At 35.7% G+C, this 126021-nt stretch overlaps 5 protein-coding genes across 5 annotated transcripts; 2 read left to right on the forward strand and 3 right to left on the reverse strand.

The window, feature by feature from the left end:
- Positions 1 to 10034: 10034 nt before the first annotated feature.
- Positions 10035 to 56422, forward strand: LOC132555601 (neprilysin-1-like). The gene is made up of 21 exons (XM_060219954.1): positions 10035 to 10356; positions 15938 to 15985; positions 21641 to 21802; positions 22694 to 22777; positions 28413 to 28618; positions 38283 to 38462; positions 45598 to 45684; positions 46668 to 46792; positions 47848 to 47950; positions 48262 to 48381; positions 49265 to 49363; positions 49601 to 49678; positions 50091 to 50194; positions 50543 to 50601; positions 51152 to 51203; positions 51455 to 51522; positions 51928 to 52058; positions 53724 to 53789; positions 54805 to 54900; positions 55818 to 55894; positions 56323 to 56422. Exons 1-21 carry the CDS (start codon positions 10035 to 10037, stop codon positions 56420 to 56422), a joined length of 2367 nt encoding a protein of 788 aa, XP_060075937.1.
- Positions 56423 to 70129: 13707 nt separating this feature from the next.
- On the forward strand, positions 70130 to 75079 carry LOC132555181 (uncharacterized). Its single transcript, XM_060219537.1, has 3 exons — positions 70130 to 70181; positions 73770 to 73982; positions 74823 to 75079. The coding sequence occupies exons 1-3, from the start codon at positions 70130 to 70132 to the stop codon at positions 75077 to 75079; spliced, it is 522 nt and encodes a 173-aa protein (XP_060075520.1).
- Positions 75080 to 77321: 2242 nt separating this feature from the next.
- On the reverse strand, positions 77322 to 78017 carry LOC132555191 (uncharacterized). Its single transcript, XM_060219547.1, has one exon. It carries the CDS (start codon positions 78015 to 78017, stop codon positions 77322 to 77324), a length of 696 nt encoding a protein of 231 aa, XP_060075530.1.
- An 8657-nt stretch (positions 78018 to 86674) lies between these two features.
- Positions 86675 to 88498, reverse strand: LOC132555202 (toll-like receptor 4). The gene has a single exon (XM_060219559.1). It carries the CDS (start codon positions 88496 to 88498, stop codon positions 86675 to 86677), a length of 1824 nt encoding a protein of 607 aa, XP_060075542.1.
- Positions 88499 to 107402: 18904 nt separating this feature from the next.
- Positions 107403 to 122696, reverse strand: LOC132555211 (sodium- and chloride-dependent glycine transporter 2-like). The gene is made up of 13 exons (XM_060219569.1): positions 122567 to 122696; positions 122048 to 122179; positions 120484 to 120775; positions 119452 to 119584; positions 117942 to 118076; positions 115516 to 115619; positions 114841 to 114965; positions 114012 to 114124; positions 112724 to 112855; positions 112209 to 112308; positions 110302 to 110402; positions 108319 to 108486; positions 107403 to 107504 (listed from the first exon to the last, which is right to left on the reverse strand). Exons 1-13 carry the CDS (start codon positions 122694 to 122696, stop codon positions 107403 to 107405), a joined length of 1767 nt encoding a protein of 588 aa, XP_060075552.1.
- Between the last annotated feature and the right edge of the window lie 3325 nt (positions 122697 to 126021).

Below are 126021 nucleotides of genomic sequence, written 5' to 3' on the forward strand. Positions count from 1 at the left end.
TGTTTGTATGTAATACCTTAGTTTGTATGTAATACCTTAGTTTGTATGTAATACCTTTGCTTACCTTAGTTTGTATGTAATACCTTTGTTTGTATGTAATACCTTAGTTTGTATGTAATACCTTTGCTTACCTTTGTTTGTATATAATACCTTTGTTTGTATGTAATGCCTTTGTTTGTATGTAATACCTTAGTTTGTATGTAATACCTTAGTTTGTATGTAATACCTTTGCTTACCTTAGTTTGTATGTAATACCTTTGTTTGTATGTAATACCTTTGTTTGTATGTAATACCTTTGATTGTATGTAATACCTTTGCTTACCTTAGTTTGTATGTAATACCTTTGTTTGTATGTAATACCTTTGTTTGTATGTAATACCTTAGTTTGTATGTAATACTTTTGCTTACCTTAGTTTGTATGTAATACCTTTGTTTGTATGTAATACCTTTGTTTGTATGTAATACCTTTGCTTACCTTAGTTTGTATGTAATACCTTTGTTTGTATGTAATACCTTTGCTTACCTTAGTTTGTATGTAATACCTTTGTTTGTATGTAATACCTTTGTTTGTATGTAATACCTTAGTTTGTATGTAATACCTTAGTTTGTATGTAATACCTTAGTTTGTATGTAATACCTTTGCTTACCTTAGTTTGTATGTAATACCTTTGTTTGTATGTAATACCTTTGTTTGTATGTAATACCTTTGTTTGTATGTAATACCTTTGTTTGTATGTAATACCTTTGCTTACCTTAGTTTGTATGTAATACCTTTGTTTGTATGTAATACCTTTGTTTGTATGTAATACCTTTGATTGTATGTAATACCTTTGTTTGTATGTAATACCTTTGTTTGTATGTAATACCTTTGCTTACCTTTGTTTGTATATAATACCTTTGTTTGTATGTAATACCTTTGTTTGTATGTAATACCTGTCTTGATCTTGGAGGAACTATCTTTTTGGGTTAAAACTGCAAAAATAAAGCACGGAGACACCACATTTTAAATTATATAAATTATCATCGAAAATATTTCTATCAAAATTTAAAGTTTTAAAAAAGTTTAAACTAAAAAGATGGTTAAATAATGGATTCATTTCATTTCGGAACATTTCATATTTTGTTGCTTTGTAGTTTAAAGTACCTTAAATAAAATGAAAACTAATCATTTTCACAAATATTTTCTTTATATCATAACACCTTTACTTTGTTATGAAAGACGAGAATTTCTTTCAAAAAAGGTTGCCGCGAAAATAACAAAGAACATTTCTTATTGAGGATAAGATAAGAAGAAGAAATGGAAATGAATTATTTCCTGTCACACATATTCTGACGCCTGTACCGGAAAAAATAGTGCAACAACATATTGATTTTATTTTGCTTTTAACCTACTTTCTAAAATCAAACCTTTCAAAAAATCATCAGAAAAAAAGTTTAATACTAAAGATTTTTTACTTCTCAGAGGAGTCCATCGTCAACTTTAAATAAAGTAAATACGATGGTGACCATTCTCCCCTAATATTATCATTACCAGGGAAATACATTATACAATGTAAACTTACTTTTAACGTAGTTTCATTTTTATATCAAAAGTAAATTAAAATGGGCGGCAGTTCAACCCTCTGTTGTGATCCAGGTCGTTATTCCTGATAAAATGTGACCATTAAATCTGCTATTCCTTATAAAATGTGACCATTAAATCTGCTATTCCTTATAAAATGTGACCATTAATTCTGTTATCCTGATAAAATGTGACCATTAAATCTGTTATTCCTTATAAAATGTGACCATTAAATCTGCTATCCTGATAAAATGTGACCATTTAATCTGTTATTCCTGATAAAATGTGACCATTAAATCTGCTATTCCTTATAAAATGTGACCATTAAATCTGCTATCCTGATAAAATGTGACCATTAAATCTGCTATCCTGATAAAATGTGACCATTAAATCTGCTATCCTGATAAAATGTGACCATTAAATCTGCTATTCCTGATAAAATGTGACCATTAAATCTGCTATTCCTGATAAAATGTGACCATTAAATCTGCTATTGCTGATAAAATGTGACCATTAAATCTGCTATCCTGATAAAATGTGACCATTAAATCTGCTATCCTGATAAAATGTGACCATTAAATCTGTTATTCCTGATAAAAACCATTAAATCTGCTATGATAAAATGTGACCATTAAATCTGCTACTCCTGATAAAACATGACCATTAAATCTGACCATTATCTGCTATCCTGATAAAACATGACCATTAAATCTGCTATTCCTGATAAAACATGACCATTAAATCTGCTATTCCTGATAAAATGTGACCATTAAATCTGCTATTCCTGATAAAATGTGACCATTAAATCTGCTATTCCTGATAAAATGTGACCATTAAATCTGCTATCCTGATAAAATGTCACCATTAAATCTGCTATTCCTTATAAAATGTGACCATTAAATCTGCTATCCTGATAAAATGTCACCATTAAATCTGCTATTCCTGATAAAATGTGACCATTAAAATCTGATAAAATGTCACCATTATCTGCTGATAAAATGTGACCATTAAATCTGCTATTCCTGATAAAATGTGACCATTAAATCTGCTATCCTGTCACCATTAAATCTGCTATTCCTTATAAAATGTGACCATTAAATCTGCTATCCTGATAAAATGTCACCATTAAATCTGCTATCCTGATAAAATGTGACCATTAAATCTGCTATTCCTTATAAAATGTGACCATTAAATCTGCTATCCTGATAAAATGTGACCATTAAATCTGCTATCCCTGATAAAACATGACCATTAAATCTGCTATCCTGATAAAAAAATGACCATTAAATCTGCTTTCCTGATAAAATGTGACCATTAAATCTGCTATCCTGATAAAATGTGACCATTAAATCTGCTATCCTGATAAAACATGACCATTAAATCTGCTATCCTGATAAAATGTGACCATTAAATCTGCTATTCCTGATAAAATGTGACCATTAAATCTGCTATCCTGATAAAATGTGACCATTTAATCTGTTATTCCTGATAAAATGTGACCATTAAATCTGCTATCCTGATAAAATAAAACTGATAAAATGTGACCATTAAATCTGTTATCATGACCATTAAATCTGCTATTCCTTATAAAATGTGACCATTAAATCTGCTATCCTGATAAAATGTCACCATTAAATCTGTTATCCTGATAAAATGTGACCATTAAATCTGCTATCCTGATAAAATGTGACCATTAAATCTGCTATCCTGATAAAAAAAATGACCATTAAATCTGCTTTCCTGATAAAATGTGACCATTAAATCTGCTATCCTGATAAAATGTGACCATTAAATCTGCTATCCTGATAAAATGTGACCATTAAATCTGCTTTTGCTGATAAAATGTGACCATTTAATCTGCTATTCCTGATAAGACATGACCATCAAATCTGCTATTCCTTATAAAATGTGACCATTAAATCTGCTATCCTGATAAAAAAATGACCATTAAATCTGCTATCCTGATAAAATGTGACCATTAAATCTGCTATCCTGATAAAATGTGACCATTAAATCTGCTATTCCTGATAAAATGTGACCATTAAATCTGCTATTCCTGATAAAACATGACCATTAAATCTGCTATCCCTGATAAAACATGACCATTAAATCTGCTATCCCTGATAAAAAATGACCATTAAATCTGCTATCCTGATAAAATGTGACCATTAAATCTGCGATCCTGATAAAATGTGACCATTGAATCTGCTATTCCTGATAAAATGTGACCATTAAATCTGCTATTCCTGATAAAAAATGACCATTAAATCTGCTATTGCTGATAAAACATGACAATTAAATCTGCTATTCCTGATAAAATGTGACCATTAAATCTGCTATCCCTGATAAAAAATGACCATTAAATCTGCTATTGCTGATAAAACATGACAATTAAATCTGCTATTCCTGATAAAATGTGACCATTAAATCTGCTATCCTGATAAAATGTGACCATTGAATCTGCTATTCCTGATAAAATGTGACCATTGAATCTGCTATTCTGATAAAATGTGACCATTAAATCTGCTATTCTGATAAAATGTGACCATTAAATCTGCTATCCTGATAAAATGTGACCATTGAATCTGCTATTCCTGATAAAATGTGACCATTAAATCTGCTATTCCTGATAAAATGTGACCATTGAATCTGCTATTCCTGATAAAATGTGACCATTAAATCTGCTATTCCTGATAAAATGTGACCATTAAATCTGCTATCCTGATAAAATGTGACCATTAAATCTGCTATTCCTGATAAAATGTGACCATTAAATCTGCTATTGCTGATAAAATGTGACCATTAAATCTGCTATTCCTGATAAAATGTGACCATTAAATCTGCTATCCTGATAAAATGTGACCATTAAATCTGCTATTGCTGATAAAACATGACAATTAAATCTGCTATTCCTGATAAAATGTGACCATTAAATCTGTTATCCTGATAAAACATGACCATTAAATCTGCTATCCTGATAAAATGTGACCATTAAATCTGCTATTCTGATAAAATGTGACCATTAAATCTGCTATTCTGATAAAATGTGACCATTAAATCTGCTATTCTGATAAAATGTGACCATTAAATCTGCTATCCTGATAAAATGTGACCATTAAATCTGCTATTGCTGATAAAATGTGACCATTAAATCTGCTACTCCTGATAAAAAATGACCATTAAATCTGCTATCCTGATAAAATGTGACCATTAAATCTGCTATTGCTGATAAAATGTGACCATTAAATCTGCTATTCCTTATAAAAAATGACCATTAAATCTGCTTTCCTGATAAAAAAAAATGACCATTAAATCTGCTTTCCTGATAAAAAATGACCATTAAATCTGCTATCCTGATAAAATGTGACCATTAAATCTGCTATTGCTGATAAAATGTGACCATTAAATCTGCTATTGCTGATAAAATGTGACCATTAAATCTGCTATTGCTGATAAAATGTGACCATTTAATCTGCTACTCCTGATAAAATGTGACCATTAAATCTGCTATCCTGATAAAATGTGACCATTAAATCCGCTATCCTGATAAAATGTCACCATTAAATCTGTTATTCCTGATAAACTGTGACCATTAAATCTGCTTTCCTGATAAAACATGACCATTAAATCTGCTATTCCTTATAAAATGTGACGATCAAATCTGCTATTGCTGATAAAAAGTTACCATTGAGTCAGTTCTCGTTCCGTATGAGCTGATTCTCTAAACACTTTTAAATTTTAGGTTTATTTTATCCGAACGCATTGGAGTTACTCTAACATTATGTACCTCCCCTTTTTGTTCACATTCCTAATAGAAAAAGGAAATCCTTGTTAATTAAGGTATTAATTTAAAGTCACCTGAAATTAAGTCTCATGGCGACTATTGCGATGACCTTTTGTCTGTCATCCGTCGTAAACAATTAACATTTTCAACTTCTTTTAGAAAACACAAAACCCACTTTGATTAAAGTTTTGCACAAACCTTCCATGACAATCTTCCATGATTTTTTCACTCCAAAGGTATCATTTCCGTCTAAGGAGTGGACTTTGTTTTTGAAAGATTAAAAAAAAAGTTGTGGTTGACATTCCTATTATGGAATGGAAGTGAATTCTCAGCATACTTTACATCAGAATTACATGTACAGTGTATTTAAAGTTATCTTACCTTGTTAACAAGATTATTTCTATGACATGTTACAAGAACAACGACAGCATTGATTGAACTCTGAAGACCATGAATTCCCTTCCGGATGATTCATCATATCAAGGGCAAACCTTGGACTAAGAATCATACAAGTATAGAAACTGGACGGTATGGCAGGATACTTAGATTATCACATAGAAATGGAAACAGGTTGGGTACCAAGGGACATACTATAGCAGCCAGTTGCCTATTGTGTATAGAAAATTGTTGAAATACATAAGATCTGTTTGACAGATGTCAACAACGCTGTATGTATAAGGATTGCTGGCTTTGAATGAAGATCTTTATAATGTAGTTCATTTTTAAAACAACAGGACAATAGCGACTTTTCAACATTAATATCGTAAATAGAAATCCAAAACAAGGAACAGCTAAAACGGACAACACTGAACTTAAACATGACTCAAGAACAAGGCAAGATTATCTCGACCAACCTCTGAACTCAAGCAGAACTCTAGAACAAGGAACAGTTAACACGGCCACAAATGAATTTAAACACAACTCCAGAACACGGAACGGTTAACACGACCAACCTGAATTTAAACACAACTCCAGAACAAGGAACGGTTAACACGACCAACCTGAATTTAAACACAACTCCAGAACAAGGAACGGTTAACACGACCAACATGAATTTAAACACAACTCCAGAACAAGGAACAGTTAACACGGCCACAAATGAATTTAAACACAACTCCAGAACAAGGAACGGTTAACACGACCAACCTGAATTTAAACACAACTCCAGAACAAGGAACGGTTAACACGACCAACCTGAATTTAAACACAACTCCAGAACAAGGAACGGTTAACACGACCAACCTGAATTTAAACACAACTCCAGAACAAGGAACGGTTAACACGACCAACATGAATTTAAACACAACTCCAGAACAAGGAACAGTTAACACGGCCACAAATGAATTTAAACACAACTCCAGAACAAGGAACGGTTAACACGACCAACCTGAATTTAAACACAACTCCAGAACAAGGAACGGTTAACACGACCAACATGAATTTAAACACAACTCCAGAACAAGGAACGGCTAACACGACCAATATGAATTTAAACACAACTCCAGAACAAGGAACGGTAAACACGACCAACATGAATTTAAACACAACTCCAGAACAAGGAACGGCTAACACGACCAATATGAATTTAAACACAACTCCAGAACAAGGAACGGTTAACACGACCAACCTGAATTTAAACACAACTCCAGAACAAGGAACGGCTAACACGACCAACCTGAATTTAAACACAACTCCAGAACAAGGAACGGTTAACACGACCAACCTGAATTTAAACACAACTCCAGAACAAGGAACGGTTAACACGACCAACATGAATTTAAACACAACTCCAGAACAAGAAACGGTTAACACGACCACCCTGAATTTACAGAAAACTCCAGAACAAGAAACGGTCATCACAACCACCCTGAATTTAAAGAAAACTCCAGAACAAGGAATGGTTAACACGGCCACAAATGAATTTAAACACAACTCCAGAACAAGAAACGGTCAACACAACCACCCTGAATTTAAAGAAAACTCCAGAACAAGGAATGGTTAACACGGCCACCACTGCGCTTGAGAACTCCAGTACAAGGAACGATTAGCACGACCGAGCATGTTAATATGTTTTTAGAAAACAGAATCTGCACGAAATACATACGGATATTTTCATTATTAATTTATGGTTTTTTCCATGCAAGCCTTAGATTGTTTGTTTTCTTTAACTCCTTCAATAGATAGATGCAGCTCCGCGATTTCCCTAGGCTGGCATGTACTTTTATGCTGAAAGAGATTTCCTCCTCACCACCAGAGTACAAAACAGACGTGGAGACATTCATTTCCTTTAATTTCCTCTACCCAGTCATAAGATCATTGTGTATGGAGCGAACACAGCAGATTCGTGTCTCTAAATGATTTATAAATGGCACCCTAACGAACTTCTCCTTACAAGTCACGAGAACCAAATATATATATATATAACATCAGCTGCTTCGTCCTTCAGATATAAAATACAAATTTTATTTATTTGTCAACAGCGAAACAAATTATGCTTTTATATCAATCTATTTTGTTGGTATCACAACACGTTAAGTGCGTGAGGGGTCTTAATGTTGGAGGAAACTGGTGCACCATAGGCAGACCAGCTTTGTCGGGCAAGTGACCCTTGACCTTTTCACATCAGATCAGGAGATCAAACCCCGGTCGCTTAAGTGAAAAGCAAGTGCGCCCGCACGGTGGAAATTCCATACCAAAATAAGTTTTCGGAAAAATATTTAGAGACGCATCCTGCTGAAATGAACAACAAAACAGGTTTTCTACCTGTAAAATTTTATTCCACGTTGAGAAAATGTGATTACCTTCATCATTTGACTTTATGTCTCCGACATCACAGCCACCATTCCATGCGAATAATATAATTCTGAATTTTACAGGATCAGTTATGACGGATTGATCTGAAGTCGTGATAATACCGTGTATCCTATTAATATCAATCATGTGATAAAAAATATGTCTCCTGTTTATAACAATCATGTGATAATATCCATGTCTCATGTACAAATCAGTCATGTGATGATATATATGGCTCATGTTTATAACAATTATGTGATGATACCCATGTCTCTTGTTTGTAACAATTGTGTGATAATATCCATGTCTCATGTACACATTAATCATGTGATTATGCCTGTGTCTTCTGTTAACATAGATAATGTGATGCCTATGTCTGCTGTTAACATAGATAATGTGATGCCTATGTCTGCTGTTAACATAGATAATGTGATGCCTATGTCTGCTGTTAACATAGATAATGTGATGCCTATGTCTGCTGTTAACATAGATAATGTGATGCCTATGTCTGCTGTTCACATAGATAATGTGATGCCTATGTCTGCTGTTCACATAGATAATGTGATGCCTATGTCTGCTGTTCACATAGATAATGTGATGCCTATGTCTGCTGTTCACATAGATAATGTGATAATAACCATATTTTCTGTTTATATCAATAATAACCATGTTTCATGTTTATAACAATTATATGATGATATCCATATCTCCTGTTTATAACAATCATAAGATAATATCCATATCTCCTGTTTATAGCAATTATAAGATAATATCAATATCTCCTGTTTATAGCAATTATAAGATAATATTCATGTCTCCTGTTTATAACAATCATAAGATAATATCCATATCTCCTGTTTATAGCAATTATAAGATAATATCCATGTCTCCTGTTTATAACAATCATGTGATAATACCTTTGTATCCTGTTCATATCAATCATGTGATAATGCCTATGTCTGCTGTTCACATAAATAATGTGGTGCCTATGTCTGCTGTTCACACCAATAATGTGATAGTAACCATATCTTCTGTTTATATCAATAATAACCATGTCTCATGTTTATAGCAATTATATGATAATAACAACGTCCAATGTTTATAACCGTAATGTGATAATAACCATGTCTCATGTTTATATAACGTTAAAGTGATAATAACCATGTATCCTGTTTATAACAATGATGCGATAATACACATGTTCGTAGTGGATGCCCGCGCCCTTTATTTCAACACCCTTTGTCAATTCACACACTGATTTTTGGTTAAACCTTCAAACGAAGTTGTTTACACATCCAAAATCCACTTGACCTACTTTCTCACCTCGCTTCAAAATCCGATCTGTCGACTTAAGCATTACACCGCTGTATGGAGAATTGTCACCCCTCGCCAGTAGCAATGGCTGCTGCTGTAGTGATACTGTTGTAATGTATTGATTGAGTTCTAACATTCTTCGTATCATGTTAACCTTGATTAGTTTCTGTTAAAGATAATGAAAACGCGCGAGGACTTTTCGTAATTAGCTCCGTCATGCAAACAGTCGATATGCATGAAAGTGCATATTTTAAAATTGATACATGCATTAAAATATCTTACATAATAACTCATTGTTATGCGTACCACATTGGAACTGGTTGCTGTCTTCCCAACACCGTCACTTAAGGAAATATCTTAGTGTATTTATGTGTCCTGTCTTCTGTTGCAGTATTCCTGACGTTCGAGGGAGAAGCTTGTGGAAGCGATAACGTTATGTTCAGTATAGGATGTGGAGATTCTGTTACATCCGATATGTTTTCGGAAATCCATCAGCACAGTCGTGAACCACGTGTACTCTTCCTGTTCTACGATCTGCCTACGACAGCTTAAGATAACGCGGAAACCTTCTCGACATCAACGATGTCTGTGACTTATACCTTCAATAACAACCATAACGATTTAAGCAGTGGTTCACCTACTACTCAGAACGGCGGAATTGAGTACTATCGTGGCTCCACGAAACCCCGAACTGGAAACCGTGGACAGGCAAAACCACAGACAAGTAGTTGTGAAAAGGTTGATCTCACAGTGCACATAACAAATCACTCAAACTGTACCAAACCATGGACGGCCCGTGAGAAATACCTAGCCACAATCTGTCTACTGTTGTTTGTGGCCGCCGTCTCATTCGTTGTTATAGCCTTAATAAGAGATGAAAGATGCCGCAGGACCACCGGTAATGGTAAGTGTTTTCATCCTCTCATAAATGCCCTGAAAATATACCGTCATGCTGCTTTGTATACGTATAACATGTAATTATAAGTCACAGCTGTTTCGCCTTCTTAATATTGAATTTTTTAAACAAAATTCTTTTATTGTATTAAATATTATCTCCCAGTCAAAATTTTCAAGTGTTTAACAATATGTCAACACCGTATGCTTGAATATTTTGAAACATGAAATCGATTTGTTTTCTTTCCTCAAAATTCACTCAAGTAAATAAATGAATGAAAAAATAAAAGAAAAATGACTTAAAATAGATAAAATAAATTAGATAAATGAGTAAAATTCACGAAATCTATTTCGATGGTTCAAATGTCCATACTAAAATGACATTTTATTACAAGTTTGATTGAAACAGCAGATGAACATAATGAGAAACTGAGTTCAATGCAAAACAATTAAAGTCAACCTTTTCAGCATCTCCAATCTTCAGAGTTCATGGACTGTGAAATCTAAGATATTTTGTAAATGATGGTTGCGTTGCCCATTACATGACCTAGCTATTTATCTAGCAAATTTCTTCTGAGTTGGATCTATATTGTTTGAGTCACGGATCTAAACGTGCAACTTTAAAGTGAATTGTTGTTGACAACGCCACTGAACAAATTTTGTGTCAGAGAAAATTTCGAAATGTAAAAGTGTTGTACAGTTGTCATATTACAAGCATTTGACTTCCATAACACCATGAACAATCATCAATGTTTTCACTGCTGTTATGGAATCATGACCTCCTAAAATTAGGTTGTAATATAAAACATCACGTTTGATGTCGTCATCGTCATAGATTCTATGGCACAAAATTCATACAAAAGAATTACCACTTTTCATATGAAATTGCAATAGAACCAGAAAATGCGATCTGATGAATAAGACTGCATAATACAGCTTTCGCCTCCTTCTAATTCAAACTTTACATGGAAAGACCTTAATCACCTGTAAGTCAGTTTATTGTATTTCTGCTAAAATTCTATATAACAGTTAACATATCTAATCAGCAATGAAATAGGCGATTATGTACAGACATGGCATTGTGATAACTTACTATGCAAGTCTAGTGTAAATCGATATATCTGAAGATTGGTTTTGAACTGACAGCACGCTAAATTTTAAGCGAGAGAGCGAAATTTCTACTAAGATGCTATGCATGAAAATTTAGTAAGATAGAAACACACCGCTTATTGTAATTATTGTGTGTAAGAAAGATTTACAATCCTTGGTGTTTTTGGTTGGTCGTGTGAAATACGGTGTGTGGTGTTAGCATCGATTCTAAGATACAGTAACAACAACGTTCTAATGTTTCTTAGGCCAGTGTTTGTTGGCTCCTTTCGTTGTCCTTTTTGATATGGAGTGCTACAGAGTACTCTGGATTAGAGTTATTGGTTTGATTTTGTAACATGGGTAGAGAGAAGTCTGTTTAAACCGCTTTATAGAAAAAAAAACTACCGTATGTCAACTGAATCCATTTGAGAAATATTCCGTTTCTTGGCGTGTAATGAAGTTGGACGTATTTGATGCTCTTTAATTTACCTGCTCCGTTGTTGTATACATTGTTCTCATTTGAAAACGTGACATTACTTACTTGGATTGACTAAGGTTTACATTACGGGTGTCGTCTTCCATGTTGCAGAAGACGCTTACTCTTCCGGAACACCTGGTCGTAATCTCCTTGTACTTTTTTCAGGAGTCTCTGTGGAAATCTTTCTTTCGTTTATATTTTGCCTTGCCTTAGTTTGATTGGATTTGAATTTGGATTATAATTCTATTGACATATTGGTATTTTCTTGTTGTTTTGCGATGAAACGATAGTAAAATATAACCACAAAAATAAAATGAAAACGTAAAAGGAAAGTAAGATTAGGTGTTCCGGAATGGTGAGCGTTTTCTATGTTATCCACAACATATAAATCTCGGTCAATGCAAATAAGTAATGGCACGTTCCCAAAGGAGTCGTCGGCGAACAAGGATCCACCAGACATCAAGCAGTCCAACTTCAATTGAAAATGTATGTAAATTCCCTAGATGGAGAATAAATTATAGAAATCATTGTCGTATATGATCTTCGCGGTTTGCGTCAGGTATTGGAATTTGTCCATGGCTCGAGGACTATCGTTAATAATTAGTAAATAGATCGCAGTCCGTGTGGAAGATTTATTTGCCTCGGAAACATTCCATCCATTGCCTATAAAAGACATCACGATTCAGTCTCTAATTTCCACAGCACATTATTAGCCTTTTTACCTGTCGGTCGACAGTCAGGGTCAGTTTTGGCCATACTACAAACTATGTTCTGTAAGGAGAAACAGTTAAAAAGAAATATTAAAACTCGTGAAAAACTATGTGTTATGTTGGATAAATCAATTAATACAAATGATATCGTCTAGTTCATACATATAATTTGGTTCCTATTTTGTTGCAAAGACCAATCTATAATGAAATTCAGAATTTTGTTCAGTTGGACGAACGTGAGCAGGTTATTCAGGTCCGGGAACAGGACATACTTTGTAGGAATTCGTAAAACAAATCTGACAAGTAATTAAAACATGTTCAACTGTAGACAAGAAAGCACATGGTTAACGTACAAGCGGATCAACACCCCTTAAACGAAATTATTGGGTAAGGTAAGTTTGGCCTGTCTTTAAGCCGCTAAAGGACAGTTTTCCTCTCTACTATTTGCTCGTTTAGGGAGACGTGTTCCAATATCGCCAAACTTTGAATAAGCCGCATAATTTGTTGTTGTGTTTTATCAGTGTGTATAACTACTTGTGTGGAAGTGAGAGGGGGGATGCACGTTTGCCCTCATGTCAACAGAAGAATGATGTTAGTTGGTGAGGCGATACCTGGACACAAGATAGTTGTTGAGACGGAAAACCAGTCAACCAACCAACCAATTTCGTCCGCTTCAACAGAATTATTCATTAAAAAGTTATAATTAATATTTTCACATGTATTTCAAACTAAAACCAGTGTACGGTTATTAGGTTAAGCAGTAAATTAGAAATGAATTTCCACCACTTAGAGCAAATATTGACGTTATTAAAAATATTTCAATAATTTTACACTTTATTAACCAGATGCAAAACTTTGAGTGTGGAAATCAAAAATAATAACAGCTTTCTTCTAAAGTCAGGAAATATGAAAATTATGAAAAATCCTGAATAACAGAATACGCTCTACAACAATTACAAACGACATTAAAGTCACAAGTCACAATTACTCTAAATTTTCTACTGATAGAATGAAGAAAGTTTGGTCTCGTTTGATCTTACTTGGAGTGAGAAATATCAGCAATATATACCATATAACTTTTTCGTCACGTGAAGAAATAAACCTGTTATACTGTATAATAGATAATCACAAACCTGAAATAGAACCATAGAAAAGTTTTGTGCCTTTTTAAACTTATCTTCAGAGAATTCGTTTCCAGAAATCCTAAAGACTTGTCTCATTTGAGGATGAAAAGTTGTATATGATTGAATTATTGTAATCTGAGCGATTCAAATATTACAAGGTACTGTTCAAAACTACTGCAAGTATTCTTAATGGAATCGGTAACAGTATTTCTGGAGGATAATACGCAAATTGATAATTTTGAAATGACTTTGCCCTTTGAAAATAGAGGCTACATAGCGTCTTTGGAGAGCCCTTGAAATAGAGGCTATATTGCACCTGGTGGGAGCCCTTAGAATAGAAAATTGACGGTACGTCACATCTTCTGAGTGCCCTTTTAAAAAGAGGGTATATCGCGCCTTTTGAGAACCCTTTAAACAATAAAATATATGTGGCGCCTTATGAGAACCCTTTAAACGATAAGGGATGTATGGCGCCTTAGGAGAGCCCTTTTAACAATAGAGGGTATGTCGCGCCTTTTGAGAACCCTTTAAACAATAAAATATATGTGGCGCCTTAGGAAAGCCCTTTTAACAATAGAGGGTATGTCGCGCCTGATGATCGCCCTTTTAAAAAGAGAGTATATCGCGCCTTATGAGAGCCCTTTAAACAGTAAAGGATGTATGGCGCCGAAGGAGAGCCCTTTTAACAATAGAGGGTATGTCGCGCCTGATGATCGCCCTTTAAGAAGGGTATATCGCTATTTGAAGATACCCTTAGAAAATATAGGGTATGTGGCGCCTGGAGAGTTCAGGTTATGTCGCGCCGTATAAGATCATTTAATACATATAGAGTATGACTCACCATAGCTAGCTTTCTTTACATCATTAATGCTATATAAAATGTACAGTACCTTAATGTAAATATCAATTCTGAAGTAGTAAATGAGACTCGAATTCCTTGCATTTTAAAATACATTTGATCTATCTGAGCAATAATATCACATGGCTAGACGAATACAATATCACCATTTGAAACTAACGAAAATTTGTTTTGGAATTGATTTCCTTGTTATAAACATGTTATTTAGAGAATGTATCCAAGGATATTGGAATCTCAGATTGACGACTGTATAGTGTTATCATAACGAAATATCAGGACACCCCATTAAATTTGTATAAAGAATTGAATTTCACGTACACTATCGGGTTTCCGTTATTATTGTAATCATTATGACGATTTCTGTCGGTAGAAGGAGAAGCTGAAACAGTCATAGGGAGTAGAAAACAATCTGTATTAACGTCTGATGTTTTATGATGGGTTTGTTCAACCAAGTTGTTGAAAAATGTTGTGTGATGTAGACATGTTAACTTCATATGGTTTTAATTATAAATCTCATGGCGGTTTTGTTAGGATATCATAGCAGAAATCGTTTTATATTTTTCTATAAAGCGGTTTCGACAGGTTAGGAATAGAATGTAAAATTTCTTATAATTTTCATCAACCTGCATCTTTCGAAACCTTGATTTACAAGTAAGATTAATGCATAAATCTGTTGAATGTTTGATTTCGATTTAAACTGTGTTCCAGTTATCATCCTAAAACGATGATATTATCATCCTCGGCACTTCAGGGGTTACGATCACTTTCAATCTCTGCACCCCTGGAACATGTCATGGCAGAACTAAAGGTTTCGCGTGCAACACTTTTCGCACAAGTCGAAAAGACTAGTTTGATCCTTTGGTGCACATCAAACGAATCTCGAGGTGGCATAATAGTATATCGTAATGGCTTTGAGTGAAGCTGGGTGTGTCACTCCTTTGTAATCTTCAAAAGGAGCGTATCAGCCTGTGATCGGTCAGTTTTTTCTTCTTGAAGCAATCATATTACTTAGCTTTTGCTTTCGGTTTTGCCATGACATGTTCAAGTGGTGCAGAGAGCAAAAGTGATTGTAACCCCTGAAATATCGAAAATGTTAAAGTAGATGCATTTGCAGAGCAAAATAAGTAATTGAATGAACAAAAATGAACTAAAACAATATCAAATACAATCAAATTATATGGAAGTTTCGACAAATCTGTTTCGGTCATAGTTTTAGAAGCATGATAATGGTGTTTGTATATAAATTCGACATTCGATTATCTTACACTGTGTTTATACCGACGCACAGATCCCGATACTGAAAACTTATGTATATCTCTATATCTTTACAGTGCCTATAACCAGAAATTATTGCCTTTCTCAACACTGTGTTCGGACAGGTAAGTCATTGTAATTTTATATTCTGCTTTCTCAACACTGTGTTCGGACAGGTAAGTCATTGTAATTTTATATTCTGCTTTCTCAACGCTGTGTTCGGACAGGTAAGTCATTGTAATTTTATATTCTGCTTTCTCAACGCTGTGTTCGAAATGGTATATAATGACTATACAAACAGATACACTTTTGTGATCATATATATATATATTTTTCTGATTCCCTTATTTAGCAAACAGGTATAGTTATAAGAATACACTCCAATAGCTAGCGTCTTTAGCGACGAGTTAAGTTATATATAAACATATGCCCCTGAAGACTCGTGTTTAATACAAATCATCTTCTGCTACGAGTTAAGTTATAGATATACATATGTTCCATACGTCTTGTGTTTAATTAATAGCGCCTTCAGCAACGAGTTAAATTTTAGATACACATATGCTCCATTTAATCTTGTGTCTCATAAATTTGAATCTGTTTTTTCGTCGGTTTGGAAGATTTCAGATTCTCATAATTCACAGAAAAATCGGTTAATACACATCTAGAGAATGAGAAACCAAAGCGTGCTTTACCTCAAGTCGTCTTTGAGATAGAAAATAAATAAAAAGCTGGACCATCACATCATTAACGAGTTCTATCAGAAAAAGATAATACAGCTGAGTACGAGTGTGACATATCCAATAATATTTTGTATACAGAAGTACAATATTTACTTGCGTTCTTTCAATCCATATTACTGTGGGGGAATTAACATCTTCTGAATAGTAAATTGATTAGTTAATTCCTTCAGATCAATACATCACACAACAGACATTTTTATCTGTTGACATAACACAGACACAAGTATACATCTGACTGCAAAACAGAGACACGAGTATACACAGACTAAATAACAGACACAAGTATACATCTGACTCCAAAACAGAGACACGAGTATACACTGACTACATAACACAGACACATGTATACATCTGTCTACAAAACAGAGACACAAGTATACATCTGTCTACATAACAAAGACACGAGTATACACTGACTACATAACACAGACACATGTATACATCTGTCTACAAAACAGAGACACAAGTATACATCTGTCTACATAACACAGACACATGTATACATCTGTCTACATAACAAAGACACGAGTATACACTGACTACATAACACAGACACATGTGTACATCTGTCTACATTACACAGACACGTGTATACACTGACTACATAACACAGACACATGTATACATCTGTCTACATAACACAGACACATGTATACATCTGTCTACAAAACAGAGACACAGGTATACATCTGTCTACATAACACAGACACATATATACATCTGTCTACATAGCACAGACAAGTATTCATCTGACCACAAAACAGAGACACGAGTATACACAGACTAAATAACACAAACACGTGTATACATCTGTCTACATAACACAGACACGTGTATACATCTGTCTACATAACAAAGACACAAGTATACACTGACTACATAACACAGAAACATGTATACATCTGTCTACAAAACAGAGACACAAGTATACATCTGTCTACATAACACAGACACGTGTATACATCTGTCTACATTACACAGACACGTGTATACACTGACTACATAACACAGACACATGTATACATCTGTCTACATAACAAAGACACGAGTATACACTGACTACATAACACAGACACATGTGTACATCTGTCTACATTACACAGACACGTGTATACACTGACTACATAACACAGACACATGTATACATCTGTCTACATAACACAGACACATGTATACATCTGTCTACAAAACAGAGACACAGGTATACATCTGTCTACATAACACAGACAAGTATTCATCTGACCACAAAACAGAGACACGAGTATACACAGACTAAATAACACAAACACGTGTATACATCTGTCTACATAACACAGACACGTGTATACGTCTGTCTACATTACACAGACACGTGTATACATATGACAACATAACACAGACACATGTATACATCTGCCTACATAACACAGACACATGTATACACCTGTCTACTTAACACAGACACGTGTATTCATCTGTCTACATAACACAGACACAAGTACCCATCTGTCTACATAACAAAGACACGTGTATACATCTGTCTATATAACACAGACACATATATACATATGTCTACATAACACAGACAAGTATACATCTGTATACATAACACAGACACAAGTATACATCTGTCTACATAACACAGACACATGTATACATCTCACTACATAACACAGACACATGTATACATCTATCTACATAACACAGACACGTGTATACATCTGTCTACATAACACAGACAAGTATTCATCTGACTACAAAACACAGACACATGTATACATCTGTCTACATAACACAGGCACATGTATACATCTGTCTACATAACACAGACAAGTATTCATCTGACTACATAACACAAACACATGTATACATCTGTCTACATAACACAGACACAAGTATACATCTGTCTACATAACACAGACACATGTATACACCTGACTACATAACACAGACACATGTATACATCTGTCTACATAACACAGGCACATGTATACATCTCACTACATAACACAAACACATGTATACATCTGTCTACATAACACAGACACGTGTATACATCTGTCTACATAACACAGACAAGCATTCATCTGACTACAAAACACAGACACATGTATACATCTGTCTACATAACACAGGCACATGTATACATCTGTCTACATAACACAGACAAGTATTCATCTGACTACATAACACAAACACATGTATACACCTGACTACATAACACAGACACATGTATACATCTGTCTACATAACACAAACACATATATACACCTGACTACATAACACAGACACGTGTATACATCTGTCTACATAACACAGACACGTGTATACATCTGACTTCATAACACAGACACGTGTATACATCTGTCTACATAACACAGACACGTGTATACATCTGACTACATAACACAGACACATGTATACATCTGTCTACATTACAAAGACACGTGTATTCATCTGTCTACATAACACAGACACAAGTACCCATCTGTCTACATAACAAAGACACGTGTATACATCTGTCTATATAACACAGACACATAAATACATCTGTCTACATAACAAAGACACATGTATACATCTGTCTATATAACACAGACACATATATACATCTGTCTACATAACACAGACACAAGTATACATCTGACTACAAAACACAGACACAAGTATACATCTGACTACAAAACACAAACACATTTATACATCTGTCTACATAACACAGGCACATGTATACATCTGACTACATAACACAGACACAAGTATACATCTGACTACAAAACACAGACACATGTATACATCTGTCTACATAACACAGGCACATGTATACATCTGACTACATAACACAAACACATGTATACATCTGTCTACATAACACAGACACATGTATACATCTGTCTACATAACACAGACACGTGTATACATCTGTCTACATAACACAGACACATGTATACATCTGTCTACATAACACAGACACGTGTATACATCTGTCTACATAACACAAACACATGTATACACCTGACTACATAACACAGACACATGTATACATCTGTCTATATAACACAGACACATGTACACATCTGTCTACATAACACAGACACATGTACACATCTGTCTACATAACGAAGACACGTGTATACATCTGTCTATATAACACAGACACAAGTACACATCTGTCTACATATCACAGACACAAGTACACATCTGTCTACATAAAACAGACACAAGTAGACATCTGTCTACATAACACAGACATAAATATAAATCCGAACAGAATATATCGGCATCAGTAGTGTTATAAAAAATTTGTTCGTTTCGTTTATATATTTGTAATTTTCATTTTGATCATCAATAATCAAATATTTAACTGGAATATATTTATTTGAGTTACTTCAATAGTATGACGTCATGTCGGTGTCAGATCGAGCTGAAAATAATCTTTTAAATTTAATTTGTAGACGCCTTGATGTCTGTCACCAAAATTGCATTCATTCCGACATTAAAGACACTACCTCCAGTAAATTATGTTGAATTTCACTGACTCACCATACATTAGAATACATTATAAATTATATCAGAATTCAGAATGCCAAATTAGAGGAAATTTAACTCTATAATACACTGTAATGTTTCGATGTGCTATACAGGTATAAAGTGTTCCTTAGTTCCAGGGCGAGGTTGTTCTTACTTGAAATAAAACCGGAAATCTACTGTCAAAATACATAATTAATATGTTACTGGTTAATATTCTTTTCTGGCATATTGGAGGAAATTGTCAGGCTCACGAGGTCAAAGGTGAAGGTCAACTTTTAAGAATTTTACAGGTTTATATTTTGTTATGACATTGTAAAGCAAAAATGACCACAACCAAAAACAAAGTCTTCTTCAAAGTCGCCAGATCAAAGTTATAGTTTTTTACTGGTAATGTCTTGTTATAACGTGTCAGAATTTATTTAGTATATGATAACGGTTTGACGGTATGCACATATTGATCCTGGATGATCCTGCAGGGACTGATGGGCGGAGTCATAAGCGATCAGATTGACACAAATTCAAAGAAAATCTTTTATCATCCAGATTAGTGGAATCAAATACTCTTTATGATTGCAAGAGTCGTAAGTTGACGAACCGAAATTGTGAGTGACATGACCTCAGGGTCAGGTGGAGGGATATTACTATACGGTCGAATATCGTTATCTTGAACTCAGCGGGACCACGGGAAAACTTCGAGAGCGAGTACTGAGTTTAAGTGAGTTCAAATGTTTGTGCAAAGTTAGGCAGGGACCGGCAAAATACTTCGAAATAAACGTGGTCTTCGAGTCATACAGGTTCGAGGTAACGCGGTTCGATGGTAGTTTATATAATAATAATACATTTTTATGTTTATTTTCGGTTAATTAAGACATGGTCAGAATTGTTAACAGATGATTCCAGTAAATGCTATACATAGTTTATATTTACATCACATGTACAACATAGTTCAAATTATACTTTGTGAATAAGAAACATCAAGAAAATAACAACATTTCAACACAATCATAATCCAAACTCATATTCCATAAAACCAGTGCAAAATATAAGCAAATGAACACGGAGACTCTTGTAAAAAGTACAATGAGAATAAGAGAATAAGACCAGGTGTTCTGGAAGAGTTTTTTTCTGCTTCATCGACGAAATGCGCCATGTAAAACTTGATTCATCCAAGTAAGTAATGTCACGTTCTCAAATGAGAACAAGGTAAAAAAACAACGGAACCAACCGGGAAACTAACTACCATTAACCACGTCTAGCTTCATATCACACAAAGAAATAGAAAATTTCTCACTGAGATCACTATGACGACCATACAACTTCCCCATAATTTTCACCAGTCTGCATCTTTTGAACCCTTGTATTACGAGTGAGACAGTTTACGACATGATAATTTCTATGTCATGTTACAACTACAACACGGGCATTGTAACCCACGTGACCATTAAGGCATTTTTGGCCTCTTGTTTAAATAAAATAAAAAATGCCGTCTATTTTTATTTATTTTTGATACACAATTTTTTATTCATCTAGCGGCCATGTTACTGGAAGCTATGGACCTCTCCGTTGATCCATGTGAGGATTTTTTTCAATACGCCTGCGGCAATTGGAACCGTAAAAATATCATTCCAGACGACAAATCCAGCTTTAACACATTTGAGAAGCTTCACGATGACCTTCAGATAACCCTCAAGGGTAAGATATTGTCTGTCGTTTGTACAAAGTCGCTGAGTTCCGATTGATTTATTTATCGGAAGGTTTCAGATCTCAACGATATCACCTAGAGTTGAGATAAATGTGATGTATTTGGTATCTTCAGCACAGTTGAAGGTATACTTGTAATGTATATTTATATAGACCACAGCTGAAGTAAGGAATGAGATGATATGATGTTTAGACCAGAGCTATAAATGTTGGATTTGATAACCTTGCATTAAATATAGTAAATTCATTGACAAGAATGCAAACTACTTTGCATTTCCACATGTAGTTCACCAATAGTTAACACCCCTCCCCGCCAACTTAGCAAAATAAAACACCAAAACGACATACACGTCGTAAATTTTAACGTAAACTAACATTATAGCAAGTTGCAGGTATTTGTGCGTTTATTAGGTGGTAAAAAAAAGTTAAAATGAGAGCTGACAAACAAAATGTTTTTTTTTTTTTTTTTTAATTTTTTTTAAAAAAAATTTTTGGTGTCATGTCTATACTTATCTCCCTTTATCCAGGGGTCAAATGTCATGTATATATCGCTGCATTATATCGGCTTTATAACATACTCAACCTTACTATTCTTATTTTGTTTTCTAAAGAAACAGAGAGCGGTGCAATTTGTTATTCTCTCTTTAAAAGATAAATAAAATATTGATGTAAAAATCACTCAATTTTCGTAGAAAAAAAAATAAACAAAAACAAAAACAAAGAAAAACATATCAAAGGAAGAAATATTAAGTTTCGCCAGATATTGTGAGAGATGAGCGCTGGAATAGATATGATAATTCATAACCATGCTTATATCCCTCACCTTAACCATTGCTGCAACAAATGAATATAATACATGATGTACAACATATATCATTATAGGTTTACTTGAAGAAGAAGTAGGCTTGGATGATAGCCAAGCTACCAAGAAAGTAAAAGTTCTCTACAAGTCCTGTATCAACGTGTGTGAGTATCCTAATGGCATGTTTTTAATCTCTTGTCAGGCCTTTCTGGCTTCGCGAAAAGGTGATTTATGAGTTATCCTGCAACTGGCATTGCCATTGTCGGAATGCAACTGCCACACATATTTTGTGCTGTATTCGCCAGTGACAGAAAACAGCTGTACGTTTTACTTAAATATTACGTTTAGAAATATAAATAGTTGTTGAAATAAGCGATTTTACATGCTGTAATGAACAACTTGATCAATGAAAATTCATAAAATCGCTGTTCTATCCGATGAAGTTTGGGACTATGTTTCGGTGCGGAGGAATTACTTTGGCGTCCGTCATCGGGCAAAATTCAGGGTAACGTCAGGTAAACACAGATTATCCAACAAAACTGTTTAAGTTTCAATAGTCTGATTTTCAGTCAATGTTGCAGGATAAATAGAATTCATGGTCAGTGTCTTAAAATATAAGACAAGCAGTAGTTTAGCTCGGACCGAGCCACTGTTCTTTCTTCATCCTTATATTTTAAGACACTGACCATGTATTCTCTATATAATTTTGTTGTAACGTACCGACAGTTTCTGCTCAGTAGTATATACCCACTGCAGACACAGACATATGAGCAGGTATGGAATTTGTTATCAATGATGTCATTTCCTTCAGTATGAGATGACATTGTGAATTGTTTGTTTATATTTAAAAGTATCTTACTCAGTGATGTCAAACGTTACTACAAAATTAGAAATATCAACAGCAATGTCTTTTTTTTCTTGCATTTAAAAATTGTTTTGTTTTAATATCTAGCTGCTTGTAACTAACATGGAAAGAAAGGTCAAGTTCAAAAATATTTTCTCTTGTTTTTTTGTGAAAACGACTAGTATTATCTAACACTTTGGTGTTTTTTAATCGATTTTTCTCACTTCATACTATTCAGAAATAAACGAAGATTGTATGTCTAATATGTAAAAACTAGCCGGTGAAATGCGTTGAAATCATGCGTGTGGTGTCTGTTTAAAAGCATTATAATCATAGGCTTCATCAATCAACATGCTTAAACTCTTCGTCTCGCGCTACAAATGTGCGGACGGAATGGAAGCATTAGTTGATGATATCAAATTATCTTCGATTAAATGGATATTAATTTTGTTTAGTAGTCTAACAACAATCAGTCTGGTGATCACAGATCATTATGGCCACTTAAAATCCAATAAGTATCATTATTAAGATCTCGATTTTACATCGATTTAATGGTGTTGTTGAGATGACGCACGCCAAACAGAACATAATCTGGATGTAGCTAGCGTTTTATCACAATAACACAGGTATATAACTAGGTCAATAAATCTTCTAATCTGTGTGTTTTCCGTCATTCTTACGGCAAAAGTTTCACACAAGTTTTGCTTCGTAGATAGAATTCACTGTGAAATTAATACCCACAAATTATCCATAGAATTGATGAGTTGAATGACGTCACAATAGATCTGTGTTTTCTCTAAACATGAAACATTAATGTCGATCATTTGACCCGATGACTGATGTCAACGACCTTATCATCCTCGCTCTTGGATAACCGATATCACCGTCCTTACTCTCCTCGCTATCTAGGGCCAATATCACCGTCCTTACCCTCCTCGCTATCTAGGGCCAATATCACCGTCCTTACCCTCCTCGCTATCTAGGGCCAATATCACCGTCCTTACCCTCCTCGCTATCTAGGGCCAATATCACCGTCCTTACCCTCCTGGCTATCTAGGGCCAATATCACCGTCCTTACCCTGCTCGCTATCTGGAGCTGATATTACACTCCTTACCCTCCTCCCTATCTGGAGCTGATATTACACTCCTTACCCTCCTCGCTATCTGGAGCTGATATTACACTCCTTACCCTTCTCGCTATCTGGAGCTGATATTACACTCCTTACCCTCCTCGCTATCTGGAGCTGATATTACATTCCTTACCCTCCTCGCTATCTGGAGCTGATATTACACTCCTTACCCTCCTCGCTATCTAGGGCCAATATCACCGTCCTTACCCTCCTCGCTATCTGGGGCCAATATCACCGCTATCTGGAGCTGATATTACACTCCTTACCCTCCTCGCTATCTCGGGCCAATATCACCGTCCTTACCCTCCTCGCTATCTGGGGCCAATATCACCGTCCTTACCCTCCTCGCTATCTGGAGCTGATATTACATTCCTTACCCTCCTCGCTATCTGGAGCTGATATTACACTCCTTACCCTCCTCGCTATCTAGGGCCAATATCACCGTCCTTACCCTCCTCGCTATCTGGGGCCAATATCACCGTCCTTACCCTCCTCGCTATCTGGAGCTGATATTACACTCCTTACCCTCCTCGCTATCTGGAGCTGATATTACACTCCTTACCCTCCTCGCTATCTGGAGCTGATATTACACTCCTTACCCTCCTCGCTATCTGGAGCTGATATTACATTCCTTACCCTCCTCGCTATCTGGAGCTGATATTACACTCCTTACCCTCCTCGCTATCTAGGGCCAATATCACCGTCCTTAACCTCCTCGCTATCTGGGGCCAATATCACCGTCCTTACCCTCCTCGCTATCTGGAGCTGATATTACACTCCTTACCCTCCTCGCTATCTGGAGCTGATATTACACTCCTTACCCTCCTCGCTATCTGGAGCTGATATTACACTCCTTACCCTCCTCGCTATCTGGAGCTGATATTACACTCCTTACCCTTCACGCTATCTGGAGCTGATATCACACTTCTTACGCTCCTCGCTATCTGGAGCTGATATTACACTCCTTACCCTCCTCGCTATCTGGAGCTGATATTACCGTCCTTACTCCCCTCGCTATCTGTAGCAGGTTTTACAGACCTTATCCTCCTCTTCACCTCTGGCCGATATCACCGTCCTTACCCTCCTCGCTATCTAGGGACGAAATCACCGTCCTTACCCTCCCCGCTATCTAGGGACGAAATCACCGTCCTTACCCTCCTCGCTGTCTAAGGCTAATATCACCATCCTTACTCTCTTTGCTACCTGGAGCCGGTATTACAGTCCTTACCCTCATCACTGTCTGGGCCGATATCATCATCCTTACTCGTCCTTGCTATATTATATATGTGTAGTATATGTAAGTTACTCATTGTCCCAAGGTATGCCTTAAGTGTTAAGTGAAAAGTAAAGAATAAATAGTCTTGCAAAGAACCAATAAAGCACCATTCAATGATTGGTGCCAAGATCCCTTCGGAATCTCTTGTTGTGTCTATTAAGCGGCGGTATAACAGCACAATGCACGTCGAATGCAAAAGTAAAGTAAGGCAGCCAAGATCAGCGATCGTATATATTCAACAAGTTTTTTCTTTATTGAAATTTAAGAGTTGTATGATTGTGCACGCCAAACAGTCTGTAAACCACACGACAATTGCTCATAGTGTACATGTAGCACAGTTTGTGTAGCTGCCTCGGTGTTGTTTCAGTGCTGCTGGCTGGATAAACTGGATTGAAGCATGCACTTAGTAGTGACTGGATGATGACGATGGCTATGGATTAGAATAGACACATTGCTGCTATCTTCTTATCTAATAACAAATGTGATAACTGTAGTCCCGTGGGTTACAACACTTTACACCCATAACGTCACTGGAAGGTCATTGAGGATGTTCATTGTTTGACCGCAGCATCACCGACAAGTTTCAGGACAAAATAGGCGTATCATGAAGTCCATTATTTAACCCCAGCATCATTGACAAGTTTCAGGGGGAAGCATAGTTCATTATTAGACCCAAGCATCACCGACAAGTTTCAAAAGGACAAAATATCTGTATGATGAAATTTAGTCCATTATTATATCCAAGTATCGCTGAAAAGTTTCAAAAGGACAAAATAGCTGTATGATGAAATTTAGTCCAATATTAGATCCATGTGTCACTGACAAGTTGCAGAAGGACAAAATAGCTGTAGGATAAATGTTAGTTCATTAGTAGACCCCTAAATCGCTGAAAAGTCCAAAAGTCCTAGAAGGACAAAATATCTGCAGGATGAAGTTTAGTTCCTTATTAGACTCAAGCATCACCGACGAGTTTTAGGACAAAATATGAAGTCTAGTCGACTATTAGATCTCATTATCACTAACAAGTTTCAAAAGGACAAAATAGCTGTATGATGAAAATTTAGTTAAATATTACACCGAAGCATGTTTTAGAAGGAAAAACATCAGCTGTGCGATGATGTCTATTTCATTATTTGACGCCAGCATCACTGACAGGTTCTAAAAAGATAAAACGGCTCTTTTCTAAATTTGTACTGAGAAGTACATTTACCATACACGTTTGTCTTTCTCAGTGAGTTTGTAAGTTCTACTGGAAGGTAAAATTTCTGATAAATCAACCATAACCTAGTTAAAGGGCGACTTAACGATCAATACACTGTGGCTTAATACGAGTTATAATGATCAATAGATGACGTCATATGATTAAAATGTGTTTTAATGAAGATTTGTGTCCCTATCAAGATTTTAAACCTTTCAGAATTCGATCGCTAGTCACTGTTAATTAACTTGTGGTATTTATAGAAATTATAGCTATATAACTAACACACAGGGGATGTTATATGGTATACAAAGTGCAGAAATTCTAATATTACTGAGTGACCAATCACGGCTATAACCTGTTATAACGGTGAAGCCGACAAATAAAGTTGAAGGTTTTACTAATCATATCACTGATAAACAAGATATTGTATATGGTAAACAGTGACAAATAATAACATATTCCTTTCAATAGGTCAGAAGATGAAATTTAACTTCATTACTATAAAAAATACAATTTGAAACATTGGGGAATATGTAAATATGTAACAATTGTTTGTTTTTATTTATTTATCTTTGTCTTTTGTTTTGTTTTTGTTTGTTTGTTTTTTTTAGTTACGATACTCAGTATTCTGTATAACCATTGAATATGTATCATCAAAATGTCACCATTGTTTTTCTTTTTGTTGTTTAAATTTCAACTCGCAATGTTGTTTATCGTCTTGCAACGTGTACCATTAACATGTGCATAATACCATTGTTTGTTTTTGTTTATTTTTGCCTTTTTTCTCTTTTTTTATTGATTTCGACTCTCAATATTCTGTATTATCATTATTAAGGTGGTGATCAATAATATTGTGTCTTTTAAGAGATGTTTATCGTCATATAGATAACCGTAATGACGACAACAATACTTTAATGAACAATTACCACACTAATCACCTGCATCTTTCTGAATATAGTATTATACATTATGTACCTAATAACGAAGGAAACTGCATTTTACAACTGTTTCGACCGCCAAGATTTCTTCACTGATGTCGGGGTCGAAAAGTGTGCAAATATGCAAGGATAGTTAGTGGAATCAAAATAGGTGGAAATACAGAAGATAATATGCAGCTTTTACGTTCAGATATACTAAAAAAAACTTATTAGTTATAATCGATAATCCAATTATACTTGGGATTGTCTATAGATTCAGTCGCTGACCAGAGCTACGTCTTTTCTTCTTCTGGAGGCCATAAGGAATTAATTTTACATTTTGTCATCTATTTTAGGTTATTTTTATCGGAAATTATTAAAATCGTATTTCGGTTTCAAATTTAATAATGTCTGTCTTTTCGTCTGTACAGCTATGATAGAGTCAGTTGGAGACCGTCCACTAAGACGGGTACTGAAAGATCTAGGACGATGGCCAGTTGTTGATGACCAATGGTCAGCCAGTGATTTTTACCTGGAGGAAGTGCTGGCGAAGATGCGTGGTGTTTACAATGCGCCTATACTCATCGACTGTTGGGTCGGAGCGGATGATAAAAACTCGTCAATGAACATCATACAGGTATGGGCATGATAATATCATACAGGTATGGACATGACAATATCATACAAGTATGGACATGACAATATCGTTCAGGTATGGACATGATAATATCATACAGGTATGGACATGAAAATATCATACAGGTATGGGCATGACAATAGCATACAGGTATGGGCATGACAATATCATACAGGTATGGGCATGATAATATCATACATGTATGGACATGACAATATCATACAGTTATGCGCATGACAATATCGTTCAGGTATGGACATGATAATATCATAGGGGTATGGGCATGACAATATCATACAGGTATGGGCATGACAATATCATACAGGTATGGGCATCATGACAATATCATACATGTATGGACATGACAACATCATACAGGTATGGACATGGCAATATCAAACAGGTGAGGGCATGATAATATCATACAGGTATGGACATGACAATATCATACAGGTTTGGGCATCATGACAATATCATACAGGTATGGGCATGATAATATCATACAGGTATGAACATGATGGTAGCTTTTCTAATCCATGATAAGCGAACACACCTGAGTATTAAAACTACGTGTAATGTGTTACCTTATATCATGCTTCAAAAACAAAATGATGCCCCACTGTATAAAATTTACTTGGAAACCATGGAAACGTATCGGAATAATACTGACATGTGCTCCGGTAAGGTACGAATCTTACGCTTCATCGAAGAGATCATCAATGTTAATGTTAATCACAGTAATACCACACCAGGAAATGAAAATGAAACGGCTTAATATGTTATACATGAAATAGTTTACAAGGAGATTAGACATCCCACAGTATAGGTAGTTGACTGGAGATGCCCTATTGAAAATAGAGGGGGACTAGAGATTCCACAGTAATTATTTAGGAGGGGGATTAGATATTCCACAGTAATTATTTAGGAGGGGGATTAGATATTCCACAGTAATTATTTAGGAGGGGGATTAGATATTCCACAGTAATTATTTAGGAGGGGGACTAGATATTCCACAGTAATTATTTAGGAGGGGGATTAGATATTCCACAGTAATTATTTAGGAGGGGGACTAGAGTTATCACAGTAATTATTTAGGAGGGGGATTAGATATTCCACAGTAATTATTTAGGAGGGGGATTAGATATTCCACAGTAATTATTTAGGAGGGGGATTAGATATTCCACAGTAATTATTTAGGAGGGGGACTAGATATTCCACAGTAATTATTTAGGAGGGGGATTAGAGATTCCACAGTAATTATTTAGGAGGGGGACCAGATATTCCACAGTAATTATTAAGGAGGGGGATTAGAGATTCCACAGTTATAATTACGGAGATAGACTAGAGATTCCACAGTAATTATTTAGGAGGGGGATTAGAGATCTCACAGTTATAATTACGGAGATAGACTAGAGATTCCACAGTAATTATTTAGGAGGGGGACTAGATATTCCACAGTAATTATTTAGGAGGGGGATTAGATATTCCACAGTAATTATTTAGGAGGGGGACTAGATATTCCACAGTAATTATTTAGGAGGGGGATTAGATATTCCACAGTAATTATTTAGGAGGGGGATTAGATATTCCACAGTAATTATTTAGGAGGGGGACTAGATATTCCACAGTAATTATTTAGGAGGGGGACAGTAATTATTTAGGAGGGGATTCCACAGTAATTATTTAGGAGGGGGACTAGATATTCCACAGTAATTATTTAGGAGGGGGACTAGATATTCCACAGTAATTATTTAGGAGGGGGACTAGATATTATCCACAGTAATTATTTAGGAGGGGGACTAGATATTCCACAGTAATTATTTAGGAGGGGGATTAGATATTCCACAGTAATTATTTAGGAGGGGGACTAGATATTCCACAGTAATTATTTAGGAGGGGGACTAGATATTCCACAGTAATTATTTAGGAGGGGGACTAGATATTCCACAGTAATTATTTAGGAGGGGGACTAGATATTCCACAGTAATTATTTAGGAGGGGGATTAGATATTCCACAGTAATTATTTAGGAGGGGGATTAGATATTCCACAGTAATTATTTAGGAGGGGGACTCCACAGTAATTATTTATTCCACAGTAATCATTTAGGAGGGGAGGGGGGACTAGATATTCCACAGTAATTATTTAGGAGGGGGACTAGAGATTCCACAGTAATTATTTAGGCGGGGGACTAGATATTCCACAGTAATTATTTAGGAGGGGGATTAGATATTCCACAGTAATTATTTAGGAGGGGGATTAGAGATTCCACAGTTATAATTACGGAGATAGACTAGAGATTCCACAGTAATTATTTAGGAGGGGGACTAGATATTCCACAGTAATTATTTAGGAGGGGGACTAGATATTCCACAGTAATTATTTAGGAGGGGGACTAGATATTCCACAGTAATTATTTAGGAGGGGGATTAGAGATTCCACAGGGAGGACTAGATATTCCACAGTAATTATTTAGGAGGGGGGAGATTCCACAGTTATAATTAGGAGATAGGAGATAGACTAGATATTCCACAGTAATTATTTAGGAGGGGGACTAGATATTCCACAGTAATTATTTAGGAGGGGGACTAGATATTCCACAGTAATTATTTAGGAGGGGGACTAGATATTCCACAGTAATTATTTAGGAGGAGGACATTTGATGTTACACATGCCCGCCCCGTCCTATGACATCATATTTCGTCTAGTGGAATCACGTCCCGATTAGCCAAAGTATCAGATTTTAATAACCTTTCGACATATTTGGTTTCTTTTCAGTTCATAATACCGTCACATCAAGTATTCACCTATTCAAATGATTGGTCACCATATGTCAAGGTTAAAGGGTCAAGGGTCATATTTTACAACTTCTGAAAAATTAAAGAGGCAACGATCATGCTCAAAGGGCCGGTTTCCAAAACGGCCCCTTCTCTGATTCAAATTTCCTGTTGATGGTGCATTGCCCATGCCGTTGTGGACACAAATCTATAAAGTATAAAGATTTAGGTCACTTGGTTTGTTTTTATGGCTCCTCAAAGTTGTACCTTTCAGAAGCTAAGTGTTGATAAAATGTGCATGTTATGAAAAATATTAATGAAAATCTAATCAAATGATAGTCAACGTAAATAATACATTCATGGCATGATTGTGACAAAAAATCATGTTTCCATCGCGCCATTTGGCTGTTTTATGGAAGAAACAATTTCAAAAATGCCATTTCCGATGATAACATTTTAGACACAAAAACTGTGTTTTTTTAGAGAATACACCCTTTTATGGGCGTTGGATGCAAACCAATTTTTATCCTATTAAATAGTTCGTAATATGCTATTGATGAGAGGAAAAATCATCAAAATGTAAGTGGTGGAATATTTTCAAATATTGGGTTGAATTAGCCTATAGTTGAATTGCCGATTTTCGACTTTCTTTAGATAATTAAGAAAAAAAAAACGAGAGTATTTGCTCGGTATGTTGAGAATATGTACACAGATATGAAAAAAAGTGAGAGAAACACTTTTTCATAAAAAAATCCAAGATGGCTACTTCACAAGTCCCCGTGGTTGAAGACATTGGCTGACAAATAGACAGAACAACAAACAAAACGTGTTCCTTATGATTTTGGTTGGTTTTCGCATTTACGGGAGTGTTCATAGCTACGGGCGATGGTATAATACCTATATTTATAAGTTTGGTTAGTCACATGGTAACGGGGATCTTTCAGATCGAGCCCCAAACATACTTTCGACATATGCACTCCGTTGCCGCATGGAAAACTATTTCAAGTTTTGTCGGAATTTCTTTACCTGTGGTTTTAATGGTCGAGGGTTTTCCAGCGTCCTGTAATACCTAAGGTAGTACAAGATACTGGAGATGTGCGTACACATTCCCATCGTTCTCTCTCCAACTGGGCACTGGCAGTAGTAGTCCTTTCTTGGGGCCTCAACATCGGGTGAAACGGTGAACCGTATCCAAACGTTATATTTCGTTTGGCTTTTGTGTCGAGAATGTATTTGACATCGGAGAAGGTCTGGGGAGTGCTGGTAAAGCCACACCTCATAGTCTCCGTCATCACTTAAATGTTCGGCGATGTAACAAGGAGTCAGAGATATCTTATACGTTCCACACGTAATGGTTCTCAAGTAATCAAGATCGAGACGGGGAAACAGTACGGAAGATGCATCCATCTTGACAAATTCGGACCTTGCCCGTCTAGATAGATCCGGATCTATCTTAACTCTCTGAGCTAAACCATTCGGTGTTGTCAAACGGTCCTTCATACGTTCAGCCATTAGCCTATCTTTGGCATCTCTCTCTGGAGATCTCTGGTAGATCGGTCCTTTAATACCATTCAGACGGGCTGTGACGGTTCGAAGCAAAACCTCAATGACATTGATAAAGCTGTTAGACACCAATTGCGTTCGGAAGAACGTCCAGTGTTTCAGACGACCATGATAGGATTCCACAATCCACCTCGATTTGGTGATAGTTCCGTCAAGATTTGCTTGGACGTCAGAATGTTGACTTTGACCTGGTTTCAGGTATGACGGCATGCTAGCATTGAGGCCAGAGGCTTCGAGAACTGGTAGGACATCTCTAAAACCTCGGTCAACGACAACGTTGTCGTCTGGTTGTAGCCAAGTAACTAGCTTGTCCATGACTTTTTTTGTAATTGTAGCATAATTTTCGCTGCCAGTGAATGGTCCTACGGTGTCCAGAATGTAGCCATCTGGTAAGGCGATGCTCATGAATTTGACATAGTTTCTCTTCTTCTGGACACAGTAGGACATTCTCTGGAGCTTGTGGTCGGAGCTTTTCTGGATATAAATATAGGTGCCATCTAATATGGCAGTGGCTTTATCTCCAAAAAATGCTTCTGAAAAGACAGTATTGTGCCCGAGCAATTGTTCTCTTGTCAAGTGATCCGGACCTAGAAATTGTGGGACTATCGATGTGTCTAATGCCTGTACTATGGAGTGGAAAGTTTTGGACACACTTGACTTGGAAAATCCAAAAAGAGAAGAACACTGACTCCAGGAAATATCGGTTTTCAGTTTTACCCAGAACAGTAATAGAGCATCGCGTGTAGTCTTGGTATATATACCAGATGAAAGATATGGGGAACAGTGCGAGTGGATTTCGAGGAACGAACTGATCTCAGGTCCAACCTGTCCAGGCCATGCATGCCGAGTCATCAAGAGAAGAAAAGCTTATTGTAAACGCAGACTGGTTCTGTGAAAGGACGTGCGACACCTCTAGGAGGTCATTAATGATTTCGGACGATTTTGATGGTAACTGTGATTCCAAGGAACCTCTACCATCAAGGACAACCTCTGTAGACGGATCTAAGTTGTTACCAATAAGGTGAATGGAGCAGTCGCGGGATGAGGTGGGACACCACAGTTTGTGTGAATAGATCAGGTGATGTCTTGCACGTTTCGGTAAGACTGATGATTTTGTTCCATTTTTTGGAAAGGTAACAAGACAGAGACAGCATTTTTTGTGTGAAGATGATCCATTCAAAAGATCATGAAGGGTCAGCAACGTCAGGATATGGGACGGGGAGTCGTCTTCTTCCTCTATTTCCTGGTTCTGCTCGGGTTGAGGTTCAGGCTGATTTTTGTTCCGAAGATACTTCATGTAGCACTTCTGGCAAATAAATGCTTGTTCCTTTGCTGACATCAATCCTTGTTGCACCAGCGTATCTAGGATCCATTTATATTGTGGACTATTTACATTGCATGCACTTCTGTTCTTATTGCCACTACGTTTCTTGAAGTATACTTGACACTCTTCTCCAACACATTTACCCTCCATCTTGAAACAATAACGATTGGTTTATGAAGCGTCGATATAGTAACAAAATAGCAAGCCACCGATGATTGCTGTAAACAGCTAATACTTAGTAGTTTGATACAATTATGCGAAAATGTATGATAAATAACGAACAACTAATTACACAAAATAACAAGACAATATAATAAATCACATTCAATACCTCCAAGAAGCGCAGAATTGATTGATTTCTTCGAACAAAATAAAGTATTTCATATGGATAATCTATCTATTCGATGTGGCGTTGTCGGCAGGCACAAAGAAAGTGAGACAAGTCAGGGTCCCGACCCTGACAGAGCCACAACGCTTTGGAGATGGGACAATAAAACAAGGAAATTGAGACAAGAATAGCTAGCGTCGAGTGAATGATTTCGTAAACGTATAGACAAAGACAAGAAGATACGGATAAATTCAGAAGAGGACAGCTTGAGATAGAACAGTATTCATGTATCAGGGTGTCCTCAGTGTAAATCTTTATATCGATACTATTTATTTAGTCGTTACACATCATAAAACTGTCATGAAAATATCTGCTCTGATAATCAATATAAAAGTTTGTATATAATAAGCTATATAATAGGGTTTCAGACAAGGTTCTTACTCATTTCCCCTTTTCTTTCAATTTACAACCACATTCAGGCGGCGATATGAGAACGTTCCACTACATGGAATTAGCTGATTTTTGGTACACATATGAAACAAGTAAAGCTCTATCCGATTTTCTGGTGGAAATTTGCATCCAAAACTATATAACGGGAGAAAATTGCAAATCTATGGCATTTTTCTTCATAATTGTGTCTCTGCAAGTGCATTTTCATTCGAAAATATTTTTTTTGATGTTTTATGAATAAACACGATGTTTTGGAAATATTTATCAAAAGAAATTTATACTATGTTGCGAATTACAATTTCGAGATAACCTTCTTTTATTTCCGAACTTATGTCTTTGATGCTGAAATTGACAACTTTATAAAAATACGTTTTCACTGAAATTATGAAATCTGGGTGTCGGAAAGGTGTAAAATTATTTTTCGGAAAAGAAAAAAACAGTAGTTGAGCTAGATAAGAAATTATACGGGGGCAGGTTCCTATGGAGAATTAACATTACTGGAAACAGGCCTTTTTCATGTCTTAAAGATTATTTAACAGAGGTCCCTCACATGGGTACTAGTTTCGGTTTTTGTCGAGTCCAGAATATACGTCCTGCTTCACATTGATGGCTTTGGAACAGATCCATATAATTACGATATGGGAACGAAGTGACAAAGTCGTTCTGAATCTCCATAGACATAAAACAGGCCAGGCTCCTACATGTATCATGCCTATCATTAATGGTCCTGTTACAGACCTGAGACACTACCAACATGAGTGTAAGAGGGAATATGAAAGTTTGTCAATATTAGAAGAACCAAAGCGAGGACCATGTAAAAAGAAACCCAAACATTCAACTAACCCGATACATATACGATCTAAAGGCTACCGTCCCACAGTGTCTGACTGTTGTCACCACACAGACTGCGCTAAGTATATCGGAAGACGTAATTAAGTTCAGGAACATCATTTGAGAGTTGTTCAGAAAGTCAGACAATGATAGCTGCTGAATCTCTCTCAGTGTCCGCTGTCTCGTGGGAATGCTAGCCTTCACCTCGAGGCTAATATTCTCCCCTGCTACAGTGGACCATTAATTAAATTGCTGAGATCGTGCTGGGAGATTCCGGCATATTTGTCGCCTTACCGTCAGGCAATTAGATTACTATGTATTGACTGAGGCCCTGGGGAGACCTGTCAGAGGCTATTGTAATGTCTTCACTTAAGGAATGAGGTGAATTGGTACCTATCTCCCTCCTTAATAAAAGAGTTCAATTAACGCAGCAATGAACATGACAGTTGCTTTTGAAATTTTAGTGTTATATCGGATTGACTTTCCATCTGCAAGTGTGAAATAGTTTATATGCTGATAACGAAGACTGTTTCATCACAAGTACAGCACCCAATATCTGATCTACACAGCGATGTTTACATTTATTATACACCAAGATAAAACATAAATGTATCTACAGATTCCTGATGGCAGAGAGGCCATTACTTCAAGCGATCTTTATTACAATAGCTTTGCTGCTATTGGCTTGTATTATTACGATATAACACCGCCTCAGACATCTACCTCTCCATACTGACAGCAGAATTCTACTGTATTGGCCTACAAATCATCAGCTGTGATGAAATGTGTGTTTCTAACGACAAACGTCGTCTGGTTTTGTGACATTAGTTTTATTTAGATGAACAGCTCAATATCGACAATAATGCCAGGTTGAATGACTTAACATATTATGCCGTGGTGAAGGTTTATATTTTGAGAATTCAGAGTTAAAATTCTTGTGTATGCTAAAAGCCCTTTCGAGGTCCACCAGTATCACCTTTATATATATTGATGACGTATTGTCTTTGAATAAGAGGACATTATTGACCATGTCCGTCGTACATATCCGCCAGAATTAAGACATCTTGCCCCGGATTATTCGATATTTGATAGGGACTGTTCTCACTATCACAATTTTTCGTGCAAGATGTTGGCAACTTACAGACAAACCCATACACAGGGTTTCGAGAGATGCAGGTTGATAAAAACTGTTTTACAGTCGTCGTAATGATCTCCTTGAGATTCTTCTTTTTTGCGAAGCTGGACGTTGTTGAAGCTCGTTAGATTGCCTGTTATTGCAGTTGTTGTATACCTTGTTCTCATTTTAGAACGTGACATTATTTACTTGAATTAATTGATATTTATATGGTTGATATCGTTGATGAAGCAGAAGACGCTTAATCTACCGGATATGCTAGTCATATTCGTGTTGGACATTTTTAGGAATAAATATTTCTTTAGTACTTATCTTGATCAAATTCATGTTTAAATTCAGCGTCTGTGGACATATTATTGCAACACCAATAAACATTTCCAAGGCTATGAAGGAAGTACATAATTTGACGCCCTTTTTACTTTATCACTATTTCATTAACTCAACTCTCTAAACGGATTCCCTGCCAATTGTTTTGACGAACTAAATTATCTTTTCAATGATGAAACATGCACTCCAGAAAACCAGGCATGCATTTAACGAACGTCCGTATGAAAACATATGAAAGATGAATGAACCATGTTGAAAGCTTTATGAATTATTGGTTTAGTTATCAAATATTTGCACAAAACACTACACAGTGAAACCTAAATTCATTTTAAGGGGGGTACTGCATCACAATGATTTATGAAAGAAAGACCGGATCAGTAACACAAATCAGGATGTACTTCGCTGGCTATTTTCTGATTACTGATCGCTACCCTGGAAATTCTAGCTTACAAGGAGACGCTTTTAAACAAGAATAAACAAATATAAAATCCCTTATTTTTACTTGTGAACAATAATTTCCCTGATCATATCAAAACATATTGGTGATAGGTCAGAATATCAAAACAGTAGTATCTCACTTGGGGAATGCTTTGATAAATACATAGCGTTCTGATTGGTCAAAATTGAGATATTTTGATTGATGAAATTTGAGTAGTAATTCCAAATATGAACACCAGGGGGAGCAATGGCTCAAATGACAGAAAGATGGTTAAGGTAGTGACAAAGAACACAAACGGAGGTTCAATGTTGTCAAAAACATATGTACAAGGAAGCCGTACCAAGCTCCGTGCACAAGATCGGTACCAAGAATATATCAAGAAAATTATAACTACAAAACATATCGTGTTGAAATAGTGACAATATTAAAACTATCCGACTCCAATAAAAAGTGTTTATTGTTGGTAATTGTTTGTCTCTGTATCGATACAGTTGGACCAGCCTGCCCTTGGTATGCCGAGTCGGGAGTATTACTGGACAGACCACAGTTCGTCGAACAAAGCTGCCTACCTTGAATATATGATACGGTTTGCCGAACTTCTGGGTGCATCCCCAGCACGTGCACGAGAGGATATGAACAATGTTTTGATGTTTGAAACAAAACTAGCAAACGTGAGTACTCTTTTGATAGTCTACATGATCACGGTTACATCAGAGCGATTCTAAAACAATTTACTACGTGTTTTACAATTAATGACTTATATGTACCGGTACTATATTTTTATACAACATTTTCACAGACTAGTAATTATTAATGTTCCTAGGTAAAATGACATTATGTATCTATACAATACAGGCTATTGATTATCACTTCAAGAAAAATGTTAAGAAAGACATATATATATATAATCACCAACAATACATTGTAACCCCTATCCGTGTCAGCACTACGGTGGCATCAACCCTGCAATGATTTACATCGATCTTCACAAACACATAAAGAATAACAATTCGGTATGATCAATGTTAACGTCACTGTTACTATTTATAGGAAGAACTTAACTCCCCTGCGGCTTCGCCTCAAGGGATATTTTGATCAAACTTCATCAACCGATACAGAACCGTTTTATCGCGGAGTTTTAGGGTTATACGATTAAAGTCATGCTAACTGATACTATTTATTGTAACTATTTATCAATACTCTGGCGACGTCAGTTTATGGGGGATTTCTATCATGACACACTGATACAGGTTATTTTCAAGGCAGCGCCACCCCTACATTTGCGCAGGTAACGCCACGCCACCTCTACACGTGTAAACGTAACGCCTACCCTACACGGGTAAAGGTAAAGCAATCCCTACCTCTGTTAAGGTAACACCACCCCTGAAAAGGTCAAGATAATTGAACAAAAACCGCAAACAGATCATTTGTAATATGCCTTATCTTGAAACAAGCTGGTTTGGATGTGTTTCAATGTTTTGAAGGACATGTTTTATTCTTGATTCAAGTTTCCTGGGAAATAATAATGATATGAATGGAGAATCTTGCATAGATGAGACAATTTTACATATGTATATTCACAATACTATCCTGAGAAATGAGACAGCCGCATAGTAGCGAAGTAGGGTGTGCCCTTTTCAAGATAAGTAGAATTATAAGGGATTGTTGTCAATGTCACATAAAAATTAAACTGGAAAATGCGTTGCGACATTCATCAGCCTGGTCGGTATTTTTGTTCAAAGAATATCAACTCTAGGTAAATAATTGCCGGTCCATTTGCGTGGTAGATGCAGTTTAATTCATTATTTGGCTCTACGGTATCTCATCTGAATTTTATCAAATCATGCTATTCACTTGTGTATCGTTAGTACAATTTTCGTCTTTTCATCTCACTAATAGACTGAAGACTTTAAAGTTTTGAATGGTGTCTTTTTAATAAAGTAGTTGAAATATTACCAACATGTACTTAATTTTGGACGTGTGTATCAATATCAGCCAACACGTAGGCAGTGTAGAGTGTACCACAGTGATATGCATTGCAAATAAGAATTATATATAATCATGGATGATAAACAACAAGTGAAGACCAGCTTGTCGACATAATCATAATCCAATCTCAAGTTCAAGGAAACTAGGGCAAAATATGAACAAAAGAAAGCTTTACAAGGAGAATAAGACCAGTTGTTCTTGAAGAGTAAGCGTCTTCTGTTCACATTGGCGACACCTACCAAGTAAACCTTGGTTAACCTAAGTAAGTAATGTCACGTTCTCAAATGAGCGCAAGGTATACAACAACGGAACCAACAGGTTAACTAACAAGCACCAAACACATACAGCTTCATATCGCGTTACGAATTTGTCTGTCAGTTGGCGACTTCTTATACGCAAATCATGATATTGGATGATATTGAGAACGGGCCCTTGAATATTGCATCAACTGCACACGTTAAGACCAAAGTTTAGGGTTCTGGGATTTTGCTATCCAGAAATGGAAAATTCACAATAGAGAGATTGAAAATAAATACATCGTGTATAGTTCATTCATATGACACGATGAACTAGTTGATACTACCGTTGGTCAAACCGGGGTGACCACTGTCCTGTCAGTCCGAGAATTTTCAGATTCTTTCTTATCGGCTACTACTTTCTTCAGTGACATTCAACGTCAAATCATCATTATCAACAGCTGATCGATAGAAAAAGACTTTTATGTACGTGTACTTTTGAGTGTGCAACTTTACATTGACCGATAGTGGAAGTAACGTCGTTGATAGGTAAATAAATGAGTATGGCACGACGTAATCCGAATGACAACGCCAGTAAAACACTTGTAGCTGATTTTAGATTTTCTTTCTGAAATTAAAAACAGACAGCGTCTATATTTGTATATGCTGAAATGTTAAAGGCCCCACACTCTGGAAATTCATTATTAATCCTAAAGTAGTGAATTTGATCCTCAATAGTCAGACACTGAATATGTGAATGCCATTCTGTAATAATCGCAAGTAGGCTTCTTTCAAAAGACGAACGTTATGCCCAGAGTTTGCGGTAAGAACTCGTTTACGTTACAAAAGTGTCAATTAACAGCGAGTTTGTTGATATTCAAGATTTTTTGCAGCAAAACAACGGACCGGAAATTAATTTAATGCAGAAATGCCAAATAAACAAATTTTGGAAATTGAACACGTATAAGAAAAAGAGGATATTTAATAGAATCTTCAGTAATAGCAAAGTGTGTCTAATATTTCAATACCTTTCAAAGATACAAAAGATGTTATACACACGACACACCTCTGGTAAGGTAATTTGCGTTGCGTTATTTCATAAAAGTTCACCATAGTACAGAAGGTCGTGTTACTGGAAACATTCCCTTCAGATGTCTGGTTTTCTGTTTTTTCTATTAGACTTGGTGATTTGACAATTTTTACATGATGATTTGTGTACCATCTTTTCATCACCGTAACCGCTAAAGATTGATTTTTTGCACTCGTGAAAATTTTAAAATTTTTTTAAAAAGTTTTATACGCTTTTATCAATGAGATATTTTTTTCTATATTTTACTGGCAAAAATGTAATAAACACAATTCTGCTATGGACAAATATGTTTTAAATAGAACCATTGTTAACAGAATTATTGGTCATGCATGTTTTATTGGTTATTTATGTAAGCACTGTAATGGCGGTGGTACTTCACCAGCAGAAATTGAGAGACTCTTTTATACACACCCATTGTTCCCTAGGGGACCTAGAGTTATAGAAACACCAGATAATTATAATTAGTTATTGTCAGTACAGTTCCGGTCATCGGATAAGTCAGGAGCTGGAATGTCCCATCGGAGTTCCATCATCCTATATTAATTAGGCTTATTCCTTGAAGAAATGAAAATCGGAATGTAAATATCTGCAACAGCAGTTAGGATTGTTAGACTGTTGTCAGTAATTATGTTGTCTAAATCAAATCTGGAATGTATTCATATCCATGTGCAACCATCCCAACACCCATTTCATATTATTTTTCCCTATAGTTTACTTTAAATTGGCCAATGTTAACTAATTGGATAGTAGTATAAAAAAAAATCCAAAAACTATTTCTGTCATATCAAACTTGTTTCATATCGATGATTACACTCAATTAAAATGGATAATCTATTTACATTGCAATGGTTCTCTAAAAAGCCTCTCTATTACTTAATAGCTCTGTAACAAGAGGAAATACGCACGCATACCGTATTCGATGAAACATTTGCAATTTACTCCAGTTGACTATCAGAATTAATCCACTTTATTTTCAACAATTATGAATAAGTGCGAAACGTGCATTTGTAAATGTGGGATAGATAATGTAGCCTGTGATTTAATGGCCTGAGATTATGAAGCCTCGGGTTATGTAGCAGGGGATTATGTAACTGGAGACCGTGAAGTCTCGGGTAATGTAGCAGGAGATTATGTAACTGGAAACTGTGAAGCCTCGGGTTATGTAGCAGATTATGTAACTGGAGACTGTGAAGCCTCGGGTTATGTAACTGGAGACTGTGAAGCCTCGGGTTATGTAACTGGAGACTGTGAAGTCTCGGGTTATGTAGCAGGAGATTATGTAACTGGAGACTGTGAAGTTGTGGGTTATGTAGCAGGAGATTATGTAACTGGAGACTGTGAAGTTGTGGGTTATGTAGCAAATTATGTAACTGGAGACTGTGAAGTCTCGGGTTATGTAGCAGGAGATTATGTAACTGGAGACTGTGAAGTTGCGGGTTATGTAGCAAATTATGTAACTGGAGACTGTGAAGTCTCGGGTTATGTGTAACTGGAGACTGTGAAGTCTCGGGTTATGTAGCAGGAGATTATGTAACTGGATACTGTGAAGTCTCGGGTTATGTAGACAGGAGATCATGTAACTGGAGACTGTGAAGTTTCGGGTTATCTAACAGGAGATCATGTAACTGGAGACTGTGAAGTTTCGGGTTATGTAACAGGAAATTATGTAACTGGAGACTGTGAAGCCTCGGGTTATGTAACTGGAGACTGTGAAGTCTCGGGTTATGTAGCAGGAGATTATGTAACTGGAGACTGTGAAGTCTCGGGTAATGTAGCAGGAGATTATGTAACTGGAGACTGTGAAGTCTCGGGTTATGTAGCAGATTATGTAACTGGAGACTGTGAAGTCTCGGGTTATGTAACTGGAGACGGTGAAGTCGCGGGTTATGTAGCAGGGGATTATGTAACTGGAGACCGTGACGTCTCGGGTTATGTAGCAGGAGATTATGTAACTGGAGACTGTGAAGTTTTGGGTTATGTAACAGGAGATCATGTAACTGGAGACTGTGAAGTTTCGGGTTATGTAACAGGAAATTATGTAACTGGAGACTGTGAAGCCTCGGGTTATGTAACTGGAGACTGTGAAGTCTCGGGTTATGTAGCAGGAGATTATGTAACTGGAGACTGTGAAGTTGCGGGTTATGTAGCAAATTATGTAACTGGAGACTGTGAAGTCTCGGGTTATGTAGCAGGAGATTATGTAACTGGAGACTGTGAAGTCTCGGGTTATGTAGCAGGAGATTATGTAACTGGAGACTGTGAAGTTTCGGGTTATGTAACAGGAGATAATGTAACTGGAGACTGTGAAGTTTCGGGTTATGTAACAGGAAATTATGTAACTGGAGACTGTGAAGCCTCGGGTTATGTAACTGGAGACTGTGAAGTCTCGGGTTATGTAGCAGGAGATTATGTAAATGGAGACTGTGAAGTTGCGGGTTATGTAGCAAATTATGTAACTGGAGACTGTGAAGTCTCGGGTTATGTAGCAGGAGATTATGTAACTGGAGACTGTGAAGTCTCGGGTTATGTAGCAGGAGATTATGTAACTGGAGACTGTGAAGTCTCTGGTTATGTAGCAGGAGATTATGTAACTGGAGACTGTGAAGTCTCGGGTTATGTAGACAGGAGATCATGTAACTGGAGACTGTGAAGTTTCGGGTTATGTAACAGGAGATCATGTAACTGGAGACTGTGAAGTCTCGGGTTATGTAACTGGAGACGGTGAAGTCGCGGGTTATGTAGCAGATTATGTAACTGGAGACTGTGAAGCCTCGGGTTATGTAACATGAGATTATAAAACCTGGGGTTATGTAGCCTGAGATTATAAAACCTGGGGTTATGTAGCCTGAGATTATAAAACCTGGGGTTATGTAGCCTGAGATTATAAAACCTGGGGTTATGTAGCCTGAGATTATAAAACCTGGGGTTATGTAGCCTGAGATTATAAAACCTGGGGTTATGAAGCCTGAGATTATAAAACCTGGGGTTATGTAGCCTGAGATTATAAAACCTGGGGTTATGTAGCCTGAGATTATAAAACCTGGGGTTATGTAGCCTGAGATTATAAAACCTGGGGTTATGAAGCCTGAGATTATAAAACCGGGGGTTATGTAGTCTGAGATTATAAAACCTGGGGTTATGTAGCCTGAGATTATAAAACCTGGGGTTATGTAGCCTGAGATTATAAAACCTGGGGTTATGTAGCCTGAGATTATAAAACCTGGGGTTATGTAGCCTGAGATTATAAAACCTGGGGTTATGTAGCCTGAGATTATAAAACCTGGGGTTATGAAGCCTGAGATTATAAAACCGGGGGTTATGTAGTCTGAGATTATAAAACCTGGGGTTATGTAGCCTGAGATTATAAAACCTGGGGTTATGTAGCCTGAGATTATAAAACCTGGGGTTATGTAGCCTGAGATTATAAAACCTGTGGTTATGTAACATGAGATTATAAAACCTGGGGTTATGTAGCCTGAGATTATAAAACCTGGGGTTATGTAGCCTGAGATTATAAAACCTGGGGTTATGTAGCCTGAGATTATAAAACCTGGGGTTATGTAGCCTGAGATTATAAAACCTGGGGTTATGTAGCCTGAGATTATAAAACCTGGGGTTATGTAACATGAGATTATAAAACCTGGGGTTATGTAACATGAGATTATAAAACCTGGGGTTATGTAACATGAGATTATAAAACCTGGGGTTATGTAGCCTGAGATTATAAAACCTGGGGTTATGTAGCCTGAGATTATAAAACCTGGGGTTATGTAGCCTGAGATTATAAAACCTGGGGTTATGTAGCCTGAGATTATAAAACCTGGGGTTATGTAACATGAGATTATAAAACCTGGGGTTATGTAGCCTGAGATTATAAAACCTGGGGTTATGTAGCCTGAGATTATAAAACCTGGGGTTATGTAGCCTGAGATAATGTAGCTTGAGGTTATGTAGCCTGAAATTTTGTAGCCTCGATTTATGTAGCCTAAGATTATAAAAGCCTGATACTAGAAGGTTTTTGTTATAGAATTTTCAAAATTAATTAATTTGTGGACATATTACAAATACCTGAAATCCATCGAAAAATAAAATTCTTACGAAAATTAATGACTTCACAGTCGCCTGCGGCTTTTTTATCATTTTGATATATATCAAACCACATAACTTCGCCTAGCCTTCTTTTGAAATCAATTGCCTATCATCTGGTAGCATGCCACGCAGTATTCTACAGAGAAATGTTGTATTGGACAAACACATATTTATATATCATGTAACACATTCAATAAAGTAAACACAATTTTCATTACTTTTGAAATTATTTGAAAATAAAAGGAGAAATATATTGAATTACATTTCATGTTCATAGCGTGTGATGTAGTATATTGAATGGTATATAACCATTTCGCTGACAGAAACAATAAAAACGTCGTAGAATCAGCAGTTCAGAACGTCACATCAAAATATTTCATTGTCCCATTTGTTATATTGTAGGTTACAAAACCACAATCAGAGAGGCATGATACTGGAGCTCTTTATAGTAAAATAACAATAAGGGAGCTGAAGAGACGAGTTCCAAAGGTACGGGGCGTTGAGCGTGTTCCGAAGGGAATAGCTAGAGATAGCAAACAATTCACAACTCATGCTGTGCTGTTTCGTATATCAATGGTTTCATTTCAATCAAGACATGAAGGTTTCAATCAATGCTTTACATAATTGACAGACATATAGAATCAACGTAATAGAATAAAGCAAAAACATGTAAGATAATTCCTTTTGGTATATTAATATCATCCACATTGGTAAACATACATACAGACTTATAGTCTCATTCCACTAGACCAGTCATGGCCCTCACGCTATCTACCATTTTTGATTATTTGAGGGAATTCTTTATTGATACGATCTATATTATTGAAGTTTCTCCTCATAGATTAAGTTTCACGCCTTAGATTTTTTTTATCGTATTGAATACTTTATTCAAATAATGCAACAAAGCTGGTTTTGTGGTAATGTTACTTTAAGCACTATACAGTGCACTGCCAAACACGATACCTACCCAGTATCAAAACAGCCAGAGTAAATATTTTTCATGAATATTTGTGTAAGCATTTCCTACCACCCTGTATATATTTCACCTCAAGAAGGCACCCCGGTCATCAAAAGTAGGATCCCTCAACATGTACAATGTTAGATGACTGAAAAGGTCCTTCCATAGAAGAAATTTGATCATTAAAGTCTCTAAATTCCTTCCTCAGAAGATCTGCAAAGCATTTACCTGTAACACGGTTCCTTAGTAAATGTTTGATAATTAAATCATTCTCATGTGAAATTCTTCTTGAGAGGATCATTTAATCATTCACCTTTAAGGTCTATCAATAGAAAATGTTTGATCATTTAAATCATTCTCTGTAATGTCAATCATTATAAGATGTTTAATTATGAAGCATTATCCTATCAGCTGAATTAACAACGGTAAAATACATTGTTCTTCATGATATAATGCAACAGAATACAATAACAATAAGTTGATAGAGATTCACTGTTTTGTGGGTGTCTTACAGTTTGACTGGATGCGTTACTTCAGCGTATTTGTCGAAGACCCGTTTGATGAATCAGAGCCGATTGTTACGTTTGCCACAGAATATCTATCTGCCCTTACTGATCTCATTGAAGTCACAGAGAAAAGGTGAGACGTCATTATCCGATAGCTGATCATTTTCACCATCGAATGTTTCTTTACATGGCCATTTATCCTTTGCTTCTGAGGTAGTCACATGGTGGAAGAAGATTGCTAGCATTAGCCTTGGATTTAGTTTCTATTTACATACGTTGTTATCCAGACAATTTTGAGTATGTTAAATAACATAATCTCCATGATTATCACATTATCTATACTAATTAGATGCTAATTACTTATCCCTTTGGAACTCATGTCGGATGATATATATACATACGTAATACTGATCCATGGCAACACTCAAGTGGCTTTATTCCTTGAAGGAATTTTTTTTGTCAAACTTAACGCACTTGGAAAAACAAATAATGGTATTGCTTGGATGAGTTTGAATTTCAGGGCTAAAGGGTCAATTTCACTGTTACATAAAGCAATGTGTTCTAGCGGTTTCAATTCTTGACAAATTTCGTATACTTCACGGACTATCAGATGAAATTAAGTTTCAGGGTTCTATGATTAAGACAAAGATTATCAATTCTATTTTTTATGAAAAAAATCCATGTCAGCGCTCTGGGGGCTTCATTCCTTCAGAGATTGCACCATAATTCGAATTAATATAAGCAGTATCATTGACAACTTTGAGTTTCAAAGTTTTAGGTCACTGTTACTATTTTTAGAAAATCCTTATCACCTCTGTGGTGACTTCATTCCTTTGGAGAGGTTTTGAGCAAAGTTTAAACAATTGACCTTCTTCTTTATTGTGCTAGAGTCAAAGTGAACCGAGAGGGGATTTTTATCGGTTGTCATGCCTTGTTTATAATATAGACTATCGTGACATCAGGTGTACATAGTAAACTGACTATAACAGCTTTTGGAAATGTCGTTTTCTACAGTATTCGCCTGAATAATCGTTCTTGTAACATATGAGTGATGAAAAAACCGATCAAAATTTTAGGCGAAATAAAATAAATTAATTCTTTAAGCTGTTTCATAATTCAAGACATTTTTAAAACTTTATATTTATTAATGATACCCTACTTTATGTAATATCTCACCAATCTTTACAGAGTTCTGTCTAATTATATTCTTTGGAGAGTTATTATGGGATTTGCTCCAGAAATGACAGAAAATTATCAGCAAGCCAGACGTGACTACAGGCGGGTGCTCCAGGTAAGGAACTGACGTTGTATTGATGTTTCGCCAATGGATCTGTTGTCCCTGGGAACTGTAATCAAGGATGGAAAAGTCCGATACAAATATCAACCATACATGAATTATATGTGAAATAATGAATTAAACCTTTCATTTTTTTATTTATATTTTTTTGGAAGGAGAGGGGAGGTGGGGTGGTGTAAATTGAATGTGTCAACTCAGACTTTACTTGATTTCCAATGTATCACTGTTAGTATTCAACTTTGTATATTCCTCACTTCTACATGAAAATTGACTCAGTAAATACTGATCACTTGACATTTCTGTAGGGAATAACAATGGATAAACCCCGCTGGCAGAAATGTGTTGGGTATGTCAATGATCGTTTAGGAATGGCAGTGGGAGCGCTATTCATAAGGGACAACTTTCGCAAAGAGAGCAAAGAATCGGTAAGTAGGCATTGAATTGTTACATGGAAATATCTTTTAACCTTGTAACAAGTAAGAATATATCATACATATTGACTTTAATCAATAAAGAACGCGCTGTAATCCGAAACGCTATGGGAGCGAGTCTACGTTCGTCTGCAGTAGGAATGCGAGATCACCTTGTCGTTCAGACTAAAAAGACAAGTTTCCGCATCATTTGAAAATTTAGGAGGAAATGATTAATTCGAATCCCTTCCCACCAGGTTTCTTAATAACATTTAAATAAGTACAATTAGTGCACACAAGCGGATATGAAGCAATAAAAGTGGATTATCCACACACACACACACACACACACACACACACACACACACACACCCTCTCTCTCTCTCTCTCTCTCTCTCTCTCTCTCTCTCACACACACACACATATATATATATATATATCACCTACGAAGTAATAAAGACAACACGGACATGCGAATTATCAGTTTTTCTAGGCAACATGCCCATTTATCAATAAAGGGGCAGGTTGCCACGGACATTTGACTATTCGCCTCTCCGTATTGTCGTTATTACTTCATTGATCATATATCTATTTCAGTAATACGCATCCAACGAATATTTGTTTATTAGGATCCATACCGTCGATATTACTTGTTAGATATTTCTAATATAAGAATCCTACAAACAATGCTTCCGTTTGGTTCCATTTGAACGTTTGGCGATATGTCGAGTCGTTTGTTAAGTGAGCCAATCTTGGTTTCGGATAAGATCAGCACTAATTGTGAGAAATCTGATATAAGAAGTAACTAATTCGAGTGCGTCAAATAATTGGCTTAAGACTCTTAATTTACGTGGCCACGTTCATTAATCTGCATGTTTGCCATGATTTCTTTTCCAAGGCGTTGACAATGATACACAACATCCGAGAGGCATTTAACGAACTTTTGGAAGAAAATGAATGGATGGACGACAATACACGTGCTGTGGCACGAGAAAAGGTGAACAGTTAGCCGTCAGCTTCGGACACTGGTCCCATAACTACCAAATATTTTTGTCTATAAAGTTATATACATAATCTCCTTTACTTTTTTGTGTACTGCGTATAGCAAGCATAAACCTCTTAACACTTTGTACAAATCGACCAACGTTAAAGTATAATTTTTGAAACAAGCCTCAAGTATAGTTTACTATGTTAGCATTAATGTCGTCAAACATTCGTCTCTTTCCAATAATAGGCCAATGCAATGAATGAAAGGATTGGATACCCGGACTTTTTAACAGAACCCTCAAAACTTGATGCAAAGTATAGTATAGTAAGTATCACTTTGCTTTTTTTTATCATTATCTTTTCTCCATTTTCCCATCATAAGTGTTTTGGATGTTTGTGTAAAGCACATAAAACTGATTTTGATTACGAATTAAGCTATATTAACGGTATGATACAATACAGAAATGAATTAAACTGCATCTGACAGGACATACAGAAATGAACTTTTTTCCAAAACAAACAATAATTACAAAGGGGGTGTACTTACATCGCGTGGTGTATTTTTTCATATTCCATAATGTGAATGGTATTATATAAGCATATATATTTAGATCTAATGCTACTGTAAGGAGAATTCTAAACATGACTTGTAAAATTACATCAAACCACATCCCACTGACTCTGACGTTTGTAAACAAGATATATCTTAGTTTCTGATTGTATTTTGTCCAATCTAGCTCCATTTCCAAGATGATCAGTACTTTGAAAACATACTTAATGTGGAGCTTTACGATGCCCGCATGACAATGACCAAACTACGTCAACTTGTGGACAAAAATGCGTAAGATTTGCTGTAAATTTCCATATTTTGAAAGACATATTCAACCTGTCTAATAAAAATTTAATGAAGAAAAATAGATATCTTTAACAATGCTTATCCTATTTTTGGCCTCATGTACTCTATCATTACAAAATATTTGATAAAAATGTCTGACATGATGTCATTTTGGTTCTTTCATATATTGTATTCCAAATTAAAATTGCATTTTCTGCTCTAGCTAGACAAACACTGCAAAATGTCTTTTTGAATTTACGCATAAGACCTTAATCAAAACTGATAAATATAAAATATAATTCGTCATCTTTTAATTTGCATCAGCTCTTTTTCATAAAATACTCTATTTACAAGGTGGGACCAAGGCCCAGCCATGGTTAATGCGTTTTACAACCCAAACACAAACGACATAGGTATGTATGAGTTATGTCCCTTGTTCCAGAAGTGAACTACTGATCTTGTGCGAACGAGACATACTATAGCTAATTTTACATGTATGTATAAAGTTATTGTTAGGTATGATTGTTAAACTAACACAGAAAAGAAGGATTCTGCCACAGGTATTAACTTTTAATGCAGGTACAATATTAACTTTAATAAAAAAAAGTATGAAGATTTTCTTAAGCACCTAACATTATAGCGTATACATTGTACAGTCAATCTGTCTGAAAGGGCCAACAATGGAACAGTGAAAAAGACCTTTATACATAGCTGGCCTTTATACAGAGGTTCAATTACTATGGATTGCATTACATATGGAACCACAAAAGTGGCCTTTATAGACAGGTGACCTTAGTATAAAGGTGACAGTTATGACAGGTTTAAGACAGAACACAACTTTGGAGCACACAATAATAATACATTACTTTGAATAACAAACTTAAATGGCTTAATAAGAGAATATAATTACACTAAACTGCCGTATAAAAATGATTTGATATTAATCTGTATAACTTTGATCAGTTTTTCCAGCTGGGATTTTGCAGCCCTTATTTTACAGCGATAAATTTCCAAAGTAAGTGACAAAGAAGCTTCTCCATTTTGGTCTAAAAATATCAAAACATACAGTTATATGTATGAATATCTGTTTTATTATCCTACTGATGTGTATTCCATTCCACAAATATTACCATGACAAATGACAAGTGTTAACGCTATGAGAAGAAAGTATGTTGTTGAGTCTTAACTTTAATCACAAAAACTCCAATCTAGCACTCCGTCGATCTTAGCTTATACTATAAACACTCAATGCTTTATTTGTGTTAGATCTCTGAATTATGGCGGAGTCGGTGTGGTGATAGGACATGAAATTACTCACGGGTTTGATGACAAAGGTAATACTCAGTTTTATGATAAATACTCAGTTTTATGAAATTCAATAAATCAATTTGTCTGTGATCACCATGGTGACGTCAGCTATCTCATATAGACGTTTCTATTTTATCTCCAGAGAAAGTGAAATGAGTAGTTAAAATAAAATAACCAAATAAAAAAATTATGCTTAGGACCGAAAGTGTGGAAATCCAGAAATAAACATAGCGAGATATATTAAATCAAACACAAATCTGATGAAGCTAGTATCAAATGGAAAATAATGTATTAATGCATTTTTATCGCACTTATAAATGAATTAACACATCTGATGAAGTGTCCATGGATACTTCTATGATTTTGTACAAATTAATTCAAACTGTCGTGTAACGTGGGATAACTCAACATAAATATGCTAATGTCTACAGGTCGTCAGTACGACAAGGATGGAAACATGAAACAATGGTGGAAGAATGAAACGATAGAGGCATTTAGGAAACAGGCCCAATGCATTATCGATCAGTATTCCAGCTATACTCTTGAACAGATCGGACTAAATGTAAGTAAGTTCCGCTAACGGATTACATTGCAAAGTACTTCAGCAATGGCTAATATATATACAATTGCTGTTGTTACGAGATGCCATACTTCCACTCTATATTAGTTTTTTTTTGCTTCTTTGGCTTTTTGTTTGCAATTACATAATGTAGAACCTTTGTTATTTAACAGTCAAGCATCTTCATGTTCAAGTTCAACGTATTTCTTTTGCACTTTTTAAAAATTTCAATATTAAGAATTCTTTTTAGAAGCAACTGGTCTCATAAACAATGATGATATTTGTTGTTTCTTGGTTCGGTTTGTGAACCATACAAAAACTAATAAAATAATAACAACAACAGTAAAAGATGTTATACATGAACATACCAGTAACAGTGTTGGAATGGAGCTGATACTTGTTACTTCGATATTGATATCTATGTATATATATATACTAGCGGGAAAATGCCTCTGCATGGGTGTAACATGCTTTGACTTAGGATATATATAAGACATAGCCAAAAAGTTTTCCTACAGTGTTTTGTCTGACCTTTATTTAACACAAGCCCAATGGATATGGTTATTGCATCAGCACCGTCTTGGATAGAGATCAGTTTTCACAGACGTTTTCTACACAAAGTTCAACTTATCAATATCGTGTATATTCACCACTGGAATCGATGTATGCTGGGCAACGACGCCTCATTGTTGCGACAAATGTACTGAAAAATGCCTTGAGAATACCAAGCCGTATTCTCACAAGCGCATGTTATTATTATTATTACAATCTGAACGGCCCGTCAACAAATAAAAGGTCATTAGGGCCATCAACCGGTGAAACACAAAGCGATACGTGACAGATCAGATAACGTCAACGGCTGACGTTATGGAAGCGACGTAGGCACACATGTTCTATGGGCAACATACCAGGTGACATTGCATGCCATGGTAGCACATTCACATTATGGCATTACATTGCTGCACAAAAGGAAGAACGTGAGGCCGGATGATTTCTTCACGACTTGTCGTGAGGTGATCTGGACGTCGTTGAATCACACAATTGTCTTGGAAACGTTCGCCGACAGGACGGTACAATCTAGAACGACCATCGCTGCTGTTGAGATGAAACCTGGACTCATCCGTGAAAAGAACACGTGCCCAGTCCTGATATACATATCCAGACGTTACGCGTGGAAATGCTGACTGAGACAGGTCCTTGGTGGTATCAAACTGTTAGTAAAGTCTCCACAAGGCGTGCACACCAAATTGTCTGGGAACGTCAGTATGACATACGCCAGCTTCGATCATGCCTCCGACGCGCCATCTGTCAGTTTCATTCAATCTTAGCATGGCACATCAAAGACGTTTATCAAAATTGTGCTGATTTTAAATGTATTTATACAATGCTTTCACAAAGGTGTAGGCGACAAACATGAAAACGAAGACGTGGGCCAGACAGACAAGCTACCCGTGCAAATCATGCACTGATCATTATAAATAACGGACAGCCATACACAACTTACCTGAGTAAATTTTAAAGCTTTAATTAATGAAATTTAACAATACATGAACATTTCATACACATTTTTTCCGGTAGTGTATATATGATTATATTTTTATTCAACAACATCCTAGTTTGATTTATTATTTCTATTTGATAATAACGCTTTCGTGATTTTTATTACAGATTGATGGCAAAAACACGCAGGGTGAAAATATAGCAGATAACGGAGGCCTTAAACAGTCATATAGGGTAGGTTCGACCTTAACTGTCCATCAGGGCCCGTTTGTGATCTCAGAGGATAATATTACACACAACTTTCAGTGTTAAAATCCTGGATCATACCTGAAATGCTCGATCACGTGACTTCATTCCACCTGAGACATAGAAAAATGATTTGTTATATATATATATTATATATTGCAATATTGTATTTGCATTACGAGTCTAAACAATTCAAATTTTAATAGATATTCGCCAGTTAAGATAAATTAAAAAAAAATTGAGACGCATATGTGAGGGTATGTGATTTGTGAGTCATTTAAAATAAGTCTTTAAAGGTAATCTAAAATGACAAAAAATTAATTTTATAAATCTTTTAACAAATGGTTATGATTTGAATATCTTTTCTATTAGAACAGAAGTTCTTAAAACACAACCAGTAGAAGATCAGAGTGTGGCGTCTCGATAACTATCTATGACCAGATGTTTAACAAAGCGTAGCCGAGTTATTTACATTGTTACATCTGTATATGTTTTTGTCTTAAATATGTCCATTTTGTCACGCTATTTTCGTCCGTAGTAAACATAGGATTATAGACCAGCACTAAGTACGTCTGGACTAGTACACTTTTCTGTTGAAGGTGACCATGTCGTCATCGAAACGTCACACTCAAATCTTCTACTGACCGTGTTATAAGATAAGAACTTCTGTTCTATGGACATTACCAACCTGACGAAATGTGTTTTATAATTATTAATATATTTCAGACTTTTTAATGTTAAACTTTACAAATTTTTGCTCTGTATCGATTGTTTTCCATTTTTACGTCACAATGCAATCTATGGGTGTTTGACATCGTCTAATTATTTAAAACTGACATCACAGTTATTTATGATACACAAAATTATGGTACGAGTATATTTAATTAATAGTACTGGAATTATCTATGATAAGGAATATTATTAGTTTACTATAGGCTGCTAAAATTAAAACTCTTATATAGAAAAGACTAAGAATAACCAATTAAATATTTTACTTGTTCAGGCATACAAGAAATGGGTGGCAAAACATGGAGAGGAACTGGCCTTGCCAAGTCTGGAATTAACGCACGATCAACTCTTCTTTCTAAACTATGGACAGGTATTCCATCCAATGTTGCAACCTTTGACATAGTAACAATGCTTAACGAATGAAACAAGAAGTTTATTGCACTAAGCAAAGTAGTCTCAACGCTTGATGTAACAACTATTACATGAAGCATTGTTATTACAATAACAGTTGCCAAATACCTACATCAAGTTCCATGTTGAAAACTAATGTCATTGACATTACAAATTAAGGACATTCCTGGATGTTAATCGTGTTTAAACACGAAAGGAATAACCTTTTCGAACTTATTTACACCAATTTCGTTCCAATTTAACAAATTCGAAACGTATGTCAATAAACCGGAAAACATTTATAGTTCGGTCAACATTCTTAGTAAAACTTTCAGACAGTTTCTTATTTCATCGGCGCAAAATTTTGGGCTTTCAGCAAACGTTGGAATTCGAAAAGGTATATATTTCCGTAATAACGTGTGTTATCATGTATTTCACAAATGAATTGTGTATTTATTTTACATTTCACGGATAACATGTGTATCTTTCATAGTTTACGGATGACTTTTGCATTTATTTTTCTCGGTATCGATTTTTCACTTTGTATTTACAAATCTTGATTTCCTGCAAAAAAACGACCTTAAGAGAAAAACTTGATAAAAGCATTTTGGTGTTATGCAGGGTCAGAAACTAGACATTTCAATTTTAATCAAATAATATAAAAGATGCATACACGCATATATATTTAGCAAAAAGAGTTTAAATCATCTATTGTCAATCATATAAGATTTTGTTTGATATCGACAAAGTGCAGCGAAAATCAACTCTATCTCATCTAGTATTTCATTGGACATAATGGGCCTAATCTGAAAACACACAATGAAAACTGTTTACACACGTTTTTTTCCTTTGAGATTAATTTCACCATTATAAATAAATGTACTGAAATTCCAATAGATTTGGTGTGGAAGTATGCGCAATGAGGAAGCTTTACATGAGATTCGAACCTCAGTCCACAGTCCCGGATCCATTCGGTATGTATTTAACACCTCTACATGCGTTGGGATAAAATATGTTTAGAAAGTCAAATATGGACAGTCCGCTCATAATATGTTCAAAATTCTCATGCAAGCAGACGGATGAGAGAAATAATTCAATCTAGTATTTAATGAAAAGGATAAACATAATATGATAGTATATTAACCAGTAATTTATATATTCATTAATCAAAATATGGATTACATCTGAGCATTTCAAGGAGTGAAATTGATTTACCTTGAAAAACGAACTGACCTACTCCTGTCCTAGTCTGCATTTGATTACCTTTAAGGAAAATAAGCCACGTCTTATTTTTTAGTTTTGGGGATAAAAAACTTCAATTCAGATCTAAAAATTTTGAATTTGAAATTAATTGCAAAACTTTACATATAATCTGATAATAACAATAAAATTATAATTTCAGGGTATTAGGTCCATTGTCCAACTCCAAGGATTTCTCAGAGGCTTATAAATGTAAACCAGGTAGCAGAATGAACCCCAAACATAAGTGTTCCATATGGTGAAGCGTCCTTCCCAAAGTAAAGACGTAATTCCTCAGAGAATACTTATGTAAGAACGTGGCTTGATATTCCCTCTATCAATGACGTCACATCATTTAGTGGGAGGTGCCTTTTGGTATCTTCACTTATTTTCATGGATATATTTTAAAAGCCCGTCATTCACTAACCCTTTTTACGGCCATTGACAAGAACCGACAATATTTGTGAAGAAAGAGACATTCCATCCTCTTGAAAGAAACACTTTTGTGGATATCTCTGAGTATAACTATGAACAAGTTCTTCGAAAACCTCCTTATCTTGGGTTAGTCTCTGATGACAACACTAAACTCATTCATACATCATATAGTAGAAGGTTTTCATCCATCGACTTGGAAATATTGAATTAGTGCTGGATGACAGAGTCATAATTTTGAAGTGTTCTTGAAGCCACGCTCCTTTTATGGATTACGTGCATGTGCACAATGGCATAAACGAACAAGATTTTTATGAGTACATTGATAATGGTCACGTGATTGAGACAATCTATTTCCAATGACGTATCAGATGTCCTTTACAGATATTGTGATTAATTTTCATTGTTGATATCATTGTTTATACATAGTTAAATTTTGAATCTTGAAATATTGAAACCATGTTGTGTGTTAAGCATTTTAAAAATGTTATTTCATATTTTAACATATCATCATGTATTATACCTGTCCGTTTTCATGACTCTTTGCTCTGTTTAGCTAATGTTTTGCCGTTGTTTTTACTGTGTATGTCTTTATCAGTCCTTAACAATGGCAATGACACAGTTTACCCAACAAAGTAAGCTTTGACAGAAAGAAAGAAACAAACGCATGCTGTTTTTAGATCCCAGATTTTCACGGTCTTATCGATATCTTAAAACAAAAAATATATATACCGGGCTATAGTTTTCTCTATTTATTTCATATTCGATGTATCCTGTGTTGATTTTCTCCGACTTTATTCCTTCCTTTAAAACTCTCAGTCAGTATCTAAGACTTTCCATCAATCTACTATGAAAATACTCAGAGATTTTCTTGTTGGCGTCATACAGTCCGTCCAACGTGCTTTTATTGTCTAATGAATTCTGGTTAAAAAACATGTAATAGAAAATGAAGGTCGTAGGTTCTTGTTTATTTCATACAATGTCTTACTTCTAGTGTTTTGAATTCTTAATCGGCGATAATTTAAATTTTTTCCGCTGAATTGCTGTATATTGAAAATACCTTATTATCAGAAACCTATATTTTGGGAGCATGGCTATTTAACAGATAAATACTAGAGAGTTTGACTTATCATAAGTTTCCAGTACTGGTAAATTACGTAAAAAATCATCTTCATGTTGTAATTTTGTTGTCTTGTAAGGAGAACAAATTAGAGGGAAAAACGTTCATTATTCTTTTGTTCGTGTATCACATTAAAGGTTTCAACATTTAACTTCGTGAGTGGCATTTGTAATTGATAAGGATAACTCAGCATTAGCTTCGTATGCAAATTCATGGGCGATTTGTACTTTGTATACTCGCCCGTAAGGCTGTGTCGTTCATATTGATCATAAATGCCACTACCAGATTTGATTACTTCGACATAGCGAATAATATGGAACGTTCATTCTGACGTGAGTACTGTTGTCATTCATATGGTTAATATTAGGTTGTGTAAATTAATACTTGGACTCGAACAACGTCATTTACAGACTGGTGAATTCCATTTCTGTTTGGTAGTTTACATGATGGTCTGTCATCGTGGATACCGGGTATAATTCTACATATTTTGGTCAGCTGATAGGCATTAACAAATTGATACTCATTGAAGACTATTTAATATCACAACACCATTGAATTTTGTTTTAACTATGTTTTAATTAGAAATGAAAACTTTTTGTTCAAAATTGAATCTTTATAACGTTCACATTATGTAGGATGTATTAGCACTTCTCGATTGTCAAACCACTTCCGCTAACCTCGATCATCATCCAGAGTGAAATCAGTAATAGTTTAACAGTATGGTTTGTGATATCTCAAATAAATCTACCTAAAGAGAGTTTTTTTATGATAACATAACCGTTTGCCCATCTATGGTGTTTGCATACCACTAATATGCTAATATGTTAGGAGATTCCTACAAAGATGCAAGTTGGTAGTGATTATGGAACAGTTTGTGGTATGTATCATCATTCGTTTTTATTAGGTTACCTGACCCGAACAGTCAAGATGACTTACAGCAATCGTGTTTCGTTTGTAGCCATGTATCGCCAGACGTGCACCTTGCAAACCATTCTGAAATAAACGTGAGATAGATTTAATTAAATGTTGATATTTTTTTAAGTAAAAGCTGCAAGGTTACTATTTTTGGATCTCGTCAAAACTATGAAAATGGCAGCAACGGCGGCCATTTTGTAACTTGAATATGCAATATTGGTTTTCCAGAACAACGCTCATCTTAAATTACTCAAGTTCCACCGGTGGGATTCAGCTGAAACATCTCCCGAAACGATCCATAGACGGTCTTGACCATTTCAAAACACATTTTAACCTCTTATTGCGTTTCGAGAAACTGAAATAAACAGCGATGTTGTATTGTATTTTCAAACTTATAGGTCTTTGCAGCCAGATGACCGTTGCGGCCTCTGGTTTTATTGTGCGAGAAAACAATAGATATGTTTTATACTCGTTAGTATCCCTGATGGCTCCACCTTGTTCACGTTTTTGACGTTCTTCTAAAATCTTCGGATATATGAAATTACCAAATGATTTAAATAATGGGGTTAGTGCACCTCCCCGTCGATGTTTTGACTTTTCTTTCGATCACTTCGGGTCCTAGACTTCCAAATTTAGGCCCCTAGCATCACTGACGAGTCCTGGAAGACGAAACAGTTGTATGATGCAGTTTAATTCATTGCATTGCTCTAGTGAATCTATCTCTAAAATTGTATTAAAAGGTGCTATTCACGGGTGTGTCTTTTGTACAATCTATTAGGACGTGACATAACTAGAATTGACTGTATTTACATGGAGGATATCGTCGATAGAGCAAAGATGCTTACCATAACGGAAAAATCTATTAACGGAAAAATCTATCTATCTAGTACCTTTTCAAGAATTTCTGCTTTCTGTGTAAATATTTCTGTTTATCAAAACTCATTAAAAAGAATTTTTTTTTTATTTCAAAACATCACACCAAACTCATGTCGGCTGATAAAAATATTAAATTTAGTGAAGAAAATTTTTCGGCAACAAAATAGAACCAAGTTGAAAAGTTCAGTCAAATATTTGAATTTAGATTTGTATGATAATTCCTCAAAATAAAACTAACAAAATCAGGTGTCATTTACAGCTCTATGAAGATCATGGCCTAATTGCTGTCGTCTTCATTGCATAACATGATTATCATTATACAAAATTTAGAATGTTCAACCTCCCTCTTGTTCAGTTTATTAAGCACGCGCATGTTTTAATGTTGATAAGTGATTAAATTTGATATGTTAATGTTATGATATTCAATGGCTCGTAAAATTAAATACCAAATGTGGCAGTTGTGTATTGAATTGTTATCATTTGATGTTCATAGTCAATATGAATGCAAAGACGACAAAACGATTTCAGCTTCATTGAATTTTTGTTTGTCAATTTGTCTTTTGTATTTAGCAATTATGAAGCTAGTGTGGTAACATGTTTATTTTATAATCATCTTAATTATTTTCATAATAAAATAAGACCATATATGTCAACATCATTAAAAAGTATCAATATTGATTGTGTCACGTGTATGGGTTATTTCTGACAACTACGGGTGTCAGCTATATTATAAAATATCAACATTGATCGAGGCACGTGAAAGTTATTCCTGAAAACTATGTGTGTCAGACTCGTTCTAAAATATCACTATTGACCGTGGTCCGTATCCAGGTTATGTTATTCCTGACAAATGTGTGTCAGACTCGTTTTTCTGTTTTATCCATTTACACGTTAACATTTCTGTCGTTCGTAGTTTTCCATTGTATTGATTTGAAACAAGAATTATAAAGGTTCAACCAACCGTCTGTTGTGAATTTAGTCAGAACCAATAATATTGGTAGATGTTGTAATTCTAAAAGAATATATAGACAGACTCTCAACCTTCTATTTTCCGTTTATAGGCATCCAGGGGTTACCATCACTTTCGCTCTCTACACCCCTGGAACATGCCATGGTAAAATTAAAAGTTCCGTATGCAACACCATGAGGACAAGACGAAGAGACTAAAACGATCCTTTGTTGTACATCAAACGAATCTCGTGGTTGCATAATGATATATTGTAATGGCTTTGAAGTTGTGTGTTGCTCCTTTGTAGCCTTCAAAAGGAAAGTATCAGCCTGTGGTTGGTCAGATTGTTTTCTCCTTGAACCAATCAAATTACTTCGCTTGTGCCTTCAAATTTGCCATGATATATTCCAGGGGTGCAGAGGGCGAAAGTGAAGGTAACCCCTGGAGTATCAAATAAGGTTTATAGGTAATTTATAAAATAATACACTCCTGGATTTTTTTCAGTTAGCTTCTGAGTATAAAAATAATTTGCTTGTTGATCTTTAGCATGGAATTAAGTTTGATGTTTAAATGGAAACGATTTTACTTAATAATCGAATAGCGACTTATGCTTAATAGTCTAAATATTTCAGTTCAACGTTCGGTCAAAACAGTGAAAACAGTCAGACAATTATTATTTGGAAATATAATTTTATCTCCGTTACAAGTATTAGTCACATTTTCGTTTTATCGGTTCTATACATAAATTGGCACTGGTACCTGTGACCTGTGTTGAATGTTAGTCTTCATTTCTAAGTTCAACCACAACATAATTCAAAGGCGCTTGTATGTCATAAACGGCTTTGTTTAAAGAATTAAGGGATGTCGGGAGTCTACTGAATGTAACGAAGTGCCACGGCCTCTAACACACTGTCACTGCTAGAGACATAGGTTAGATATACACTTACAGTAGGAGATATTGGTATACTTACTTCTGTTGCCATGGAAACAGTTCCTGATCACCACATTGACGCCGAAGTTATTCTTGGACGTGATCAACATTTGTGTAATTGTTACTAATAAAATTATCATTTTAATCACGCTTGCCTTATTTTTTCTTATAAAACGCATGTTGCAGATTCGACAGTTCCTCTTCTGAGTATTAACATTTGGTCCACGGCATAAGACAAGGTGAAATACAGGGGAAACAACTCAGTTATATAATTGGGTTTTTTAAATTTCTACTTTGTTTTACATGATCAGTGGGCGTTCTACTGGAGATCGAACTGTCCCCAACTGTCAGCGTGTTCCATTATTTCCATATCTTACCAGTTCGATTTTTATATTTTCCTATTTCACTTTCTTGGTTTTCACACAATAGACCCTTAACATAGTCATTAATTTGGTAAGTTACCATATCATTGGTGACGGAGGACATTTCTACTTTTGATCATCCTCAATAATCCAGGAGTTACGTTCGATTTCTCTGTATAGAGGTTTCACTCTCTGTATAGAGAGAGATTTCACTCTCTGTATAGAGATTTCACTCTCTGTATACAGATTTCACTCTCTGTATAGAAATTTCATTCTCTGTAGAGAGGTTTCACTCTCTGTATAGAGATTTCACTCTCTGTATAGAGATTTCACTCTCTGTATAGAAAGAGATTTCACTCTCTGTATACAGATTTCACTCTCTGTATACAGATTTCACTCTCTCTATAGAGAGAGATTTCACTCTCTGTATAGAGATTTCACTCTCTGTATAGATATTTCATTCTCTGTATAGAGATTTCACTCTCTGTATACAGATTTCACTCTCTGTATAGAGATTTCACTCTCTGTATACAGATTTCACTCTCTTTATAGAGAGAGATTTCACTCTCTGTATAGAGATTTCACTTTCTGTATAGAGATTTCACTCTCTGTATAGCGATTTAACTCTCTGTATACAGATTTCACTCTGTATAGAGAGAGATTTCACTCTCTGTATAGAGAGAGATTTCACTCTCTGTATAGAGATTTCTGTATAGAGATATCACTCTCTGTATAGATATTTCATTCTCTGTATAGAGATTTCACTCTCTGTATACAGATTTCACTCTCTGTATAGAGATTTCACTCTCTGTATACAGATTTCACTCTCTGTATAGAGATTTCACTCTCTGTATACAGATTTCACTCTCTGTATAGATTCTCTGTATACAGATTTCACTCTCTGTATAGATATTTCATTCTCTGTAGAGAGATTTCACTCTCTGTATAGAGATTTCACTCTCTGTATACAGATTTCACTCTCTGTATAGAGATTTCACTCTCTGTATAGATATTTCATTCTCTGTAGAGAGATTTCACTCTCTGTATAGAGATTTCACTCTCTGTATAGATATTTCATTCTCTGTAGAGAGATTTCACTCTCTGTATAGAGATTTCACTCTCTGTATACAAATTTCACTCTCTGTATAGAAATTTCACTCTCTGTATAGATATTTCACTCTCTGTATAGATATTTCATTCTCTGTATAGAGATTTCACTCTCTGTATAGATGTTTCACTCTCTGTATAGAAAGAGATTTCACTCTCTGTATAGAGATTTCACTCTCTGTATAGAGAGAGATTTCACTCTCTGTATAGAGATTTCACTCTGTATAGATATTTCATTCTCTGTAGAGAGATTTCACTCTCTGTATAGAGATTTCACTCTCTGTATACAGATTTCACTCTCTGTATAGAAATTTCACTCTGTATAGATATTTCATTCTCTGTATAGATATTTCACTCTCTGTATAGATATTTCATTCTCTGTATAGAGATTTCACTCTCTGTATAGAGGTTTCACTCTCTGTATAGAGAGAGATTTCACTCTCTGTATAGATTTCACTCTCTGTATAGATATTTCATTCTCTGTATAGAGATTTCACTCTCTGTATAGAGATTTCACTCTCTGTATACAGATTTCACTCTCTGTATAGAAATTTCACTCTCTGTATAGAGATTTCACTCTCTGTATAGATATTTCATTCTCTGTAGAGAGATTTCACTCTCTGTATAGAGATTTTACTCTCTGTAGAGAGATTACACTCTCTGTAGAGAGCGAAGTAATGGTAACCCCGGTTAATGGTAATGATATCGAGGATGGCGTTTGATAATCACAGTAACATACTCTGATATGATAGTTTAACTTCTTTGTCCCGATGTATGAATAGTGTTCCGTGGTGTCTCATTAGTCAGACAATTATGGCTGGGCATTGATCGCTTTTATTTGTACATTTTATAACTGTGATTTGTATTTTACTGTCGATCAATATGTGACACTTTAAGAACTTTTTTTATTATCATTATCCCTTAGCCTCACAAAACACATATATATATTACATTGTACCTCTATAAACGTTCGGGGTGACGTAAGAGTGTCGTTATACAGGTTTAGTAATCATAAGACCAGAGACGTATATAACAAAGTTTTATGATTGTTAAAAATAGATCTTAGTCAAATTATAGGAAAGGATTCAAGACAAAACAAGAACAAAACAAATTAATAAGAGTTCAATTGTTTAAATGTATAATTGCACCTACACAGATCTAATCACTGACTATTAGCCATAGTTCGGCGGACGGGACTTTAAACGATGATCCGTGTAAGGACTATCCACACTCGCAAGCTTAAGATACCTCTGTGGCTTGTCAAAAAACAGCAGGCGTATTAACGCTGTGTTAGGCCATTAACTTTAAGACATTTGACGGACTTCAAAATTACCCTTACCTTAACCAAATCTCTGTAGGCTCGTAATTCTTCATTTCATGTTTCAGACTGCTAGAGTAAGGATAAGGCGATATTAGGCCCCCTGAGCCGCTTTCCAAAAATAGCATAACCAAACACATTACAATAGATGGCTCCACCCCTCTGAGGGGGATGCAACTGACGTTCGTCGGGGAGACGATACCCGACATCGGGAGAAGTCTCGGAGACGGAAAACCTGTCAACCATTGTTAAAATGTGTGACTATTTAACATTACTGGGTCGCACGCCGTCTCATGCCCTGAGTTTGGGTGAACCTTGAAGGTTTGCTAGATATAGCTATAAATACTTCATATAACACAATAAAAAAGCGAAAAAAAAATGAGAAAACGTCGTAGTCAATTCCGTTTCCAAGATATTGTGATTTATCTGAAATGCACTGATATGGATTGCACACATCTGTGGCGTGACGCGTTCAACGGTTTCAAAACACTTCTACACAGGTCACGCCTATAGATACTCTATCTACTAAGACACTACTAAACAGGTCACGCCTATATATATTATATTTCCTACTAAGACACTTCTACACAGGTCACACCTATAGATACTCTGCTTGCATACTAAGACACTACTACACAGGTCACGCATATAAATACTTTATTTACCTACTAAGACACTACTACACAGGTCACGCCTATAGATACTTTATTTACCTACTAAGACACGTCTACACAGGTCACGCCTATAGATACTCTATTTACCTACTAAGACACTACTACACAGGTCACGCCTATAGATACTCTACTTACCTACTAAGACACTACTACACAGGTCACGCCTATAGATACTTTATTTACCTACTAAGACACTACTACGTAGGTCACGCCTATAGATACTCTATTTGCCTACTAAGACACTTCTACACAGGTCACGCCTATAGATACTCTATTTATATACTAAGACACTACTACACAGGTCACGTCTATAGATACTCTATTTACCTACTGAGACACTTCTACATAGGTCACGCCTATAGATACCCTGTTTACCTACTAAGACACTTCTACACAGGTCACGCCTATAGATACTCTATTTACCTACTAAGACACTACTACACAGGTCACGCCTATAGATACTCTATTTACCTACTAAGACACTTCTACACAGGTCACACCTATAGATACTCTGCTTGCATACTAAGACACTACTACACAGGTCACGCATATAGATACTTTATTTACCTACTAAGACACTACTACACAGGTCACGCCTATAGACCCTGTTTACTACTAAGACATTTCACCTATAGATACTACTAAGACACTACTACACAGGTCACTACTAAGCCTATAGATACAGGTCACGCCTATAGATACTCTATTTACCTACTAAGACACTTCTACACAGGTCACGCCTATAGATACTCTATTTACCTACTCAGACACTTCTACACAGGTCACACCTATAGATACTCTATTTACCTACTAAGACACTAAGACACTACACAGGTCACGCCTATAGATACCTATTTACCTACTAAGACACTTCTACACAGGTCACGCCGCCTACTGAGACACTTCTACATAGGTCACGCCTATAGATACCCTGTTTACCTACTAAGACACTTCTACACAGGTCACGCCTATAGATACTCTATTTGTCTACTAAGACACTACTACACAGGTCACGCCTATAGATACTCTATTTACCTACTAAGACACTTCTACACAGGTCACGCCTATAGATACTCTATTTACCTACTAAGACACTTCTACACAGGTCACGCCTATAGATACTCTATTTACCTACTAAGACACTTCTACACAGGTCACGCCTATAGATACCCTGTTTACCTACTAAGACACTTCTACACAGGTCACACCTATAGATACTCTGTTTACCTACTAAGACACTTCTACACAGGTCACACCTATAGATACTCTGTTTGCCTACTAGGACACTACTACACAGGTCACGTCTATAGATACTCTATTTACCTACTAAGACACTACTACACAGGTCACGCCTATAGATACCCTGTTTACCTACTAAGACACTTCTACACAGGTCACGCCTATAGATACTCTATTTACCTACTAAGACACTTCTACACAGGTCACGCCTATAGATACCCTGCCTATAAGATACCCTGTTTACCTACTAAGACACTTCTACACAGGTCACGTCTATAGATACTCTGTTTACCTACTAAGACACTTATAAACAGGTAACACCAATATGTACTCAGGTAACAGACTAGGACACTTCTACACAGGTCACACCTATAGATACTGTTTACTACTAGGACACTACTACACAGGTCACGTCTATAGACACTATACACAGGTCACGCCTATAGATACCCTGTTTACCTACTAAGACACTTCTACACAGGTCACGCCTATAGATACTCTATTTACCTACTAAGACACTACTACACAGGTCACGCCTATAGATACTCTGTTTACCTACTAAGACACTTCTACACAGGTCACACCTATAGATACTCTGTTTGCCTACTAGGACACTACTACACAGGTCACGCCTATAGATACTCTACTTACCTACTAAGACACTACTACACAGGTCACGCCTATAGATACTATAGATACTTTGTTTACCTACTAAGACACTACTACACAGGTCACACCTATAGATACTCTATTTACCTACTAAGACACTACTACACAGGTCACGCCTATAGATACCCTGTTTACCTACTAAGACACTTCTACACAGGTCACGCCTATAGATACTCTATTTGTCTACTAAGACACTTCTACACAGGTCACGCCTATAGATACTCTGCTTGCCTAATAGGACACTACTACACAGGTCACGTCTATAGATACTCTATTTACCTACTAAGACACTACTACACAGGTCACACCTATAGATACTTTATTTACCTACTAAGACACTTCTACACAGGTCACACCTATAGATACTCTATTTACCTACTAAGACACTACTACACAGGTCACACCTATAGATACTCTATTTACCTACTAAGACACTTCTACACAGGTCACGCCTATAGATACCCTGTTTACCTACTAAGACACTTCTACACAGGTCACGCCTATAGATACTCTGTTTGCCTACTAGGACACTACTACACAGGTAACGTCTATAGATACTCTTTTTACCTACTAAGACACTACTACACAGGTCACGCCTATAGATACTCTTTTTACCTACTAAGACACGTCTACACAGGTCACGCCTATAGATACTTTATTTAACTACTAAGATACTACTACACAGGTCGTGCCTATAGATACCATATTTACCTACTAAGACACTTCTACATAGGTCACGGCTATAGATACTTTATTTACCTACTAAGACACTTCTACACAGGTCACGCCTATAGATACCCTATTTACCTACTAAGACACTTCTACACAGGTCATGCCTATAGATACTCTGTTTGCCTACTAGGACACTACTACACAGGTCACGTCTATAGATACTCTATTTACCTACTAAGACACTACTACACAGGTCACACCTATAGATACTCTATTTACCTACTAAGACACTACTACACAGGTCACGCCTATAGATACCCTGTCTACCTACTAAGACACTTCTACACAGGTCACGCCTATAGATACCCTGTTTACCTACTAAGACACTTCTACACAGGTCACACCTATAGATACTCTGTTTGCCTACTAGGACACTACTACACAGGTCACGTCTATAGATACTCTATTTACCTACTAAGACACTACTACACAGGTCACACCTATAGATACTCTGTTTGCCTACTAGGACACTACTACACAGGTCACACCTATAGATACTCTGTTTGCTTACCAAAACACTTCTACACAGTTCACGGCTATAGATACTCTGTTTGCCTACTAGGACACTACTACACAGGTCACGCCTATAGATACTTTATTTACCTACTAAGACACTTCTACACAGGTCACGCCTATAGATACCCTGTTTACCTACTAAGACACTTCTACACAGGTCACGCCTATAGATACCCTGTTTACCTACTAAGACACTTCTACACAGGTCACATCTATGTTCATTCACAAACGTTCACAATCGTTTTAAAGCGAAACTTGCATTCGTATATAATGTAATTTGCTGAAGTATTTCAGTGAAAATAAAGTGTTTTATTTCTTCCTTATTTTTAAAATTATATTGAAAGGGACTCGACAACCGGTCACGTCTATAAGTAGGCACATGAACAAACTTGTCAGGGATTATTCATACCCTATATCTTAAACAACTACCGTTGATTGTTACTTTTAACTTCTTCGTTCTTGGTGTGAAGTTTGAAGAAATAAAATATCATAAAAATGTCGCGATTGATTGTTATGTAACATACATTACCGTGACGCAGCATTACACACGTGGATATACATTTATCAAAAACACATTGGGATCAAACTGATGACCAATAAATGAAATCAGAAATCGTGAGGAAAATAGCTTTTGTCATATTTAAATATGTTCTCAATGATGGTTAAAGGATACATGTCAAGACCAATTCAATCGCATAATAATTGAAGTGATGAAGTATGTGGATACTCTCGTGATTTTTCCTTATCCGTTATGGTGAATCAAAGCATGCGCGTGATACACATATTTGTATTGAAAAAAGTTAAGGCATCTCTTTCACTGCTGAACTGATGCTGAAATTCATATATCTTATTAATTAGCCCTGGTTATCCTCACAATATTCCTGTTTATGTAACGGTTATTGACAGTCGTACACATGTTTGAAGCTACGTAAATACCTCTGTCACAAAAGAAGCTTTTACTTCCGGAATTTACGAGCTGAAATCAAACTTAACTTTTATTATAGAAAGGTGATTGACATGACAGGTTTAACTATAGTTATAGACAAGTGATTGTCATGACAGGTTTAACTATAGTTATAGACAGGTGCTCGGCATGACAGGTTTAACTATTGTTATAGACAAGTAATCGCCATGACAGGTTTAACTATAGTTATAGACAAGCGATCGCCATGACAGGTTTAACTATAGTTATAGACAAGTAATCGCCATGACTATAGTTATAGACAGGCGATCGCCATGACAGGTTTAACTATAGTTATAGACAGGTAATCGCCATGACTATAGTTATAGACAGGCGATCGCCATGACAGGTTTAACTATAGTTATAGACAAGTAATCGCCATGACTATAGTTATAGACAGGTAATCGCCATGACTATAGTTATAGACAGGCGATCGCCATGACAGGTTTAACTATAGTTATAGACAAGCGATCGCCATGACAGGTTTAACTATAGTTATAGACAGGTAATCGTCATGACTATAGTTATAGACAAGCGATCGCCATGACAGGTTTAACTATAGTTATAGACAAGCGATCGCCATGACAGGTTTAACTATGGTTATAGACAGGTTATCACCATGACTGGTTTAACTGTAGTTATAGACAGGTTATCGCTTTGACAGGTTAAGGTGTAGTAATAGAAAGGTTACCGTCATGATGATCTTAATTAGTATATGAAGTATGGATTTTGAATGGGTCTTTAACTGTTTTAACTGTTGTTAGTGGTTGAATTAACATCTGGTTAAAATATTTGTATAATGACGACTTACAAAATATATTGACAACTCATTGAATTATAAATGAGATGGACATAGTGTTATCTAAGCCACTGTAGATATGTTAAGGAGGTTATGTGAACTGCGTAGATTTAGGATACCAACATTTTGTGTTCAATTTTACCTGCCCGTTTAATTTATAGTCAAAATGAAACACCGGAATGAAGGGATGTTATCAGCGTGACCTCTTCACTGAGATTTTACAACGTGAATTATTGGAGCCATAAAGTGAACTACTTGAAACAGATGAGTTATTATTAGGTTTAGTTACACTGAACCTATAAACGCTACAGCAAAACCTTATGTGTGTGTCATTAGTGTTGACTGGTTGTTTGACAAGGATACATCCACCATGATTCTTATCGCTGTCATCTCGCTGGTTTTGAGTTTTTCTCTCAAAGCAGGTATGTTATTTAAACTACACATGTTCATTAGAGCCATGCATGAAGAATTGGATACCAGCACGAGAAATTATATTGAAGCTTTTATTTCTAAACTTAGTAATTTAATACTTTAATATGGTACAAACGTTCTTGATTCAGTACATTACAATAATGTTTTCGATGGATTGCCATGTTACTCTGTGTCACTGACAGTGTTTGAGGTGATATCTTGATGTCTAGCATTGTAAATGCTGAGCATGCGATCTGTTCACTTGTACCAGATACAGAAAGATACGATACAGAACGTATAAGGCTTACGTAATGACGGTCTCTATTTCTATAAAAAAAACTTAAATGTTTGTTATATAATAGTAAGTAAATGTAAAACAAAACGTATTACATGGATATAGATATATTCACTTCTATACGATAAACAGAATAATTAATTTCTTTAAAACATAATAAAAGTGCAGTTACTAGTAAAATGTCTCCGTATCTTTCGATTTACGATTCGGAGAGATACTGTTTTATCACATAAAATAACCTTTTGTTTAATCCGGCCGACATATTGCCTTCTCATATGTTTTTTTTTTTTTTTTTCTATTACTCGATCATTATTGAATTAGTGATTTTTCTGTAACCTTTTACGCAATTTTTGCGAAAGAGTTATAATTTGATTATCTTCATCACATACCCCCTACCCCCACCCCTACCACAACACACACACCTACTGTTAGACCTACTGCAGATAGCCTCAGCCTTGGTGTTATTAGTCGGATACTCAATACGTCAAGTTTTACACGATCCTCGGTACGTCTTGATATTAACCCTTTCGCTACAACGCCAACGAGGAACCGCCTGATTCGACATAAATGTGACCAAAATGGAAAAAAAATGATTTTTCTATTTCTATGAATACGAAAAGGTAATCTCAGTGAGCTTTATCCAAATACCAATTATCAGAAAATATATGTTGGATATGTGTCGTGTCTTATTTTTCACTGGTCGTCAGATTTCTTACCTGAAGCAATATGCACTAAAACATTAGATTTCTCCGGCTTCATTTTTAGGCATTAGAACTTTATCCAAAATTGGCACAAGCTTGCGCGGTACCGCAAAATTGAAAAAAAAATGGACCAAAAATGTTTAGAGCTAATGCTTTCAATATTGAATTTATGATTGAAATGTCGGTGAAATCTTAATTATTGACTATAGCAGAAACGTTACGACTTTCCTCCTGCGTTAGACGAAATTTAATGGGATAGTGCGTTCGATTTCAGCTGCTTACATCCTGATATCATTATCTTTTTTATTTTTGTTTTCAATACATATTTTAATATACTTATTTCATTAGCAAGTGTCCTTCTTTGATTTAATTATTCAGATTAATATGCATTGCGACAATTAATGTCCAAAACCCGACCATTTATAATGAATGCAGTCGGTGATTTACAAGATAGTGCTGGTGACCAACAGTCCCACATGCAAGTGTTGGAGACATGGTAGAATGCCATCTCAATTTATCATTACGATTACAGAAGATAGAATACTAAGGAGTAATCCGGCCAATGATTCAATCCTTTCTTTTGTCACGTATCTCGTAAATTTCCCAGCTTTAATAGTAATATCACCAGCTACTTACACGGTAAGCACACAACTTCCCGGACGCACCTGTTTTATATCTAGACTCCGATTGCACGTTTACATGACGTCATTAGTTATGTACATTAAGATCGATCAAGGCGATTAACTGCAAAAGTTGTTCCGTCAAGATAAAACGTTTCTTCCGTTCAATAATTCAATACGACAAACAACAACAAATGCAAAAAATGTTTGTCACTGCGACAGAGACACTGTGACTAATTTGATAAATAAAACAAATAATTTTCAAACAACAATATGCTTCATGGACAAACCGACATATACACACATATATAATTGTATATAATACATAAGTATAAATTAAGTAATAAATATTGAATATAATTTCTTAATTAACTACCGTATAACTTTTTGTACAATGTACTAACAATAAATCCACACACTTTAGAACCCCCCCCCCAAAAAAAAAAAAAAAAAAACAAAAACAAAAAACCACTATTTTCCTCTGTGTGCCGATACCTATGTCGCCTGAATGACACGTACATTTAACACGAGGTATAAATTTGCATTTGCGAATCTTAGACCATCATGTTACCTATTGGCGACGCATAACACAGAGAAAATAATTTCAACCTAATTCAAACTGTCCAAACGGTTGAAATTATATATACCTCTTTCAAAGGTGTCAACGTCGCTGTGATTGTGACGTCGTTGACGCCAAGCCAAGATAACCCCTTCGCTGATGAATTTTTGACGCCGGAATGTTAAAAAAAAATAAATAAAATTCTTTGTACAGTAAATATCATTATGACGTTATCTGGCGTTCAGCCACCTTAAAATTCTTCAGTGTCTCCAGCATTATTGCGCCCAACAATTGTTCAATGCAATACTTCGATTGCTGTTTTTGATCTATATTTACTTACGAATGACATTTAAAATTATTAGGCAATATCTTGTACATATCATACTGTTATTTATGGTCAAAACCATCCTTTGATCGTAAACAAGAACAGTAAATAATACGACTGACTCTTCCGTAAATCTTTATCACAATCAAACAAGTTATCAGACAATCTATGATGTAGGTATTCAATAACCTACATTATACGTCCCGCTGACACGGCGCTATCAGCATACGACCACGGCGACCAGTATTCATCGAACTCGAGTCGTACGGTTACTCTGTCAGACGTCGGATTGTCTCTGTAAAGTGGAGACGGAATCGATGCCGGTGATAGGACTCTCTTTGTGGTACTGAAGTATGAACGGGCATATGTAATCAAATCAGTTCATGAAGCACGTGTTATTACGTGTAGATGTTTTTACGGTTCAGTAATCACATGTATACATACGGTACACACGACCATATCAAAATTTGTGTGTAGTCACGGTTCAGTAATCACAGGTATAAATACGATACACATAACAATATAAAAGTTTGTATGTAGTCACGGTTCAGTTATCACAGGTATAAATACGGTACACACGACTTAAAAAAAGGTTTTTGTGTAGTCACGGTTCAGTAATCACATATATAAACACGGTACACACGACAATATAAAAGTTTGTATGGAGTCACGGTTCAGTAATCACAGGTATACATACGGTACACGCGACCGTATCAAAGTTTGGATGTAGCCACGGTTCAGTTATCACAGGTATAAATACGGTACACACGACAATATAAAAGTCTATATGTAGTCACGGTTCAGTTATCACAGGTGTAAATACGATACGGAGACAGCTTTGTAGAAGCAACGTTATACGGCAAACATTTATTTCAGCGTTATTTCGACCGCGCATCGCCAAGCCACAGCAGAAACAGATTAACAGTGAGTGAATGCAACACAAGCTGTAATAGCATTATGTATCATTGATGTAAGCACTATTTTTACAGAATAATACAATTATTCAAAATGAACATTTTCATTTTTTCTCGGGTAACATTTTTGTTGAAGTGTTAAAAATCGTGACCCAAAATACATCTAAAAACGCTATTTTCTCCAGAATCCCTGACGTGCTACCAATGTGCGGATACTCAAATGGAGGGGCCATGTCAGACAAACACAGCCGACCTAGCGAAATCAAAACGGATCTGGACGAACACGACAAAGGCGAGCGACAACGTAGGAAATCATAAACCGGGTTCATACATTGAATACGTCAAAATTTGTCCCCCAGAACAGAAATTTTGCGCTATTGAACGAATTGAAGATAAAGGTATGTTTGATATGTAATGTATATATGTGCATTATTTTATCATTATTATCATTATTATTATTTTCCTTTTCAGTTGCTATATGGTTGCTATACATTTATATATATATGTATGAAACTCGGGAACAATTATAAGAAGCAATTAAATTCTGGAATTTTCGGATCAACAACATGACTGTATATGACGCATAGTGTTAATGTATTGATATTTTGTACATTGTAACACAATTAACGAAGGAAAAAAAAATTCACTCGTGCCCTGTCCGGGCCTCGAACTCACGATCTTGGACACCAAATCGCCTAGCCAAAGAAATTCCAGACTGCCTAGCTGTGCTATTCAACATTCGTTTCTCGTGGGTATAATTGTTGTGACGTACCCAGACTGCTGTTGATATTGCACTTGATATTTTTGACAGCTATACCTAGTTACTTGGATTTATTGGACATTGTGTTGTATTATATTTACTCAAGGTGTATGCAGTGATCTTTAAGAGTTTAAAATGTTACATCCTGGGTCATGACCGGTTATGGTAAAATACCCTTTATCGTGTCACGTTCTCGTTTCTCACGTGTCGAAAACATTAATAAACCTAGTCAAATTGTCGTTATTTTAAACAAGTCACTGATTTGCTGAGAGTCACAATATAAAACATATAAGAAAACGTAATTTATCAGGCAGATCAGTTGAGTTATGATCAAATTTTGTTACCGACGTAGGATGGTTTGATCTATAATCGCCATCAGTTAAAAGTTTTAAAGAAATTTTATCTTATGAAAAAAAAGTCTTCAAATTAAAACATTACTACTTAAATAACTTATTTCCCCCTCTCTCTCTCTCTCCAGGTGTGATGTTTGGATACATACGGGACTGCAGTGACGGCGAGACAATATCAGTGAATGTTACAAAGTTTCAAAACATGACCCTCAACAGAAACAACTTTACAACATGTGCTTTCCAAAGACAAGTTGGCGTCGTGTGTATAACGTTTTGTGCGGGAGATTTTTGTAATGGACCTGTTTCAAATAGTGTTGGTTACTTCGTCAGTTATACTTTAACACTTCTCGTAACAACGTACTGGATCCTTCTGTACTCACATTGATGGTTTGCAATTAACACTCAATAATAACAATGTATTGGCTCCTTCTGTACTCACATTGATGGTTTACAATTAACACTCAATATAAACATTGTATCGGATCCTTCTGTACTCACACTGATGGTATAAAATTAACACTCAATATAAACATTGTATCGGATCCTTCTGTACTCACACTGATGGTATACAACTAACACTCAATAAAAACATTGTACTGGATCCTTCTGTACTCACACTGATGGTATACAACTAACACTCAATATAAACATTGTACTGGATCCTTCTGTACTCACACTGATGGTTTACAGTTAACACTCAATATAAACATTGTATCGGATCCTTCTGTACTCACACTGATGGTATACAACTAACACTCAATATAAACATTGTACTGGATCCTTCTGTACTCACACTGATGGTTTACAACTAACACTCAATATAAACATTGTATCGGCTCCTTCTGTACTCACACTGATGGTATACAACTAACACTCAATATAAACATTGTATCGGATCATTCTGTACTCACACTGATGGTTTACAGTTAACACTCAATATAAACATTGTATTAGATCCTTCTGTACTCACACTGATGGTTTACAGTTAACACTCAATATAAACATTGTATCGGATCCTTCTGTACTCACATTGATGGTATACAACTAACACTCAAAAATAGCAATGTACTGGATCCTTCTGTACTCACACTGATGGTATACAACTAACACTCAAAAATAGCAATGTACTGGATCCTTCTGTACTCACACTGATGGTATACAACTAACACTCAAAAATAGCAATGTACTGGATCATTCTGTACTCACACCGATGGTATACAACTAACACTCAATATAAACATTGTATCGGATCGTTCTGTACTTACACTGATGGTATACAGTTAACACTCAATATATACATTGTATCGGATCGTTCTGTACTCACACTGATGGTATACAACTAACACTCAATATAAACATTGTATCGGATCATTCTGTACTCACACTGATGGTTTACAACTAACACTCAATATATACATTGTATCACACTGGTGGTATACAACTAACACTCAATATAAACATTGTATCGGATCATTCTGTACTCACACTGATGGTTTACAACTAACACTCAATATATACAGTTACTCACACTGATGGTATACAGTTAACACTCAATATAAACATTGTATCGGCTCCTTCTGTACTCACACTGATGGTATACAACTAACACTCAATATAAACATTGTACTGGATCCTTCTGTACTCACACTGATGGTTTACAGTTAACACTCAATATAAACATTGTACTGGATCCTTCTATACTCACACTGATGGTATACAACTAACACTCAATATAAACATTGTATCGGATCATTCTGTACTCACACTGATGGTTTACAACTAACACTCAATATATACATTGTATCGGATCGTTCTGTACTCACACTGATGGTATACAGTTAACACTCAATATAAACATTGTATCGGCTCCTTCTGTACTCACACTGATGGTATACAACTAACACTCAATATAAAAATTGTACTGGATCCTTCTGTACTCACACTGATGGTTTACAGTTAACACTCAATATAAACATTGTACTGGATCCTTCTATACTCACACTGATGGTATACAACTAACACTCAATATAAACATTGTATCGGATCATTCTGTACTCACACTGATGGTTTACAACTAACACTCAATATAAACATTGTACTGGATCCTTCTGTACTCACACTGATGGTATACAACTAACACTCAATATAAGCATTGTACCACTGATTTGTAGATAGTGTAGATAGAAATATTTGAGATAAAGATTGTCACTAGTGAGAGATAAATTAGATAAAGCTTTGTGTGACTAGTGAGAGATAAATTAGAAAAAAGTTTGTGTGACTAGTGAGAGATAAATTAGAAAAAAGTTTGTGTGACTAGTGAGAGATAGATTAGATAAAGTTTCTGTGACTAGTGAGAGATAAATTAGAAAAAAGTTTGTGTGACTAGTGAGAGATAAATCAGAAAAAGTTTGTGTGACTAGTGAGAGATAGATTAGATAAAGTTTCTGTGACTAGTGAGAGACAAATTAGTAAAAGTTTCTGTGACTAGTGAGAGATAGATTAGATAAAGTTTCTGTGACCAGTGAGAGATAGATTAGATCAGGTTTAACTATTAGACAATTTTTAGGAAATGTTTATTACTGCTCCGCAGACGTTGACATTTTGCATTTTTACATTTGTATGTTGTTTCAAGATTCATCCTGGCTTGTTTGCTGGATTGTCAATTCCACACTATCGCCATCTATCGCAACCTGCTCCGAGGTTTGTTCAACATCAAATCGAACTTTGCTTTTCAATCTCTGATATTGATAATCTCTTAACTTGTTTTTATTGTCCAACATTTTATAGAATTCGGTATGAGGTATCTGCCGATTGATCACCAAGTTACTCTGATTTTGGAATTTTTCAAGCAACACCTTCTTGAATATTTTGGTAACTCGTGCTGGATCTGTTTGGCGAATCCGTCTATCTATTTCCGGACGGAAAGGTTTCATTCCGTAGCCATTGTAGTAAAGCCTCGTCTCTAAATTGTACCGGCGAACAGACCTTGGTGTTTGCGCACTCTCACGGCTGAACTGTGGATCCATGGTCTTGAATTGGGCCACTGTATAATCATTAGTGAGGACATGATGGTATGCTGTAAGTTCTTGTAGCGATTTTTGAGTTCTCTGGAGAACCTGGTTTGCTAAATATTCACTGTGACGCCTATCTCTGTCGTACATCCTGTTGAGGCGTTTTAATCTGTCGTTTTCCAGGACATTCAGCTTCGCAGCTCTATCCCGCGTGGAAGTTGATATGTTGACAAGGGCATTGTACAATGTTCCTTTTCCTATTGGTGAATTGTTCTTGTCCCGTATAAGGCGGAGATTTGTAACCTGTGGCATACTGACCAAGTCCCTGAGCTGGGCTGTTCAAGAGCGTGGTAGCTTGTGACAAATTAGACTAATGTCTAACTTTATATGTCGCCGATGGGTCTAACCACTGAGTGGCTTACATAAGCTGTTGGCGAAACCCTGTTATTTGTATCCGACTAACCACGTGACTGACCTCAGCTGTTGGTAATTGGTAATAATCTTGTGACAACTCACTAGAACGTCACTCCAGTTACCGCTACTTCCTCTGTTGAATCGGCCTCCAATGTAATGCTTTCAAATTAAGAAAAAACAATCTCGGACTAGTATATAAAATTCAAAACATTAAGGATTGAAATGAATGGTACATATACTCTATTTTCGACTTGAAGGTAGCTGGTCATATATCATTTGCTGAACCAAAAGATACGTGCGTATGTATTATTTATATTGGAGCAATCAACAAAAGTAGGGTTTTTTTTCTAAACACGCGGATATTTATGAATCTAATACAACAGTAGATTGTATCATAAATGTAGCAGCAGATTCATATCATTTACATATCATCGACTAGCTATGAAAATATCATAATCTATTTATATATATATTTGGTATCCTGGTTTTGTATACATGTACTACATCATCATCAACATCATCATCAACAACAGCAAGAACAACAACGGTTTGTGAACTATTTGCGAAATAAAATCTAGCTTAAACTTACCTAAACGAAAATCTTCGTAGTAAAATTTTTCATCGGTTCTTTCATCACCCCCATTGCACTATGTCTAGTAGAATATACTCTTTTCTAAGGGAAAGAAAACTCTCTTTTATTCCATAGCGTGGTTTTCGTGATTTTCTTCACCATCACCTCTCTTTCATTGCAATGCCTCAAACAATTTTTATAAAATCCCTCCATTCGATTTTACATTTAGGATATTATAACCAGATACACATAGCATCTTATCTGCTTTACTGTTTCACAAAAAGGTAGAGTGTTGAGTTTGTGTTTCCAAGAGCTACTGATCATCAGGATTTGACAAGGACATGAAAGAATAGCCAAATTCCGATTATATCTATTTTCTGATTATATAACCTTTGAATATAAGACCTAGTTATCTTTTTTCAATGTATTACTACTAGTTCAGTTTTTGGGTCCTATCTAGATTGACACTGAGTTCGAATCCGAAAAATTATGAATAAAAATGTTCCCATTTTCATTTCGAACTAAGGCAAGACAGCATCATTGCTATGTATTTGCTCCCAATCCAAATAATATATGTTTTGTCAATATATAATTTCAAACCGGAGATGCTTGTTGAAATATTTAAGCATGTAAAAGACTCTCAAAGCCATCAGTGACATTAAAAATAATGTCATCAACCTAATGCCGGAACGCCTGATCTTACTCTCATTGTCCCTTTTTTCAGGAGTCTCCATGTAAATCTTTCTTTTGTTTATATGTTGTCCCTGTTTTATTGAATTTGAGTTTGGATTATGATGATGTTCCCATGTAAGTATTTATTATATAGTGCTTCAGAGCGTCTAACATACACATCAAGTAATTTTCGTATGAATTAACTGACTAGTCTAGAGGACCATTTCATAAATTATGAAGATTTCAGATGTAAAGAGATATAGTGGGTTGGGTTATCAAACATTCAGCAAGTCCCATCAGAAAGGCGTGATGCCAGGACTCAGATATAGGATTTCCTATAATAATTGAAATAAGGTTTATACAAAGATATACTGGACAAATTGTTTAAGACAGTCATCAATTTAGTTGTAAATTACAAAATCCACGTTTAATATACATGTATTTGTCGTTCCTAAAGTCATCAATTATATCTATTAAAATGCCATTAAAACTTGGTGTGCCAATTAACCTTAAGATATTGGTTTTTCTTTCCACCATCATTTTCCAAAATTGTTCAATCAAAATTACTAACCACTTGAAAAATGGAAATCTTATTGATATCTGACATAATTTTGATTTTCTTCAGTGAAGTTATTTATTGCGAATATTAAATACTATATTGGTTTCAGATTTCAAGTTAGAAAAAAATGTCCTTTAAAAAACAGTACCACAAAGACCTTGACAGTTTCTGAAATATATATATATATATATTCCCTATCATGTTACCTCACAGTATATCTACCACCTACCATTAATAATTATAAACGTGCAGTGATTAGAGAAAAAAACAACAGCCAAAAACAGAATTTGCATATCAATAGTTAGACATCTCTCAGTTTTTTTCGACACTTGTTCACTGCATCTGTCGCTATAGATCACCAAACTGCGCTGCTAAGTGGAAATGCATGCAGACATAATTTTATACACATATCAGCTATTTCAGAGGTTTTTATATAACACTAATGTTCTATAACATATTCAGAATGATTTTTGTACCAAGTAAAAAATACTTACGGATTATATGTTGGCAATTCGCATCCAATTATTGGGAATGGAGTGAGGGTAAGTCTCTCACCACAGTAAAATCCGATGCCGATGGTTCTGTAACAACGCAGAAGACGATATATCTCAAGGCACCATAAGGTCTAAGTGAAAACTCAAACTCTTACATACCACCACGGGTCAATTCTCAATGTTCATTATGACCATTCAAAAGCATTGTGTTTGTCCGCCACATGTATTTACTTTCATTACAAGATTTAACTTGGAATTATAACATTTTGTAAGTTTGACTGAATTATCCTTCCCATATACATACATATTTATACATGTGAAAAGACAGACGTGATATTTTTGACACACATGGATATCAGTTATAAAGTGAACCAGACCTAATCAGTAAACATTTATTTCCGACATGTTTCTAGCCGTTATCGATTGTTATACACGGTAGTTTGTATTTATCTTCGATTTCTATTGGTTTATGTACAATAGCAGTGTTTAATAGATAATTTGTCAAAGACTAAAATATACTCATGTTGGTTGTATTTAGATAGAGTGAGTGGTAGAATTAAATGTAGAGGAGAACGCAGATCGCGTGCCAATATTAGGGCCCATACCAAACTTGTGTTTACTTAAACATTGAGAAAAGTAATCAGATCGGTTGTAATGAATGTTGATTATGGGTAAAAATATAGGGAAATTCAGCGAACAACATCGATAAATGTGTCAATATTTATGAGAGATTAATACAACATCCATCGTATAAAATATCTCACGACGCCTATTAATATTTTGATTAGAGATTGAAACTATTCAGCATATTAAGCTTCAAATATATTAAATATCTTTTAGCTAATAATTTTTATTGAATAAATGGACTTGGTCTAAAATTATTGAAGTTTTACTGCATTAGTAGCTTATAACGTTCAGCGGATATTAGGATTATACAGAAACGTTCATACTCAAGTGAATATTTGTAAACTTCTGCTCTGTTCAGTACCCGGTGATTGATGATGCTGTCAACATAAAAACATGGCAAACCAGTCATGACAGTAACTCAAATTCGATAAAACTAGAGCGAAAAAATGGACAGAATGAACTACAAGGAAAACAAGACAATGTGTTCCGGAAGAATAAGCGTCTTCTAATTCATCGAAGGCACCCGCCATGTTAACCTTGATTAATGTCACGTTCTCAAATGAGAACAAGGTATAGAACAACGGAATCAACAGGCAAACTGACCTGCATCAAACATGTCCAGCTTCATATTACACAAAGAAATATATTTTGATCAGTAAATATATTTCTTCCAAAGGATACTATAGCTTCAATAAATGTCTCTTTATAGTACTACCAAACAGTTTATAATTAATTTGTCATGGAAAATCATATGACCACAAAGTATTTATGAATCATGACTGCTTATTATTAATTTGTCATTAAATCGCGGAGTAATAATGACAAATCCATTACTTGGAGAGGTTTTCATGGGCATTACATGGATGTATTATTTTTTATTATTTACGAATGGATGTCAATTAATGAAAATAGTGTAACCATTTAAGAAAGTCTTATAACTATCTTTTTTCTGACACTATTCAAGACAATCTGCATAGCTTCAACCCCTAGGTAATTATTTGATATCGCATGGTGTATTTAACTAAATTCCCAATATAATATTATAACATAAAGATAGTACGATAAAAAGTACAAAAACACATAATGGTATGATTATCATGTTATCGGCTCTTCTGGCATGTCTATAGATTCTTTGATATGGTCTTTGCAAAAGAAACTTCAGATATAGTTCTTTGCAATTGGTTATGCAGGAAAGAGTTCAATTTCATTTCAGATTCATTGCTGCGGTTTTTGCAGATATAGTTAAAAGTCTATTTCTTATTTTTAGCCATGAGCTCTGCAAGAAGTTAAATTTGATTTCGAAAGGAAATTTTAAATTCTATTTCGAATTCTTTTGTATTTCTATTCCTGATTAATTGTCATAGATTCTGCAGGCCGGGCTAAATTGCATTTGACACGGGCTTTGCACGAAGATTTTCAAATATATTTCAGATTCTATGCCAAGGGTTCTGCAGAAGAAAGTTTAAACTTCCTTTGGGTTCTTTGCCATAGTCTATGTGAAATGAACGCCAAATTCATGACAATTTCTTTGCATGGTTTTCAAATATATTTTCAGATTAATGACCATAAATTCTGCAAGCAGGTATAGACTTTTATTTCAGAGCTAGATTGACTTACATGATTTTGTAAATCACTCTTTTGTGTTGGTTTGATAATACAAACTTGTTTGTGTGCTAAAGTAGCTAAATAATGCCGCTTGGTTCCTAAGAACAATCATGACACATGCATTTAAAACAAAATAAAAAGAAAGATAATTGTATACTCAGTCCTAAGTTTTAATATGTTTCTGATTTAATTTTTAGAAAAGAAAAGAAATAGTAAACAGAATTTCCAAAGTTACGAGTTTACAATTGTTTCTCATTGGTAACAAAAAGGTATTCCTGCCTTTCCAACCGACATTACTCTTTTACAAATGTACAGACTAATAGTATTTGGTTATATAAAATCGAATCAAATTGATTGAATGAAATGAAATTAATTCAGTTATCAAAGAAGTCAGGAAAAATAGTATTTCGATTCCTCTGATGTTTTTTACTAAACAATATTAATTAAAATTATCGATGCACAGGTATTTGAAAATTAGCAACCATCTAGGTAAATATGTACCTACACTGGGCAGGCCGCTGTGTACCATGGAGATCGGAACATTTGTTTCAGTCTACGTGAATATTCACATGTCATGGAAATGGATTTTTTGAGAGTTGTGTCCCTTTATGGGAACAAAGTATTTCTGTGGTTTTAATATCTATTATTCAAAATATGAGAAAACTGATTGTATTTTATGTGTCAAGAATGTAAGGCATGTGTAGTTTGAGTTATCATATCTTGAATGTGTGATTAAACATGTATGAAAAATGTTTTAACAACTGTGGAGAAACTGAGAAGGTTAGGAGACTATACAAAGCCACCGACTGGTATTTCACTATGTCCTCCAACATCACTAAAGCCCTTTAATAAAATCGCGGTTAAACTATACTGTAATAAAATGTCCCGGCGAAGTGATGTACAATCTGAAAATTCAAACATCATTTTGAAATTTATTGGGTAATATCTCATGTGACTTTTAAGTGATAATGTAAGGCGTAAGATATTGGATAAAGATATTTGAGAAGAGTGTTGTTGACTTCGTGAACTTCCGTTAATCAACACAAAGAAAATTCGCCGACGATGAAATTTCCATTGTTCACAAGTGTAACTGTGTGTTAGTAATACAGGAAATTTGAGGATATTTTTATAGTGTTCCCTCCGTTGTCGTGTGTCTGCTGCCGTGTGCTATTCACTGTCCGTAGACTTTTCCCTTTAAAGCATTACTCCTGCTTAACGCCTGGACTATGTTCAACCAAATCTGGTCTGAAAAAGCTTTTCAACGTACTTAAAGCTATATAAGAGAATGATTAAAATGCAAACATGTTACGTTGGGTTAAGTTTCTGGGTGGGTTATACCTCTTTGAAATTTAACGGAGATCCTTTTATAGTTCAATGCCTCAGTTAGGATTTGAACCCCTGACCTCTTGCATACAAGCCTGACGCTCAACCGATCCAGCTAAAGAGCGGTATATTCCGCTACTATTTTATCAGGGTTACAAGATCCTTACGACTGCTGAACACCTGGACTTCAACCAAATCTGGTCTAAAACAACCTTTCAAGACACTTTTGGATTTCGTTGAAAACTATACAAGCTAATAATTGAAACGAGAACAAAATGCGTTGGGTTCAGTTTCTAAATCCATTTTGTCCATCATTATTTTAATTTGCAGCTTCAAAGCTAATATGAAGACAAAACACAGGTCAGCGTTCTTCGATCATTCAATCTGCGCTTCAAAATTTACATTACAACATTGTTATTGTTCTGGCAATAAGTTTATCCTTGTCTGAAGACATTTCACCTTTATATTATGCAATGTTTCAAAAAAAGAAATACTAGCTAATCATGCTTTGTTACTACAATAATTTAGATTGCCTCCAATTCACAAATATTTTATATTGTATCCCTAAACATATTAACAATTTTTTATGGTTGGTTCGTCTAGTTGTTCAACAAAACGCTTGTCAAAACTACTAATTACCATTCTTAGTACAGTTGAATATAGATTACAGTCTTATTGTGATACTGTTTACTTAAGAAGTGGAACACCACCATATGCCATTTTAACCTGAACGACCGTGTTCGTTCCCTTGTAAAGGGATTTTTGTTTCCAAGATATTGTAACTGCGGTACAAATATATGGTTGTGAACTTTGCCGAAGCGTATTTCATGAAAGATACGGTCAAATCAAAGAGGAAATAAATGGAGGACGAAGACATTGACTACAAGTTCGTCGAGTACGGTGACAGGATCTTTCAACAGACTATTGACATAAAGGAAACTAACTGTGTGACACTGTTGTCTTATAGACTACAAAGACCTTGCGTATCCGTTGATTTTTCACTTTCAGATACATTGATGACGTCTTTTTTTTCTTTAATATCAGGAAATGTATTAATCATGTCCATCGTATTTTCATGTACCCACTAGAATTCAGAATTAGAAATCAAGGACACAGCGGATTCTTCTACATCAGCCGCTTATCTCGATTTTTTCCTGCTTTGAAAGCAACATGGACAGTTTTCCACCGAGTTATATGATAGGGGTGATGATATCAAATTTCCTATGGTGAATTTTCCATTTCCGAATAGCAATATACCTGCATCTCCAATTTATGGTATTAACATGTCACAGTCGAATTTGGTGATTTGTCCTTTCTGAATAGCAACATTCCTGCATCAAGTTTTCATGACGCAGTTGATTCGTTATTCAAGGGTCTGTTTCAATCATCACGATTTTCATAGATGTCAACTAATGGACAATCTTGTAACACACGATTTCGATAAATGGAGGTTGATGAAAATTACTGAGGAGATGAGTTTAATTATCTCATGGCGAACTATTCTGTCCTTTGTGCCATATGAAGCTGGATGTGTTTAATGCTCGTTTGTTTCTCTGTTGGTTCTGTTGTTAAAAAAATTGAGGACGTGGAATTACTTACTCGGATTAACCAAAATTTTCAAGGCGGATATTGTCTAGGAAGCAGAATAAGCTTCTCTTTTGGACCATCTGATACCATGCTCCATGTACTTTTTTCATAATTATTTGTGTAAAACTTCATTTGATTATATTTTGCCCTAGTTTTATTGAGTTTGAGGTTGGATTATGATTGTGTTGACATGTTGGTATTTCTTTTTTTTCTCCAAGAGACCTGGAAGCGTCCCCGAAAGGGAGCAATAAGAAAATATTTGCATTGAAGTTATGTTCCTTCATAATGCATAGATCGATTTCAACCAATATTAGTCTGAAACATCATAGTGGTTTCTTAAATAATTTTTTAATTCAAAAAGGTGATCTTAAACAATACAATACTTTGCTTTGCTCTTCCTTAATGCTTGAACGGATTCCTACCAAATTTGGTCCGGGCCATTATAAAGAGTTATTAAATATGCATTAAGTGATCCTGAAATTCTCCTTACCAAATCTTACTTTCCGTTTGGTCCAAACTTCAACGTAGCTCCCTTTTGTGATCTGTCCGTCTGTCCGCCGATTGTCAGATGACCGTTCAAGGTTATATTCCCCGTGTACATGTACTAAAAAGAACACCATATCACACAAAAATCACATTTTTATTTTCATACAGTTAAGCAACAAATTGACATAGAAAATTAATTTTCCGTTTCTAGGTTTGACAAACAAAGTTTGCCTGAGAAAATTAAAACAAAATGGAAAGAGTCACCGCAAATAACTGTTGAACACAAACTTGTAAGTTATACACTGTATCTGGCGATGACGTCAATTTTAAGGGACATATTACATTTCTTCGCGCGTGTGTCTGCATTGCATGTGTGGGTGTGCAATACAAGAATAGCGAATATTGGTGTATTGCCCTGGACTAATCAGTTTTATACGCTTAAAGAGATATACATTTTGCAGACAGTATGTTAACTGATATCGAAAACGAAATCCCTATGTGAAATATGATGTCAAATGCCACCATAAACTTCCAGTACTTTGAACGTATTGTAATTTCAATAGAAAAAAATCTTTCAGTTTGATCAATTGTCTACAAATAAGTATTAAGAAATGTGGAACGTATAAAAGGTTTATAAGGTTGAACACAAAGGTATTGTAACGCCCTCTAATCTGTCCTTGTTACCCTTGTTCACGGGAGGGTCATTTTTCTTGTCTTCTCCTGGCCTGTCAGTCGAATGGATGCCACTGCCGGAACGGTTGTCCGAGAGAGCATACACAAGCTTATCCCAGAAGAGATATTCATTGACCTTAAGATAAGAGTGTGTCTGAAGAAAGTACACCATGTCAGTAGGTAAACAAAGGTTATCTATCTCCTCCAATAGTACAACAATCAAATGCATATTGCTTTCTACCAAACTTTGTTGGAACGCTTTACGAAATTCTAAAATGCACCATTCACTTTCAATAAAATGTTTGGAGAGAACAAGAATTGTATGGCTGCTCATTTCAACACTTTCAATAATGTTTTCGGATATACAGACTCCTGGGATGAAGTGTTTGTAGTGTAGACAAAGCCTGAAATGATATGGTTTTCCTTCAAGGCGTTTACACATGTTATTTACAATTCCCTCATCCTGACTATTGTACGATACAAAGGCGTCGTATTCCTTGTTGTTCATTTCATTCTTGTTGGCTCTACGTCTTCTGATAGACAACCTGGCAAAGGCGATTATTTTCAGCTCTTTTCGATACCGACAAATCACCAATATGACAGAGAATAGCAAGAACATTATCGGCAATATGATTATAAACACGTACCTTGAAAATTTCGCGACGTTTTCAGACTCCGATTCTTCCTGACAAAGTTCTTGGTATGTTACTTCGACAAGAACGCGGCCATGAACGACTAAAGGAGATGCACATATCATATTCTTCATATAGCTGTAGTGCTGAACGAACGACCTCACTGACTGACGCACGAAATGCAACAATGGTCTAAGTTTACATATACAAGATAAGGGATTGTCTTGTAGTAACAATAGCCCGGGATAAAAAGACTCCATACGGCTGAGATCAGATTCACTGATAATGGTGATGTTGTTATTTGTCATGTTGACTGTAACAATGGACATCGAGCTAGGTGGGAAACTAAAGGGAATATTCGCTATTTCGTTGTTAGAAATGTCCAAGACGCTCAAAGCCGGAAACTCCTCGGACCAGATTTCACGGAAAAGCTTGAAAGGAACCTTGTTTAAATGTAGATATGAAATATTCAAAACTCGAAGAGATGGGAATTTACCTTTATCTAAAAATCTGTCCACAAAATTCACCATGTTCTTTCGTGAACATGATTTCTCATAGTAAGTTAGTCCTAAATATTCACATTGTTGCAGTTTGAATTTGTGAATTCGAGAGGCTTTTCTCAATTCTTTATACTGTGTTTTGGTTCCCGATCCCTCTGTCTTTACAGTTACGTTCCGCTCTACGTATCTCTCGATGGATGGTGGCAAGTAGCAAGGATACTTTGATAAGACATCGTGAGTGTGAATTGTATATAAGGCAAGAAGTTCTTTAAACGTGATAAAAATCACGGAATCTTTAACCTCCATGGTTTTAATTGTAAAATCTATCTTTTCTGTATCTGCTGTCAGGTCATAATGATACATTTGTCGGACACCACACGAACTGATGTACAGTTTCCGTAACATGTGAGCTTTGATTGGCTGTTGTAGGATGACTGTGCTGTTCTTACCGCACTGGACGTAAACATTAAGACGACTCTTTACATGTCCTTTTGCCCAGTGCTGCACCCACGCGAACTTCCAAGTCGTATCCGTTGGTATAATGCAGTTTAAATTGATGTCGTGAGTTTGATCACTATGAACCAGTGTACAATTTTGTGGTAGTGTGGAAAGTAGAGGTGACTGTGACTGTTGATGGGACACATTGGCCATTACCAACAGGAAAGATAAAACACACACAACACTACTCATTATACAATTAAACACGATCATCAGCGGACACAGTAGCTACAAGTTATGACTCTGCCTTTCAAACAATTTTATTTTGTCTAATTTTGTGTCTCGTGTGGCAATAGAGCTACCCGAGCATAAACATGTATCCGTTTTCACCGGTTGTATGACCTCTGTCATGACCCTATCATATAGGGTACAATGATTAAAGATTCATTTCAGCAGATGCAACGAAAAACCCTGTTGAGCGTCCGGTATATCCATATATGGAATGCTTCGCTTGCTATCGATCATGGGCACGCGCTGAAAAGTAATCAAATACGCCCCGTTTCAACCGTAACTACACAACGAGTATTTCGTTTCTCATTTGAATAACTGTGTTGCAATCAGGTAATACGTTCATTACCACTCCCATACACGTGGCCCGGAGGTGGCTAAACTGTAGTTCCGACAGTGAGGCCCCAATCCTTATAATCGCTATGTGAAAGGTACAAAAGTGCTTTGATATTTATAAAATGATGATCCGAAGTTGGAAATTGATTCAAAAAATGATTCATATAGAATGAAAGTTTTTTCCCTGTTTATATATGTCCGGCGGAATTCGACAAACTTTTTATTGGTTACCGAATGCGTTCATCTGTCCGTTTTGCTGCAGCTTTTTTCAGTAGTCACAATCCAGTCAGATATTGTGTTATTGTACAAAGTTTTGAATGTTCCTTTTGGGTCTATTTAAGATTAAGTTTGCAAAAATACTTTTTGTCAATTTTGGCCAAGTTCAGTAATATGAGGTGCTATGGTCCGACCTTTGGAAGGAATATTCTCCTAGTGCCTATCACTGATGGTATGGATTCAATTTGGGTAAATACCAGATACTTACAGATATTATGCATTTGTCTAAGGCTTATTGACCCTATATCATCATATTGACTGCTGTAACAATATCTAAGATTTTAATACAATTGCAAGTCCTCTATACAGTTAAAATCAAAATTTCGATCCAAACCTAGAAATACTTTTCAATCAGGCGAATATTGAACGGTAAGATACTGGAGGTGTTTATGTCCCCTCCGTTGACACATGATTTCATCTTAACACTAATCATATATATACTGACATCAAAAGTGGTTTAATGAATACTACAGCAATCATTAGAAGGCTAAGTACGCAGTCTAAGATTAATTACATGTTTCTTCGTATATTTCATCACGTTTAAATTCTCTGGAAAGTCGTCACTTCGTTGTCAGATTCAAATGAATAACAACGTCATTTTGCATTGTGAATACCTATGTTTGGTTTTAATGGTTGTGCTTATGTGATATCGATCAACGTTCACGCCAAAAGTGTGTTCAATGATTCGATAAATACTGTTCTCAAGAACTTTGATATAACGCCATCATTAAGCGTTTCTTCTAAGGTATTTTATTTGGTTTTTCTTTATTAGTTACAATCTAGACAACATGGAATTTCATGGTTACATGATTCATTTAATATTCTTTACACAAAGTTTAGAAGGCGAAACTCACTCTCAAGGCTGCTGTAACGTTCTCAAAAGGAAACAAAAAGTCTGGTAAACAATATATAGTTTAAACGTGCATCAAGTTTCTAGAGTTTATGTTTTCCGTCACGTCAAGTATGTCCCTTTACGTGTGAATGACTATTAGTTAATTTCCTTTGAACTGAGACAGGGTGATCTACAGCAGAAATATTCGGCTTTGTATGAAATGATGTTATCTCAGTGTTTGGCATTGATGACCTGCCATCGATGACCAGGCATTGTTGACCTGGCATTGTTACCCTGCCATTGATGACCTGGCATCGTTGACCTGGCATCGATGACCAGGCATCGTTGACCTGCCATTGCTGACCTGACATCGTTGACCTGGCATCGATGACCAGGCATTGTTGACCTGGCATTGTTGACCTAGCATTGTTGACCTGGCATCGATGACCAGGCATTGTTGGCCTGGCATTGTTGACCTGCCATTGCTGACCTGACATCGTTGACCTGGCATCGATGACCAGGCATTGTAGACCTGGCATTGTTGACCTGCCATTGCTGACCTGACATCGTTGACCTGGCATCGATGACCAGGCATTGTTGACCTGGCATTGTTGACCTGCCATTGCTGACCTGACATTGTTGACCTGGCATTGTTGACCTGACATTGTTGACCTTACATTGTTGACCTGCCATGCTGACCTGACATTGTTGACCTGCCATTGCTGACCTGACATTGTTGACCTGGCATTGTTGACCTGACATTGTTGACCTGACATTGCTGACCTGACATTGCTGACCTGCCATTGATGACCTGGCATTGTTGACCTGTCATTGATGACCTGCCATCGATGACCAGGCATTGTTAACCTGGCATTGTTACCCTGTCATTGATGACCTGGCATTGATGACCTGCCATAGATGACCAGGCATTGTTGACCTGGAATTGTTGACCTGCCATTACTGACCTGGCATTTTTGTCGACGCATTGTTGACGTGGCATTGATGACGTGGCATTAGTTACCTGGCATCGCTGACGAAACATTGTTGACCTAGCACTTATGACGTGGTATTGCTGGCCTGGCACTGATGACGTGGCATTGTTGACCTAGCACTGATGACGTGGCATTGATGACCTGGCACTGATGACGTGGCATTGATGATCTGTCACTAATGACGTGTTAGTGTTGATAAGACAATGGTACCGTAACATTGTTGATCTGTCTTTGCTGACGTGGCATTGTTGACATGGCATTGTTGGCATGTTGACATGTGAGGTCAAGGATTGTCTGATGTGATGACACGATGTATCATTGCTCTGACAAGGGCATTGCCCACACAGACTAATAAAAGAAAGGATTGCTGCATGGTATTCATTCGCCATTCTCCCAACACAGTCCCTCTTACAACCCTATTTCTTTAATCGGAGATTTGTATGGTCATATTTGTAGAAAACTATTTAACATTTGACACGTACTTGGTTGTTTCTTTTAGATTTTCAAAATAACTTTTCTTCTATTTAGAAAAGAAACACATGCTCGTGAAGAATGTTAACAAAATTTTGAGAGATGGGGGATGTACCTGTCAAAACTACATGTGTGAAAAGGATTTGATACAATGATAAAAATTATTGAACATATGAAGCACGAGGGGAGTACGGCATGCCTTGAGACGACAGAACCATCCAAGTGTTGTTGTCCGTCTTATTGATTAATCATCACAATGGAGAAATACAGTCTAGCATTAAGTGTGTGTTCATTATGATATTTTACAGATATATCTTAAATACCATCGAGATAATTTTAAAAATCAATATAGAAATAAAAGCATAAACTCAAGGAGACTAATACATACAAGTAATAATAAAAACCCTGGGCTCTCCCATTACATACATATACTTAAAACTTGCTCATTACAAATGCATTTCTTTGTTAAAGTCTCAATGTATATGAGGTCATGAAGCTTTGACGTCACAATAGAAAAAGTTGGAACCTTCAGCCAATCACAGCTACTTTCAGTCATATTAAACCTGTGTCATAACAAAATATACAATGGATACTATCATACTGATCACGGTGTAGTCACGTGATTAAGAGAGCATGAGTTAGTAGTATGATGAGGTCATTCAAAATGGTCAACATATTTATTGATGATTTGGGAAATGTTTTGGAATTAATACTGATACAGGGACCCATGATCTGTATCGCACATTTGACTTAGTTCCCTGAATTGCTTTATATAAATAAAGTATTTTAAAGATTTAAATATATTTTACCTACCAGCCCTTGTCCCTCTGTTACAAAGAGTGAAGGGCTATCATATACGCCATTAATAGAAAACAGATTTCCATCAAAAACCACCATTTATAGAAATTTGATTTTCCTTCACCAAAGAGTGCTTCAAATAGAATGCTGGCCTTCATACATTAGAAGGATTTGAAGGAATCTGCGCTAGTTCTCCTACTGGGCCCCATCCCTTTACCCCCACTGGGCCTCCTCAATGCGTCTTCTGTACAATATTGGGACAGCAGGTGGTAAACAATACTAGTATATTATTATCATTACAATCTTAACAGCTAGTCAACACATCAAATGTCACAACTCGTAGCAATTTCATTCCTTATATTTACCGTAACCTGCATGCAACTTTCTGATTCATTCGAATAATTGCACTGTTTAAAAACAAGAAAATACCATCATATGAACATGTCCATAATTCAAACCCAATAAAAAACTAGGGCAAAATATGAAAAGAAAGATATAAATAGAAGCTCGTGGAAAAGTTCAAGGCGAATAATATCAAGTGTCCGGAAGAATGTCTAGCTTTATATATATATATATTCACATTGCTTATTTATACAAAAACCCTTTTTGAGGTATTCAGGTATCATTCCATTGTCCTGATTGGCCAATGAATGGTCAGTTTACTCAAGGGCCATCATTCAACAGTGATGTAAACATAAAAAACAAAAATAACCATTTTTTTTCACAGAAAGAGTTTTGCTACAATGCTTAAGTTAAGAAATATACTTATATAAACGTACGTTGAAAGCCCAGAAGTACACTGGTAACATTAGAAACTTATAGGAATATTTACACCAAAATCAATGTCATTCTCATTGATAGCTTACATTTTTAGAACTCTAGCAATGGAAATATTGACAGATGAACAAAATAGAAATTCAAATCCAAAGTCGATGTATCGAAGACATGTATCCTATAGACTGTTTTAGCTATTTTTTATATTCTTTTTTTTTAAATATCCTTTTCAGGTTGGTAATGCCAATAGAATAGAAGTTCTTATAACACAATCAGTAGTAGATTAGATTGTCACGTTTCGAAAACTATCTTAGACCATGTATCTAAAAAAAAAAGCAGTACTTTGTCATCTTCTTGTGTATTTTTGGTCCATAATTTGTTTACTCTCACGTCATTTTGTTTCTACCCTAGCATCCAAAGGATTATAGTACAGTACGTTTGTCGATTCCTTACCATCTCGCACACTACGTATGTCGGTGCTAGTACATTTCACACCTGTCATTTGCCTGATTAAGGTAACCGTGTAGTCATCGAAACATGACACTCTAATCTTCTATTGGTTGTGTTATATGCACTTCTGTCCAGCAGCCGGATTACAGAGTATTCCAGCTACAAATATATATAATATATATTTTAGAATACTAATATGCACCTGGAGATTGACTAATATAACTTATAATTGTGCAACCTGATTCGATCTATACTGATTTATATCTTATCACACAATACACAGCGACAAAATCAGGACCTAGAAATTTTAAAAAATCACGTGATAATTGTAGACGTCTCATAATTGTGAATTCATAGCCGTATGGAACCTTTCATATATATCTAATTATGAACTTGTTGTATTACGATTGTCTCGTGCACATTTACGAATGACTTTGTTCGGACGGATGGATTGGTGTTTACATGTGTGAATTAATATCCACGATTCCTTTTTTGTACTACCTTCTAAAGGTAGTTTCTGATTAATATCGCTTGCCGTTTTGGCACTTCGCCAACCTGATCTCGGTAACATCACGTGAGCCGATCAGATTTAATTTCGTCCCCCGTCTGTTGTTTCCTGTATAACGTTACTACTGAGTTGCAATAGGCAAAAAAATGTACAAACATTGTCTGGGTAAGTTAGAAGTACACGTATGTTTTTTTTTAAGTATGTATGTGTGGCACAAGCATTCAACTAATGTCCATCTCCCATACCATTGATATCAGATATGAAAATCTACATCTGTTCTATACTGATAGTAATAATATGACATATGTGTGTACGTACATTTTGACTTAACCATGCTCGGATAGTATCAACATAACCCTGTAATGTAAACAAACGGAAATTGACCTGTAGAGCAGACATTATTTCAAAAGATATGTGGACTAGCCAAAATAGTACATTAACGGTAGGCCAGGATGTTAGTGAAAACATCGTATGTTTAAATGACACACTTTATCCAAATTGATATTATAAATTACCTTTTCAGTCTGATATTCGTGTTATGAAGTAAATATAGTCCACTCTGTCTAAAATACAGACTGGCTATACTATTTTTCGCCTTTATTGGTCCGTGTCAACCTATACATACGCATGCAAATCTTGGCACTACCCGTATAAAGCAAAGGTCAACCAAGCGGCTTAAATGTGATGTTTTGACGGGTATGCATAGGTCGCTATTCGTACAATCCGACATGAGAAATGACCAATAATGTACTATGTTTAACTCCATGCTCTTGTTTGTTGTCGAAATGTCTTAACTTGTCTTTTACTCTCCATTTATCATCGCAGCTAACGTCTTTGTATCTTTAAGTGTCACCTCACAGTCGATGTAAAGTAAGATACATCTTCGAAACTCCAGTGGTTACGATAACTTTCTCTGTACATTCTGATCTACCACAGTTACTTCCTGACAAGCTTGACAGTCGATAGGGGCCATAAAGTCTCTGCACCCATGGAACATTTCCTGTCGAAATTGAAAGCACAAGCGAAGTTATCTGATTGGTGGAGAACGGGTTCCAGGACGAAGAATTGACCATTCACAACAGTTCAGTTACTTTGCATGTCATTCAATTTTGCCATGACATGTTCCAGGGGAGCAGAGTGCGAACGTTATCGTAACCTCTGGGGTATCGAGGACGCATCGACTCTGGTTCATTTTTAATAACTACACCCATGAAATAATACACTAAATTGATTAATTCCATACCGCCTATATGGTCTTCTAAAACTACGGCTGTTTCTATCCCTTTTCGTGAGCGTATGATAATAATCATACACAAAAATGTATGTACTTACAACATTTGTATGATGCTTTCGTTGTGTAAACAAACCGGGATGACCTGTAGCTGTGATCTCATCTCATTACCATATGTTTGCCATCAACCGTTAACCATTTATATTGGACTGCATTGATATTCTGTCTACTCGATAATTGACCTTCTGTCTACTCGATAATTGACCTTCTGTCTACTGGATAATTGACCTTCGGTTTACTCGATAATTGACCTTCTGTCTACTCGATAATTGACTGTCTGTCTACTCGATAATTGACCTTCTGTCTACTCGATAATTGACCTTCTGTTTACTCGATAATTTGACCTTTTGTCTACTCGATAATTGACTTTCTGTCTACTCGATAATTGACCTTCTGTCTACTCGATAATTGACCTTCTGTCTACTCGATAATTGACCTTTTTGTCTACTCGATAATTTGACCTTTTGTCTACTCGATAATTGACCTTCTGTCTACTCGATAATTGACCTTTTGTCTACTCGATAATTGACCTTCTGTCTACTCGATAATTTGACCTTTTGTCTACTCGATAATTGACCTTCTGTCTACTCGATAATTGACCTTCTGTCTACTGGATAATTGACCTTCTGTCTACTCGATAATTGACCTTCTGTCTACTCGATAATTGACCTTCTGTCTACTCGATAATTGACCTTCTGTCTACTCGATAATTGACCTTCTGTCTACTCGATAATTGACCTTCTGTTTACTCGATAATTGACCTTCTGTTTACTCGATAATTGACCTTCTGTTTACTCGATAATTGACCTTCTGTCTACTCGATAATTTTTTATCACAATGTTACAAGTCTAAAGATCCTATTTACAAAATTCTAGACTATCTGAAAGATGTTGGTCTATATTATAGAATATAACTTACCATTTTAATCTTTTGTGATAATATATCCATTTTAGATTTTAGTTTGTTTGATGTTATTTCCTTATTGGATCGCTGTGTTTCACTGGTTGATGGCCCTAATGACCCTTTATGTGTTGACTGGCCGTTCAGGTGGTAAAATAATATCTCCTATATTTGTTATATATCAACAAATCAAGAGAAATCGAAAATATTTAAATCTAGGGTAAGAGATGATCTAGTGTGTTCAATATAAATTGGTGATACTGAAAATAACATCTCTGTATCACTAATCTGTATATAATATAATCTAGATTGTCTATGTGTAGATATTACTATGATAATATTTCATTGTCAGAATCGAAGAATTATATTTCGTCTCTGTATACTGCCTCATTACCCAACATGCACTCTACCTGTAGCTTGTAAATGTCAGCACGTCGGGTCACCAAGTTTTGTGTACATTCGAGTAATTCAACCACTGCATCTGTTCTATTGTTACAAATTGCTGACGTCAATTCTGAGCTCTAATAACACTTAATTATTCTTGCTTCACTTAATACTGTTATTGCTAGGTTGCGCTGACCGAGATGTATCCGTATCCTTTTGTCTGTAGTTGTATATATATGTTTATATAAGTGCATTTGAAGGCTATTTGTTTTAATGGCCGTATCAAGGTAACAACAATGACGTGTCCTAGAAAGCTCGTATTTATCTCTAAGATGATATAACACTACATACCGTCTACTTGGTCATAACATGATGCATTTAATTATCCTAACATATGTTTGTATTTGTATTTCACACCTGGGCATACACAACCCCAAACCCTTACTCCCACCCTGGATAAAAGTCTAACTACATCCTAATGAAATTGCGATAGCAGGAATGCAAGTACTTCGGTAATGGCTTGACGTTCTTTCAAGCCAAAAAAAATGGAACCATTTAGTTATCTACATATTGCTTTTAATTCTCCTTACATATGTTTGTATTTGTGTTTCACACCGGGGCATACACAACCCCAAACCCTAACTCCCATCCCGGCTTTAAGTCTAACTAAATGGCTTGACGTTCTTTCAAGCCCAAAAATGGAACCATTCAGTTATCTACAAACACCGAGATAAGCTTCTTGTAGTACCAAGATATTTCACGAAATGTGAAGGACACTCACATAATACATATATATAAAGCTACTGCATTCATATCGGGAGGTACATTCATACATCACAACAAGCGGTATTCTGTCACCTTCGTTGTACAAATTAAGAATATTCGATTACGATAAAAGTATCAGTAGTCATCAAATGTCATATATTTTCCATTCTTGTATGGCCTTTTGTGAACTCGTGGCGTGTGCAGCACAGTCGTGCATGTCGGAGCTCCCGGTATCTTCTAATGTACAGCTTTACCGATGTCTCTGGTTGCAATAAAATCATTATACCTTGAAGTACTGTAGTAACCAGTGCCTACTAAGCAACTATGAAAACATGAAAAAACAACAAAAAACTCGGTCAACAACATTATATAGATATGACGAGTCAACCTGCTTGCTCTCCGGCCTGTATGTTTCACCCACAAGGTTAGGAAACCAGTGCCCCAAACGTTCCACAGTACATATGTAAATTTGTATCCGCTAGCCCCAGAGCCCTGACTTTTACAACATGATGTCTCCTACTTCCATGCTTCATCCAACATGTCGCCAACATCGAAGACCCTATCGACGTGAACTTTGGCTCATCTAAATCAATTAAATTCCAAAATGGACTCCCTCACAAGCCAACTCGCAAAGTGGGTTCACTAGAGAAGGCTTCAGGAAGATGTTAAAAATCTGAAGATCCGGCTAGATGAATTTGAGGTCTCACAAACTTTTATCAATAAAAGGTTTGAAGATAACAAACGAAACCACGTTGATCTCGATAACTAACAGCAAAACCTAGAAAAGGACAGAACAAATACTAGCAGCAGAAATTTATCAGAATGAATGATGAAATCACATATTGTTTTTGGTATTGAGAAAGAACCAGAGCCTGCTCTAATAGAGAAGACCTCGAACTTACCCCAGTGAGGACTGCGTTGACAAAATCAAGTCACTAGCGAGTGTGCAGCTTAAATTTATATCAAATCTACGCAGAGATTGATTTCACAGAATTGGTAAGAAAACCTCAGGAAATATAAGCCTCATAGTCGCCAAATTCAATATCAAGAGAAGGAGAGACCAAGGAGAGTCCAAACAACTTGAAGGACCCCAAAATTTATATTTTCGAGCAGTACCTAAAGGAAATAAAAGAAGTCCGGAAAAAGCTGTGGCCTATAGAGAAACTTGCTCGACGCGACAGAAAGATGACTTTACATTCATGGTTCGGATTCATCCGTTTCGTCCGTACATGCTTGCCCATGAGATGCTCCCAAGCAATCCCGCTGTCACATAAAAGGTCGGACAAAGAGGAGTGCGAGTCATATTCTGATTTTATTTAAAATATGCCAAGATAAGTTTTCTATTGACGTTCCAGGATACAAAATGATGTCCAGCTAGATGTCGAAAGTTTTCATTCTTGTGTTATATCTAGAAAACTTACTAGTACTACCAGATGTGGTAGAATAATTGTCTTAATTGATTTAATGTTAAAATAATACATAGCTCTTTTTTTTTTATTAATTCATGACTCTCTAGTTTGGTTAGAAATAGGAAAAAATATGTTATGTGGCAATCTATAATAATTACTATTGTAATTATTATTTACTTTAAATCGTTATTCCGCTAAGGGAGATACTTTGAAAATCGGCGAATTTAATTGCTGTGCTGGTGCTAATAAGTGGTTTTTGATAGTAATAGCCATGATAGACTAGATAGGATGTGACATCCGTTTAAACCCAGATAAAACTGTAAATCAGTCTGGAAACAGATTTATTAATTTTTGTCAAACAACAGGTGTACGTAGATTTAACGGTAGAGATACAGACAGTTATGCTAGTAATTATACATAGTGTGGTAGCAATGGGTGAAACATGATGGATTATTTGATATCAAAACCACGTCTTTACAACGTCACTTAATATTTTATAGTGTGTAATTTCAATATGCTCTCAGACCACGCCCCCTTACAAATACAAATGTTTATTCGGCTCACATTTGACGAGCCTAGTACCAGACACGCGACAGCACCATTCTCGGTCTCCATCGGCTGTCATGCTTATCTCTAGAGTGACAAGGACATAGTCATTGAGATCCCCGCCCATGTTCATTTCTAAAATAGACACATTTAAACTGAGCAATATAGAAAACTGGAATAGATATCAGCCAACCAGGTCACAACAGCCTCATTAAATATGCACATAGTTTGCTAATAATCAACTTCAACAAGAGGTTAAGTTCTACCAAGCAAGTCTCATCATAATTAATTTGTTCTAAATGGAACCCATATGAATATCCCCTGCCAACGTTGTTGGGCAAGGGTAAAAAACGAAGGTCAGTAAGTCTGGAAGATCAGAATGGCCAACATTTGAGTGGACCAAGACACCGTCTAAGAAATTTGAAAGTGGGATGTTGGGATACCTTCGAAAATACAACCCCAAGCTGTTCTATAAATTGGCATCTGAACCTAGTAACGATACTAACCATAGAAATGTTAGAGCATGTGTTAAATAAAAAGGTCGTTAATCTAATTTCTGCGATAATGATATCGGTTTAATGCAAGGTGAAATCCTATCGCAATTTCCATGTATGTTAACGACATTGAATCCTTTTTGTCTCAAAACGAAATCAGCATTATGATTTTGTAGCACTCTTCCTTGTGGTATATGCTGATGACCTAAGGCTGTTTTCGAAAACTGGTTTGCAGGGGTCGCTGGCTAATCTTGCTATTTGGTTCAAACTGTATTTTATTGATTGAAATAACCAAATGCAACAGTACACAAATATCAATGAAGAGAGAATTAGGAAAGAAATACGTACGTACTTATATTAATCTGTCTTCTCTTAGAAAAAGGCATAACACATAGCACAGATGTCATGGTGACCAACAGACATACGACGTATGTATACAGCCCAATATGAGGTAGTAACAGTAACAATAATGCGGTTAATGAGGAAAAAAGAATATGGGATAAAGAAGGGTGAATAATTAAGGGAAAAGGGGGTGGGGGTAGAGAGAGGACAGAGAAGGGTAGTAGTGGTGGAAAGATTTCTTGAAAGAATAGTAAAGTACATTGCATTCATATACACTCGTAAAGTTGTGACAACTGTAAACAAATGTATAAGATAATTAGTGATTAGTTGTTAATTCTCTTGTAGAAGAAGAAGAGGCAGCCATCAAAATGACTAAATACATTGCCTCATATACAATGCAATTTTTAAAAATATGTTTAAAAACAAGATGTTATGATATTGGTATCAATGAACATGCATATAGAGTGAAATTAAAACTGATTAGTTTATCTGTATTGTCACGGACTAAAATAATCTTTATAAGACGTGGTATTGTGTATTCCCTATATAATTGTTACCACAGTCCACTGCATTTTCTCTGCAGCGTTCATATAATCGTGATTACCCATGAAACAGGATTAAGCGTGCAGTATTATTACCCACACTTTTCTATTTTGAAAACTGAGAAGGATACAGCAAGTACTTTTGTTTAATGTACACCACCGTTTTCACCTTACCTATCTTCTTTCATTTCTTATTCATATTACAACGACGACTGGCGCCATTTACCTGTCAATCACCCGTTTAAACAGAGAGGTACAGCTAACATCTGGCAGGTGTAACCACGTGCAAGGAGTGTGCCACATCCATTGTTAATGGTACTGTGAAATATTCCAAATATTCCAAATCGATATGTTGCAGAAATATTAAGCATCAGGAACACTTGGTAGGAAAAACAAAATCTGTCACGTTCAATCCCTATCAGTGTTTTACTGCTCTGTGTATGTACAGACCTATCCTTGAATTATGTAATTAGATATATCCGGGTCTTACCGGTCCGTCAAAATAACACAGAGTGTATGAAAATATGTGGCTGAGATTGTATAGCGTCTGCCTGAAACATCGTAATAATGTAATGACGAGGGAAACAGCTTTGTTTTCAAATGTGCACATGCCAAGTTATCCTTAATTCGCCAAGTGCGGCGATCACATGCGCTCTCTGCTCTGCTGGAAAGTGTCGGGACAAAATAAAAGTCACAAGTGAAGTAATTTGATTGGTTCCAGGAGAACAAAACTGACCAATTATAGGTTGAAGATTATGAAGGGACGACAACCAGTTTCAAAGCCACAACAATGTACAGATTTGCGACCTCGAGATTCGTTTTTGTACATCAAATTATCACACTAGTCTCCTTGCCTTGTTCACAAGGTGTCACACACGGAACCTGCAGTTTAGCCGTGTCATATACATGGGTGCAGAGCGCGAACGTAACGCGATTATAACTCCTAGAATTCGAGGATGATGCCCATTTTTCAAACAACTTCTTATTTAATGTTTTAATCACTTCTGTGTGAAATTGATACGGAGCATGAATTCAGATGCTAAAACAACTATTATCAAGTTTAATTTGCCCTTTTTATGGAATTAGAACGGTAACTCAATACGCAATTACACAGTAATGGGGATTCAATGTGATTATAGCCTAACGTTATATATTTTAGTAAAAGAAAAATAATAACCTTTTAAATAAGCTGATCAGAAAAATGACACGTAAAATCAATTGTTTCCCGTTTGAATGATAAAGTTGAATTAGTTTCAGTATACGTACAATGTGTATACAAGTAACAGGAATCATTAGTCATTCCAATGCCTCCGATATGATTCGAACCCAGGACCCGTGCCACGTGTATTGTTTCCTAGTGATGTTGATGCCAATTTCATATCGGATATGATGGTCATTCCCAGGTATTTGGTTTCTGACACATACTGGAGTTCTTGTCCTTGAGATTTATAAAGGTGAACAATGGGAATTCTATTTTTGGCGGTTGAAAGGTCTTGACATTTGTCTGAATGGAACTCCATCTTCCACTTTCTCTTCCAATGATAAGGTAACTTCGCAGCAACTGTGCATCTCGCCCTGATGTTATTGCGAGATACAAATTAGTATCAGCTGCAAAGAGCTTAATGGACGATGAAATTCTCTCGGTAATATCTTTGATGTATTAGAGAAAATGACACGAGGACTGAGCCTTGAGGAACCCCGGATCTTACTGGGACAGTGTTGGATTTTCAACTACTACTGATCGAGTTCTGTTGTGGGGTTTTCTATTCATGTGTTTATTTTCCCAATTATGCCATAGTTCCTAGTTTTATGGATTAAAAGTTGGAGTCTGACCTAATCAAATGTCTTACTGAAGTGCATGATTAGAAAATCAGTTTACTTCCCAATTCTATATTACATGTAGTATCATCCATAACTCAATTAGCTGACTCTCACGTGACCGGGATTTCCTGAAGATGGTAAAGGATTTGATGAGAATTAACATGTTTCATGATGTTACTGACAACGATATGCTCTTGTGGTTTGCAACAGATACATATGAGGGATATTGGTTGGTAATTTTCTGGACTGTGTTTTAAGCGTTTCTTATACACAGGGGCAATATCTGCTGTCTTCCAGTCAGATAGAATGTGGCTGGCACCGAGGGATCCTTGCAAGATGAGACAAAGGATTGGCGATATTTGAATAGCTAACTCATTAAGGACTTAAGACTTGATGAAATCTGGTCCCGTTGCTTTGTTGGTGTCTAGTTTGAGACGAAACTTTTCAATTCCCTTTCGTTGTTATATGAACATTATGAATTTCCGAGTATTTCCTATATTTTAGATAACCTTTGTCTAGTGTGTAAACACTGACAGGAAATGCCTGTTTAGTTTGTTTGCTTTATCCAAAGGTTTAAGAAAACCCATTCTAATTTAATTTATTTTATTGTGCTTTATGTAATTCCATAACATGTGTTCAGTGACGTCATACCGATATATAGAAACAGGTGCTATAGTAAACAATACTAAACTCAATTAACATCGCTGATTACCTTAATTATACCCACTTTACATATCTTTATTGATTTCAATTGATTTCGTTCTAGTCTTAAATATTTGTACAAGTACAGTAGTGGTGTGCTCTGACCCTTGTCGCAAGACAAGTTTAAACTCGTAACGGCATTATAAGTGATTGCTGTACATACTTGGGATATAGAAAATACATGTACATCCGGTATGGTATACAATGCATAACCGTATGTGCGTTTAAATTTCCTTATTTGTAAATTTCGTTGGTTGAATATCAATCCTTATGCCAAAATCAATTCCACACGATAGAAAAATAAATCAATTTTGAAAACAATGTTTGTGTTTTGTACCAGCAGATCGTCGAATCTCGTTATTTCAAATTACGTAGTTAGCTTATTGCTATTATTAATTAAATATCGTATATCGTCGGCGTGTTCCGATATTCATCATATCATGATACATTCCTAACCGCGCTTTGCTATACAGGGAGCAATCTGTCATTCAGTCTCGCTCATCGATGTTTTTAGTATTTTCTATTGACTTTTCACCGCTTGGCTAGGAAGGCAACGGTTACGCCCTTTGCACTGTTACACATAACTTGAAATGGGCATTATGCACATGTATACGTGCATACCACGTATGATTTAAAGTTTTAAACCCCTTTCCCTAAAGCAGCATGCGAGATCGTGCATTTCGGTCAAGTCATACATCAATTAAATGGTGTATGTGTGCAAAAGTGTTTGCGAGCAACGGACATCTGTAGAAAGACGTCGAATTTTTTACTCTTTCCAATAAATCAGACAGTATACATGTGTGCAAATAAAACTAAAACAACACAATTCTCGTCATCACAAGTAATCAATGTGTAACGAAAGCACATGACCAGTGAACAGGTAACTTTATTCTGGTTAAGCACCGTGTAATATATATGATCTTCCAGATATATATATGTAAGATACAATACCTCCTATATAACCTATCAACGGTGAATGGTCTCCATGCTTTAGGGACAACCACCGAGACGGAGTTGTCCTTGCAAGTCTTCGGATTGGCCATACATACCTTACACATTCATATATGTTGAAAGGCAAATATAATCCGAGGTGCATAGGATGTAATGAACCATTCACCCTTAAACATTTTTATTGGACTGCATTAACCATTTGTCTACTCAAGAAAGATTTTATCGTAACGTTACAAATGTTTTTGAAACTGTTGAGATTTATAAAATCCTAGGTTATCGTTAAGATGTTGGTCTATATTATAGGCTATGACGTACCATTTTAATCTTTTGTGATAAAATAACCATTTAAGAATTTTTAGTGTTTATATTTTACCTTTTAGTTTGTTTAATGTTATTTCCTTTTTGGATCGCCGAGTGTTTTACCGGTTGATGGCGCTAATGACGTTTAATGTGTTGACGGACCGTTAAGATAGTAGTTATGATAATAATATCTCCTATTTTTGTTATATATCGGCAAGTCAAGAGAAACATTTAAATCTAGGATAAGATAATTAGCTGTCTTTAAAGTGTTTATATGATATGAATAGTTTTAATTCCCTAGGCCCAATGATTCACGTACTTCTCTGTTTTGATTTTGACATTACTTTCAGGCTTTCTCAATCACCTCTAGGCATCGCAATATTTTCCCTACTTGAATCACTGACGCGTCTGTTTTTCTTGACTGGGTCCGATTCTAAATTCCAAAGGATGTTAATTCCTTTTGTATAATTGAAGACATTTGCTTATATGTTTTTTCTCGGTTAAGTAATGCGTTGGAAAGAATCTGATTCTGTACAAATATATATATATATATATATATATATATTGTTTTACAGGTGGCAGCACATACGAGCAATCAGCGAACAAATGTAATTTTAAGTACATTTGATACATTTTTATTTGAAGGGGAATGTTAATTTGTCTGAAACATCAGAGAAAATTATTTAAAGTACTTTGAAAATAACCTGCTGATTCTAATTGCAAGTTACTTTCATCTGAGTTACGCGAGGTGTGACATATAAAGTAAGGGAGATAATTCTTACAAAATTAGTGGACGTCATTCTTATCGTATTGTAGCATTACATTACAATAAAAAGACTGACGATAAGAATTGTGGCCTCTAATTGTTTCAGAATTATTTCTCATTGTCACATTTATCTATAATCGTATGGTTGAGTAAAAAGTGAGTAATTCTTATAATGTAATGGGACGTCAGAGCATGACATGTGACAAAATCTTGTGACACGATTAAAAGAGGAATAACTCTGCTTACCCTAACAGTTTAATTACAGTGTATTTGAAGATGTCGTTTACAGCTATTTATTGTTTATTCTTTCATGAACACCCAAAAAAGAGGACAACGAAGCCGGGCACTGTGTCAAATCTCCTGGTACATAATTTGATCTGCTCTATCACGAGAATAAAAAAGCTAACTAAATCATAATACTGAATAATACAAGGTGGTTGAGGGGGGAAATAAGTGACAAAAGACTTCGATGACTGACTGTTACTTTGTCACAGTTCGTTTTTTTCAGGACCATTGAGTAATGAGGGCGGAGTCAATGACGAGAACATTGCGTTACCGAAGGATAGCGGTGATAGATCGGTTAAACGCTCCTCAGTTTATAATTTATACAATGAGTTATTTGAATAGTGCAAGATGACTAACGATTCATAAAAACACAAAACAAAAACTACTCAATGTAAAGTTACCTGTTAACGTAAACTGATGTTGGTTTTATAATAAGACTGAAAGAAATATCGCCATTGTCTTTTAGGAGGATTCAGAAAGACATACAAAATGTCAGATGGCTTGTTAGGACCCCAGATCCATACATATATCATTATACCGCCATTAAATAGAGATTTTAGTAATCACTTTGTCTGTACGGCCGAAGGTCACAATGATTACATTTGAAATAAAAAAAAATGTATTCCCAATATCTCAAGATTTCCTTGACACAGCGTCAGGTGATTGTGTATTTTCTGGACGTGTCACTATTCAAACGAATTAAAAATGGCAAGCAGGTTACGTTAAATCTCGGAAACTAAATGCCTACCAGTGTCTACCACCTGAAATCTCAAAGTTTGTACAAAAGACACACAACTGAATAGGTCAATATGTACCGATTTCCCTAACCCAAACCACTTATTTTTACTTCTGTAACATTTCGTGATGTATGTAATATGCAGCAAAAGGGAGATAACTTGTATAACGTCATGTCTAACATAGCGTTATATGAACAAATCGGAATATACTATTTGTAGGTGATGTCCTGGTTAGGAATTTGAATTTCTAGAAAAAAGTTAACACTTACCTTACACTTAAAATATAATATTCATCGTCAAAATGATGTTTACATGTGTGACACGCTAATAATGTATACGACGTACGCAGGAGGATTAAGCATCTTCCTCTTCATCGATGTCACTCCTCACATAAATCTTGATCAATCGAAGTATGTTCATGTTCTCAAATGAGAAACAATTATAAGAAAAACTATAGCTGAACTATATAGACGTAAAAAACATTGGTCACATCATATCTCAGAAGAAAATGGAATGTTCCCACTAAGACGATGATGAAGACAAACATTATGTAATTAACCTACACATCTCAAATTGTGTCTCATGAGTTTGTTAGCTCAACAGATAAGCGACATATAGAACAGCATGTCGTGTTACTTGGTTTCTAGTTCTGGTAGGTATATACAATGGCCATGTTAAATTATTTTCGTGTTTTTAAAGTGCAACTGAAAGTCTTGGCCAGTTTTTGGTGACCTTTGAAAGGCTCTTCTATTAGTTCCGCCTCGTACTTGTATCTTATGAATCAACTTAAGGTTTGGGATATCAATCCTATACATTATCCATTACCTCATCATAACCAGAGAATAAAGTTTTTGAAATTTTGTATATGGACTGGTAGGGTACAGAATGAATAAAAACAGAACAAAATTGCATTAATGGCACAATTTTCTTTTATCTTTGATCATGTTTAACCATTTTGTTTTGTCATAATGAAGGAAGCTTGAGACCACGAGGAGATGTCTCATATATTTTATGTAAGTAAATATAAAATTTCGACTTATCAGGCCTCAGTGCTGAAGAATATTGTTGGAAGATTTGGAAAGAAGAATGATATACACAACTTGCTTTGCTTCCAAAACATTTATCTTGGTTTCACATGGTGATTAGAAGTATTATTTTCAAACACTTAGCATTGCCACTTGGTCAGTTTGTTGGGATTTCAAATCTTCCTCCTTGTTTTTAGTCCATTCCCGTTGCGGTTTAATGGATTCACGAAGTCTCTGTAAATATATATATAATAAACGCATCAAAACATCACGCGAAACAAGGGGTCAAAGGTCGAGATGTTTTCAAAGTAAAAATCAGCGAGAGGCCCAAAGGCCATAACGGCTACCTTAGTTCTATAAATGGTTTTTGTTTTCTGTCACTTTGTCGACTTTGTAAACACAAAATAGATAGCTTGAACTAAATTATACATATAATGCCGGCGTAAAATGTGCATAATATTAGATGACACAACAACTGGGGGTCAATATATACTTATCACTTCACTGTCATCTTATACCAAATTTCCACCCAAGTTCGATTATTTTCAATGCAAAATAAACAAATTAAGCCCAAAAATGTTATTTTCTAATACAAACCATAGTTATTTTCATCCATGGAATACTATAAACCCCAGGGTGATGTAATTCACAACTTTACAACCCTTCAATTTGTTGTTGCTTTAACCCAATTTGGCTCCGCCCATCAGCTCCTGGATGTTAGCCAGGGTCAATATGTGTATACTACTGACATCCTACACTTTTGTAAGTTTGAATAATTTTCTGTGGATTATATACAAAAAATGTTATTTTCCTTTAAAAAAAGAGCGGGTATCGTCGTGGTAATGAAATTTATAATTGTTGCACATTCCTTTTAAAAAGAATATTTGAATCTACAATATCTTGGTGTTAAGAATTAAAAATTTTAGTTCATCTTTGGCAATGGAAAGTTTTACCAAAATGGCAAATTTGACGACCGGAATAAATTTCGAACCCCCGCCCCTGACTTTTCTTTCACTTGTATAAGATCTGACAATCAAGTGTTCCTCACCTGCGTAAGATTACCAGGATGTTTCAACAATGAGTAGACTATGTTGATTACTAAGGGCATTAAAGGCGTCACAGCGATAATCCAGCCCACCCCAATAGACCAGACAGGATAGGACATCCCTCCGTACGTCACAGGGCGGTGTTTAACCAAGCTTACTATCCATATGAACTGAAATAAAACATTGTAGACAAGTCTAACACTATTATTGATATCATTGTCACAAGTTAACCATTAATAAACATTTTACATATCAATGTATTCAATATGCAGCTTTGTCTTAGATATGATAATTTTTTATCCTAATATTGGTCGAGCTTCCAACACCTAGCCTTTTCAGAGCCCTTGTTTAAAACTATACTGTACCATAAATCATTTACTATTTATTTTTCTTAGTTCATAAGCAACTAACCTATATATATATTCCGGTAGTAGCTTGCTACTTAAGGAAAAAGCAGCCGATGAATTTCCTGAATAACTTCAGAGTCGTTTAGAAGCTGAGCAATATTGACTCTTTCAAACGCGTCAATGACCTTGTGCGTGATTTTTGCAGACAGTTAACATTGGTATTTAATAGCTTATATTTAGCTAAGTAAACTTTGTACATTTTCGAACGGTCAGATCATCTAATTTATTCAATATGTAATCGGATCAGTTGTTGTATAGTCGCTATGGTCATGAACATAAATTATTATAATATAAATACTTATTTTAACCATTATAATTTGTAAATACTTATGTTTGCATTATATGTATGCAAAATGCATTATCAAACGATAAAACACACAGCGATCCAAAAGAAGGGAACAACGTCAAACACAAGACAAATGCTAAAAATCTTAAATGGGTATATTATCACATAAGGTGAAAATGGTACGTCATAGTATATTATGTAGACCAACACCTTTCAGATAACCTAGAATTTTACAAATCCCAACAGTTTCAAAAAGGGTCTTCATACTTGTAAAATTCTCGAATAGACAGATGGTCAACGCAGTCAAATAAAAATGTTTAACGGTGAATGGCTCAACACATGCATTGCACCGAGGATCATCTTTGCCTTTCAACATATATGAATGTGTTAGGGGGTACATTTTAAATCAGACACAGTTCGGAGGCTATGTTAAGTATGTGTGTATGTACTGAGGGACGTGGACTTTATGACTTATTTATCAAATTCAAAGTTATTGCATTCACCTTTCATGTCAAGTGTTATTTACGTTCTTTAATTTCTAAAGATATCGAACAAAAATGCCGAATGCTGAAATAACAATACAGAAACTGAACTTTGATATTTTCCCACGATAAATTCAGTTTGTCTTGTGTAGATATTAACACTGAAACGAGTGATATGCTGATACTGGTGAGGCTAAGTGATGATTTGGCAATTTACTGCTTAATCAAATACCAGCATGGCAACATAATCATGATCCAAACTCAAATTCCAGAAGACAATGTTAGAGTATGAACAAAAGACAGATTTACACGGAGACTCCTGAAAAAGTACAGAGGGATTAAGACCAGGTGTTCCGGAAGATTAAGCGTCTGCTCCTTCATCGACGAAAGCAAAGCTGACTTTGTTTGTATCTGTTTTAAAAGAAAATTATCTCTTTATTTTTTGTAAAATATCTAGTCTTTGCGTGTTTAGCATTGCACACCTTGAGATGTCTTTTCATATCGTGTTACGATATATGTTGAATATTATATTCCATACTAGTACAGTACAAAATATTTAACAATACAGATGCTCTTCCTGCATAATGAATTATACATGACAGTATTTGCCTTTCGTACATGTGCATGTATCCAGCGATGCTCATTTCATGTCATTCACATATCCCCGTAATATGTCTGATTTTGTTGAATTTTGTTCTAAATATTTTGTATTATTTATCCTATAGATAGCAATTGCCTGTCTATTTATCAATAATCATTGGTTGATAAATTGCGTGTTGAATGCCTTTTTAATTCAAAACGCATACTTACTGATGTTGTCAGTGGTGTGACATACTTCCAGAAGAATTGCCACAGTCGAGGAATGGGGAAGCCAACCATTAATGATATATCCTCACTTAGTCTCTCAGACCCTGTTACAAAAGTTAAACACGCAAATGTTTGAAGTTTCTGTCTAAGTTGTTTAAACATAGAAAATATATGTTTCTAACATCACACCCTAACCTAAGTGGATATATATTTTACCTTATTATTAACTTAGAATTGATACATATCCTTTTGAATTGTGATGCCACTTGCTTACGATGGTGTAAATATTTATTACATAACTTTTTCCAGAATTGGACGACAGTCATATCTCTTGTAATTGACATTACCGTTTTATTGGCACTATCGCCTTCAAGATGAAATAAATGTAATACTTGATATGTGGATATAGTGATGTCTGAATTATTTAGTAAACAAACTTACAAGCTTCTTTTTTTAATTTGAACTATGTACTGATATTTGACGAAGTCGTCAATTTTTCTATTACTTCACGAATAAAGTAAACTATTTTTCGTTTGCATGCGAAATGAATTTTTCAAATTTGGCGATCGAAGTAAACCCCTGAAAAATAATTGCCAAGATTTGAGGAAAATAGAAATATGTTCACTTTTGTCCAGGGTCATCATAGCATTTTAAACATGTTTTGATGGAGATATCTCTATGTGGCAATATCCGTTGTTTTTCAAAGAAAAATTGATAGCGAACACAAAAATTCAATTCAGTAACAATGCCAAGCATCATCAATGGTATTGGAATCTTCTGTAAATGGAACAAATGTGAAGCATTCTCCACGTAAAACACCAAATCTATGCTGTTGTTCTCGAGTAAACCACAAATCTGGTCACAAGCTGTCACTTTTTGCGTATCTTGACAAATGGTCTCCCACTAGCCTGATAGTGTGTTACCTTGACACATGGTCTCCCATTAGTCTGATACTGTGTTACCTTGACATATGGTCTCCCATCACCCTGATACTGTGTTACCTTGACATATGGTCTCCCACCAGCCTGATACTATGTTACCTTGACACATGGTCTCCCATCAGTCTGATACTGTGTTACCTTGACATATGGTCTCCCACCAGTCTGATACTGTGTTACCTTGACACATGGTCTCCCATCAGTCTGATACTGTGTAACTTTGACACATGGTCTCCTACCAGTCTGATACTGTTTTACCTTGACACATGGTCTCCCATCAGTCTGATACTGTGTAACCTTGACACATGGTCTCCCACCATCCTGATACTAAGTTACCTTGACACATGGTCTCCCATCAGCCTGATACTGTTTTACCTTGACACATGGTCTCCCATCAGTCGGATACTATGTTACCTTGACACTTACTTATATTTGCCCAAATACTAAAGGCTATAATTCAGATGCTGTCTTAGTGGAAACGAACCAAAAAATCTAACAATGGTAGTTTTAATTTTGTGAAAGCAAATCACCACGAATTTGTAATAAAGTAAGTAGCTGCAACAGAAAGTTGGTTTACTGTACATTTCTTGGTCTATGTTTTTATATTAATTTATAAGTATATTTTTATATCGCTTTACACTTTGAATATTGTTCCACCAATATGATACTTTGTATATTGTTTTATTATGTTTTACAAGTAAAGCATTTGATACATTGTTTTATATTGTTTTACAAGTATGACATTATGTAAATGACCTTCATGTTATTCCATAGATATGATATTTTGCATATTGTTTTATTATGTTTTACAGGTATAGCATTTCTTATATTTTTTTTATATTGTTTGACAAATATAACATTTTGTCTATCTTGGAATGTCTTACAAGTGTAACATATTATTTTCAAATATTAAAAGTAAAACGCTTCCATTTTTATATTGTTTTGCATGCATAACACTTGCACTATGTTTACCATATATCCAGGCGAGGACGCTACTCTCCAGAATAATAAGCAACAGACAAGCCACGCTGGCCATATACCAATCCACTAGCTGAACAACATACATGCCACCCTGTTCGTAAATAGAGGATAATGTTCTAAAACCGAAACATATCACCCGACTTATAACAGACTGCTTTATATCTTTTTTAAGCAATCGTCGTGGTCGTTGTTTATATTTCGTTAATTATTACCATTAATTAGTCATTTACATGTTAATTGGATTAATTTTATTGTATTTTATCACTGATACCTGAATGTTATTTAGCACTAATCAGGTTACTAATTCTTCCACTTTTATTTATCAGCGATCGTTTCGTTAGTTGATGACGAATATTTTAATCTGTTAGCTAATATTTTGGCAACATATTTAAGGTTGGAGGGGGGAGGGGTGTGTTGGTTCGGAATTGTTTATTATGGGGTAACATCAGCTTATAAACAAGGTATGATAATTTCGGTATATGAAATGACGTTGTTTGATTATATACCTGGTAAACATAAGGTATTCCAAAAATTGTCGTTAATATACACACTGCGGCCGAGGTCAGTTTTAAGTTGGAGCGAAAGATGTCGGGGTACACATCTGCCATAGCACCGTTTATTACCTGCAGGTGTACAATCTGTAACATGAATTATTATCAGCGCCATTAGTAATGGTCATGTGTTAGTATTGTTCCGTATCGAATCATTAATTATTTTAATTCTACTTTTACCACTGCTTCCTACGATTACTACTTCCAGCTATTATTTGGTCTGTAGACAAACCACCATTACATTCCTGAAGTAATGCCGACAGGTGCAATTGTCCTCACGGGCCTCCTTATGTAACGCCGACATGTGTAATAGTCCTCACGGGCCTCCTTCTGTAACGCCGACAGGTGTAATAGTCCTCACTGGCCTCCTTAGGTAACGCCGACAGGTGTAATAGTCCTCACTGGCCTCCTTAAGTAACGCCGACAGGTGTAATAGTCCTCACGGGCCTCCTTATGTAACGCTGACATGTGTAATAGTCCTCACGGGCCTCAGTATGTAACGCCGACAGGTGTAATAGTCCTCACGGGCCTCCTTAAGTAACGCCGACAGGTGTAATAGTCCTCACGGGCCTCCTTAATCAACGCCGACAGGTGTAATAGTCCTCACGGGCCTCCTTAAGTATCGCCGGCATGTGTAATAGTCCTCACGGGCCTCCTTAAGTAACGCCGACAGGTGTAATAGTCCTCACGGGCCGCCTTAAGTAACGCCGACAGGTGTAATTGTCCTCAAGGGCCTCCTTAAGTAACGCCGACAGGTGTAATGGTCCTAACGGGCCTCCTTAAGTAACGCCGACATGTGTAATAGTCCTCATGGGCCTCCTTATGTAACGTTAACATGTTTAATGGTCTTCACGAGACCCTTTATGTAACGCCGACAAGTGTAATGGTCCTCAAGGACTCCTTAAGTAACGCCGATAGGAGTAATAGTCCTCACGGGCCTCCTTAAGTAACGCCGACATGTGTAATAGTCCTCACGGGCCTCCTTAAGTAACGCCAACAGGTGTAATAGTCCTCACGGGCCTCCTTAAGTAACGCCAACATGTGTAATAGTCCTCACGGGCCTCCTTAAGTAAGTGTAATGTTCTTTATATATCGCCTGTTTATTCACTCTCCTTACTATCAATTTTATTACAATGAAGATTTTTGTTTAATAAAATTTACATAATATAAAAATGTTTATCATAAAGTTGACAGATATGACACGTTAGAGGTGGACGTTGATTTTATCTGGTGATATCCTTACCCGGCTGTCTAACCCGACAGTAAATAGTGTGAAGAAAAACAAAGCCGACCACAACTGAGGGACAGGAAGGGTGGAAATGGCCTCCGGAAATATCATAAAGGCAATCCCAGGACCTAGAGTTAATTATAATCAGTCAGAGCATAATATTGCAAATACAGGATATCGTCAGATTCTGTTTCAAAGATAAGAATCTTTGTTTTCAAATATTCGAATTCATCTTACTGATGCTGTTTACAACAGTCACATTTCTTCTCCTTATTATTCTGATAAGCTAACCAAATAAGTATCAAAACATTTGATATAATTTCACCGTGTCTATGAAAAGGCTATGAATCTCTTTAAAAGTGTTCCAATATTGGGAATCTGTGACGATTGAAAAACTTATCGGGATGAATCACATTATAAGTTTGATGAAAAAAATGTATTTGCGATTTTTGGTATTCACTAGTTTCTTAAAAATAGCACAAAGCGAGCAATAAAAATAGATAATTAAACGAATAAATAACATCTCAACTGAAATTCGAATCCTTTAGTTGTAACCTGGCACATCCGGGTCACAATGTACACCGTTCCATATCAAATTTACTGCAGATGAACGAAAAATGTATTTACAATTATCACTAGTCATTGTTACCCATGCTTTACCTAAAATATTCCCAACACACGAGGAGATGTCGCAGCAGGTTACTGATAGATAGGACATGATAAGTGCATGTCTAGAGAAGCAGACAATATCTTAATTTGATATCGAAACTAGAACGTTAATCCCGCCCCCACAAATGTTGTTTCTGTGATGTCTATATAAAAGATATCTGACGATCACGCATACCGTCTGCAACTACATCCTGGATATCCATGTTGAAAGTCGTTGACATATAACCAAGTGTAACAAATATCACGCAGCCTGCGAAGAGGCTCGTGAATGCGTCAACAAGGGGTATTATGATGGCATCCCTGAAAAAACAACATAATGTGATTGCTGATGCAGCAGAATCCACGTGGAAGAGACACCTGGGTCCGTACTCATGAAACAGTTCTCATGCTTAAGCATAGATTTTGTGCTAAAGTCTTATGTCTTGTTTAAGTTAAAAAATTAATAAATAAGACTTGATTTTGCCAAAGATGTAAAATAAAATTGAAAGGGCTTCAAGTCAAAATTAAATTCAATGTTTATATTTGACATTTGTATTATTTTATATGATTAATGCGAATAACAAAAAAAGTTTGCTTGAGCACAAAATCTTTGCTTGAGCATGATAATGGTTTCATGAAAACGGGCCAAGATTTTGAGATATTTCTGATAAAATATTGACAATGCAGTCCTAACATATTATGTACTTTTAATAACATTTTTAGTATTTACTATGAAGTGTTGTTTAGATATTAGTCACGTACCTGTAATATGATGCTACAACTCATTAAAACACGAAATTTGTAATTTTATTTAGATTAAAACTCTGACTTCAATGGTAACGACATTTGACTGTATAACGTATGAGATTACCTATAAAGATTGTGATGAAAATCGTTGTAACTAGATAGTGTTACAAGGTCAGCTGCTGCAAAGCCTGCCGAGTAGATGACCTGGACGGCAGCGTCTGACCATACCTTTGGGCGGAAAAGGTGACGTTGAACGGCGCATGATAAATCTAATCACATGTAATTAAGTAACAATCTATCTCCATGAAAAACAGTAATTAGAAATAAGCGATTTCATACTGTCATACTTTTCATACTGTGATGATATTTGTATTACATTCCCATATTTATTTTCTTATTTTTTTTATCTCCCCGTATCTAGATATTGTTCTTACAACATATGGTAATGATGTCCTATTACTGTCATTATGTCTAAAAACACATTTCAAATCACGTCCCGACATTTTACTTAAATAAAGAAACCCAAAATATGTCGTAATCCATTAAGGATGGTCATACCAATTACCAAACCTTTATGTCCTTTGTAAAATTACTAAACCTCAAAGAGGTTATTTTAGTCCATCCATCGTCCTCACAAATTCATTCGCGATAGGGGCATCCATCTGGTCTAGTCATTGTACTAACTAACATAAAACCTTAAAAAGTCCTCTTAGTCCAGTCGCTGTCCTCATATAAAAACAAATCTTGAAGGATTTTTTTCTAATTTTTTCTAGTCCAGTCATTGTGGTCGCAAAATTACCATACACCAATGATGTCGTTTTAGTCCAGACATTTTAATCACAATATTACAGTGAGATAATTTTAGTCAAGTCTTCGTATAAACGATATAACAAAAAATTTTCAACCTCACAAGAGGCCATTCTAGTCCAGATATTGAATTTTTAGAGTCATTGTACTTTTAAGATTACTAAACCTCAAAAAGGCTATTCTAGTCCAGCAGCCGTGCTCAGGAAAGTACAGCCTCAGAGAGGTCTTCTAGTTATTTAATGGTATTCACAAAATTACTCGACCACAAAGAGGTCATTTAGTACAGCCTTTGTTCCACGAAAAGTGCTCAGAAAAGTACAGCCTCAGAGAGGTCTTCTAGTCATTTAATGGTATTCACAAAATTATTCAACCAGAAAGAGGTCATTTGTTCCACGAAAGTTCTTAATCTGAAATAGGTCGTAATAGTCCTATCATTTTACTCAGAAAACTACGAAATCTTAAAGCGGTCTTTCGTGTTCTGTCATCGTTCTCACAACAAAAATACTCAATCTCAAAGAGATCCATCTAGTTCAGTCATTGTACTCTTTCCTCAAAAAGGTCCTTGTTATTAAGTTAATGTAGTCACGAATCAACTACAAGAGGTATTTCTTGTGTAGTTACTGTACCTACATAATTACTAGATATTAAATGTCCTTTCAGGCCAGCAATTGTACTCACAAAATATCTTTGCTACTTGTACTTGTAATCCTGTCATTACTAACCTAGACAATTTTGTTCAAATCTTTGTACTTAAAGGAAACGTGACAACCGAATGCAGTCTCGTACCTCCAAATCCAGACCAATCATAGCGCTAGCAAAATCGCTAAACCTAGAAGAGGTGATTCTAGGACAGTCACTGTACTCACAAAATTACTTAACTTTAAGGAGGTTATTCGTATCCAGTCATTGCATTCACTTAGTCAGCAAATCGCAAATGGGAAGACCAGTTATTTTAGTTTAAAAAAACTGGACCCAGAGGAAGACATTTTTTCCCAGTCATTTTGCTCAAAAAAATATGAAACTTTGAAGGGGTTCTTTTAGTTATGCCAGCTTACTCACATTTTCGTCAAATTTCAAGTAGGTTTTCAAATACGTCTAGGCACCCAAATCTCAAAATGTTTAATACAACGGAAGGAATTAAAGTCCAGAAAATAAACACCTCAAGCCTAGAGAAAATGTTTGACTCTATTGTAATTTATCCTTAGTTTGAGTTCTATGCTATCTAACTGGAGGTTTGGAGAATATGAAAGAATCTTTAGTAAAAGACCCTTCTGCCGAATTCTATGCTATTTAATTGCAGGTCTAGAGAAAATGATTGACTCTTTTATAATAGGCCTTCGTTTGAGTTCTATGCTATCTAAATTGAGGTTAGGAGAATATGAAAGAATCTGTTGTATTAGATCCTTCGTTTGAGTTCTATGCTATCTAACTGGAGGTTTTGAGGACATGAAAGAATCTTTAGTAATAGATCATTCTTTCGAATTATATGCTATTTAATTGCAGGTCTATAGAAAATGATTGACTCTTTTATAATAGGCCTTCGTTTGAGTTCTATGCTATCTAACTGGAGGCTTTGAGGATATGATAGACTCTTTAATAATAGATCCTTCTTCCGAATTTTGTGTTTTCTAAGTGCCGGTCTGAAGGAAATGTTCCTTCTTTCGAGTTGTCTATCTGCTTGCATATGGATAAGCTACACTCCTAGTTATAGAACCTTCTAGGGAATGCAGGTCATAGACTCACCGACAGCTTACGTAATTCTCCCCATCTCGGTATGAAGTAGTATCTCAATCCCTTTCCGGCCCCCTCCAAGGTCAAACCTTTGATCAGGAGAATCGTTAGTAGGACGTATGGTATAGATGCTGCCACGTACATGATCTAGTAAAAAAAAAGATAATTGTTTCCGACTTCAATTTTTTTTCAAATATGCAAATTAACTGTATCTCTCCATCTAAATATCAAGTTATACATTTGTAACTAATAAATGTCTTTGATCAATGAAATTATAATATAATGATGTTTCACAATACAGGTTTGGTAACGCACAATGCACTATAAACTTCGCGCATACATCTTCTGCCGACACGAACCATTACATAATCTAAATCCAACCTGTGAGACAGGGTCTCAGATTTTTTTATGCGCTTTTGTATAAATGGTTGACTAACATTATGGATAATAAATTAAACAGAAACTCGTGTGGTTATGACTAAATAGCAATCATAGACGTTTAAAAATACTTGGTGTATATAAAAGTCATTTTAATGAGATAATTTTCGAATTACCAGTTGGTCATGCGTCGAATTGTCTACCTCACATAAAGTTTAACATCACAGACTTACAGGTGAAGGCGTTCATTTAATGTTTACAAATAAATTGTTTATATAATGAGTGAATATAAACATTGAGAGTTATACTAAAGTCATACAAATACAATGTCTTTACTGGTGATATATACATATAATACTTTGTTTAATGTAATATATTAATTTTCCAGAAACGGCTATGTGCCTTATCTTTGTTGTTTAATTTAAATATTATTATTGATTGACCTGAAGTATTTGTGTTTTTACTAAAATAATCTTATTTGAATGGGATTTATCATTCAGCAATATTCATTATATAGATGAGAGGATGCTGACCATTAATAGAGAGTGACTAGGTCATAGATGCATTAATTGTTTGCTATTTATAGCACACTATATAAGAAAATGTACAATGGTCAAGAGGTCAGATTAATAAAAACGGTCATTTTCAATTCGTATGTAGAGTTTGTTTCTTGTTGAAGTAACAAGTCTAACGAGCTTACAATGATAATGATGCATATGATGAAATAATTTATAAAAATATTTTAGATTCATTGCCGAGAAAAATAGCGACGTCAATTTAATGTGAAGAAGTATAATGTATGTATATTCACCTTGGTCACGTGTGACATTTTTAACATAAACACTCTAAATTACATGTAATTATGTATTCATTCTGTACCTTATTGGTGTGTCTACCCTGTAAATTTATGACATAATTAGGAAACTTACTTTGATGTAATCTTATATGTAGAAAATAGATAAACCCTGTCCCACGTTTGATTTATGATCCGTTTCGAAATATATGTCAACCAACATACAATGGCACAATATTCAAATCATGTATACATTGTGTCAACATTGTGCGCACATCGCCCATCGTGTAATGTTTACTAATTTACTAATATCACAAAACATTCACAACATTATATGAAATAGTTACATACTTTTCCAGACATCTTTATTCCCCTGAATACACACAGGAACACAGCAGTGCTCACCGCTGCATTACAAAGCAACAGAGTCCAACGAATTCCTCCAATGTTGTCAATGTTTTCTGTCAACTCCAGTACTTTGTACCTGGAATATGTTTATGTATTCGTATACGACCATTTAACAAAATAGCATGAAAAAAAATTAATGATCATAACAGAATGTATGATCGTTACTAAGAATGTTTAATATGTACTAACTGACTAAAAGCTGTCTACCAATGAGAATAAGATAAGAAATGGAGTTGAAAAAATGTCTTACTGCCACTGAGAGGATAAAATAAATGATACAGAAATTAACTCAATATCTACCTACCACTGAAAGGAAAAGAGGAAATGAAGTTCATAAAATGTCTGTCGAAACCACTTAGAGGAACAGAAAAAATGATACAGAAGTTTTTACAATGTCTTACTGCCACCGAGAAGAAAGGAAGAAATAAAGTTAATACAATGTCTTTCTTCTTTTGAGAGAAAAAGAAATTAAAAATACAGCGTCTTCCACCGAGAGCAAAAAAGACGTGATACATACCGTATGCAACATCAGAAAATACATAATAGATGTGGTTGATATTGTGTTTATCTCTGAGGGACACAAAATATATGTAGTTATTACAAGACCAGCAACTATACCGACCAAGTTTCATCAAAATCCGACCAGTCCTTCAAAAGCAGCATCCGGAAGGACGGAACCCCATTGAATATCGCCCGCCAACTTAGTCGGGCGGGTTAGAGTTAACAAAAGGAAACTGGTTAATACTATATTAACCGTTGACAATAGCAAAAGTGTCGTTCATAGTCTAATTCGAAAAGGAGCAAATGATATGGTTTCAATTAAACATGCCGTGGGTTCTAATATGGCTTTGTTGGAGTCAGGAGTAATTTGTATTCGTGGCCCGGTATGCCGAGGACTCACCTGAATGAATTTGTTCGCAAGATCGTCCTACATTTTCCATAACACTAAGTTTTATATGTGTTGTTAATACTTACTCCCAGAATTCCTCCGTGGACGTTTTAGCAATTCCTGATGATAGGATCGAACGGTTAAATACTGACGAGTTTCCATATAATTCATTCGGTGACGTTAGGTTTGCGATTGTCGTTGAAGAATTGAAAGGAAGAACACGACTATAACATTGTTCTGTGTTCCAGTCATTATCACAGCTAGTCCAGGGGAGACGACCAGTAAAACAGGTACCGAAGTAGAAGAGAACCCAGCAGATGATAACATTGTAATACACGGAGATGACCACATTTACCACAATCATAGCATAGCCGATACCTACCAAAAAATAATCGATATAATGTAGCCGATACCTACCAGTCAAAGAAATATTGATATAATGTAGCCGATACCTACCAAAAAATAATCGATATAATGTAGCCGATACCTACCAAAAAATAATCGATATAATGTAGCCGATACCTACCAAAAAATAATCGATATAATGTAGCCGATACCTACCAAAAAATAATCGATATAATGTAGCCGATACCTACCAAAAAATAATCGATATAATGTAGCCGATACCTACCAGTCAAAGAAATATTGATATAATGTAGCCGATACCTACCAGTCAAAGAAATATTGATATAATGTAGCCGATACCTACCAGTCAAAGAAATATTGATATAATATAGCCGATACCTACCAGTCATAGAAAAATCGATATAATGTGGCCGATACCTACCAGTCATAGAAAAATCGACATAGCTTGGCCGACATATATCACAAACCAAGAAATATCGATATGACGTGCTAAATATCTTACATGGTCATAGAACATTGATACAGCTTGGCTGATAGATACCAGTCATAGAACATTGATACAGCTTGGCTGATAAATACCAGTCATAGAAACACTGATATAGCTTGGTTGAAATAGACCATAGTCATAGAATAGAAAAATATATAAAGTGTGACTGATACCTATTGGAGTCTGTCTACTGGGGAATGTTTATCGTAATGTTACAAGTCTAAATATCCTTTTTGAAATTGTTGCGATTTATAAAAGTTTGTGTTATCTGAAAGATGTTGGTTTATGTTATAGGTTATGACTTACGATTTTAATCTTTTATGATAATAAAACAATTTAAGATTTTTAGCCCTTTAGTTTGTTTGATTTTTTCCTTTTTGGATCGCTCTGTTTCACCTGTTGATGACCTTCATGACCTTTTATGTGTTGACGGGCCATTAAGATGATGATGATAATAATAATAATAACCTTCCGCAGTCACAGAAACTATGATACAGCGTGTATGAGATTTACCGCATTTACAAAAACGCGATATCGTGTGACAGATGCCTACCATAGTCACAGAAATACTAATATAGAGCGTGACAGATATTTACGTAGTAACAGAAATGCTGATAAAGTGTGACTGAAATCTACCATAATCACAGACACACTGATAAAGGGTGTCTTCCACAGTCAAGAGAAAATTGATTTAGTAATATTACCATAGTTTAATAAAAACAACATAAAGTGCGACTAGCGACTTCTGAAGTCACAGAAATGCTCGAGTATTGCAAGCAGATTAACGATAACAGTACCTTTGAAAAGTGGACAACAAACCCAGGCTTTAGCTGGTCCAAGGCTCGAGAACTGTGGGTATGAAAACTGTAGCATCTGTTGTGGCAGTGCTATGATAGTCATAAACAGGAAATACGGTATGAGGAACGCCCCTGTTAAACAAAGTTACTTATATCATTAGGCCTGCTGAAAAGTTAATATTAAAGCAATAACAGTTTTACCTTACCAAAGTGTGAATTAATTTTTTACTTGTATCATGACTTTTTCTTTAATTCAATAACAATTGATATGTACCTGTAGTTAGTATTCCTGATAAAATATATATATCATGATAAATATATATGTTATTACTCAAATCACGCAGATTTTTGTTAATTCGTTTGCTATTTGCATTGCTGCTTCAATCGAAGGTAAAAGTCTTTTGTCATGGAGAAATCCATATACATGATTATTTATGAACAACTGGTGAAAATTCTTAAAACTATTTTAAAGATTGACTGTAACGTCCATGCATACCCTGATCTATCAGTGACACCTACCTCCGCCATTTTTGTAACATATATATGGAAATCTCCATATATTCCCCAAACCAACACTGACACCAATGCAGGAAAACATGAACTCCTTTCCATTTTTCCATGTTTCTCGTTTCTTGGTTTTATTATCCATCTGTTGTGATTACTGAAAATATTACACATTGAATGACCATTACAAATCACACGATAACAAGTATTACACTGATGACATAAAGTTTTGTTACTTGGAAGACATTGGCGACAATTCTGTCTCGCTGTTGTACATAATTTCGACAATGTGAAAAAGATAACGAAAACTACAAAATAAACAATTTCGATTCGAAAGACTTTAAAAGGTAAACACAGAAGTAAACAATCTTGAAACAAACAATTATAAGTCACTTTACCTGTCAGGCGATAATGGACATTAAGAACACACACTTATGATCTAAATATATAAATATTCATAGGACGTATGTATGGTCACGAGTTTAGACCGTGTCAAAACCGGGATTGAAATATCAATTCATATTCATCGATAAGCACTATTTCATTTAAAAAGTGGCAATGACCTGTACGATGCATTGTTTAACTGTACGAAGTAGTATAAGTATTAAGTTGATTGTATTACATCTAATAACAAATGTACGCCATATAAAGAAGTGTCAAATATATCGTTTTCTTACTTTCTTACTATTATTATCTTTATTTCTTCCACTTTCTAAAGGGGGAAACTGTATTAGAAATAGTGCGCAATATCTTATGTCTATAAATAGGTCATCCTAGTGCGTTTACAAATACGCCTTTCATACCAAACATGTAGCGCCCTTTTTGTGTCAAAATTGAAAAAAAAATGTATGTTTTGGAGGAAAAATGTTACAATATCATTACCACAATTTAAAAAGAAAACTAAACATGTCAAATATCATATATGCAAAGCAAGAAGTCACAATTTTGAATACATGGAGAAAAAATGTGATGAGAAAGAACAAGCTCTTTTTACATTAAGCGAAATTGTTCACATCAAAGGAACAATAGTTTTGCCCAATGCTTTCATTATGGAATGAAATGTTTTCAATATACTGGAACTTGACATGTTAAAAAGAGTTGGAACACTCTTTCCGTTATATGTCAGTCTTCAGTTTGACCCAGAACAACAGTAGTACATCCTCGTAGTTTGGAGTGCAAATGGAGAATGAACAATGATAAAGATTATTTTTAGAAACTGTGTTCTTGTCTAACCAATCCGATCCAATCTGCATCATCCAGAGAGGGGAAACACCTGCTTTGATTACATATGTGATATCTCCAAACGATCATTGATGATTTTCTTTGATCTGAAAGTTGCTGAGAAGTCTACATCTCTCTTTCATCAGTGCAGATTTCAACGTTAGGGCAAAATGGTCGAATTTGATTGAAACTCTGCACATAGTGTGCAAGGGAACTAGATTTGATAGCACATAGCGATGTGCCAATGAGTGGACTCGAAGAAAGCAATGATTTTAGACCAACCTCTGTGGGAAATTAGCAATGCTTGAGACCATGAATGTACAAATGCATGTGATCTTTTCCATTTACACTAATGTCGGTTTCTGACCATCACTGAAGCGCATTATTGCCTATACGTGTGCAATAAATAATTGCTCTTACAAATATGCCATCCAGACTTGATAGAGGACGCAATAATCACGGGAGGTAGCATTCAACAGCAGGTGTCTTCTCACTTAGGAGTTTACAAGTAGACTGTACGTCGTTTAGTTTCACGTCTCAACGCCACGGGCAGAGCTGATGACAGACCAAGATCCGGACGTCCACGTGTAACTTGGCTTGCCCACTTGTGTGACAAGAGATTAACGGCAGCCGATATGGCACGAAATACCGAAGGTAATGTAAACCGTCAAATCCACCCAGTGACACTGAGAAGTAGACTGCGAGAGGCAAATGGAGTAACATTACCCTACTCTACGGACAGTCATTGTTCATATGAACTCCATACCATGCAAACTTAGAGACGCTTTAGTTAAGAGTGACCCTGTAATATCCGTGTCATTTTGAAAGTTTTCAAAATCTCACGAGAGGCTCCAGGAAGACGTTATGAAGCAATGGGACAACAGCGCATGACTTTGAAAATCGAAGAAAAGGAGACACAAAGCCAAAGTGAAACAGTCAAGAATAAGAAATGTTATGATAAAGTTGGCGCGGCCATGGTTTCACAAGATGAAGCCTATGAATGTACTTCAAAGTCGTTGCAATAGAAATATCGACAATAATTTCATTTGTAATACATTAATACTATATTATGAGCTTGCCTCAAACTTTCCTATTGTTTTTGCTGGGTTCCTTGGCATATGGGAATACCAGGCATTGGAAAAGCAGATCGAATCGCGAAGGCAGCTTTGTCGCTACCACCTGTTGTTTTAAAACTTTATTTTGCTGATTTTAAACCATTAATCAAGCAGTTTTCAAAAGCTCAGTGGCAGGAGGAATGGAATCAATACACCGATAACAAATTGCTCTCTGTAAAACCTTTCATTGGTGAATGGTCTCCATGCTATAGAGAACCCATCGAGACGAAGTTTCCCTTACCCGTCTTTGAATGAGTCATAATTACCTATTATCCCTATTGGGTCCTCAATTAGCTGTGCTCTACTTCAGAAGCTTTCCCGTGCCCTTCATTCGTATAGCATTCAGAATTGTAAGCGTTCTTCATTATCTGGATAACTTACCTTTATTTAACCCCGTTAGCACACAAAAGAACGAAAGTGGTCTACCGTGGTTATTGCTGTTAGCGGCCGATATTGGTACGTATAACTTAGTTACCTCAAAACGCGTTGATCAGAGTGAGAAATAAAGTTGTACCTCATCACGTTATTGAAATCAATCATTATATGTATGCCTGTGTCTTGCCATGACACTATTCATATTTACTTCCTGACACAGCTGTGGGCCTCGAGAGGAAAGTTTTATGTGCATTGTCTACGTCACCAAATTTACAAAATGATGACCAAAATCTGGGAGAAATGCGTATACTTGGTTGCTTGCATGTCTTTTATAGCAGTTATTTCAAAGAGTTATTTATGGCCTTTGTAACAAACTACATGCTTTCTTGACACTACAAATTAAACTTTAATGCTAATATCTCTACTGATTTAAGGGCAAATAGAAATTATTTGTGATGAAAGTTTTCGTTGGCAGCGTATCAATGACCGGTACATTACTATTGATTTTGTGGCGTTTAATATTTCAAATTGCCGTTGATAAGATGTCAATCCATGTTTTCAAAAAAATAATAATAATAAATGGATAAAGAAACGAAAATATTTGTATGACAAAAACTATCTGTTGTTGCCTTCTGTCAGCCGACATTAATTAATCATCATCAGCAAGAGATAAAATTTACATATGTGGAATTCCAGGTTTCAAAAATATGTAAATATTGTCAGTATATCACATACTCCAATCAGTACAACGCTACACCA

Source organism: Ylistrum balloti, unplaced genomic scaffold (genome assembly GCF_031769215.1).
Source record: "Ylistrum balloti isolate Yb309-2 unplaced genomic scaffold, AGI_CSIRO_Ybal_v1 Utg369646, whole genome shotgun sequence".
Classification (NCBI taxonomy): domain Eukaryota; kingdom Metazoa; phylum Mollusca; class Bivalvia; order Pectinida; family Pectinidae; genus Ylistrum; species Ylistrum balloti.

Excerpts from the sequence above, each read along its gene's own strand:
- LOC132555191 (XM_060219547.1), bottom strand. The coding sequence starts at position 78,017 with ATGCCACAGGTTACAAATCTCCGCCTTATACGGGACAAGAACAATTCA.
- LOC132555601 (XM_060219954.1), top strand. The coding sequence starts at position 10,035 with ATGTCTGTGACTTATACCTTCAATAACAACCATAACGATTTAAGCAGT. Across the intron at positions 10,357-15,937 it reads CCGCAGGACCACCGGTAATG|TGCCTATAACCAGAAATTAT; the intron begins GTAAGTGTTTTC and ends ATATCTTTACAG. Across the intron at positions 51,204-51,454 it reads TACAGCGATAAATTTCCAAA|ATCTCTGAATTATGGCGGAG; the intron begins GTAAGTGACAAA and ends TATTTGTGTTAG.
- LOC132555211 (XM_060219569.1), bottom strand. The coding sequence starts at position 122,696 with ATGGATAATAAAACCAAGAAACGAGAAACATGGAAAAATGGAAAGGAG. Across the intron at positions 122,180-122,566 it reads ATGTTACAAAAATGGCGGAG|GGGCGTTCCTCATACCGTAT; the intron begins GTAGGTGTCACT and ends TTTGTTTAACAG. Across the intron at positions 107,505-108,318 it reads ATCCTGGTAATCTTACGCAG|AGACTTCGTGAATCCATTAA; the intron begins GTGAGGAACACT and ends ATATATTTACAG.
- LOC132555202 (XM_060219559.1), bottom strand. The coding sequence starts at position 88,498 with ATGGCCAATGTGTCCCATCAACAGTCACAGTCACCTCTACTTTCCACA.
- LOC132555181 (XM_060219537.1), top strand. The coding sequence starts at position 70,130 with ATGATTCTTATCGCTGTCATCTCGCTGGTTTTGAGTTTTTCTCTCAAA. Across the intron at positions 70,182-73,769 it reads GAGTTTTTCTCTCAAAGCAG|AATCCCTGACGTGCTACCAA; the intron begins GTATGTTATTTA and ends TATTTTCTCCAG. Across the intron at positions 73,983-74,822 it reads TGAACGAATTGAAGATAAAG|GTGTGATGTTTGGATACATA; the intron begins GTATGTTTGATA and ends CTCTCTCTCCAG.